The sequence below is a fragment of the Nymphalis io genome, chromosome 25 (genome assembly GCF_905147045.1).
Source record: "Nymphalis io chromosome 25, ilAglIoxx1.1, whole genome shotgun sequence".
In the NCBI taxonomy this organism is placed as follows: Eukaryota; Metazoa; Arthropoda; class Insecta; order Lepidoptera; family Nymphalidae; genus Nymphalis; species Nymphalis io.
In genome coordinates this window covers 1,765,086-1,873,466 of record NC_065912.1, presented here as the reverse complement: position 1 = coordinate 1,873,466, position 108,381 = coordinate 1,765,086, and the positions used below count along the sequence as shown (strand labels likewise).

General features: G+C 33.2%; 7 protein-coding genes and 1 long non-coding RNA gene across 12 annotated transcripts; 4 read left to right on the top strand and 4 right to left on the bottom strand.

The window, feature by feature from the left end:
- The first annotated feature begins 2,230 nt into the window (after nt 1–2,230).
- On the top strand, nt 2,231–2,824 carry LOC126778339 (uncharacterized). Its single transcript, XR_007670132.1, has 2 exons — nt 2,231–2,392; nt 2,678–2,824. It is a non-coding gene; the product is annotated as an uncharacterized LOC126778339 (long non-coding RNA).
- Nucleotides 2,825–3,117: 293 nt separating this feature from the next.
- Nucleotides 3,118–6,956, top strand: LOC126778238 (THO complex subunit 3). The gene is made up of 7 exons (XM_050501724.1): nt 3,118–3,409; nt 3,941–4,062; nt 4,720–4,855; nt 5,120–5,223; nt 5,319–5,480; nt 5,683–5,783; nt 6,397–6,956. Exons 1-7 carry the CDS (start codon nt 3,206–3,208, stop codon nt 6,552–6,554), a joined length of 987 nt encoding a protein of 328 aa, XP_050357681.1. The 5' UTR covers nt 3,118–3,205; the 3' UTR covers nt 6,555–6,956.
- A 97-nt stretch (nt 6,957–7,053) lies between these two features.
- On the bottom strand, nt 7,054–19,781 carry LOC126778133 (NADPH-dependent diflavin oxidoreductase 1). The gene is made up of 7 exons (XM_050501539.1): nt 19,346–19,781; nt 18,557–18,846; nt 18,255–18,435; nt 9,688–9,908; nt 9,035–9,307; nt 7,985–8,211; nt 7,054–7,395 (listed from the first exon to the last, which is right to left on the bottom strand). Exons 1-7 carry the CDS (start codon nt 19,728–19,730, stop codon nt 7,167–7,169), a joined length of 1,806 nt encoding a protein of 601 aa, XP_050357496.1. The 5' UTR covers nt 19,731–19,781; the 3' UTR covers nt 7,054–7,166.
- On the bottom strand, nt 11,809–17,748 carry LOC126778244 (U3 small nucleolar ribonucleoprotein protein IMP4). Its single transcript, XM_050501732.1, has 6 exons — nt 17,463–17,748; nt 16,953–17,115; nt 16,497–16,629; nt 14,695–14,833; nt 12,711–12,832; nt 11,809–12,006 (listed from the first exon to the last, which is right to left on the bottom strand). Exons 1-6 carry the CDS (start codon nt 17,647–17,649, stop codon nt 11,821–11,823), a joined length of 930 nt encoding a protein of 309 aa, XP_050357689.1. The 5' UTR covers nt 17,650–17,748; the 3' UTR covers nt 11,809–11,820.
- A 2,265-nt stretch (nt 19,782–22,046) lies between the features above and the next one.
- Nucleotides 22,047–61,152, top strand: LOC126778176 (large neutral amino acids transporter small subunit 1). Its single transcript, XM_050501627.1, has 13 exons — nt 22,047–22,168; nt 30,492–30,741; nt 43,855–43,998; nt 50,534–50,636; nt 51,462–51,587; nt 55,508–55,601; nt 55,787–55,928; nt 56,257–56,387; nt 56,882–57,050; nt 57,331–57,424; nt 58,736–58,894; nt 59,056–59,111; nt 59,817–61,152. Coding segments are annotated over exons 1-13 (1,473 nt in total). The 5' UTR covers nt 22,047–22,166; the 3' UTR covers nt 59,820–61,152.
- A 3,648-nt stretch (nt 61,153–64,800) lies between these two features.
- On the bottom strand, nt 64,801–74,446 carry LOC126778128 (zinc finger protein on ecdysone puffs). 3 transcript variants are annotated; one of them, XM_050501532.1, is made up of 11 exons: nt 74,248–74,446; nt 73,478–73,779; nt 72,966–73,126; nt 72,168–72,405; nt 71,188–71,455; nt 70,477–70,601; nt 70,073–70,239; nt 69,826–69,991; nt 69,572–69,710; nt 68,689–68,832; nt 64,801–68,277 (listed from the first exon to the last, which is right to left on the bottom strand). In XM_050501532.1, exons 2-11 carry the CDS (start codon nt 73,772–73,774, stop codon nt 68,135–68,137), a joined length of 1,848 nt encoding a protein of 615 aa, XP_050357489.1. In that variant the 5' UTR covers nt 73,775–73,779; nt 74,248–74,446; the 3' UTR covers nt 64,801–68,134. The 3 variants fall into 3 exon arrangements, with proteins under 3 accessions (XP_050357489.1, XP_050357490.1, XP_050357491.1); XM_050501533.1 differs by having other exon boundaries at nt 68,689–68,829; XM_050501534.1 differs by lacking the exons at nt 72,966–73,126; nt 74,248–74,446 and having other exon boundaries at nt 73,478–73,774.
- A 734-nt stretch (nt 74,447–75,180) lies between these two features.
- LOC126778186 (nicotinamide/nicotinic acid mononucleotide adenylyltransferase 3) lies at nt 75,181–89,319 on the top strand. Of its 3 annotated transcripts, XM_050501642.1 has the most exons (8): nt 75,208–75,411; nt 75,916–76,027; nt 76,463–76,574; nt 78,235–78,450; nt 79,799–79,900; nt 80,314–80,474; nt 80,714–81,035; nt 85,151–89,319. In XM_050501642.1, exons 1-8 carry the CDS (start codon nt 75,336–75,338, stop codon nt 85,169–85,171), a joined length of 1,122 nt encoding a protein of 373 aa, XP_050357599.1. In that variant the 5' UTR covers nt 75,208–75,335; the 3' UTR covers nt 85,172–89,319. The 3 variants fall into 3 exon arrangements, with proteins under 3 accessions (XP_050357598.1, XP_050357599.1, XP_050357600.1); XM_050501641.1 differs by lacking the exon at nt 85,151–89,319 and having other exon boundaries at nt 75,181–75,411; nt 80,714–82,309; XM_050501643.1 differs by lacking the exon at nt 85,151–89,319 and having other exon boundaries at nt 80,743–81,067.
- A 2,428-nt stretch (nt 89,320–91,747) lies between these two features.
- On the bottom strand, nt 91,748–95,280 carry LOC126778246 (beta-1,4-galactosyltransferase 7). Its single transcript, XM_050501734.1, has 3 exons — nt 95,055–95,280; nt 94,087–94,621; nt 91,748–93,260 (listed from the first exon to the last, which is right to left on the bottom strand). The coding sequence occupies exons 1-3, from the start codon at nt 95,173–95,175 to the stop codon at nt 93,017–93,019; spliced, it is 900 nt and encodes a 299-aa protein (XP_050357691.1). The 5' UTR covers nt 95,176–95,280; the 3' UTR covers nt 91,748–93,016.
- Nucleotides 95,281–108,381: the final 13,101 nt, after the last annotated feature.

Below are 108,381 nucleotides of genomic sequence, written 5' to 3'. Positions count from 1 at the left end.
CATCGCACAGAACACGCCCTGGAACAACGTCCGGACACGGCGCCGTGTTTTTGGTCCTCAAGCGGCCTAGGGCCATCTCCATTTCTGGCTCCGTGATCAATGGTGGAGCCACTAGGTCTTCTATCACAGAGCGAGGGGCCATCTGTGGAGGGACAAACTCGCCTGGGTGGGGAAACAGTTCCCCGACCAGGCGCAGAACGAGCTCCGGCGGCAGCGTCTCCGTCACGGGGGTAGTTTGGGTGCGGAATTTTCCGCGAACCCTATATGCTCGCCCCCATGGGTTTCGGTTGAGGCCCCCAAGAAGCTCTTCCCTCGCCTTCTCTTTGGCCCGACTTATTGCCAGCTGCAGGTCCTTTTTTAGCTGACGGTAAGCGGCCAAAAGCTGTCCCTCCAGGTCCACATCGAGGCCGTTGCGTCTTCGACAGCGGACGTAGGCCCGCCGCGCCCGATTGCACGTCGCCAGAAGCTCGGTTATTTCGGACGACCACCAGTACACATGCCGGCGCTGGGTTCTGCGGCGGGTCCTCGGCATGGCCGTATCGCAGACCTCTTTGAGGGCACGGCTCATGCGGCCCGCCAGCTCTTGCAACCCCACCGTTGCACAATGGCGACCTCCTTGACTAGCTCGCGGTCTAACTTGCCAAGAGACCACGGAACTGTTCCGTTGCGAGTGAGGACCGCCACAGTGTCGTCCAAGTCGCCTGCCCAATGAGGTAGGGGAGGGACGTAATAGGGCTCGCAGGCCACAGCCAGGTCGATCTCCCACTCCGCCATGGACACTATTCTTATAAATGTGAGAGTGTGTCACAATACAAAAAGAACTTATTACCATATAGCGCAAACTATTTTAAATATATTTTATACAATTATAAATGGATTAAAATAAAAAAAATAAGTTTTGTTTTTGTCAACGGTGCTAGTACGGAGCACATAGTTGTGCTTATGCCTTGTATTATAGATTCGTGAAAAAATGGCGTTTTGAAGGTTGGTGCAGTTGCTATAGATCGTCAGAGCGTCACGGTAGCATGCGAAAGCGATCCCGTGGCACCGCTGGTTTTTTAATGGGTATTTCGATGCTCGGGGCGCACTCGGCGCCTTGGACACCGGCGAGCCTCACATACCCCCCCACTATTCCCGTGGGGGAAACGCGTAACGCGTTTTTCCAGCGATAAAAATGAATTGTTTTTATAGATACTTTGGAAATAAAATTAAAATTGATACAAATAGTATAATATTGATGAAATAGTATTGTATAAAAACAAAGAATATATGTTATATTAATTAAGGACTGTGTGTAGTGTATAACAGAGCTATTAGCAAATTACATGGAATATGTATGTGTATCTAGGGTTTGTTTATCTTTACTCCTTCTATGTAAAAGGCTATAATACTTTTCGACATATTGAAGTAGGTTTTAATGCTTGCAAAACTATGTAACATTAAAATTCAACGTAATTTAAACTTTTCTTTTCTTTTTTTATAAGATGGCGGACGAGCATATGGGCTACCTGATGGTAAGTGGTCACCAACGCCCATAGACATTGGCATTGTAAGAAATGTTAACCATCGATTACATTACTAATGTGCCACCAACCTTGCAAACTGTTATGTTCCTTGTGCCTGCAATTACACTGGCTCAAACACCATTCAAACCGGAAAACAAAAATACCAAGTACTGCTCTTTTGCGGTAGAATATCTGATGAGTGGGTGGTACCTACCCAGGCGAGCTCGCACAAAGCTCTACCACCAGTAAAACTAATTTGAGTCAAAATGTTAATATATTTATGTATTATAAGTAGACTGTATGTCTGTTCTATATAACTGGCCGACGAACAAGTCGGCCTCATACATCAAATCAATCAAAACTCATACATCATGTTTTAAAACATGAATTACAAGTTTACAAGAATCAATGTGCTCTTAAATATGGAATCAGTTTGGGATCATTAGGGCGAATAATCTTCCTGCAATTGAAACATATTACCCAGCAATACAAACTATAAATATGTAACGGTATAATAGATAATGAATGGGTGATTAAACGCCTATGTATGGCTATAATCGTTCATTGATCAGAAAAAACGTTTTTCACAATATTTTTTTGAATAAAAACTTATTTGATTAATTTGATTTGGGAAACATTTTAGTCATTTTTTTTTAATTAAAGTGTTCTTATTTTAAATTAGATATTAATGCCATTTATGCATTATTGTTACTGAATCACCGAAAGATAGTGTTAGAATTGGTCAATCAAATATGCTCGGAAAAAGCTTAATTAACATATTACGTAGAAGTAGAACAACAGTTCAACCATTTCACGTGCCAAAAAGAAACTTTGCTCAAGTTGGTATAGTTATATGTACTCCACCAAGGAATCCATGTTCGTACGGGGTAAGATATTTACATAAAACCTAAAGTCTTGAAACTATATATTAATGTACCATATATCTAGCCATTGCCTTGCTAAGAATGGTTGGGAGAGCAAATGATTGAAATTAATTAAATGCACCTGTAAGTTTAAGCCTCAATTCAAGGTGTCACTGGGAAGGGCAGATACGAGGCGAGATATAATCTTAATTTTACTATGTAGCATGAAAAAAATAACAAAAACCTATGTTATCATTTAGCTTTGTTAAGATATTAATACTAACAGTATTAACAACTATCTTTTTACAGGAGAAAGTATTACATATACTGTTTATGTACTGCGTCTGGTTTTTACCAATGGCCTATTTCCTTAGCCAGCTTAAAGTGTGGAGAAGGGAATATGTTCAATCGAATTAAAAAACAAATATATAAATTTAAATAAATGTTTTAATTGTATTGTTCGTTGTTTACTTTATGATTTTTTTATTGCCATGAGTACTACTTATACCGTAATACACCTTTTCCTATTTTTATTAGTCTGACTTAAATGATTGCTATCTCACTTTAGCTAAAACTTTGGATATACTACAAGAGAGATAAAAGCGACGACAATTAGAAATGGAGATATTGCGTAAAGATGAGTGATTTTTTTAATTTTTTTTATTTATCCATCAATCGGCTGTATAATAAAAACCTGTTTATATTTTCACTATTTGACGTCTGACAAGTGACAGATTTTTTTTTTAATTTGACATTTTAGTAGCGGTATTTCATATTTGTTTACTAACTAATTTAAAAAGTAAATGGTCATAAAGAAATTCAGGGTTAGAAACCAAAATGAAAGATTCTAAACAAACTCAGACACCTATAGAAGATTTAGCGGAATTACGAAGTTACTTTGCGAGTCATAATGTTGTGCGGGAGTATATAGCCCATAGCTCCAAAGTTCATTCTGTAGGCTGGTCTTGCGACGGTAGAAAACTAGCTTCAGGTTCTTTTGATAAAAGTGTTGCGATTTTCAACTTGGAGAGAAATAGATTAGTAAGTAATATAACAACAATTTTACATGCAAACAATTTTAGGTTATGTTAACTTCGTTTAATTATCCAATATTGTACTTATTTCAAGCATACGTACTTCCCATTGCTAAGTACATAATTATCATTTAAATGCAAAACAAGTACAGTAAAAGAATTATTTATTTATTTATTTAGGATCTCCAACAAAGGATACACAATAATTAAGGATGCGCAATAAAGTATCTCGGGTTGGTCAATGGCGTGCACTTTTCATGTGCACACAACATTTGTCCGTGGTGGTGGCCGTCAGACGTCAGAATATTTACTTAGACTTTAAACAGTTATTGTATTTATCATCTTGACGAACAATGTACGTCAATGTCTATGTCGCCCGAGAGTGAACATCAATCTGATTCCGATTATTTATTTTTGGGTAGCCAATCATGTAGCATGGACCATGTATGTGAGCACTGTTTTATTTACAAGGCCCGAGAAACTGGTAGAAGGTAATTTGTATATTAATTTTATTAAAGATCATTATTTCAAATTACAGGCACAAGATTTTATATTCAAAGGCCATACCGGCTCAGTTGATCAGCTTTGTTGGCATGCCTCTCATCCTGATTTATTAAGTACGGCCAGTGGAGACAAGTCAGTACGGATATGGGATACTCGGTATGTTAAATCATTAAATTAATTTATCATCCTTAAGAATATCGGATTCGACCCTTTTAGGATATTTCAAAATGTTATTCTATTAATAAATATTGATAAATACCCAAATTAATATATTATTTTTTATAAATATATTTGTGAATTTTCATGGTGAATGGTCAAACAGTATTGAAGTCTATTTTAAAACATATATAATTTTTATATAATACATTATTCATCCATTTTTGGTATCTTTATCTAAATAGCAACTTGTAAACAACTAATACACATAAGTAACAGCCTGTAAATGTCCCACTGCTGGGCTAAGGCCTCTTCTCCCTTTTAGAGGAGAAGGTTTGGAGCTTATTCCACCATGCTGCTCCAATACAGGTTGGTGGAATACACATGTGGCAGAATTTTGATGAAATTAGACACGTGCAGGTTTGCTCACGATGTTTTCCTTCACCGAAAAGCACGAGATGAATTATAAACAGAAATTAAGCACATGAAAATTCAGAGGTGCTTGCCCGTGTTTGAACCCACATTCATCGGTTAAGATTCACGCATTCTTACCACTGGGCCATCTCAACTTAACAATAAACATAATATTTTATTTATAGTGATAGTTAAAAATATTGTGTTTTATTTAATAATGTGTAGTTTAATCTTGTATTTCAGATCACATAAATGTGCAGCAGCAATTTCAACAAAAGGAGAAAACATAAATATAGCATGGTCGCCCAGCGGAGCCACTATTGCTGTTGGGAACAAGGAAGACCTTGTGTCTTTTATTGATGCTCGAAATTATAAAGTGGTTAGATATAAATTTTTTATCTAATTTTCTTTCAATTATTTGATTCATTTAGATTAAGCTGAAACATATACTATCCTGCCACATGTAAAATGCAGTTGGTTAATTATTCTCTGTTGAGAATTCAATTTTTCATATATTATGATTATATCTTTTAAATGTTTTATGATTATGTATTTGTTTTCTGTACTGTAAGCAACAAAGTTTAATGTAGAAATCCACATATATAAACATTCAAAAATTTTGTAACACAACTTGTTGTTTCAGGTAGTAGAGGAGCAGTTTAATTTTGAAGTAAATGAAATCTCATGGAACAGCACCTCAGATCTCTTTTTCTTGACAAATGGATTGGGATGCGTTCATATACTCACGTAAGGATTATTTTTGATACTCATAGTATATATAATAATGACCGTACCTGCCTGGAGGATCCTGTAATACAAGATGTGATTGGTCTGCTCCGCAGCTACCCGGGCTTGGAGCTGCAGACGGTGCTAAAGGCGCACCCCGGCACGTGTATCTGCATCGAGCACGACCCCACGGGCCGGTACTTCGCCACGGGCTCCGCTGACGCTCTCGTGTCCTTGTGGGATGTCAATGAGCTTGCCTGTCTCAGAGTCTTCTCCAGGTGATTCTTTGTTTACCCGCAAACACATTTCCACTCATATATATGTACACTAGTGCACAAACAGCGCATACGGAAAAAAATATATAATTGTAAAATAAATTATCATCTTTTCATAATAAAATGAATAAACCAGTATAGTGAGATGGTACGTCCCACATTTAGCTACCAGGCTTCCTAAATTGTCGATATAAATATGTTTTAGACTGGAATGGCCGGTGCGGACTCTATCATTCAGTTTTGACGGAAGACTCCTGGCTTCAGCGAGTGAAGATCACATTATTGATATTGGTGATACTGAAACAGGTCAGTATTTTTTATTTAATACATAAAAAAGTCTTAGTATGTTACACTAGCATTCACTTCAGTGAATTTATAGGTTTAAAAACAATATATCTATAAAATATTCATAGCTGGATAAATATAATGCATGAAATGTGGATATACCTAATGGAATTTATTTATTTACGTATTAGATTTTTTATATTTTGACGAGCCGGTTGGAGTGGTTGGTGGAAGCTTGCCTTTCACGCTGAAGGTTGTGGGTTCGATTCCCACCCAGGAAAGATATTTGTGTCCATGAACATGTCTGTTTGTCCTGATCAGTTGTCTGGTTTCCATTGTACAAGCTCTGTACAAGCTTAATTTGGGATCAGATGGCCCTGTGTGAAAAATGTACCAGAATATTATTATTTATATATATTAATAGTTCAAACATGAAATGCAGTGTAATTGTTGGGATCCATATTATGTATTCTCTATGAATATTGCCTATTGACATTACATTACCTGTGTACTCAGTCATCATCATTGAAGTCTAAAATTTTATCCATTAGAATGGAATAACTTTAGAAATGTCAAATAATTAAGCTGCATGACTGTATGTAACATGAGACAAAATTATAAATTACTTTTGCAGGAGAAAAAGTAGCAGAAATACCAGTACAAGCCGCCACATTCACAGTGGCCTGGCATCCTTCCAGATACTTAGTGGCGTTCGCTTGTGAAGACAAAGAGCCCCCGGAGAGGAAACGGGACGCTGGCAACCTCAAGTTATGGGGATTGAGCAGTAGTTAGTGTTTGTAATTATAACTGTGAATTGTTTTAAGTGAATTAAACTTTATATTCCTGTCTTAGATGACTTAAAGATTTATGCAAATAGTCCATTTAAGATAGACTCGAAAAATACCTTTCAATCAGTTTTTTAATTGAAATAAAATTGTGAGCCCTTGAGTGTAGATTTAATTTCTCGTGTGGCAAGAGTGTAAACATTTGTATATTATGGCCTAAACTAGAATAATCGGATTCTTAAGTAAGCGTTCATTTCAAACTAATTGCTATACAAATAAAATATTTTTTAAGGTGAAGCCTATTTTAAAATATTTTCATAAAGAAAATATAATTAAGATGTACTGAATTAAAAAATAGAAGAATCTTATGAATTTTGTTAATAATATCATATTACCACCTCTAAAAAAAACCTGCGAAATACTAAAGTAATATTTTCAGTAAAAATAAAGATTTTTTTTGTGCGTATCAAGTTTTATTTTGTCTACAATTCATATATATTTTTGATATAAAAAATCACATTCGTCCTTATATATATAATTACAACCCGACAATATATAACTCCAAACCACATGTGTTGCAACCTTTGTAATTAAAAATGTATTGAAATATCACAATGTATCACCAAGTTTCAACTTGCAACCTATTATTTCGCTCCATTTTATTAAGAATTTCTTTAGCTTGGTTCAATTCAATGTTGCCACTCTTGTTAAATACGTCCTCTATGAATGCGTCACGGACGTTATCCGGCATGTTTTTGGCGTTGCCAGATATAAAAATGTAAGCTCCCATTTCATTTATAAGTTGCCATAAAAAGTTTCTATATTCGGCTATTTTGTGTTGAACGTATCTGTAATAAATGTTTAAATAAGTGGTTATTTTTGCTCAATGTTCGCCATATGTTATATAATGGTTTCCATTACATAGAAACAAAATAACGAATGGTCCTTGCGATAAAAATCTTTTAAATACATATTTGTTTTGAATATAATGATATATTATTTTTTGTATAGAAGTAATTCCCAAATATAAATATTATCGCCACTTCCTTCATTAGATTAATCAAATCCTATGAAACCAACTAACGAGATAAGATTATTTGGTTGATCTGATGATCTTTAATACATATAAGTGTGATTGATTAGTACATCTCATAAAACTTTAAAATATTCAACAAGTATGTATTTTTTTAAAAAAGGTGGACGGCTGGTCAAATAGGCTTTATAATACTCAAAGCTATACCAAGTATTTCTACCTTATCTTTCCAAATATCACATACAATATATATCCGTATTTATGCAAAATGGGACCACACGACAATATTGGATTTTTTGTTTTATTAGACAAAATACATTTAAAAATTGTGTAATTTACTATACCAAAAAAATCCACTTATTATATTATATTATTATACCTATATGACTCAAGCTTTAACTTACATCTTATTCTCTTGATCTCTAGAAAAAGCGCAATACATAGTCAGTTTCCCGTCTTCCACCATTTTTTCCAATTCTTCCCGACAATGGAAGTCCTTGTTTTTGTATCTACAGCCAAAGAAAAGGTGCATTGTGTCTTTGTGAGCTGTGCCCTGGATTATTTTCTCTTGCAACAAACTTCTGAACGGGGCCAGTCCAGTGCCGGGCCCTATAAATATATGGGGGACATTCTGAAAGTTAAATTGTGGAATTGTAATTATAAAGACCAAAAATATCTGATAAATATTCAGTATTTAATGTGAAAGATTATATTAATTGTTTCTTTGTAGTTTGTATTGAATACATGAACGTGTTGTCTAGGAATATTTTAAAATTGCGCAAGTGGGCATTTTTTTGTTACCACATAATACGTTGCTTTTATTTCTATTTGACTTTACAATGATAACTTAATAGCAACATTGGCATGATAAACTATAAGCAAACCACTTTAGTTAAATTATAATACATAAATATATTTGTTTCATATTGGACTATATTTTTGAGGAATAACAGACCAATATGATTGAATAAATTGTATTTTATTTATAAAATATAGTTCTTGTAATGATTTTGATCTTATGATATTTTTTTTTGTTAATTTCCAAGCTTAAAAATGGTACTTATTATAAATACTACAATACTTTATTAAAAGGCGTTTTACGTAAAAGTACGCTGGACAAATTTTGTCTTGGAAGAAGACGGGATACTTTTCGTTATAATTACATTTTTTTTTAATAGAATAGCAAGGCGGACGAGCATATGGGCCACCTGATGGTAAGTGGTCACCAAACGACATTGGCATTGTAAGAAATGTCAACCATCGCTTACACAGCCAATGCGCCACCAACGTTGGGAACTAAGATTTTATGTCACACTCACCCTTCAAACCGGAACACAACAATATCAAGTATTGCTGTTTTGCGGTAGAATATCTGATTAGTGCGTGGTACCTACCCAGACGAGCTTGCACAAAGCCCTAACACCAGTAAATTAGACAAGTACATCATAACTCACATCTGTTGGAAACTTGAATGTGCCTTTCTTTATCCAACCATAAACTTTATCCCCGACGTTGAGACTTTTCAGCCAGTTCGAGGCTAAGCCAAGCCTTGCTTTTTTTAATTTACTATAATATTTAACAACGACTATCAGTAGTTCTATCTTCCTCCCCTCAGACGCGAGACAACTGCTCGCGATGGAGAACGACCTCGGTTTTATCGTTGAGAATAATTCGAATATGATTTCTATTGTAAGCTTAGAGGCTGATTTGTGAAAGTCGTGCAGTACCTGTACAATAAAAGAATCTAGATTAAACTATTTGTCTGACTTGGGTAAAATGTAATCGGATGACTGATTTACGATTACAATGTGTAATCAATCTCGATTACAGATTACCTTTGATTAATTCTGAAGATGACTCGCGGGGGGATTTACTAGACTTTACTTTTTTTATTACTTTCGTTAATATGTAATCGTCAATGTTTACACGTTTTAATCGTTATCATTAATCTGATTACTATTAGCCTAAGTCTGCTATTTGTATTAAATGATTATTCATATAAAATATATTAAAAAGCTATTATTAATAATAAAAAAATGTTGGAACGCTTATGGAATATGAAAGCAGATTTTCCTACTTCGTATATCTAAGAGAAGGAAGAACTAACTTCAAGGACAGTCCTTCTAGGTCTTCTACAATAATTCAACCAGTCTTCCTGACCATCAGCCGAGCTGAGCTCAAGACATTTGTCTCTTTCTAATTTATCGTCGGAGATTAGTGCGAGAAGAGAGAAGACGTATTGTGTTGGATACGCCTTTAAATCCCAGTACTGTTCTGCTATTTCGAATAGAGTCAAAGGTTCTTTGAGGAAGTCCGGTACCGGCATGTCTGAAAATACAATAAAACGGTAGAAATTATTTTAGCAACTGTAAAAAATCTCATGTGATAAAATGTGGCCATAGCGAACACTCAACAGAAATTTGATAGCCAGGTACGATTTTTAATATATTTCAGTACAGAATTATTTACATCAAAGCGTTAATTATATACAAATACAAATTAAAAACAGCCACTGTACAAGTCGTAACCGTGTGGAATGGTGGCTAGGTACATACGTATCGGTGATATTATGAGGTGAGCAGAAAAGAGGTTGAAGCGGAGTTACGCGCGTGCGAATTTGACCGTTGATAAAAAATAATTCAATTTCGATCCAGTTAGCAGAGGTGGAATAAGCTCTAATAAAAAATAAAGCAATAATGGAGGCCTTAGCCCAGCAGTGGGACATTAACAGGCTGTTACGGTACTGTAGCAGAGGTGAGAGTTGCTTGAGAAAAAATAATCGATGATTGAATCATCTGTATCAGTTGTATTATTGAGTACAAAAGTCTTAGTATTTAATATGTAATAGTATTGTTGTTAAACACACTGTTTCTGTCTCACGCCGCATCAATATTGTCACATGTCATGTTCAATTGTCTCACTCGTATATGTACTGTTAATTCGCAGTGATGCCAACTTGGGGGTTTCTCCCCAAATTTGGGGTGAATCAAGATGTCCAGGGTTTTTTCAGGGAGTACTTTTATTTGGGGGTCATTATTCAATTTTTTTTTAAACGTACGACTATAAAATTTATATTTAGCCTCGCAACCAACAAACTAAACCAAATATAAACTCCAAGCATGGCTATAACTGAAATATCAAAAAACTATAATATGTTGAGATTGAAATAATAGCTAACGGTCAGCGTGCTTGTACAAAACGTAGGAGGCCCGGGCTTCGATTTCTGATCACAATGAAAAATTTCATTGTTATCATCATTCATATTATTAGGTCAATAATTAATGTATGTAAAAGTGTAAAATGCACCCGCATAAATACCACAGCTATTTTATACTACTTGAATGTATTTTTAATTTGTATTTGAAATTGCCTCTCAAACCGAGTGGGAAACAAAATTTAGGGGTCCTTGATCGATGTCTAGGGAATTCGAAGTTGATCCTAGGGGGAATATTCTGTAGGAGTTGGCATCACTGTTAGTTCGCATGTACATTGCTGCGTGTCTATTAGTCACAACGAATAATTGTGTAAATGTTTGTCTGTTTATTTTTAGTGTTAAAGAATGTATTTAGAACTACTTTAGAATATATATTTTTTGCATACTGTTTCAGTAAATATATTTGATTGACGGCCCGGTTGGCGTGGTTGGTGGATGCTTGCCTTTCACGCCGAAAGTTATGGATTCGATACCCACCCAGAACAGATATTTGTGTGCATGAACATGTTTGTCCTGAGTTTGGGTGTAATTATCTATATGAGTATGTATTTACAAAAGAAAATCAGTATATGTATTATATCACTTGTCTGGTTTCCATAGTATGAGCTCTGCTTAGTTTGGGATCAGATGGCCGTGTGAGAATAATGTCCCAGGATATTAATATTTTTTTTTTTACTACTGGTATAACTTTATGGAAAACCACCCATATATTATTCATTCTACGGAAACAGCCATACTTTGAAGTGATGTTTTGCTTAAAGCTAAAGCCCAGTGTAATTACAGAAAGCATTGACGATATTAGAAACTGTAATCATTTCTTAGAGCGCCAATATTTATGGGTGCCTAAAGGTAAACTCACACCAAATTTTACCTTTAGATAGTCCATTAGCCTACCTATCTTCCATTTTTTAACAATAACATAAGCCTTTTTGGTAAATATTTAGTCATGAAGTACAATTTTTGTCTATTAAAAAAGGAAATTGTGTAGGTTAATAAAATAAAAGATTATTTTTTTTTAGAAAATATTTATTCTTCTTCCTGCCAGCCGTCCTCGTTGCTCAGGAATCTCCTCTTAGTGGCTGTGTTCATGTAAGGACGGAGAGCCCACTCAGTGTTGGCTGCGTTCAGGGCTTCCAGGGTGCCCAGCTTTATTTCATACAGCTTCATTTGGAACCTCGGGCCTATTTCTGTTAATTCTATATCTTTACCGGCCTGAAAGTGTAAGAAAATGTAGAATATTAACCTGTTTATTTATTAAATATATATATATTTCCGGGAGGGCAAATGTCTACTCCACGTGATGGTAAGTGGTAGAAGAGTCCAAACGCGACGACGGCCAGTACATTCGGGAAGAATGTTCTGCACTAGCCGCTTTCACCTTGCCGGCCCGCAAGATGCCTATTCACGCCTCGTTTGAAGGAACCCGGGTTGAGAGGAGTTAAGAGGAGGGGAACACGTGAGCTGGTAAGAAATTCCATTTTTTGGAATTGCGACAAAGAAATGAGTTGCCAAATTTCTTTGTACGCGATGGAATTGATGTCACAGTTAGGTGGTGACATCGAGAGTCAGCACGCGTAGACTTATGAAGGAAGGGGAAATTCCAACTGAATGATTCTATTGTTATGTCGTATACAAAACCGTTTCCCGGATAATATTTGAAACAAATATACATATAATATAGCAGGTGTTAGGTATAAAAAAGTCTATGTCTTTCATGGGGTTGATACATACCAAATTTCATCAGTTTAGTGGTTTAGACCGAAATACTTTCGCATTTATAGTAGTATTTATAAATAATATATACACACACACACACACATGTACACATACACACACAGTAACATATTCCTTCAATATATTCATCTAATAATTTAGACTTGACTTAAAAGCGCAGTTAATAATATAATACAACAAACCTTTTTGTATGTGTGTTGTCTGAAACAGATGTAGTCATCATTGTTGGCAAACGTGATCACTCTCTTGGATTCAGCTTTTGGAACGGGAAACAGATATTTCAAAATGCTCATTGTTCTTAAACCTGTGGGCAAGGCATGATATTATCCATTTATAATTAAATAAAATTAAAAACTTAAACACCTGCAACGATAAAAATTTCTAAACGGTGAAAATCACTTTAACTAACTTAATTATAAGAGACTGCAATTTTAAATCAGTCGGACCTGTGAAAGTTGGGTTTTAAGCAGAAAAAACCGCATCAGAAACGGTCCATTCGTTTGCGAGCTACCACTGATAGATATACAAATATACACGTTTTTTTAATTCGATAATGTTTTTTTTTAATATATAGGGTAGCGCTTGACTGTTATCTCTAATGCCAAATGCCTTATGTTTGCTGATGATTTGAAACTGTACCTATCTGTAACCGAGACTAAAGACTGTGTAGCGCTACAACGTGATATCGATGCCGTAGTTGACTGGACTATAAGAAACAAATTATCATTTAATAATTCAAAATGTAAAACTATCACTTTTTCTAGATCTCGTAAACTTATTAAAAATATATATAATCTGTCTGACACACCAATGGAACATGTACCCAAAATCAGGGATTTAGGTGTTATAATGGATAGAAAACTAAATTTTCATGACCATATACTTAAAACATGCAAAGATGCTAATAAATGCCTTGGTTTCATTATTAGAATATCATCGCAATTTAAGAATACCCAAGTAATAGAACAATTGTATAATGCCTATGTCCGTAGTAAATTAGAATATAATGCAATAGTTTGGAGTCCGCTTGAGGCAATGTATAGTATAATGTTAGAAAAAATTCAACGAAAATTCTGTAGATATTTATTTAAACGTAAATATGGATATTACCCTTTTCTCTATCCTTCAATGTTTGTGTCAGGTATGGTTGGTCTAGATTCACTTCAGCTTAGACGGGAAGCCGCACTTATAAAATTTTACTATTTAATTCTAGTGCATAGGGTGGATAGCACTGCTGTACGCGAATCAATATATTTATATGTTCCCGACAAATATATGCGTGGTGTTGGAAGACGGCAACATAGATTGTTTTGCTATCCACCTATGTGGCATTCTCCCCAAGCTAGCAACAGCCCCACTGCTAGGGCTGTTAAACTTTTAAATGACTTCGTACGTTGTCGAGATGTAGACATATTTTATGATCCCTTTTATACTATGTTCAAACAAATTTATATATTTCAGAATTTTAAAAATTAATTTTGTGGTTCCTAAATAGATTTAAGCTTATTTTGTTTACAAATTTTAATTCTATATTTGTTTTACTAAATTTTATTTTATTTATCCTTGTAGTATGTTATGTTAAATTAGTATGAATAATTAAAAAATGTTGAGTAATTAGTGTAGATATAAGCGACTTGGTGTAAATACTGTAATGCTTATATTTTCAAATAAAGATTATTATTATTATTATTATTATTATCACACCTGATGGAAAGTGATGATACAGTCTAAGGTGGAGCGCGCTTGATTAGAAGATGCCTATTCACTTTTGACTTGACGGTAAATGTTGATGTTAACTGCTATTTGAATGGAATACCGATTATTGTCACTAGACGGAGCTGTTTTCATTGCTTTTTTTTTTTTTTAATAGGAAGGCGGACGAGCCTGATGGTAAGTAGTCACCAAACGCCTTTAGACATTGGACTTGTAAGAAATGTTAACCATCGCTTACATCACCAATGCGCCACCAACCTTGGGAACTAAGATGTTATGTCCCTTGTGCCTGTAATTACACTGGCTCACTCACCCATCAAACCGGAACACAACAATAACAAGTACTGCTGTTTTGCGGTAGAATATCTAATGAGTGGGTGGTACCTACCCAGACGAGTTTGCACAAAGCTCTACCACCAGTATGTATGTATTAAAAAAGATTTTGTCACTCACCGAGGTCAGTTTTGAAGTTGTGGAATATAAGATGCGGATATTGTTCGCTCATGGGTCCGATGTCCGGTATGTCGTGTCGCATCACCACGCCGGAGAGGGTGAACGACGCCGTCGGACCGTATGGCAAGTGACAGATTACCTGAAAGTCATTGAAATAAATACTATTATATATAGTAGTAGAAGCCGAGATGGCCCAGTGGTAAGAACGCGTGAATCTTAACCGATGATCGTGGGTTCAAACCCGGGCAAGCACCACTGAATTTTCATGTGCTTAATTTGTGTTTATAATTCATCTCGTGCTTAACGGTGAAGGAAAACATCGTGAGGAAACCTGCATGTGTCTAATTTCATTGAAATTCTGCCACATGTGTATTCTACTAACCCGCATTGGAGCAGCGTGGTGGAATAAGCTCCAAACCTTCTCCTCAAAAGGGAGAGGAGGCCTTAGCCCAGCAGTGGGACATTAACAGGCTGTTACTGTACTTATATATATAGTATTCATTTAAAATGCAACATAAGAGTAAATGTCCCACTGCTGGACTACTGCAGTATAGATGGATACACATATGGTAAACTGTCATCTAATACATGCTGATATTCTTTCACCACTGATTATGTAATCCTATTAGTAAGGATTATCGTTATTCAATTTTATTGTATTACTTGTTAATATACCAAAGAAACAATTGTAAGTATCTATTAATGATTTTTTTTTATTTTTTTTATTTAGGTTTATCAACAGTTGTTACAATATAAAACTTACTAGAGATACAATTAAAATAAACAAAATATCAAACGCAATTGTACAACTAATTTTAGATAAACACTGCATGTTTATTTAAGAACTTATAGACTATGTGCTTAAAATACTTAAAATCAGTTAGACTATGTAAAATTTAAATATAATATAAAACAATAAAGAGAAAAAAATATAGGGAAAAAGAACAGTCACCTTAAATAACGGAGACCTTACTTAATTAAAAAAAAAAAAAAAAAAACGAAAAAACTTCATATACTATACAAACGAAAAAACTACACGATACAAAAATCTGAACTACTATTAATATTTGCTTAGGGTAGTTAAAGTATCTTTTTAAATGATTTGTTGGTATAAATGTTAATAAAAGCTATCAATCAAATCTTTACGATATACATTTTACACGTGCATCTTTATTTTATAGTATAGTGCCACCTGATGGTAAGTGGTCACCAATGCCTATAGACATTGGCAGTGTAAGAAATGTTTCGCTTTCATCCCCAATGCACCATCAACCTTGGAAACCAAGATGTTATGTCAATTGTGCCTGTAATTACACTGGCTCACTCACCCTTTAAACCAGAACACAAGAATACCAAGTACTACTGTTTTGTGGTAGAATATGTGAAGAGTGGGTGGTACCTGCTCAGACGAGCTTGCACAAAGCCCTACCACCAGTAAAAGTCACAACATTTTGTTCAATGTAAAGGATGTTATAAAAATAAATGTTTTATTTTAATTAAATCTTAGACATTAATGGCCTTACATACAAATGTTCATAGGTGAGTATTTAATTACTGCTTTCTTATATATCAGTATTATTATTACATTTTTATAAAAAATATATATTATAATGTAATATATACATATTTTTTAACCTTGCAAACTAAGAAGTTACGCCCCTTGTGCTTGTAGTTACACCAACTTCAAACCCACACGATATTAAGTATTGATGCTTGTAGGATATAATTTGAAATATATGTTAAAATAATATATTAATGAATATGTAATTTTAAACACTAAATATATCAAGAAATAAACATACCAAACTATCCGGTACACCTCTTGTTTCATGTACAATGATGAAGTCTGTGACGTCATTCGCTCGACACGCATGAATAAGCTGAGACATTTCATAACCACCGCGGTTCATACGCTGACTGTTCGGAAATATCAACCTGAAGTAATATTTATTTAAATTATATTTATTTATAGCATTTTTTTTATTATTTTAGCAAAACTACTGGCGAAAAGGGCACAAACATATTAACAATTCATTCTGTGCTTATAGGCTGTTTCTTTTCCTCTTTCTATTCAAAATTTACAACTATTATCTACCTACCTCTGGAAGAAATTGCTACTAATCTTCTGTATTATACAAAGTACAAAACATGTATTGTATAATAAGCACAGTCTGTATTTCTTTTTTAAGTGTGATGTGTATAATAAAACAGCATCTACTACTGCTTTCGTTTAATCTTCATTATTTATGACATCATACCTGAGCTCCTTAACAAACATCTTCAGCCTAGCGCTGGGCTCTCTGGACGTAGTTATCATGATCTTAGGGTCTTCAACACCCGCAAATCTATACTCGTCATCTTGTGAATTGAGTGTGTTTGCTCCCCCACTGATACCACCAATGACTGCTGCTCTTTCTGGACCTGAAATAGATTAATACAACATAATCAGATTTGCTCAAAATAGTTAATTTGTAAATGAATGCTTTTAGAGTTTATGTAATATTAATTTATTGAATGCAAAATAACATTAAAATAACTGTATTACTATCACCAACCAAGGATCACGGACCAAGTACTATTCTATATTCATAGTGGCGAAAAATACTCTGGTCATAGTTTTATTTATACTGTAATATTACATACACTTATTTACAAAATCAATGAGATGCTTAAATGTTTCTGCAAGAACACTTACCACGAACAGTGATCACTTGCCATGATATTTAAACATTTGACGTAATCGCTACTAAATTAAATTCAGAACTTACCTTTATCCTCATATTCTAGTCTTTTCTGCAGAGCGAGCGCTTCTTTACGTAAATCACCATGTATCGGAATGTTTTCTTCCAAACTTTTTTTCAACTGATCCTTTTTCGCTTGAATACTCTTTTGTTTATCTTCCACTGATTTCCTATACAAGTATTCTCGGCGCAAACGCGCCTGCCGTCGTAACATATCGTTTTTTAACGTATTAAGGTTTGTTTTAAAATATAAATTGATTCTTCACATGCGACTCACAAGCGTTGTTGGTAAATGACACTGACGTTGTCAATTGTCAATGTCCACGGCACGTGTGTTTTAACCAATTGCGTTTTGAAAGTGCTTTGAAATATTATGTATATGTAATTATTAATATTTTATGTGTTATTATATTTTTATATTAATTAATAATGACTTTAAATGCTCGATGTAGCTAATTTGTAAACTTTGTCATATATATATATATTTTTAAATAAATTAATAATTTATAAACTTTCTTTGTATTAATATATATTTATTAAGCCACGCTGAATATTTTTTAATTTGTTCTTTCCAGTTTATTTTGAATTTTTGCAAAATTAATGCAAATTTGTGTTGCCATATCAAATATCCATAAAATATTTGGTGTAGACTTTTGTAGTAAATACTAGTTTTGCATTTGATTGTATATAATTTTCTGTACACAATATTGTGTTTTAAATATATTGACAAAACGAACATATTTAAGATCATAAATCTTAAAAAGATGCTATTAAAAAACTGATTTCATTATTTTTATCTTATCTATATCTATCACTTACCGTCATGATATTCTTCAACTAAGAGGTGATAATGAGGTTTTATATCTATATTGTGTGTTTGAAATATATTAAAGAGGTCATCAACATCCTCTTTACAATTCCGAGGTCTAATATTAAAAACATCACCGGGATTATATTCAATTCTGTCATTTGTTGTTTTAAGAGTTATTAGTCTTACATCCTAAAAGAGAAAAAACGAAGAATAAACAATCTTCACACGAAGAACAAACAAGAATTTTTTAATTCACATGGTTTTGTTGTGAATATCTATGGCATATTGGTTGATATAATTTGCATAATACCTGAAAATGTGTTTCATCTGTTGTTCTTTTATTTTCTTCTAACTCAAAATATGTTGCATCGAGGAAGTGATCCTTATGACCTTTTGCATAATAAATATCTTTATTAAGGCTGGCTTCATCAGGACATTCCAATTTTTTCAATATTGAAACTTTCCATCTTGGTATGAAAGAGGTCTTAAGTGTATCCATTTTTAAATTTGGAAAGTAAGCCCTCATTGTTGCAAAAAAGTCTCGAAGCCATGGAATCATGACAGCATCATGTCCTAAGTCATGTTGGTAGTCACATAAAGCTGAAATAGAAAATTCAGGATATTAAAATATTTTTTTATTTTTGGGTGGTTTTAAGTAAATAATTTTATAGTTGTATAAAATGATGGGTTGTAAATATGATATGTTATTTGTATTATTTAAAATAATGTTTCCAATTTATTTTAAATTTTAGTTATATGTATTTACATCTTTTTACAGACAAAAAGTAAAGATATTTTTTTTTTATCAAGATCGTATTATACATTATGAAAATGAAATGTAACAAATGAAATATTAAACTTACTTAAACTATATAATATTAATAAAAAGTATATAATAATATTTGACTATTTGTTATATATATTTGTTTTGACTATTTACAAATTTTTATCATTTTTATATTATGGGTTCATTACAAACACTGAACATATTATTATAATACCTATTTTATAAATATAACAGAAGTATTTATTTGCCACTCACATATATTGGTATTTATCTTGAGTGTTGGAATGAGGGATCTTATTGAAATAGTCTTACCTATATCAAGGAGAGGTTTAGCACCTAGCTGTATTAGTCGTTTATGAAGTTTTTTTCCTACGAAATTAAATTTAGTATATGTCGAGTCACCCAAACCGAGAACACCGAATTTTAGTTTCATTAAAGAATTCGCAGGGAGATTTTTTCGGAGGAGTAATTTCCAGAACCTTCTCATATTATCTGGTTCGTCTCCTTGACCAGTCGTAGCACAAACAAATATCGCGAATTCTTCATGAATTAAACGAGATATAGGATAATCATCCATGGCCTGAACGGGACCTTTGAAGCCTAATATCTTTGTTGTACGCCATATTCGTTCGGCAACTTCTTGCGCGGTAAATGTCTGACTTCCATATAAAACTAAAAGTCTGCCTTTATCGTTCATTTTGAGAAATAATTTAAATTAACTTTGAAAAGTACATAAGTGTACGAATGTCAAAATGTGACATAAAGTTTGACAATTAGACATATGCTTTGAGTTTTGACACTTGCGTTATGGTATAATCACTACTCACAAGCTAAACATAAGACAAAAATAAAAATAATTTCCAATAAAAAAATTCATTATTATGGTTCGTATATTCTTTTAAATAAAACATCATACATTTTTCAAGTTCTATAATTAAGTAGATTTTACTAATTTATATGGAATGTGATGAGTTTTCTTCGTATCTTTTTCTAGTTACTTGCGAAACAACCTTAAGAAGATGGCGGGTACCGACTGGATGCGGAAGACAGAGGACCGGGAGCATTGGCGCACCTTGGAAGAGGCCTATATTCAGCAGTGGACGATTATTGGCTGTTGATTAATACGAAACTTATGGTCATGACTATATGGAGTATTTTTAAGATATGTAATTAGTTCATTGTAATAATGTAATTGAAGAGATAATGTTTTACCTAAGAATGGCACTTAATACATTAAACCTGATATGTCTAGGTAATAATAATTTTATATTATAAATGCGAAAATAACTCTGTCTGTCTGTTGCCTTTTGAGAACGTTGATTTTGAATAAATTGGGTGCTCAGCAAGCTTATACTGTGCTTTTTCCTAGCACCTGACACCTCCTTTTACACGCAGGCCGAAAGTACCTAGTATAGTATGTGTGTATCTAGACATATAGTACTTCAATCAGTCTCCTCTCATTTTTTTATGTATGCATAATCTTTACTTAAATTGATTAAAAACGCTCCCGAGAGCTGTCGCACATCACAGTTTTTACTAAAAGAATAGTCGCTAGAATTACATGGTCATAAATCAGACTTGAAGGTGTGTGAGCTCGCGAACCAGTGGTATTGCAGTGATTACATTAGCGTAGCGTCTTATCGTTCTGACAGTCTACTTTTTCATTATTCTTACTCAGATAACATTGTCAGTTAAACTAATATTATAAATGCGAAAGTAAATCTATTTGTCTATTTTTCACGGTTTCACGGTTAATCCTCTGAACACATTTTGAAGAAATTTGGTAAACATCAAGTTGGAACTCCAGGCACGGGTATAGGCTACCAACAATTGCCTTATCGCCCCATCAGTTTTAAACGCAGGCGAAGCCGCGTGCGGAATCTAATATTTTATATTAGATAGATATTACATATTTTAGTCAGTATATAAAAGTAAATCTTAAATTTTATATATTTATTTGCACTTGACAAGTTTAATTAAATATATTTTATATCGCAAAACTACGAAATAAAACGCTATTTTAATACAAATATCAGGCGCCTATAGCATAATGGCAATAAAAGTCGTAGGTTCGATCCTATTATCCTAGGGCTATTGACATCCCAAAAGTATGCTTTATAAAATACTAATGGCCCGGTATAGTCCCGGCTTAATTGAAAGAGAAGGAAGAGACGTAATTAGAAAAAGGCCATTAATTTTTTTTTGTGTTCGTACTTTAAGTTTAAGAAAATAAACACGTGCCTAAAATTTGTCTTACCTTAAACTGGAGCCTACTCAGCCTACTAGTAAATCAGTTCTATGAGCTCATTAATCGTATTAATTGCCTTTTCACATAAAAGATCATTTCTTTATATTTATTTAGCAACAAAAGTCGTTTGGATGCTTCCTAGGATTTTCTTGTAAAACCGTAGATTGCCTTAAAAAAATTGAATTTTACCTAGTTCCATATATTTAAGTTGTTTTGACTTTAATATTTTTTCAAACATACATTATAAAATAAATAATATTATGAAGTGAGAGGCAGTAATCTATAGCAAAGTCGTTATTATAACATAAATAAAATACAATATAATGCGATACAACGGTGTAATACTGCTAGCATTCGTGCCAACATTCCACGAGGTTATGATTTTTACAGTTGCTTTTAATGATATCGATTTTTATATTTAGTCAATAATGTTCATTTTCATATTATTCATTTATAACATATAAAAGATAATGTCAATAAGTGTAGACTAGGTACCCAGCAAAAAAGCTTCATATAAATCAATATCAAAAATCATATACATAAATATTGCATTTATATAATAAAATATAATATATTAAAATAATATGGCTATATTTAATAGCAATGATTTTTTTTTGTCAAACACAATAATTAAAAATACAGATAAAAAAATTTTGGGCCTAGACATCAACCCCTTTTCACCCCTAGATACTCTCGTTCAATAAGTTATGTGTGTATCTCTATTGCTCTTGTGCAGATACATTTTCCCATCTCGCTTTAAATTGGCGCACGGCAGTCTCGCGGTCCGTGTTGGCGGGCTTAGTCGCCCCAAACGAAAAAAACGCGGGAAACAGTTGAGTGTTTAATTCCTTATTTTAAATACGAGTTCACGGAAAAACAATAAAAATGTAAGTACAATATATGGTAGTAAATATAAATACATTTATAGACTCGTGATTATCATAATACGGTAATTTATAATATCCTAAAATGTTAACAGTTTTACCTTTGACATTTTTTTAAATTTTTTGATTGCAAAGGTCAAAGGCATTAGATTATACGTCAATAAATTTTTAATTCAAATTTAAGATGTTCATGTATTTGTAATTAATTAAAATCCCCTCTGGAAATCTCTATGAACATAAAACGTCTCTATCCCAATAAATTAGCGAGCAGTTTTAGTTGAATATATTTAGAAGAGTTTAAGAAGGGTCGTGACTCTTCAATAAATTGCTACATGATTTTTAATTATTTTGTATCTGTAATTTAATTTTTTTATTGATAGTTTTTAATGTAACCGTATACGTTTTTCGTACCTACGCCGATAAAGCTACTTTGATAAACAAATAATCATTACGTATAAATGGAATAATCAATAAAGCAAAAATATTAACTTTACAATAAACTTTTTATTGTAATTTTTGTGACATCTTTATCTTAGTTTTAATGTTTTTTTTCTATTTTATATTCAATACACCTTAATAGATCTACGTAGGGTTTTATTGTTAATATTTTATGAAAAGAAATAATATATTATACTAGAAAATTATGTATATATTCTTAAGTTTAACATTAAACCGAATGACGTAAAACTTAACGAAATATTGTCCGCTTGTGACGTCATACTACTTTCATCCATTAAACATGTCTTATGAATTGATATTATAAAGAAATACTTAAATAAAACTGAAAAAGACTTGACTATATTATACATATTCAGATGGAAATAATTTTTACCGTTTACAAATTACAAATGTTCAACATTAGGAGATATTTGTTATTAAAAGCTATCATAAATATATTTAACGTATATAAACACGTAGCATATAAACAAATATTAAGCTATTTTTTTTACTCTGTGGCATTGAAATGATCATAGAATGATTCTGCCCACGTGGTATCGATCCGCCTAAGATGAGGCTGAAAGAGACGCCGACTCGAAAGCCTTATTACAACTTCCATCTAATGTTACTGTACAAGTTACATTAATCACAAAACTTAAAGATTACCTATTTTTAATGTATGTGTTATTAATATTGTAGGTAATGACATAAGTTTCTCGATTAAAAAAAGAAGAAATTTATAGTATGGGTATTTTTTTTTTACTTTCATCAGTTTATTTAAGCGAAGATCATTTATACTCGGTTGTACACTATTCGGTTGTAACTACAAAGTCATAAAGAAATATTATTTACATTAAATTTTTACAATATAAATTAAATATTTCGACAGAAAGAAGTCAAAAGTACTGAAGGTCAAATTAAAATATGAAGAAGTAATTTGTTTTTAACCAAGCTTGTACGCAATAATAATAAATAACAATCATAAAAAAACATACTTTTTAAAACACAGCTTCGTACAAAGCGAAGATTAAAAATGAACTGGACAAAACAGTACGGATTAAACTCCATCAAACGACACGAGGAATCGATCCATCTCGACTCTGCATTGAACCGGTGACCCAGTATACGTAATCCTGACCTTTAGCTCAGACTTATTTTAATGTTTTTTAACGCTTTAATCTAGTATTATACAAACAAAAAAAAACTGGTTTTGATCGAAATATTATGTTATGAATTATGATGCAAATAACATTTATTTTAAGCTAGTTATCGCCCACGGCTTCACCCGCGGCTTCGGGAAGGGTGTCACATATATTATGTTAAATGAGCACTGGGGTTCAACTTTTATCTACCAAATTTCAGCAAAATATGTTCAGCAGTTTAGACGTTAAAGCGTAACAGACCAGACAGTAACTAATAAACCCGCTTTAATACAAGAACACCTCGGTTATATAACTCGAATAAACTACCGTGTAAACAATTTTCCCTTTTTTTCAGTTTTTTGTATGAAATAAAAAGAATAAGCAAGTGTATATATAGCACCGCACTTTAGAACGATCGTTTATTTCTTTAATTTTATAGTGTATCTGATAAATCACGTAAAGGTAAAAGATAAATAATTTCCATCAATCCAAATCTATTTAGAAACAATCAAACATAATTCATTATCTATAATAATGTTATAAATGCGAAAGTTAGTTTGTCTATTTGTTTGTTTGTTACGCCATCGCATCTTAACTACTTAACCGAATAAAAAACTTAACCGACCATCATGAAATTTTGCATATACGTTATTTGAGGTACAGAAAAGAACATACTATATAGAACACTTTACTGGTGGTAGGGCTTCGTGCAAGCTCGTCTGGGTAGGTACCACCCACTCATCAGATATTCTACCGCAAAACAGCAATACTTGATATTGTTGTGTTCCGGTTTGAAGGGTGAGTGAGCCAGTGTAATTACAGGCACAAGGGACATAAAATCTTAGTTCCCAAGGTCGGTGGCGCATTGGATATGTAAGCGATGGTTGACATTTCTTACAATGCCAATGTCTAAGAGCGTTGGTGACCACTTACCATCAGGTGGCCCATATGCTCGTCCGCCTTCCTATTCTATAAAAAAAAAAAAAACACCATTATGTGCTATTTTTGTTATGTATATAATAATTTCTTGTTTAGTTTATATAAGTTTATTTAACTACTCATACTATTCATACTCTTATCCATCTAGGATTAACCATCTCTTAAAGATATAAGCTTTTCATTGTTTATATGAAATTGTTGTAAAGTGGTAACAAAATAAATTTTACAATTATTCTTATGAGATTGGTGACAAATCTATCACAAGTCATATTTATCCAAACAGCAGATTTAACGAAGCGTTTGACAACAATATATCACTTCGATGGTTATTTAACCCTTAGTCGGGTCAAGGCTGTTTTCGATTATAATAAAATGTACACGTGTTTGTATATCTATTTACAATAAGACTAGTTTTGCTCCGCTGTATTATCTGCGTTAAATTGTTATAGATTTCGATAGTATAGACTAAAATGGGCGCCTTGGAATACTCCTTACGGTAAATTAGTATTTTTTATCCGTTTTGGAGATTAAACCGGACAAACAGACACAAATAAAGTAATGGATGTTTTCGTTTTGGTAATTTACAAATAGCTATATTAACTTAAAAATATATATTAATTTGGAATCACAGACAGACACTTAAATTTTATTTATTTGTACAATATTGTTATTATTATATTAGTGCTTTATTATCGCATGCCATATGCATCAAATAATAATTAGTATTTATCGAATGTCATACACAATTACATTGTAAATAATTAATTAACGCATCGATTATATTCCCTATAAAAGAAAAAAATACGTTAAATAATAATAAGTTTCTTGCCGGTTCTTCTCAATTACGGTGTGATTTAACAAAATAAAGACCATACACATACATGGTATTTAATAGTCGAATTTACTAATTTTCAAACCAGAAGTAAGAAATTTTAAATTTGTTAATAATGTCATCCTTAATCCACTCCTGGGTTTTTATTTTAATTACATTTGTTTGCGTAGAACCGAGCGTTATGGGCGCTTCATAAAGGTCGACAAAAGATTATTTTTACCGCCCTATTATTTGATGTTTTAAATAATTTAATATTTTTAATCTGTAATTCATTCGGCATTTATTTATTTCATAAGATAATACCGGATGTATTTATAAACATGCCAAGTTAGAATATAATCTAAAACACGAATACATAGAAAGCGTCAAACTTGTTTGAGGTTTAATTATAGCAGGTCGTAGCACTGCTAGGGGTTCTACGTAGCGCGTAGCCGCTTTGAACCAATAAGCCGCTTGCTTTTAACCGCTGTTAGAAATAAATATTCATCAAGATCTTAAAGGTTTTGTTAATTATATTATTTATTATACTTTATATAATGAACATAAATGTAGTATAATTATATAATGTATTTAATACAATTTCTATTATGAAAATATATTGGAAATCAAGTAAAGCCGTCGGTTATTATTTTCGGTCGTATTGAATTCGCATGTCGGATAAGGAGAGGGCAAAGCGAGAGCTTCGGAGTACACATACAGTGCAACATGATATATCCCACTGATATTGGTCTGGAAGTAATCGTCATTATCACGTACCCCTCTGGTACATTATTGCAGTAATTAAAATATTAAAAACTATAAAAAACTAGAAATATAGTAATTACGAATATAAATAAAGGTTTTTGATAAAAGGAAAATAAAAGAGGCAAAAAGAGTACCCCACTCTTTTTATCTCATTTATTCTCTTTTTATCTATTCTACAATAATAACAATCATCGTATAACGGAACATAATCCAATATAATATCCATATACATATTATCTATATACATATATAATTAAGTAAAAAAAATCCTTTTGATTTTGCTTTGTTTATTTTTCTTGATTTTCTTTTTCTTTTTTTTTGTGTTTGATAATTTTTGAAAAGTTTTAGTATATAATTTTATGTTTTATTTTTTATATAACTATTTGATTATTTTTTTTACATTTTTTTTCACCTATGTTTAAATTGATTTTTTATGGTTATAGTTTAAGTTTTCATTTGTATGATTCGTTTTTTGAAAATCTTAATGTTATCTAATATCATAATATTACATGTATTGCTCCGAAATAATTAATGCATGTTGAATTTGCCTTAAAAAGTCATTTAAATTAATTCATAGTGACAAAATTACTGTTTATGTATATGTAATTACCACTGGCAAATCATAAATAAATAAATAAAAAAGGTTAAAAAAATTATATTCAAACATACAAATTCATAACATCAAACATGTTTTTTTCAATTTTCAATTAATTATTACGATTTTCGACCTATGAGCGAACCTAAGTTTTATATAATACACAAGTTTTTACTGGTGGTAGAACTTTGTGCAAGCTCTTCTGGGTAGGTACCATCCACTAATCAGATATATTACCTCAAAACAGCAGTACTTGGTATTCTTGTGTTCCGGTTTCAAGGATGAGTGAGCCAGTGTAATTACAGGCACGAGACATAACATCTTAGTTCCCAAGGTCATGTAAGCGGTGGTTAACATTTCTTACAATGCCAATGTCTAAGGGCGTTGGTGAACACTTACCATCAGGAAGCCCCAATGCTCATCCGCCTTCCAATTCTATAAAAAAAAAAAAAAACATCTGCTAGTAATATTATATATTTGATTTCTGAATTGAACTTCGTATAAGTCTAGTATTTCCTCGTCTCTTTTGATATGCCTATTATACAATGCTCTGAGAGTATTGTACTCGGCGAGTTCCCAGATGTACATTGAATGGGCTTAAAGGAATCTTTGTAGGGCGATTGAGAAAGGGGTCACCCAAGGACGTCCACTCGGCCCCTCGTTATACAATCTGCATATAAATAATGAACTCTATAATTTTAACGCTTATAACTATAAATGTTTAAGTAATGAGAATTATTTTTTGTCTTATTTATGTATGTGTGAAAATTATTTTTCTTATTGTGCGAAAAACATTGTTTTCGTTCATTATCAAATATCTTCAAATTGTTATTTTTTTATTAACGTTTATAAAGTATAATTTAAATATAGAAATATTTACATTGACTAAGGTATTTTTTGTCATGACAGTAATATTTATGTATTCCTTTCAAATATAATAATAAATTAATATCCTTTATCAAATATATGATATTGAAATCTATAATTTACTTATAAATATGCATATTTTCTTTTTAGAGTGTTTTGACTCGACTAAAATCACCATTAAGTCTGTCTCATAATATCAATACAGGAACATGATGCGATATGTAGGATGAAGTCTCTTTTATGTCCGTTATTACACTGGCTCACTCACTACATGCCGGAAACTGAGAAAATAAAACATTACTGATTAACAGTAGACTTACTGATGAGGATCTGACTGAACCGATTGGGGCCATGATCACAATATCAGTTGTAGGTATCGCTATCGGGGTCATTATCACTATGTCATTTAGCATCTTAATTTATTAGAATAAATTAAAATATATTAATGTGGCTGTCTATATTTGAATTAAGAAAAATAATGCGATATCCTGCTAGCATTCTTGCCATCATTTCACGCGGTCACGATTTGTACAGTAGCTACTATTTTTTTATTCGTTTATGTATATTTAAGGCTTTAATATAAATGTTGTTTAATATATTTAAGAATCCAAATTTTACTTTTAAAGAATTAATAGGCAAATAATAACGTTTGTTAAACTAACAATAGTTTGTTAAATTCGGTGTTTTTTTACCTGATAATTATTTCGCTGTGTTTTAATTCTAGGAAACATGGCCGTAAAAAATATGTAGCTAATAAATGTTTAAAATATATATATGTTAAAAAAAAATAACACCGCGCTTTGATGTGGATATGACAAAATCACTCTTTCTTCACTGCCGAGGTGTTACGATTATGAACACAAATCACGCACTGAAAAAAATCAGGAATTAAACCCACGATATTTGGTTTAGATCTACGTGACCAATAGACGATCTCCACTAAAAATGGAATAACTTATATAAAAGGGAGGGACATTAACATAACAAGTAGGTTGCTTAATTAACTTTTGAACAAGATTTGTGTTATAGAAATTTAAGAAAAAAGTAATAGTGTTATTATCAGAATATTAAGAATAATCAAATCTCCAATAAGCCGTTGAGTTATTGAAGATGTTTAAGATAAAACTACAAATATAATATATTATGACTACATTATTTTAAACATTATGCAAATTTCTCTGTTTAGATGTCACGTTATCAGGTGTCAGAGTTCGATTCGATAACGGAATAGATTCTGTTCCTGCTACATAGTTCAGTGCACTCAGATAGCTATTATTTGACGAGCCGGTTGGCGTGGTTGGTAGATACTTGCCTTTCACGCCGAAGGCTGTGGGTTCGATTCCCACCCAGGATAGACATTTGTGTGTATGAATATATCTGTTTGTCCTGAGTCTGGGTGTAATTATCTATATAAGTATGTATTTAAAAAAGAAAAGTAGTATATGTAGTATATTAGTTGTCTGGTTTCCATAGCACAAGATCTGCTTAATTAAAAAGTATTTGAAATGACCGCAAAAGTTTCTTTTTTTAAATCCAAAAAGGAATTGTTCGTTAATTTTTTTTGTCTGCAATATGATGCTTAATGCACATACATTTTTCTTTCTTTCAGTTTCACATATTATGTCTCATTTTAATTGTTTTTAAATCTATCGTTCGTTATTTTTAAAATCTATCCGATATCCGTTCTATTCGCTTTAAAATTAATATTTATTTACTTATATACACATTTATTTTATTTCTAATTAAAGTAACAGCCTGTGAATGTCCCACTGCTGGGCTAAGGCCTCCTCTCCCATTTTTAAAGGAGCTTATTCCGCCACGCTGCTCCATTGCGGGTTGGTGGAATACACATGTGGCAGAATTTCAGTGAAATTAGACACATACAAGTTTCCTCACGATGTTTTCCTTCACCGTATAGCACGAGATGAATTATAATCAGAAATTAAGCACATAAAAATTCAGTGGTGCTTAAACGGGTTTGAACCCACGATCATCGGTTAAGATTCACACATTCTTACCGCTGGGCCATCTCAGCTTCCATTTCTAATTACAATTTATATAAATTAATGTTGAATTATATAATTTTTCTTGATAGAACTTTTGTTCAATATTTTTTTTATTCTCTTCTATATATTTGTGTTAAATTCAATTCAAATACCTGGAATTTAACGTAATCGTGCAAAAATATTCTAAACGATATAAAATCTCACGCCTTGCATTGCATTGCCTTCGCTGGTGACTTAAGAATCGGAATTCAATGGAGAAATGCTTCGAGCATTCTTGCCAAATTATAAACGTGCATCATTTATACAGTAGCATTCTTACTTTTGATCTGTTTAACTAAATAAGTTAAATTCTCAATATTTATTAATTTATTTATTTATATCGGTACACAACAGAACAATCAAGGCATACATTAAAATAATATTAATACAGCCAGTTGCTCTTTATCTTTATTATCAATAAAATTAATAAAATACTAAATTACGGTTATTAATAAATTATGGATATTAACACAACTAAATATTTTTTAAATAAATTTATCTATACATTAAATAAACAAAAATAGTTGCAAGGAAATATGTTACCCATAACTAAACGAATTATGTTTTTAATTTTAGTTTTATTATTTATAATACTAGCCGTTACTTAGTTATATAAGATGGATGCTGTGGCTTCCTATAATTAAGGGAGCACATAGATATACTAGTGTAATGTAAGTTTGTGATGTGATTTGGTGGTCATAAAAAAATTCCATTTTTTTCGCAGGTCACCAAAAAGTAAGGCTTCGGAAGAGGACTGTGACACGGAGGCTCTTAAATCAGACCCAGAACAGTCTGACAATGGTAAAGAGGGGGGCGCACTGGAAGCTAAAATGTCACTCCTTAATGGCATCACAGTTATCGTTGGTTCGATAATAGGCAGTGGAATTTTCGTATCACCGACCGGAGTTCTGAAATATACAGGATCAGTGAATGCCAGTCTAATTGTGTGGGTGGCATCGGGCGTATTCAGTATGGTAAGTGAATTATACAAATTGTATGCCAATGTTGCCTATTTTATAATAATAAGAGATCGTGACTAGTCTACTTAATATTAAATATTATATTTATACATAGGTACCTACTTTACTCAAGGCTTTCTTGTATCGAAATTTAACGAGAAATAGTCTATCGTAGAGTAGCGATCCAGAATGTAGATTATATTTAGAAAAACCGGTAAAAAACCGACAAATCAAATAGTATTTATAATATTGGTCGGCGAAAGGACAAATGGGCTTCCTCCTGATAGTGGTCAACATCGCTCTTAGAGATTGGCCCCGTAAGAAATATTAATCATTCTTTCAATCTAAGATGTTTTATCCCTTGTGCCCGTATTTACACTGACTTCTTTGCACAATGATTCTAATATTGCTGTATAGTTTGGTTCAGTAGAATATGTGATGAATCGGTGGTACCTACTCAGACGGGCACAACTTCTACTCAAAACTTTCTACGAATCACCTAATTACTCATCTTATTACTTTAATCATCATTTTAAGGTAAAACTTTGTGTTGAAAGCAAATACAGCAAAGATCTAGCTCACGTATAATTACCAGCTCCAGATAATGACAGCTGAGTAGCGGAAAAATCTAATCTTAATAACAAATTAAATCATTTTCACTGGAAATGTTACACCATAATTTCTTGATATATATTTGAATTTCAAACTCGAAGAATCATTGTTTTCGATGTCCTTGTCCTAGTTTTGCTCGGTAGCAATGTCAAGTCTTATAATTTTTACACGTAATTGCACTGACAAAACTCACACTTGTTCAAATATGTTGTAGGTCAATATTATAAAACGTTTTCTGTAAACGGTTATTGTAACGATTCGATTTCGCTTCACTAAATACACCACAAACCAAAACTATTGTGAAGCATTTTTGAAATAGCGGGTTTAAACCCATGCTAGTACTGAGTTTTCATCTGCTTAAGTTGTAGTGTTCAAGGTTTATAATTCATCTCGCGCTTGGCGTTAAATAGGCATCGTGGGGAACCTGGGGACCAATTCTACTAACAAAATGTCACTTTATCTCTAATCTAATCTAATGTCTCTTTAATTAAATTATCGACTAATGCAATAAAAGTTAACAATTACGTTTGATTTTGACATAACGGTTTGTAATATCATGTATGTTTTAACATATATTAAATACTGATGATTCAATGTTGGATCGGAATTGAATCGGGAACGTATCGTAATCGTTATAGATTAGTAGAATTCGGCCCCTGCATGTATCGGATATATAAATTATGTAATATGTGTATCCACCAAACCGATTTGGAGCAGCGTCTTGGAATAAACTTTAAAACTTAACTTGGAAGCTTTTGCCCAGAATTTTGCAGGCTATTACATTACAAAAAACATTCTATATTATATTGAAACGATTCACTCAAAATGGTCTTGAAATATTATATCAAAAAATTATAATGTAGTATTACATACAAAAAAAATAATGAGAATTTAGTACATTTATTTATATAAATATATATATATATAGTGTGGTGGATTTTAAAGAATTGGACATAGAAGACGAGTTTCAAGGACGATAAATATCGAGGAAGTACAGTTGCGAGGTCTAGACCTATATAATTAAATCCAAGGTGAAGAAGTGGGGGAATAAGTGACCCAATGACTGTAAAAAGAAAATATACCCAAATAAAATCACCTCAACCGGATGATTGTCTTTATCAAGTAATTTTTATCAACCCGTCGACGTTCTAGTCATTTGTGAAGTGTCATCGAGTATCAGACGTGAATTTCCTAACGTAATTAAACGTCACGCCTTTAAACTAACTATAAAAAAAACTAACTATATAACTAATGTCTGTTAACATTCTAAGAGGTGATAATGTTTATTTTAATTATTAATTCATCTATATATATTTAATTAATAACGTCGATAAGTTTAGTTCTTATCAGTCAAAGTCGAATATTTTTAGGTATTTTTTCTTGCGTGTCCGTTAGATATTTATTCGATAGAAGTGTAACCTTTTCTTTAATTATGAATTTCTGCAATAATTTTTATATCTATGTTTCAATCTGCCGGCTGTCACGAGATGGCTACATTATTCTTATTTTTTTTTCTCATCGATATTTTTGCAATAAAACGAATAATGCTGTTGCTGACGAGATCATGTTGGGAATGGAATACTACATTCCTAGCTCAGATCTCGTCAGTAGGGGTACGCGTAACCGTTGGTTCACTCGTGAATGTACCGATGCTGTATCATCTAAGCAGGCGGCATATCGCAGGTGGATCAACGGCTGCATTAGCGGATCATCTAACATTGACTCACTGAAAGCAAACTACAAGAAAAATTCCAAGTCCTGTAGAAAGGCATACACGAGAGCGGATGCACAACGCATTGTACAGATTGGTTATGACCTTGTTTCGCATCCTAGGGGCTCCCGTAGCTTCTGGCGTCTGACCAAGTCTGTGCAAAACAATTTCTGCCAACCTTCACTGCCACCGCTCAGAAATCCGGACGGATCGCTAGCTCACAGTCCGCAAGAGCAAGCTGATCTCCTGGCTAAACTCTTTGCCGATAATTCCGTCATCGATGATTGTAGTGCGCTGCCACCTACAATACCTTCATGTGGCCATACGATGCCTGACATCAAAATCAGGCAACGTGATGTGCGTGCGGAGCTGCAATCACTTGATGTACGGAAAGCTAGCGGTCCCGATGGAATACCAGCCATAGTGCTGAAGAAGTGCGCAGCGGAGCTGTCTCCTGTGTTAACGCGCCTGTTCCAACTTTCTCTCTCTTCGGGATGTGTGCCGGAAGCTTGGAGAAGAGCTAATGTGCAAGCGGTTCCCAAAAAAGGGGATCGGTCTGATCCGGCAAATTATCGGCCAATAGCTATCCCCTCAATACTTTGTAAGGTGATGGAACGGATTTTAAACAACCAACTGATCCATTACCTAGAAGATCACTGTCTAATTAATGATCGTCAGTACGGGTTTCGACCAAAACGGTCCACAGGTGATCTTCTAGCGTACGTAACACACCTCTGGGGTGAAGCTATCGACAAAAATGGAGAATCGTTGGATGTCAGCCTCGATATCTCCAAGGCTTTCGACAGGGTCTGGCACAACAGTCTTCTCTCCAAGCTGCCGGCATATGGTCTGCCTGCTCAGCTATGCACCTGGATTGCCAGCTTCCTACACAAGCGTAGCCTTCGTGTTTTAGTAGATGGCTGCGCTTCACAATTCTATGTAGTGAATGCTGGGGTCCCCCAGGGATCTGTGCTATCTCCCACACTCTTTCTTTTGCATATCAATGATATGCTCTCTCTTGGGAACATACATTGCTATGCAGACGATAGTACAGTGCATGGTGGATACCACGGACGCGCAGTGGCTGGGCGTGCAGAAATTGAGGAGAGGCGGAAGGATCCTGTCATTGAACTCGATAGGACATTAGAGCTCATCGCCAAATGGGGCTCTGATAATCTTGTTGAGTTTAATGCCAAGAAAACACAGGTATGCGCTCTCACAGCGAAAAAGTCAGCATTTTCCCCTCTTCCATCCCTCTGTGGTACTCCGCTGGTGATACAAAGCAAAATCCCCATGCTGGGGATTGACGTTCGCTGCGAACTTAGTCCAAGGGATTACATCGAGGCTGTTATAAAAACAGCTTCACGGAAACTCGGAGTTCTGAACAAGGTGCGGCGTTTTTTCACGCCACAACAACTGTGCCTGCTGTACAAAACACAGGTACGGTCTTGCGTGGAATATTGCTCGCACCTTTGGGATGGCTCCGCTAAGTACCTACTGGAGGCCTTGGACTGATTGCAGCGACGTGCCGTACGCATTATTGGCGACGTAAAGGTCACAAACACCCTTGAACCTTTACAATTACGTCGTGAGATAGCAGCACTGAGCGCTTTCTATCGACTGTATCACGGCGAGTGCTCTGAGGAATTATTCTCTCTAATTCCTGCTTCCCCCTTCCTTTTTAAGTCCACTCGAGCTGGTTCTGGATGTCACCGCCTAACTGTGACATCAATTCCATCGCGAACAAAGAAATTTGGCAACTCCTTTCTTTGTCGCACTTCCAAAAAATGGAATTCCTTACCAGCTCACGTGTTCCCCTCCTCTTACAACCCGGGTTCCTTCAAGCGAGGCGTGAAGAGGTATCTTGCGGGCCGGCAAGGCGAAGGCGGCTAGTGCAGAACGTTTTTCCCGTCTATACTGGCTGTCGTCGCGTTTGGACTCTACTACCACTTACCATCAGGTGGAGTAGAGTCATTTGCCCTCCCGGCAAATATAAAAAAAAAATATAATAATTTTACTTAAAATTGGCAAGGCAAGTATATCTAAATTTTCCATGTGCTTTTGTGTTTATAATTCATCTCGTGCTCGACCTTGAAGGAAAACATCGTTAGAAAATATGTATGAATGAAATGAAAATCTTACGTGTATTCACCGACACGCATGCTGCATGCAGCGCATGGGCAGCGCGGTGAAGTAAGCTGCAAACCTCCTCAAAAAGAAGAGGAGGCCTTAGCTTAGCAGTGAGGCATGTGTAGGCTGTTATTTTTACTTTTATGTTTAATAACATCTCATACTTTCTATTTAAATATCATCTTAATTAGTGATTAATGGCACTTCGATAATATCTAAAAAGAAAACTGGAAACAAAATGAGAAAATTGGAAAATATATTTTAAATGAAAGCTGGAACTTGTTAACATATAATTTAAAGTTATATTTAGTTATATTATAGAAACTTAATTCAGCAACCTCAATAGACCATCAATCTCTATCAACGAAGATCATTACGTTATTAATCTCAAATGACATATTATTTTCGCACAGTATATATAAACGCAAACCAGTCCAGTCTTTAATGATAATAAAAACAATATTTGAATAATTAATTGCAGCCGAGATGGCTCAATGGTTAGAACACATGAATCCGATAATTGCGGGTTCAAATCTCACATAAGACCACATCGTACGTCAGATGAAATTCTGCCATATGAGTGAGCTAGTTACAGGACTACTGGAGCGTGTCAGAATAAGGTCCAAGTCATATCCTGAAACGGAGAAATTTACTTTAGCAAAACGTTATTCAAATCCAATTACAATAGCCCCCCTTTTTATAGTACGGTGAAAAATGTGTTTACAAAACCGGGTATGGTTTTGTAAACACATTTCATATGATATGTATATGTAGTACTCACGGGCTGAGTGCCAGATTACCCTTTTAAGTACAGGGTACCATGAAGGTATGAAATTACTTGAACATGTTTCCATGACGCCTTGACAGAAGTCATCACACCTTTTTTTGTGCGACAGAATACTCACTAAAATCATAGGTATCAGGGGTACCCAGTCTGTTCGGTGGTAACACGCTTTCGCTTGCTTGCGTTCCTTACGTGAAACTCACCAACTTCCATAGAACCAATCGGCTTGAAGAATCACCGTGATTACGGAAACAGATACACTTAAGAAAAGAATGCGACTATAAAGTATTATAATCAGTTGTGTCAAGGCTTATTAGCAATCGCTTTCACAGATATAATCTTAATGCAATGACCTTCAAGATTTCGTTATATATGAGCCCACATATCTATAACCATTTATTTATTTTATTAAATTTAAAAATAAAATAAGCGAATATCGCACATGAGGAGGAGGAGGAGATTATTCAGTTTTTCTAAAATGGCCGACGTAGTCCGTTGTCCATTATAATTTAATTTAGACAAATTACAATCGGTTGATCGATATAGATTATAGAAGTTGAAATGCTGAAGTGCAATTTAAGAGTACCAACAAGTTACGGACGGTGTTGTTATATATATTATAAATCTATTATGTATATATATATATATTTATATTTGTATTAGAAATGAATATGCAAGATTTTATAATTAAAAACAATTACAATATTTGCATATTCAAAATAAAACGTCAAATATAATTTATTTGAACATTAGCACTTCTTATGGGAGGACATTTGACACTATCCAACTGGAAGATTTTATTACTTTATTCCCTTAATGGTATGGGACGGTAACTCTTCGTTCAACAGAAGACCCGTCTTCACGTGCTATAAATTTTGTATAATATAATCACCTAGATATGAACGGGCACTGATAATGACCTCGATGGTGAAATGTAACTCGTGTAACCTTACGGATTTCGATTGGCGAGCTATAACTCGGCCTAGTTCAAGGTTAGTCAATCTTAAAATGTTTACAGTTAGAAATATGTCATACAAGAAATATTTAAAAGACATTGTCTGTTTGTCATTGACATGTCTTTATTACTTAACCAACCATCATGAAATTTTGCGTACACGTTGTTACGGGTACAAAAGTACATAAGGTACATAGTACCTGAAACATCCAACCCCCTTATACGCGAGCAAACCAATAACTACGCGGACTAATTAGCGATATAGTTCATACATATATGTTTATGAATTTAATATCAAATCATGTTTAATAGTTGATAAAATAAATAAGGCGCTATATAAATGATACATTATGTCAATGAGCAATAATGGTGGCGATGTTATTTCCAACTTAATAACCCATTTGTTTAGTGAACTAGAAAGTTCCACCATAAATTTAACCCGAAACTATCACATCGTGTTATGTTATAAATCGTTCTGTTATGGTTAATAATTTAACTCTATTAAATACTTTTAATAATTACAATGAAGGAACAATATGAAAAATAAATATTAATACAGTCTATTGGTGAGGTGAAATATTATTCCGTATGCTGTATAAAAAAATTGAAGAGAAAATATAAAGTATATTACATTATACCTACGCCCAGATAAATATGAGGGTCAAATGACGAATATCTTTAAAGCAGCCATAGTCTAAAATAATAAAATAATCTAATCTAAGCCTTTGTTTTATAATGGCCAAAAACATTTGATAGTCAAGATGTCGCGGGCCGCAAAAAAAAAAAAAAAATTAGGTAATGATTCCTTAGGTTTCGGGATTGTTACAAATTGAATTAAGCAACTATGAACGGATTTATCACGTATATTTTAACATTTTTCTATCATTTTCTACGTTTCGAACAATTCGCAGTTTCCATGGTTACAAGCAATTGATTAATTCAAATTATGTATTTAGATCGTAATGAAATTTGAAATCTAAAATATTTGAAAATAAAGTAACACCAGGTGGGCCAATCACAAAAGCCCGGCGGGCCGCATGTTGACAGCTGCACTAGACCATTTAAACCCCATTCATAAGAAAGAAATAACAATCTGGTCAGTCCTATTATTTGTAGTTGGCAAATTGAGTAGTTTATAGTTACGCTTGTAGTTTTTGATTTATTTAAATTCTAAATGATATAATAAAATATCATTTTCGATCATAATTAGGTCATTAGATTCAGAAAACAATTTTTTATTGAGTTTCATTTAGTTTTTATTGGCCGTGCGATAATAGCACTTGATCGTATTATTGAAGGTCGGAAAGTGACTGTTTACTGTCAAACTGTATTTAATAGACTGCAGTCGTGTAAGGTCAAATACTAAAATGCATTTTAATTTTATGCACATTTCGTTCGTTTTCCATTCATAAAATGTCATTATGAAATATTGCGATTTTGTGTACAAATGTTAAAGAAGCTGATAATTTATCAATTGGTAGGGCTTTTTGCAATTTGGTAGATACCACCCACTCATCACGTATTCTACCGCCAAACAGCTATACAAGTTATTATCTTGTTCCGGTTTCATATCCTCAAGAGGAGAAGCCTTTTACCAGCGGGAAATTCACTGGCAGCTCCTGCAGGTTCGTCTGGCCTGGTATATGCGACTCGTTTAACAATTACCTACAGCATTTGCACGTGCGGTTTGGAGTTCTATATACAGTCTGATTAAAGGATTATAAAAACGCATTACAGCTTTCAATATATTCAAAAACGTATGGATTTGTAAATCATCGTAGGACTCGTAAGAATAACTTCAAATCGTGCTTATATATAACTAAGAAACAGCCTGGTCTAAAGGACCTTTGTCATAACATTAGTGCAATTAAAAAACACTCGCAGACCTGTATATTGTGGAACAACTTCGTATGAAAAAGCCTTTGTAATCACGATATGCGATTGGTAGACTGTAATTTATTTTCTTTAAGAGTGAGTATTTAAGTCCCGAGGCGCTTTTATAATGATGGAGACGGAAATCCGCTTAAAACTGAACAGTAGCTCATTTGTTATGAAATTGTATTTTGTAATACCCAATTAATTAGAGGATATCGAAAGTAATATTTTTAGATAATAGATTGTTTCTAAAGTGCCTCATTAGTTACATAAGTTGATTTTATTTAAATAAATTCGTATTATAAAGAGGAATACACTTTTATGAACTTAAAAATATTTTTATAGTAGTAACAGCCTGTGAATGTTCCACTGCTGGGCAAAGGAGTCCTCGTTTTTATTTTGATTTTTTCAGGAGTAGGTTTGGATCTTATTCCACCACGCTACTCCAATGCGGCTTGGTGGAATACACATATGGCAGAATTTCAGTGAAATTAGACTTAGATTTTTTCCTTCACCGTCAAGCACGAGATGGATTTTAAACATAAATTAAGCACATGAAAAAATGGTGCTTGCCCGGGCTTAAATCCACGTTCATCGGTTAAGATTCACGCGTTCTTACCACTTGGCCATCTCGGCTAAACGTTTTTGACAATTATCCTGAAAATTTGGAATGCCATATTTTGCCCTCACTTCTCTGATGTTTAGAATGCAAGAAATAAACACTCCTTACATCGTCAATGCGTCGTCAACTTAGTTATCTAATGTTATATCCTGCAATTACTATGACTCACTCTTCCATCTTCTTTACTGAGTTTTGATGTTTGGCGATAGAGTAATTGACCACCCATTCAGAGTACGTCCAGATATCATCATCGGTTCTGAAGAAAACTTAATAAAAAAAAAGAAATTTCCAAAATCAATATTAAATATTCCAACATTTACAGCCTAAGTCTTTACAGCCAGAATCGCGTCATTTAAATTCAAAACGTTGCGATAAAAAATTAAGATCGAAATTGTCCTTAGGAAATACTTAAAAAAACATTGTAAACAAATAACAATTATGCAGTGTTTATTCAATTGTGTGTAATTCAATATGACCTCAAACATTTGATATTAGATCGAAGGTGAGGGATAGCGTCTTTGATTGCGTCAATTGTATAAAATGAAACGTTTACACAGCTTTTAAATTAAATAAACAATAGATTTAAAAAATACGCTTTAATATTTTTAAGCTAAAAATCTTTAAAAAATCCTATTTTTTTATATTATAGGTAGGCGGACGAGCATATAGGCCACCTCTGATAAGTTGTCAAATGTTAGCCACCCCCTACATCGCCAATGCGCCACCAACCTTGGGAACTAAGATGTTATGTCCCTTGTGCCTGTAATTACAGTGGCTCACTCACCCTTCAAACCGGAACACAACAATACCAAGTACTGCTGTTTTGCGGTAGAATATCTGATAAATGAGTGGTACAGACGAGCTTGCACAAAGCTCTACCACCGGTGAAAATATATTTAATTACAAATAAAAATTAAAAATGGCTATGTACCAATTATTACCGCGTGGAATGGTAGAAACAATGCTAGCAGCATCACTTATTTCAATCGCAATTCTGATCCGGGGGCGAATTATTTATTTATGTACTTATCGGAAAAGAGTGCTGAGTTTATTGTCGGTTCTTCACGGAAAATTTACATTCAGAACTGGTGGTAGTTTTGCATTTAAATCAATCTTGCAACATTCCTTTTCAAAGGAGCTTTTATATACATGTATATTAAATAGGAATATTTTGATTTTGAATAAAACTCATATAGAAACGTCCGAAAACTCTTCATCATCACCAGGTCCATCAAGTCGTAATCGTGAACGCGTCTGAAACGTGGATGGGTTATATATAAAATTTATTTGTTAGATTTAAAAATATAACTATACAGAAAATATTATAAATAGATTGCGGCAATGCTTGGCGATTAATCACAAACAATTTTATCATTATATAATTATTATAACCAAAGCGTAAGTTACATCATATGTAACTTACGCTTATCTTGTCATTGAACTCAATAGGACGTTAGAGCTCATCGCCAAATGGGGTTCTGATAATCTTGTTGAGTTTAATGCCAAGAAAACACAGGTATGCGCTCTCACAGCGAAAAAGTCACCATTTTACCCTCATCCCTTTCTCTGTGGCATACCGCTGATGATACAAACCAAAATCGCCATGCTGGGGATGGACGTTCGCTGCGACCTTAGTCCAAGGGATTACATCGAGGCTATTATAAAAACAGCTTCACTGAAACTCGGAGTTCTGTACAATTGCGTCGCGAGATAGCAGCACTGAGCGCTTTCTATCGACTGTATCACGGCGAGTACTCTGAGGAATTATTCTCTCTAATTCCTGCTTCCCCCTTCCTTTTTAAGTCCACGCGAGCTGGTTCTCGATGTCACCGCCTAACTGTGACATCAATTCCATCGCGCACAAAGAAATTTGGCAACTCCTTTCTTTGTCGCACTACCAAAAAATGGAATTCCTTACCAGCTCACGTGTTCCCCTCCTCTTACAACCCGGGTTCCTTCAAACGAGGCGTGAAGAGGCATCTTGCGTGCCGGCAAGGCGGTGACGGCTAGTACAGAACATTCTTCCCGACTGTACTGGCCGTCGTCGCGTTTGGACTCTACTACCACTTACTATCAGGTGGAGTAGAGTCATTTGCCATCCCGGACATATATAAAAAAAAAACTTACATTAAATTCTTCAATACCAAAATTAGGTTTGTATTATTTGTAGCTATTCTTGTGGTTTGATTATACAGCCGCAAATCAGGTCGTGCCAATAAAAAATATTGGATATTTCTGTCAAGAATTAACCCATAAGAACTCGAAGCTTGGCTTTAAAGATTATGTCATAAAAACTTCTCATACTTGGCCTGAATTCTCTTTAATTGTGTTGGATTATATATCTTACTAGTAGTAATTATTATAACCAAAGCGTAAGTTACATCATATGTAATTTACATTAAAGTCTTCAATACCAATTGCCATGTTCAGGGTTAAAGGGTGAATAAGAGTGTACGAGTGTAAAAACTACTTGTTTTTTATTTCAATAGGGAACATGACCATTTATCATCATGCACGTCCTTATACCTTCCTTAAAAAAAAAAAGTCAAACGATCAATGCCAAATGGCTGGAATTCAAAGCATCGTAGTGATTTAAGTAAAAAAAAATTAAGGTCTAACATTTAGTTAAGGTCTAATGAAGCGAACGCGTCACATCTTTTATCTCATTATTATATATTTAAATTATCGGTAAATAATAAAATTAATACAAATAGCTTTATCAGTCGAAAGATAACAAGAACAAGAGATGAAATAAATATGATGTTTATTAATTTAATTAATAATGACATTTGGAAATGATTTAGTAATAGAAATTGAATTTGTAGAACGACCAGGGCCGAATTTTTAGGGACCAAAAAGGAGTTTTCAAGTAAATTTAACACTTATTTTCAGTCAGTTTCAATTATTTATTATGAAACAAATTATTTTTTGTAACAAATATAATTTATTTAGATATATTATACATAATTGTAAATACTTAAATATTACTTTTAACTTGATTACTCGTCGATCTGTTGTGGGGGTCTCTCTTGTGGAGGACTCCTGGATTTTAGGCCCGAAAGCCTTTAATTCTTCCCTTACCCTAGCCACGACCATTGGTATATACAATAATTAAATTAATAATATATCATATATATACAGGCAGGCTTCCGCATTACGTGCTTCCTTCTGCTGACTTCACAAGACCACTGTCAATGATAATTTCTTGATAGAAAAATCCTAATACTTTTTGGATTATAAAAATAAAATACTTCAAACATAAACGTTACTACGTTAATGTATATTAATTTTGTGTTTAGCCTACTAATTGAAATTTCAAAGTTGTTTGAGAAATATGGGGGCACATTGTGTTTTAAAATACAAATTTGAAATCAAAGATTAAAATTAAGGTTGTATTTTATTAATTGCTAGATTATAGATTCAGGTCGTGCCAATGAAAAATATTGGATTTGTCTGTCAAGAATTTACTCATAAGAACTCGAAGCTTGGCAATTGACAGTATTTACTACAATGCTTTAAAGATGATGTCATTAAAACTTTCATACTTGGCCTGAACTCTAATCGTGTTGGATTGTCGTTCAGTGATTGAAACGAGAATCGAAGCATTCTCGGTAGTGTGCATTAGCGCACACTTGTGCCCTATATCTCTGTGTATTTGTCTAGTCTCCTTTGTGAATGGCCGCGTGGCCGATATTGATCAGAAGGGCGTTATCGTCATCACCTTGGTCTTAAAAGAGATGGCAAATTTTTTGACAAATTAGGTTATAGATTTAAAGGAATCGGTTCCAACGGGTAACATATTATAATCAAATAAAACTAAAAATATCTTGGTGATATAAATTTTACAATTAATACTTGTTATGTACTGTTTTTGTAGTAAAGACCAATTAACTAAAATTTATAGATGACAAAGTTTATCACTATTTATATAATAGGAATAAAAACGATAATATTAATGTAAAGCAAATATCACATGACTGATGAATATTATTAACAGATATCGATAGCATATGACAATAATTTAAAAAAAATGTTTAGTTATTTTTATTCATACTCAAAACTAGATAGTTTGTATCTCCCAAAGACTCATGTAAAAAGACTGTTGGAATCTTCAAGGATAAATGGGTCGCCTGATGTTAAGTGGTCACCGCCTTTCATGGACATTGGTATGGTGGTATCTAACTACAGGTAAATCAGCTTGGAAACGTTTTTGTCTTTGTAGTAGTGTAATACATACAGCGACTAAATTCGAAATGAACTAGTTTGCTCTAGTTACGATTTGCCTCGAATTCTGGCAATAGTAATGTGTGTGCTTGATCATTATTCCTTGGTAATCCTCTTGAATTAAGCATAATATAAGCCTTATATTAGGAGATATTTTAATGACTAAGTTTAGAAATAACTTTATATAACTCTAAATTATTATTTTCTTTTCACAGGTAGGCGCTTACTGCTACGCTGAATTGGGTACAATGATTCGTCTCAGTGGCGCTGACTACGCTTACATCATGCAGACATTCGGCCCGTTCGCTGCTTTCATCCGTTTGTGGATAGAATGCATGATCGTCCGACCTTGTTCTCAGGTAACTCCAGAAGATTTGCAAGCTTTTATTTTACCTTTTTTAGTATGTGTGGGTAATTGCGATTAAAATTTAAACAAGTTCCCCACAACCGATTGAGCTGAAATGTAGCACATATTTTTGGTGCTGGTAACAATAGAATTTAGTTCATGTACAATTATTATTTTTTTCTTTAATAATAGTTTTTTCTTTAATTTTTTGTCGAATTTTTCAAGTAGTACTTACTATCTACTAATCCTTATTTGGTCGTAGCCATTTTAACCGACTTCCAAATAGGAAAATTTTCTGTTTCCCCGTATGTTTGTGTGTGTGCGAATGGATTTTGCAATCGATATTTATGTCTCTTTTACTAAAGTAGTCAGTCTTAATATTTACTTCGTTAGGATACATTTGACTCATAAAAAAAGTAATTATATGCGAATAAGTAAAAAATGATTACAGGACTTTAACATAGACTTGTTTAAAAATCAAATTATTTATTTAATGAGCGATACGAAATTGTCCTTGCGCTCTTATAACCTTAAACAGTCTTATCTTAAGGAGAAGTTTCTTATATACAAGTATTAAGTTTCCAGCATATAAATAATAATTAAATTGAAATTGATAATAATATATTTCATTATAGTATTGCATTTACATTTTATTAAATATAAAGTAAAGTGAACGACACACACGGATCTCTTTAAATAATAAATAATATGGGTATTACGACCAGAACAAATATCACATTAAGCACGTTTAACTGTCGCTCTATTAAAAGATCTGTCGAACAAGTAAGAGACTTGTCCAACAATAATAAAGTAAGAAATTTGTAAATTTTATTTTTGTATCTCAATTATATGGACCTTTGTTGTCTGAGAATGATTATTATTATTATTATTATTAATAAAGTAACTGCCATAAATATCCCAAAACTGGGCTAAAACCTCCTCTCCTCTTCAGTAGGAGATGTGGTTATGGAGCTTCTAAAGCCATGGTGCTCCAACGCTGATTGGTGGATGCATTTATGACAGAATTTTATTGGACACATCCAGGTTTCCTCACGATGTTTTCCTTCACGGCCAAGAACGAGATGAAGATGAAGATGAGATGCTACATAAAAGCTCAGTGGTGCTTGAAAACAAAATCCTCTGTGTCCAAGATTCGATTTGAATACTTATAATTTTGTAATTTCGTAAATCGTGAGTTCGAACCGAGCAATGATTTTAAACGTGTCTAATTTTTAGTTGTTCTAAATGTCTTTATTATACAATACTAATCATACGAGCAGTAGGAATAATTATATATGAAAAAGAAATGTATATAAAAGTGTATTAATCCAAAAACAGGTCTTTCCCAGCCAATATTTGAGATGTCGAGAAGAGAATTATTACAGTAACAGTAACAGCCTGCGAATGTCCCACTGCTATCTCCCTTTTTGACGAAAAGGTTTAGAGCTTATTCCACCACGCTACTCCAATGCGGGTTGGTGGAGCACACATGTGACAGAATTTCAGTGAAATTCGACACATGCCGGTTTCCTCACGTTTTCCTTCACCGTCAAGCACGAGATGAATTATAATAACAAATTAAGCACATGATGTGCGTGCCCGGGTTTGAACCCACGATCATCGATTAAGATTCACGCGTTATTACCACTGATCCATCACGGCTTTTAAGAATTATTTACAAAGTGAATATTATTAACAATGTGGAAACGTCCGCTAGATGTGATACATCAAATTCGTTGGTTATGAACAGAATTTATAATTAAAAAAAAACCAATATATATTGACAATATATATGTTAATGACCATAGTCATTACCATTTTAATACAGTAACGATATTTGTTTAATTTTTTTTCTATATATGGAATAGTAAAGCGGACGTGCATGTGGGCCACCTGATGGTAAGTGGTCACCAACGCCCATAGACATTATAATAATAATAATAATATCCTGGGACATTTTTCAAACACGGCCATCTGATCCCAAATTAAGCTTGGACAAAGCTTGTGCTATGGAAACCAGACAACTGATATACTACATATACTACTTTTTTTTGTAAATACATACTTATATAGATAATTACACCCAGACTCAGGACAAATATACATGTTCATGCACACAAATGGGTCCTGGGTGGGAATCGAACCCACAACCTTCGGCGTGAAAGGCGAGTGTTCTACCAACCACGCCAACCGGCTCGTCGTCATTGGCATTGTAAGAAATGTTAACCATCGCTTACATCACCAATGCGCCACCAACCTTGGGAACTAAGATGTTATGTTGTGCCTGTAATTACACTGGCTCACTCATCCTTCAAACCGAAACACAACAATACCAAGTACTGCTGTTTTGCGGTAGAATATCTGATGAGTGGGTGGTACCTACCCAGACGAGCTTGCACAAAGCTCTACCACCAGTAAATAATATTCTGTATAAAATTCGCAACTCGTTACAGAATACGTTCGTCCAATGTCAGAAAGTGATATGCGACATTGACTATAATAATAACATTTAAAAACACGCAAATAATTGCGTTATAACTCACGTATATCTTCAATATTTCATAAGCGAGATACGAAGTGAGTTCTTACAGATGTTGCCAACAATGCGACAGAGAATAAAATTAGAGAGTACGTCTGTCCTTTTTCATTCTCCTAAGAAATTTCACTCTTTCTAAGCCATTAACGTTACGTAGTACTTTACGTAGCTCACTCAAAAGTGCCGAGAGCAAGCCAACTTAACGCTCAACTAAAGTGCACGCTGTTAAAAGCGTGACATACCTTATTGTATATAACAGTTAGAATATTATTGCTTAATTTCTACGGTTGCTATCTAAAAATATAGCTATGGAATTTGATAACGTATATTTTTTTATACAGACATTCTTTATGTAAAAATCTAAAGCTGACAATTGAAAAAAATTCAAAGAAGTCAGCATCAATTTATTTGAAAACCAAAAATGAATCGTTAGAGGAGAAGACCATTGTCAATTTTCTATATTTATAAACTTGACGCCCTAAAGAACATATGTATAATTAACCTCCTCATTTAGAAATATTCGGATGTAAAGACAAATTATATATTAAATTATATATATATATATATATATATATATATATATATATATATAAATATATATATATATATATATATATATATATAGACAATATACCCGAATATTTCTAAATGAGGAGGTTAATAATAGCTACTGTATACTTACTTATATATATATATATATATAAGTAAGTAGACAGTAGCGTTGTCATTATAAAACGGACTATCTAAATATTTTACTTATAATCTTTGTTAAGCGGGCGATTAGTTTAGCAATGCTGCGTCTTTTTCTATCGAATGGCAAATTATTTACTAAATAATTTAAAGATATACATGAACTACATGCTTGATAGCAAATTTTAATTAGGAAAATTTAATTTTAATTTAATTGGGACGATTAAATAAACTCTTGGAGGCACGTTGATAGTTACGCCCACGGACCTAAGCCTGAACAAATATATATTCACGATCAAATATTTTCGATTGCACACCACAGTCACGTTTGATATCGAGGCCAGGTAAATCAATGCCTTTTAACCCCAAAAGTTTGGCTTGTATTACTAGCGAGTATAGAATGTTGCGTCATCTAAGGGCATAATCACATCAGCTAAGCTTTACAACTGTTGTAGAGTTTTATCATTGGCATTGGCTGTAGTCCAATTTCTGCAGCTAAAGCCTCACGAATTAAAATGATACAAGTTAATTAGTACCAGTACTTATTACAGTTTTATTGTCATAAAATATCAAATTATTTTGTTATTTCTTTCCACTTTCATTTTCATAAGTCAATATTACCTTTTAAATGCTTTTAAAACGGTGATAATCACTTCACACTGTATTATCCTGATATTGTCTTAACAAGTATGTTTATTTGGCGTTTCTTATATGAAACAAATGAATTCACATTGAAAAACTCGTTCATATTTTCCATCAGTTTTCTTTTATATGTTCGTTTTTTGTTTCATTTCCAAGCGAAGGTCAGAACAGAGTAGTGGATACACTACTAATTACTCCAAGCGTCTCTAAAAAGTCTATACAATCCCATTCACAATCTATTTTCATACTGTTGATCAAATTAATCAATAATATGACTTAACTATCATCATTACTGCATGAATACATTGTGTTGGATTTATGTTTTTTTTCTATTTTCAAAAATAAAATGAATGATTTGCACAATCGAGATCTTAGTTCATTTAATATTCATAATAGAACGGCAGGCGAGCAAATTGATTAAAAAATAATAAATGGTCACAAAGCAAAGAGGTAATTATAATATTGCATCGTGTCCCTGTATAAAAGTCACCGCAATTCACTACATAAAAAAAAACAATTGGACAAGTAAAAACTCGCCGGAGTTTGTTGCCCCGCAGCGATTTTGTACTCTCTTAGTTAAAGACGTCATTAACACAAAGGAATTGTTCTGAATTGTTTGGTAGAAGTGCTAATTATCAGTTCGTTCCTTAACAAATGTCGTAGAAAATTACAAATGAATACAAATATTTTTAAGCAATAAATGTTATCGTTGGTACTTGATACTTGCCTTTCACGCCGAAGGTTGTGAGTTCGATTCCCAACCTGGACAGACATTTGTGTGCAGGAACATGTCTGTTTGTCCTGAGTCAGGGTGTAATTATCTATATAAGTATGTATTTACAAAAGAAAAGTAGTATACGTAGTATATCAGTTGTCTGGTTTCCATAGTACAAGCTTTGCTTAATTTGGGATCAGATGGCCGTGTGTGAATAATGTCCAAGGATATTATTATTATATTATTATTAAAGTAAAAGTAATTATCGTCAATTAAGTGTATAATGCGCTTAGACAATCTCAGCTTGACCTATTATCATTCAATACTAATCACCAATATGGCGTCATGTACATACAATAAGTAGGTTATAACACTATTTATATAATCTCTCATATCTATTAAAATATATAAACAAAAGTCCAAAGCCATGAAAATTTATACTATAGAACAAAATTCAGTTTCTGTATATATAGTATTTTTTTTTTATAGAATAGGAAGGTGGACGAGCATATGGGCCACCTGATGGTAAGTGGTCACCAAACGCCCTTAGACATTGGCATTGTAAGAAATGTCAACCATCGCTTATAGCCAATGCGCCACCAACCTTGGGAACTAAGATTTTATGTCCCTTGTGCCTGTAATTACACTGTTTTGTATCTAGAACTGTTTTCAATAAAGACGGTTAAAGCGCAATTTATCGTGATAAATATATATTTACTTGTATAATAAAGACACACGAGGCGTATAAAGCTAAGAAAACTGGCGTGCCATATTGCTTCTTCGCCTACATTTGTTCCTTAACGGGATTATTCTCATTGGCGCCCGATGTGGGACAATTTGAACAATATTGTATCCAATGAAGTAGAATAGATATGTACTTTGTTTTTTAGAGACGTACGCTTGAAAAAATACGAATTCTATAAATAAATTCGTATAACAATTTGGCTAAATATTATTAACAAACTTGGCATGCAATGTAAAAGGAATAAAGCGCTCGTATATAGCGTGATATAGGGATTAAAAAAGAAAACAATAAATCATTGATAATTTGTAGCCGTAGCGACTATTTCTTCGGTAATAAAAGAAACCAAGTGGACTTTACAATCCGTATAATTGATTACTAATTATAAAGAGAAGAACACAATGAATATTTTTTTAAGAGGAATCATGTATATCTCTTTCTCCTCTTATAATTCGGTGTTTAAAAAATCATCTATAGTCGATTCCAATGGGAGGGGGAATAAAGATAAATAAAAAACTTTGACGTCGAAAAGATATGACATAAGTGGTCGATCTGTGTTATTTGTGAAAATATTTCGTTTTGAATGTCACCGAAACAGCCTGTGAATATCCCACAGCTGGGCTAAAGGCCTCCTCTCCTCATTTTAAGGAGAAGGTTTGGAGCTTATTCCACCACGCTGCTCCAATGCGGGTTAGTGGAATACACATGTGGCAGAATTTCAGTGAAATTAGACACATGCAGGTTTCCTCACGATGTTTTCCTTCACCGTAAAGCACGAGATGAATTATAATCACAAATTAAGCACATGAAAATTCAGTGGTGCTTGCCCGGGTTTGAACCCACGATCATCGGTTAAGATTCACGCGTTCTTACCACTGGGCCATCTCGGCTTTTTAATTGTGAATTTGAATGTCAACGAACTTGTTATTGGAACTTCGGAAGTAAAATTAAAGTGTAAAATTAAAGTAAAGCTATTACTTATAATATAGCATATCAGATATAATATGTTAAGTTAAGGTTTAATTATCTTACTCGTCCTGTTATTGGAATATTATAGACGTAACTCCATATAAAATCAGAACAAATCATAGTTATTTAACATATACAATATAACACAATTAGCAAATATATATATTTTTATCTGGGGTGACGTATCAATCAATCAAAGCTCTCTAGTCAATAGTCAGTGAGGAAATCAATTCATTCATATTTCTATTCAACAGGCTATCGTTGCGTTGACGTTCAGTGTGTACGTGCTGAAGCCGATATTCCCCGAGTGTGATCCTCCGGAAGATGCCACCCGATTATTGGCTGCTTGTTGCATTCGTAAGTTCAATCGTTCACATCTCTTTAACTGTATTTAATGAAAAATCCTGTAACATTGAGATTGTTGTTTTATGTATATTTTTTATTTTATTTTTATTATAATTGGGAAACATAAAGTACACACCACATACATTATACAACAATTAACTCGTTCACACACCAATCAAGTTTCCACTTAAAACTAATTCATGTATGACAGTAAACAAGCAATTTTGTAAATTATAAATAATCATTATGAAGATTCAAACAGTTAACAAACAACAAATAAATAAAATAAAAACATTGACTAAGTTGAGAAATGCACACAAACTCTTTTTTAAATGTATTGAGCGTACAAGAAAACATGTCCAAGTCATTAAACTTCCTATTGTAGCTCTTACAAGAGCGATATATAAATTCGTTTAATTTTAATTGGTTCGAGTGGAGGGTAAGTGGATTAAAGCACTATTGCGTGTGTTCACTTTTTTACATCTAAAGTGAATTTTGCTTAAAAGATTATTTCTTTTTTTATTTTTCTCGAAATTTCTCTAATTTTTCAATTGCAAACGTTATATTTGGTGTGTTAAAAGTTAATCGGTGAACATCTCTCATTCTGCACCATGGTTTTGACGTTTGAAAGAAGAAGACAAAGCATAATTTAACTAATCACCATCAAAAAAACATATACAGATAAAACCATTAAAAATTACATAACAATACAATATTAATAAGTTAGTCATTACTATTTACTCAAATTATTCTACGATTTTTGTTTATTATTGTTTTTCATATAATTCAGTAGATGATAAAAGCCCATTATGACAAAATTCCATTTATTATCCCCAGTTCTGCTAACATTTGTGAACTGCTGGTCGGTGAAGGCAGCTACCCGGGTGCAGGATTGGTTTACATATGCCAAGCTACTGGCTTTGTTCATCATCATCGCCGCTGGTATCTACCAACTTTGCAGAGGTAAGTTATATTCTGTTGTAATGTATAAGAACTTAAATGACTTCATTGTCTAACTCGTCTCTTATTTTTAACTTCAATATTGTTAACAACTTTATTTAAAAATAAATTTCTTGCTTGTAAATGTCCCACTGCTGGGCTAAGGCTCTCCTTTTGAGGCGAATGTTTGATGCTTATTCCACGCTGCTCGCAAGCGAGTAGGACGAGATGAATAATGAACACAAATTAAGCTTATAAAAATTCAATGGGGCTTGCCTGAGTTCGAACACGCAATCATCAAGTTAAGGCGTGTTCTACCAAACCACTGGACCTTGGTCACTGGTCTTGGTTCTTATATTTATATTATTTATTTATTAATGATTCACAAAAAGATTATAGACTAATCTAATAAACTAAATAAATAAAAATAAATAGTACAATTTTAAGTTAGAATAATAAAGTATATAAAGCAATTAAAATAAAACGTAACAGATGTTTTATAAAAACAAAAACAGTATAATTGCAGAAAGTAAATTCAAAAGTTTTTTTATTATATAAGTTTAAGTAATTAGCAATATTTCGTTCTGAATTATTTATTAAGCCTATTCAATTATTTCTTCACGCCTCAGACCTTCCCTAGATTGTGTAATACGGTGGTAATCCAAAAATATTACGAAATTTATAATGCTTTGATTATTTTGACTTTTATTACGGAAAAAAATGACGTATACAAAATCGTAGAGAACAGCGACTTATTAAAAAAACATCTAATTTTCATAACATTTTCAAAATCTCATTCTAAGTAGAGCATACTCCGTATACTTTGTCGTTGGTCGATTGTAATAATTAAATAATAAATCTACTGACGGAAGCACCACCTGTTTTGTTGGTGATTTTATGTCGCATAATATATTTAAAGTCTCATGGAGCAGTTAACGATTTATTCAGAACTTAAAAAGGCTTTTAGTATAAATGTTGCTTAAGGGGGTAATTAGATAAACAATGCTGTCTTATTTTTTCGTATATCAAACCAATTACGACAGAAAGAGATAGTGTTTAACTAAACATCTTCATAACATCGTTTACAATTAATACAGGCGTGAGTACATAAAAACAATAAACAAAAAAAAAATTACTTGTCTTTGAGTCAAAGATTTTGATCATATGGGTACTGGCAAATGGACCTGATGTTAAGTGGTCACTACAGCCCCTAGACATTGACATTGTAATAATCTAAGATGTATGTCCCTTATGCCTTTAGTTACGCTGCCTCGTTCATCCTTTAAGCCGGAACACAACAATACTGCTGCCTCATTCATCCTTCAAATCGGAACACAAAATTACTGCTGCTTTGCGGCAGAATATCTAATGTGTTTTTAGTATCTACCCAGATAAACTTGTACAAAGCCCTACCACCAAGTATCATAAGATTTTATAGTATGAATGAATAAAATAAATAATTATGGGAAAGGGGGTAACTATTTGTAAAACAAAAATTATGAATTATAAAAACAAAACTATGCCAGCCCACATCTAAAACAGACAAATATCAAGTCTTAATTGTATAATAAGAAGGAAAAAACTTCGTTAGCTCGGTGTCAACTGCACGCGCTCGCTATCAATGGCTCGGGATAAATCTATTTACTCCATAAATTGCTCTACACGCCGGGCAGTAATATTGAATTGACGTAACATACACACAATAACGAGGGACGAGATAAAAATAGCTTGATATGTACACTTGTTTCGTATTAAAATATAAGTTGAATCGAATGTGTTCAATGAATAAAATATCCATGAAATAGTCAGATTTTATTATAATTTATTGGAATTGATCATGAACTTTTGAACGGCTATTGTTGAATTATAATAATAGTAATTTAATAAAATGAAATCAAATAATTATTTATTCAAGTAGGTGAATCATCGTATTGGATTAAATGTAAAGCCTTTTACGAATGTAGATTCTAACCGGAAAGAAACTCAGACTTTTTTCATCCTAATCACAGAATCAATTAAATAAGATTAAATTTATGCCTATACATGGAAATCATCAAATACTAACTTCAAGCTTTTTTATCATTTATTTATATAAATGATAAAAAAGCTTATGTTAAGTAACATGCCTTATGTATCTTAGCTTTTTTGACATGAGATTTGAATTTATTAAATGATATATGATAACAGTAAAAGAAGACTCCACTTACCATTCTTCTCCGTCTCTTAAGTGTTTTCTTCTTTAAAAGAGAAAGAAATATTGCTTTATTCTCCACGATGCTGCACGCTGTACCGCCAAATTATTTATATGTATTATATAAGCTTATCGTCTCGGCTTCGCTCCGATAGATAAGAAGAAAAATGTGTTTTGGATAGGATTAGCGTAAAATCTGTTCTTAGCGAGCGTCTACGTCGGTAAAAGGAGTAACTGTGACAAATTTCGAAGCAATCGGGCGTATATTTTAGGAAATATCATGATGAGCGGTATTTTGCTTATAGATAAAGAGATGTCTTATGGTTCTTCCAAACACATGAACATTTTTGCTTTTTAATTTCAAAATTGAATCAAGTGTTATTTAGTTTCTGTTATTTTATTTCTGTTTGGAAAATAAATATCATAAATATAATTTGCAACGGAAAATTTGGCAATTCATAATTTAAAATCGATGTCTAGAAACATCTAAATTATCTTAAATATCAATTTGTATTTCCTTATCTCTCGGAAGGCGTTGGCGGTCGAACGGACAGACGAGCTTATTAGAAGATTGCTGCAATCCGGTGCGCTCTGGTTACATTATTTAATTTTCATGTGAAAAGGCAAAACGTATGTCATCGTCCGTTCACATCAATATAACGTTATTCCAGCTTTGTTATATTATCACCTGAATACCTAAATGTGTTATTGTAAAACAAAGTTGTGTTGTTAGAAAACGCGAATTAAACTCATCTAAGCACCAATAAATTTTTATGTGCTTAATATGTGTTTATAATTCATCTCGTGCTCGATAGCAAAGGAAATTATCGTTATGAAACTTGTATATAATGAATGAATATCTTTGTATCTACGACCTAACATTAGAGTAGCGTGGCTTAACACAATATTATCAATACAAGAGGTGTAACTCAGCTGTGAGATATTTACAAGCTGTTACTTTTATTTACTTTGCACTCATTTTACAATAGCTGCTTAAAGTAATATACTACACCAATGTATGCGTGTGTGTCAAATTCATTCATTACGTTCTAAAAGCAGGTTTTGAAGGATTTACTTGTAATCATTTATTTTAAAAACTTTGATATGATTATTTATTTATTTATTTATTTAGTGTACAGGAAACAAACAGTGAAATAATTACAATAAAATAAAAAATATAAAACAATTCATAAACCAAAACAGTTTCCATTTATAAATTAATCATAAGTAATTACAAAACAAGACATTTTTTATATTTAATAGGTGCATGAAATTATATAATTTTGGGGGTCCTGGTCTCCTCGGTAAGTCGTATATACGTGTCAAAGCGTATATACGACATGAGATGATTTCACTTTGACCAAGTTATTACTGAATGGTGTCAATCTTTGGAATGATATATCCTTCTGCTTTACCCGTTAACTGTGTGATTCTTAATACTTGACCACTTTTGTTTATTTTACAAATAATCCAATACTTAGAGGAACCTTTATCAATTTCACTGAGATATACAACATAAGGCGATAACTACTTCTCAAAGTAGAAGTAACAGTCGATAAATGTTCCACTCTTGGGCTAAGGCCTCTTCTTCCATTTGAGGAGAAGGTTTTGAAGCTTATTCCACCACTCTGCTCCAATGCGGGTTGTTAAAAAACACATGTGGCAGAATTTCAGTGAATTAAACATGTGTCTATGTCTAACTACGTCTCGCTCACACTATTCAGTAAATCCAATCAAGATGTTTAATTTTCAGGAAAAGTGGAACATTTTACGTTTGAAGGTACAACGAGCGACGTAACATCAATAGCGTTGTCTTTTTACTCCGGCCTCTTCGCATACAACGGATGGTATGTTTTTGTAGTTATTTATATCATCTTTATTTAGTTACAATACTTCTTTCGTTTGCTATTTAAATAATGATTTTTCATTTTCATTTTCGTATTCAAATTTCGTATATAAAGATAAATATACAATTGGTACCTTACAATTGTATCAAATTATAAGTTTACCTTCCCTTTTTGACTTTTGACAGGAACTACTTGAACTTTATTATTGAAGAGTTGAAGGATCCAGTTCGCAACCTGCCTCGTGCTATTGCTATCTCTTGCACGCTTGTCACCGTTGTCTACACATTCACCAACGTCGCTTTCTACACCACTCTCTCTCCCACTGAGGTTAGTACTTTAACGTTAAACACACACACAGAGATAGCCAACGCTTTCTTGTCAACATATTCCACACTTACACAGTGACCTCGAGACGAGGGCTTGCAACATCACGTTGACAGACAGGACGATAGTTTCACCATTCTGACAACGTCCTAGATCGAGTTACGTTCTTACAAAAGACATACTTAGTCTTTTCGTCTCATGAGTCGCAGTACTTGACCACAGACCGCTTTCAAGTCCAGTACGGTTGATATACAATTCAGACAAAAAACACACATATACAAATATTCTTGTAGTATGCAATAAATATTCAACGGTCTTGGCATATTTTTAGGTGTTAGGTTCAGCTGCTGTGGCCGTGACATTCGCGGAACGTCTCTTCGGTTGGTTTGCTCTCTCCATACCGCTCTTCGTAGCAGCTTCTACTTTCGGTGCTGTCAACGGCGTATTACTCACATCATCAAGGTAAGCCAATATGATTATGTCAACTTTATTTAGGTTTTGTAATTGTCCAAGTTCTTAAAATATATTTTCGTGTTTGATATATTTCGTGTTATATCTTGATGAATATTAAAGCGTTCTCATTCTGAGCGTAGACCGAGAAGCACAACTTTCTATCCTCATTGTGTCTAGTTAATCAACAAATTAATAAAGGAATAACCTTTGTCGGATTAATATATTAATGTAGGCATAAACTTAGACTTAATTTTTGTTTAAACGAAGACATCGATGCTAATCTAACCAGCCCTATCTTCTCTTCTAGATTTCATTGTTTCTCAAAATGTGTATCGTAATTATAAGCAGGGATAATTTCGTAACGTAAATATTATATATCTATATCTCTGAAATCGAGTTATGTCTAAACTAAATATCTGTTACGGAGGCACCTCACCTAAAGTCCACCGCATCGAAAGTCAAAAGTGTACGAGCCGAGTGTACGGAGCGCGCGTGTCCGGCAGGCTGTTCTACGCGGGCGCGGCGCAGGGGCAGCTGCCGGGCGCGCTCACCATGGTGACGCCGCGCGCCACGCCCGCGCCCGCCGTGCTCGCCGTGGCGCTGCTGTCGCTGCTCTACCTCACCGTCTCCGACATCTACGCGCTCATCAACTACGTGGGCTTCGCCACCTGGGTGAGGCGCGCCCGCTTCTATGACTGCCGTGCATCCTTCCGATCTAGATGAGAGGATCGTAGAGTAAATAACAAGAAATCGTTGTGTTCCACTAGAATCGATTGCCTTCTTGTCATTACTATTGATATCAAATTGCAACCAAACGGCAGTACGGAATACTTGGTATTGCTGTGTTCCGGTTTATAGATGAGAGCCAGTGTAAAAGCAGTCACAATGGACGTAACCTATTAGACTCCTTAAGATAATAGTAAGATATAATGAAATTTTTACCTTACTACAGCTAAGCATAGGAGCCGCCGTACTTTGCCTGCCAGTTCTCAGATACACTCAGCCGAATCTTGAGAGACCCATTAGAGTCAACTTATTCTTCCCAGGTAAGAAACTATTAAAACACTATTTACTAATAGAAAATTATAGAAAATTAAAATGTCTTAATATAGCATTGAATTCTGATCACCGAGTTTCTTTCTCCGGTTCTTCTCAAGGTATTTCTTTTCCGACCCGGTGATAGTTCCTAATTTGTCTATCAATAAGTAATGCTTCCGTGATGAATAAAGTATTTTTTTTAAGATAAATGAAATGTGGCCTAAATCAGTACCTAGTACCACTCCACACAACCCTCCCTTATTCGACACTCGCCTCATTTCTTAGTGCATCATAAAGTTAACAAGTTATCGTATTTTAATAAATCAGGACCGAGATGACCCAAAGGTTCAGTTTATAGACATTTAGTCCTCAAAAAAGACAATACAGTCACTTACATGCGAAATGTTTACAATTTTAAAGAAAATATTATGTAGGTAGCTCGTCGTTCTTGTAATATCAATAATTTTGTGAGAGTAATACAATAGTATGTATTTTACTGGTGGTAGAGCTTTGTGCAAGCTCGTCTGGGTAGGTACCACCCACTCATCAGATATTCTACCGCAAAACAGCAGTACTTGTTATTGTTGTGTTCCGGTTTGAAGGGTGAGTGAGCCAGTGTAATTACAGGCACAAGGGACATAAAATCTTAGTTCCCAAGGTTGGTGGCGCATTGGCTGTATAAGAGATGGTTGACATTTCTTACAATGCCAATGTCTAAGGGCGTTTGGTGACCACTTCCCATCAGGTGGCCCTTATGCTCGTCCGCCTACCTATTCTATAAAAAAAAAAAAATTTTATATAATATTAATCTAATTATTAAAAAAAAAATATGTAGTATCGTTACGAGTATAAACAAAAGAAAATAATAATTAAAGTGGTAAACAACACGTTGGTAGTAGGTGTGTACATATCAGGTTAGAACGTAAATCCTAACCGAAGAGCGCAAAAAATCACGATCAGTTAAATCTATACCATTCAACAAATAAGCAAACACAGAACAAAAAATTAAGAAAACCTTACTCTCTTAAACTCTGTTACACTGTGTGTTTTTTAATACAAGCTCTGCTTGGTGCTACGTGATACGGTAGCATGCGAAAAAGCACGTTAAGACGGAAAGGGTACTGGTTTTTTAGTCGGTATTTCGATGTTCGCGGCGCACTCGGCGCCTTCGACACCGGCGAGCCCCATCCCCCCACAGTTCCCGTGGGGAAAAAAAATGGTGCTACGTGATATTTCCTTAGACGAAGGATGACTAATTGGTAACAAACAATTGTTTTGGGACAATAAAGTTCAATAAACAAATCTCTAAATTTTTCCAGTGATCTACATAATCTGCACGATCTTGGTGATCGCTTTCCCTGCTGTAGCGTCTCCAGCTGAAACAGGCGTTGGCTGTCTCATGATCTTGACAGCTGTGCCGGTGTATCTGTTGCTGCTGGAACCCAGGACGAGGCTGAAAGGACTGGGCCCCGTTACTGGTAAGCCAAAGCAATTGTGCATTTTTTTTTCTTTTTGATCAATTTGTTAAATTACATAAATATATCATTAAAAGTTATGTTAAGCCCGATAGAATATTGGCTAGGCTGTATGTGTAATTCCGAAAATATTTTTTATATTATCTAATAAATGAAATTTTCAGATGCTGCGACACGCTTGATACAAAAACTAACTTTGTCCGTTCGACCAAAAACTAAGGTTCGTACTATTAAAAAGATTACTAACAATAATTACGTAAAAATGTAGTTAGCATTTTTTAGTAATAATGTCCTCCAGACCGATTTCGGCCACGGCAGCCGAAATCTCAAGAGAGATTAGCCAACTGCGCAGGATATATTATAATGCACAAGTGTGTGCACAGGTGCACTTTCTATTCACTAACTCTCATAATCCGATGGGACGGCTTTACGTGCTTGCTGAGGCACGGGAGGGAACACACTTCCAACTTCCAGACTCCGGGCTGCTACTGAGAATTGTCTGACAGAAAAACGTAATAACTTTTTATTGGCCCGACGACCTAGGAATTGAACCCATGACCTCCAGGTCTGCGGCCTTACATCAAGCCACTGGACCAACGAGGCAGTCACCTACATAGATAATTTATGTTATATTAATTCAAGGTCAAAGATGTTGATTTATTTTTACACCTGCCACCGGAAACAATAACAAATATTTATAATATTTGCTTGAATTTCAAAATTTATTTAAAAAAAAAATTTCATTGTATTTATGATACTTACTTATATACCTACATAATTTAAGTTAAAATTATCGAAACGAAATAAAATATTAATAAATAATTTGTTTTGTTTTACCTTTACGTTTTGTACCATTTGGTTTCTTATTTTATATTTAATCTGTTACTATTTACTAATGGTAACAAATGCTTATACTTGTTTTCAGTGAACAAAACGCAGAGGACCAACGGATTATGCCCAGACATATCCGAAACGAAAATTCATGCAGTATTTAGTTTAGATGTTATTTCATGTTAGATACTTTTTGTATATCTAATACTCGGTTTCAAAGATGTTGTATACATACATATTGTGTATTGTGTGTTAAGAGCATTTAGGCATGCTTTTATTAGAGTTTAACTCGACAGTAGACATGGATATTTCTTTTTAATTTGACACATAAATCTAATGCTTCCGCAATTCAGCTGTAAAAGTTAAATAAATTTTATTGAATAAACAAATAGGCAAATTGTTATAATATAAAACCTATAATTATTGAACAAATATAAACGCAAAGACAACCTTTTTAGATTATACTTTTTTTTTAATTTAATAAATGTGTCTACTGCTATATGACTTGTCTTGTAAAGTGTTCCAAAAACTATATCTTATAACAAATATCATAAGTAATAGACACTCTCTCTATGACGAGAAGTTAAAATAAGACAAAAATAAAAAGAATTTATACAACTGTAATCTAATATTATCTGTAATCATAAAACTGTTGTAAACTTTTTTTTAAATCATTTTATATAAAAAAAGCTTTTTCTAATGAGTTTTCTACTTAGGTATTATGAAAAAGTAAAGCTAATATTTTTTTAAATCATTCTTTCTTTGTATTCAAATCCTATCAAAGACAATATTTCTTAAAATCTAAGGCAAGTAGCTTTTTTATGTAGTTAGATTATATACGTTGTTTACATGCGTATAGGTGTTAAAACTTTGAGCAAAAAAATTATTTAAAAAAAAACGATATGCACAAATCGTGTTATAATTTTTTTTTGACAAATAGGCTGTGTTTTTTGTAGTCATTTCCAAAGAAATTCGATTATCGTGTATCAACATATTTTGTTATTTATTTCTTAAGTAGCTACATTTTTGTGTAATTTTCTTTGTGTTCGCTTTTTTGTATATAAAAATTCATACTCGAACATTCCAATTTTAACTGCCAATATTCGAATTATAAAATGTACTTTTTTTAGTTTTTATGGCTTTAAAATACATAACGTGCTAAAGCTGTAAATAGTTGTAATTAGATTTTTTTTTGTAATAATAATTTCCACATAACGAATGTAGTCGTGTATTGCATTTATTTGCTCATTTTAAAATAATGAATTTGTTAAACGTCATTAATATATAAAATAATTATTTTGTTAATACAATATAATGTGACAACAAATAAATTATTATAGGAATGTCTAAAGAAACCGTTGTGTGTCGTTGTTTCTGTTACGCGCTCTGCGTTATATTACAGACGCAATATGACAATAATAAATTATTCAATAAAACTTGGTTTTTTTATTTTTTTACTACATTGTTAGTTTTATCATATCTCAACTATGTATATAACATATCAATCTAAGATTTAATAATATATCTGTATTCAAATTACGAAAAACGACTATATCTTTTAACATGAAAACAATCTAAAAAAAATGGTTATTTACACAATTTTTAGCAGTTATTTATTTTCTTTAAACAATTAGAAATCATAGAAATATATAAGCGAAACAAACTCTGCTTCCGTAATTGTTCCCTGTTTGCTTCAAAGATCATTTCAAGATATTTTTATTAACATCATTATATTAAATAATATAACTACAAGGGAACCATCGGCTTATTTTTTTAAATATACATATTTTTTAACGATTTTTTTACAGAATTGATGCACGTAATCATTTGTGTCTTCATCCGGGAAAATGTATATAGAAGTGTATAAATAAAAGATTTTATTTAAATTGCCAACATGGCGCTACTTTAGCCAAAGGGTATAATTTACATGAAATTGTATATCCTTACTAATTTTGATTTAAAAATATCGCCTTTTAATGTGGATGTCTAACTTTCTCACTATAGTACAGTTTTACTATCGAGGATTACATCGTTTCTTCAATGTTGCGTCATCGAAATTACATACATTTTGAGGACCAACTTTTGTGCGCAAAAATATAATTCCCCGTACTTTCATCTATTGTCAATGCATGATTTTGACTTTTGACGTTGTCATTGTCAACTGTCGTCACGCCTGTGTTGTGACTTGAGATAAGCTGTTTATTTTTATCATAACATTTTCAATTATTTTATAAATAATAATGGTGAAATTTGGAAAAAGTAAGCTTAAAGCGCTTAATAAACTTGCTAAAAAGCAGAATAGCAGCCTAAGTAATGCCACGAACAAGGTGTTAAAGAAGAAACTCAACGCAGAGAAAAAGGTAACATTTCAGAAGGAAGTGCTTTTAAAAGAAACAGCAAAAAGTGAATCTCTTGTCCAAAATATATCGAAGACAGATATTGTTTTAAAAAATCTATTTAAAAAACCTGAAAAATCGAAGAAAAAACCCGTAGAAACTCAAATAAAAAAACCGAAGTTAAAACCAGTCGAGAAACAGAAGAAAAGACAGAAGACTCAAATCAATGACACTAAATTACTATTAAACTTGATGAAGAAGAGTTGACCGTATTAATAAATAATTATAAGATTTAAAAACTGTTAATATATATTTCAAAATATATTCGATTACTATTTACTTATTTAACTCCTCTGTTATATAATATGTAAATTCATTTTATTACATGAATTTTAGAAATACACAGTTAACTTCTCCTTTGTTGTGAAATTACCTTTACATACACAGAGAGCCGAGATGGCCTAGTGGATAGAACGCTTGAATCTTACCGACGATCGTGGGTTCAAACCCGGGCAAGCACCACTGAATTTGCATGTGCTTAATTTTTGATTATAATTAATTTCGTGCTTGACAGTGAAGGAAAACATTGTGAGAAAACCTGTATGTGTCTAATTTCATTGAAATTATGCCACATGTGCATTCTATCAACCCGCAATGAAGCAGCGTGGTGGAATAAGCTCCAAACCTCCTCCTCAAAAAGGAGGAGGCCTTAGCCCAGCTGTGGGACATTCACAGGCTGTTACTTACTTATACACTTTTTTGCAACAAATTATTGTTTCTTTGTTTGTCTCAAATGAGCTGGGCTACTGTGACCACAACAATTGCCTAGCATAAAGTTTTTAGTAAATAAACCAAAAAAAGCAAAACCGAAATAAACTCATTTTATATAATTATATGGACTGTTCGATTTTATTGGTAAATTACTTGTAAAAAAGTAATAGTAAATGTAACTTAAGCTTTAACGAAGATAATTTAAAACAATATATATATATATATTTATATATATATAATGTAGCAAATAGAGCTTTAGTAGTTGTATATCAATGGTCAATCTTTTATTAAAGTTATAAAAAATCAATTACAACTCACATGAAAGATTTTTTTTAATATCATTGCAAACATTTATTATATACTGATATATAATAAATGTTTTTATTAAAAATGCAATGTTTGTTTGGTCAAATCTTGGAAACTGAATTAGAACCATATCCATTTCTATACAGTTGAAATTTTAATGTTGGTTCAGCTCTGATGAAAATGCATTTCTACAGTAGGCGTGAGCTACACGCGGGATTAACTTAAAGGAACTTCTTACCAATCAAAAAACAAATTTTGTAAATTTCGAATAAGTTGTTATAGAAATTAGTTTTTGTGTATTAAATTAGACAACTTTGATTGAGGTTATAAAAATAATACAACATGTCCTGCAGTCACAGTTTATTGGTATAAGATTGATGATACAAGAAAGAAGATGAGAAAGATTTAAAAAGAGTAATGTTTTATTACAATCAAAACTTTTACTGTTATTATAACTTCCTACTTCATTATTTAATGTTCAACTACATTATTATAAATATCGGAAGATGAGATTATGTTTTAATAAAATTTCAACTGAATGAAATATTTTGTTGCAGTTGTTCGTTAACACTTATTTAACTGCAATCTATTTGAAAAGATGAAAAATAATATTAATTTATTATGTACTATTTGGCAAAAAATATGGAAAAAAAAAACAAAGAAATTTTGAAAGACGAATCAGAAATATCTAAAAGATACTTGTGTGTTGATTTAAGCTTATTTACTTAAAAGAACAAATAAATAAAATCCTTATGACTACGGAAATTGTTTCTAAAAGCCTACTTGAATAAATATGATTTTTTTGAATACATCACTATTTATATCCAATTTCACTCATACAAAATACAGCCTTGTTTTTTATGATAATAATTGTCTTATCGACATATTTTCTGTTTAGTTTTAAAACGTGATTGTTTGTCGGTTGTTGAGAAATTTCCAGACACATTTTATTTAAGACATCAAAATTCAGTAATTTAAAATTCCACACAATTGGCATTCTACTAAGTCTAGTATGATAATCCTTTAAAAGAGAATATTTTATGACACAATATTTTTGTGCATGTTTTAAAATTTATTTTTAATAGTTTTCTTTTACATGTTTTACAATTATGTGCTTATTGATATAAACTCATAGCCATTTAGGAAATAATTTAATGATACATGATAGATGTTTAATATAAATGGTAGATTTTTTCATTTATAAAAATATTTTTTATAATAACGAATTAAAATTGAGCTATAAAACAATGTAGGCAATATAAATTAGGAGTCTTTTTCTTAGCATGGGTATGTATGGGTGTCTTTTTAGAGATAAAGTTTAAACAATTGATTAAAATATTGAGAATAATAATGAATCGATATTGATTGATTCGATCCATATTTATTAATATTTTACAATAAATATAAGACATTTGAGAAAATCTCTCATAGGGTTCTCTTTGGCATTTCAACCCAACATATTAATAAAAGGATATTTTCAATGCATAGTGACAATAGCTAAATTTGAATACATTTTTTATCTGTCACTTATATAATCTTCATATTGTTCGTGCAATCCCAAGATCAAAAAATGACATAAAACAGCACAATTGTTTTGTAAATTTATAAGTAAAAAATTAACAAAATAAAAGAACTCACAATGTGTATAATGTATAATATAATTGCATAACACAATCAATTAAATGAAATTGGGATTAATTATTATCCACACTAAATTATACAATATATGTATATAGATATATAGTACTCTTCCAAACTTGCCCTTTCCAATTATAAAAATCATTAATGTTTGATGATACGTTGTTTCTTAACATTCAACAACAAACTCATGAAATTGGAAGTATAGTTATCAATAATTCAGACATTTTTATTGTATTTATAGTTTACAACAAATAATAATAACGGACAAACATTTTGCCAATTGCCGTTTTAATGACGTAGTAGTCGTGCGGGGCGCGAGGGACAGAGTAACATCGTACTACCGCGCGATTGGTCGACTTGCCTTTCGACAAATGTCAAAATATTTGCCACAATACCTAAGCTAATTTGTTAAGACTTAAAACTTGCTATACTTTTTAATTTCACACATTAGAATGGTACAGCAATACTATAAATCCTGACAAATCGGTTTAGTTTAGCGATCGCAAAACACAATCCTTGCTCACACTAAATTCTTCTGACGGATATAATGTACCTATCATTATTATTTACCATGCAAAAAGACTATTTTTAAAAATAGCAAGCGCTATTTACTAAACTCTTACATTACACTACTTTTATATACCTGCATGCTATATATTTCCTAGTAAATAACTAAACCTCAAGCTTTGACAGTAATAAAAACTTTAATAGCCCTTGCGATGCAAGATCATCCAGCTGAGAGATGTCTTGCAATAGATTTAAATATTGAAATAGAAATAGTGAATTCCATTATCCAAAATAGGAAAATAAAATCAAGCACACTAAGGGTATGTACGGACTATGCGGATAGCCGGAGTGCGGTTAACCGTCCGGTTAACCGCAATCAAAAAAATGTATGAAAAATTAATATTTATACGGACTGTCATGCGGCAAATATCTGAAAAAAAATGTTTTATTACAGGTCTGGATCTTCAAAAAAGGTGGAGAAACATTCGCGACGCTTTTGTAAAGGCCCATAAAGCAAAAGAAAGCAAGAGTGGGTCTGCAGCAAAAAAGAAGGTCCCATATGTATTCTATGATAATCTTTTATTTATAAAAGATACAGTAACGGTTAACCGCACAGATGGTAATGTTACAGGAAATGACGATGAAAACACGAGTATACAGACAGAAGTCAATGTTCCGTCAATGTCTTCATTGCCGCCAAAAAGACGTAAGAAAAACAACGATGATAATGAAGTCGGTGCAAAGTTAGTTGGAGTGTTGAGTAAAAATTTAGAAAGAAAGAATATGGATGATGACGACGATCGCCTTTTTTTCTTGTCATTGGTAAAGGAATTTAAGAAAATACCTGAGCACATGCAAATGCAGACAAAGTTAGATATTTTAAAAGTAAAAAAGGATGCACAGCAGTTCTGTGATTATTCAAACGCGTCATGAAGTTTTTCAAGGGCTAATAATACCTATCGTGGATATCAAACGGCACATTATTCAAGAAATAATCCTCACACTGAGCTTATGCAATCATTGGACGTTGGACGACCACCTTCTCAAAATTTTGAGGTACAATCGCCATTATCAACTCAGTCACCAGTCTCAGAACAGTGAACACTCGTCTTATATTGAACTTTTTAATTCTATTAATGATACTGAGGATGAATAAATAAATAACAAATTAAATATAAATTATTTTATTTCACTTACCTTAGCACTATCGTTAACTTTAATTCCGGCTTAATGCTATTCCGAAACTGTGTATCTTGCTTTGTTATACAGGTTCTCAGAATGCTTAAAAGTTCTTCAAATGATTTTAGACTTATTCTAGTGTATCGAAAAACTTGTCTTCATACTTTTTGAGCTCTCCGAAAAATATTTCAAAATGTTTAGTCTCATCTCGAGTTTGCAAATAAGGATGAACCCAGTACCTTTTTCTTTGTTTCTTTTTCTTTATATAGCGCAAGTAAATATAATAAATAGCTGCGACTTCTTCAGCGTCCATCTTCGAAATGGTTCGATGAAACCGCAACGTTATCCTATCCGCACTTTCCGGTTGCGGTTACGGCTAGCCGCCGCCCGGTTAACCGCGTCCTGCGGCTAACCGGACGGTTGACCGCATTCCGACTATCCGCATAGTGCGTACATACCCTAAGAACCACTTAATAAAAGTTATATAATGAGTGAAGTTATACACCAATTTATTTTTTATTGACATTATGAAATTGTTTATTCAATTGAAGAAGACAGAAATTTGTGTAACAAAAACCGCCATAGAATTCTTTAGGAAGGATCCCCCTAATTACTTCACAATATTTTCTATTTTTAACTGCCATTATTATATTTGATTATTATCCCTACATGGAAATACATAATAATATAAGTCTAAGACTTTTAATATTTTATAAGATTGGATAAAAGACACTAATTATTTACTTTTAATATATGAAGCTACTACACAAAGAGAATCGTTTCCTACTACTAAACTCCAGTTTTCTGAAATGTTGATCAAAGATAGAGACCTATTTTATTCTAAATGATCACTGGCTAGTTGCAGGCCGATGAGGCAACAGTCGACTAACAAGTGTTTTAATTACCATCTTAGAAATGGCAGGTAGTCTTTCCAGATGAATGAGAATAATGAGAAGAATCATTTGTTCTACAAAAACATTTCTAATATAGACAAGATAGTTACCGCTGTTTTTATTTTAATAAAATATTAACATACATATGTACTTTTAAACATAAGATTGCGTAGTGTCATCATAATAAATAGCTCTGCTACAATATTATGTAGTCAATATCGCGGTCGAAGACAATTTAGACGCGATATCTGTACCGTTGGTGCATTAGTTCAATGCAAGAACTCAACAATTGCAATTAATATCAAAATGTTTTATAAAACTTCATCTCAGTCAGTTTTATGTATACAAAGTATATTTTGTAGATTGATCGTTATATCCTCGTGTTAGTATTGTATATGTTACAATAAAAACTTAAACTTTCTAAAGTTCTTCTAACTTATCAAGAATTTTAAGTGTAACATACATACATATCAATTTGTTACTTATGTTTTTTTTGGAATTTATTAGTTCTTGCAATGAGCTGACGTCAGATGAGTGAGTTTTAATGTAAAGTAATATAATAATGGTTAATGAACTTTCAAAACGAGAATCGCCATTTGGCGAATACTGTGCGATGTTTCATATCTGTATCGCTTGTATAACTTTGATAGTTTGTTGAAATATCGCCGTAGAGATCACTAGACTATGCCGTTACCTTATTATGATTTATAAAATGAATATGTGTAGAAGTGATATTACGGTCATTGTGTGAATGAAAATACAATAAACAACGTCCTCGTCTAGTAACGGCGGCGTCCTCTGCCACGTGCCGGTGGTGTAGGCTTCGGTTGACTGGCTGGTGGAGGAGTCGCTTTTACTTCTTCAGGCTCCGCAGCTTTTGGTTCTTCTTCGACTCGTGGTGCTTCTTCTTCTTCTGCAGGTTCTGAATATTTAAAGAATTATAATTGAATTAGAATAAAAACAACATTGTTTTTTTTTTTATAAAAATAACATATTTCCTATAAATAACAATTGGTTATGTATTTGCTGTACTCTATTGTCTGTACAACTAAAAGACATATCGATTCTTATTTACCTAAGAATTATTTACATCGAGGTCTTAGTGAGGTAACTACTGTACAAATCACTCCTGCATTGAATGGTGGTAGGAATGCTAGCAGCATATCCCCGTTGAATAGTAAAATTTATCTTCTGACAATATAGCATAGCACTTTAGCATTAAGTTAAGTCTTACTCAAACCATTCAGTTTTATTTTATTAAATATGTTTGGAGTGAATCCTGATAAAAGTATTACAATATTACAGCAGTAATTTGTAAATACAATATACTTACTTTCGTCTTCTCGTTTTTTCTCATCATAAAGTATCTCATCTACGGACTGCTCCCAGTCTTCGAGTTCATCAGCAGCAGGCAGATCTCCATCTTCATTGAATAAATTAGCTTCAACATCTGGCTTGGTTTCTGCTGGCTCTTCTGCTTTATGTTTAATTTGTGGTTTTAAATATTGTCCATAAAACTTGTTTGTATACTAACTCTGTACTCTATAGCCTATTCCAATTGGAGTATTTAAGTTAAACAAACCTTAGACTTACAAATTACATGCGATTTGCTAACAGTTCCTGCATTATGCACTACAAACAGTTCTTGATTAATTTACTTTCATTTATGACGCAGCACTATTCTACTTAATTAATTATTTCGCGGACATTGAAAATACAATTTTTTCGCAAATCCATAGTGAATATCATAGATTCAAGATCTCAACCGAGCCAATTCTGTGTCAAAGTTGTTTATTTCGGTTTACTCCTCTTGTAGTTGGAATAGGCTATAGCGAGTGTTTGATTGTATTACTCTTACTCAATTTGATATTGTTATATTTGTCTTGCATTTTATAGAGTTATATACCTCTTTAAATACTACTTTATACTTTTGCAAGGTATATATGTATATTGAATTAGAGATTAGAAATATATATATAAAACCCTCAATATTCTTAGTTTTTGAAGGTTTACGTATCAATAAGTCACCCTGGATCAATTTCAGGGGCCATTTTCAAGCGTACAACCTTATTAAGGCCATACAGGAGGCTTTATGATTGCGGCACAAGAACCTCGCTGCTAATGTATTGCCAGAAAACCAATAGCTTTTTTTAAGGCTCACCCTCAGAGGTGTAATCCAAAATTAATATAGGTATTTACATTAAAATATAGCTTACTTTTAACGGTACTTTCGTGTCCATTCTGTTCTTTTTGTTCCTCCTCTTCATCATCATGAGTTGTCTTGCGTCTCTTCCACGTACCAGAATCGTCATTATGTAGCGCTCGCTTACTACTCTCTGGGGTCGGCTGTATAGACTAAAAAAATTTAATATTTTAAATATATTTCGAACATCATTGATGATATTTTAAGTAGCTTTTAATGTGTGATAACGAATTATAGACGATAGTAAAAATAAGTGCCAGTAATTACTTGGTTGCCGCTCTTGTCGCCCAGCAGGCGCACGAAGAGCTGGTGGTGGCGCCACGTGCGCAAGTGCACCTCAGCCGTCTCGTCAGTGTCCAGCAGTTTGCGGCACAGCGTGCACTGCACGCAGCTGAAAGGCGACAGGAACGAGCGCCCCACGCCTCGCTCCGTGCTGCCGAATGGACACGGGCGGTATTTGAAATGTTACCAACAGAATAATATTTTACAATATTGTAAAACATTTATTACTAACCTGTAAACAGGTAACATTTCAGCAGTCATGTTGGTGATATCATCTCCCTCTTTGAAGTCCAGGATTGTGGTCTCGGTGTCAACACTCTCCTTTTTCACTTCTGGCTCCTGCTTCACTTCACCATCCTCTTGTTCTTGTTCCTTCTTAATTTCGGCTTCACCTTCCTCCTATTTTAAATAATCTTATTAACAGCTCATGTGAATATTTAGCCTAAAGGTTTACCGATATCTGATAGATTTTAAGTATGACAAGTACTACTACTTTTACATATACAATCTGCAGTAAGGAAAACACTGTAAGGAAACTTGTATGAGTCGCATGAAATAATGCCACATACATATCCCAGCTACCCACAGACAAGCAGCTTACAATAAGAGGACATAATGGAATGAAATCTAATTTACCTTCTTAATCTCAATTTCTTTCTCTGTTTCATCCTTGTCCTTATCCTGTCGCTCCCCACGCTTCCAACGTTGTCTATCATCACGGAGGTACATTTGCTCCATATTCAAGGTCGATATTATCATCACTGTAAAAAAAAGATGAAAGATTATAGTAGCTTTGGGCATATAGTTATATGATGTATTGAGGCTCTCCAGCTTCTATACCCCATTCGAAATTATAATGTGTCATCATTATAGTTATATTATGTCAAAAAGCCCCACGATTTTATTTTTAAATAACACTTATATTTTATTCATTTGTATAGGTAAACAAAAGTTCTCTTATTTGGCTCTTATGACAGTCCAATATGGCATATAGCCGAGATGGCCCAGTGGTGAGAATGTGTGAATCTTAATTGATGATTGTGGGTTCATGTGCTTAATTTGTGATGGTGAAGGAAATCTGCATGTGTCTAATTTCACTGAAATTCTGCCACATGTGTATTCCACCAACACGCATTTTAGCACCGTGGTGGAATAAGCTCCATACCTTCTCCTCAAAAAGGAAGAGGAGGCCTTAGCCCAGCAGTGGTACATTCACAGGCTGTTACTGTACTGTACTGACGATCATGGTTAAAATGTGATAGCTTTTTTCTACTTAGCCAGAACAACATGGCTATGATATCATATATCAGCATTAAGTATTTTATAAATATAAAATTTTTAAATTACCTTCCGGTTTCGGCTTAGAGATCACATCTTGCTTATCTTGCATATTCTTCAAATGTTCAGCAGTGAGACGATGTTCGTCTAGCTCAATCCTGGTGGGCATCTCCTTGTGACACGAGGTGCATGTGGGGTGCAGATACTTCTTGAGCTTGCGATGGCCGACCGTGGTGCGGTGGATGGCGCCGTCGGCCGCGTACATGTCGCACATGGCGCAGTAGAAGTCGCGCGGCGGCTGCTGCCCCGCTTTACGAGTGCGTTTCATTTCTCGGATCTGTTAATAATGAAATGGTATAAGAGTAGGAATGTTTATATATTCCATAGTAATTGTGCTTTGCAGAAATCAATGACAGGTATTGAAATAATTAATATATATTATATAAAAGATCAATTATAGAGAATAATACAATTCAACATTCGCTAGCAGATAAAAATCAATTAAAATCTTAAGTAATTTTTAAATATTGTTTTCATTTCCTTAAATTTATTCCATAAGTTAATTCATTTAGTCTTAATATTTTGTTACATTATATGGGTGATCTCCGATAGAAAGACATATTCCATGCAATTTTCTTATAGTTCTGTCATAATGATATTACATCAACTCAATATAAAAGTTGTATATTTTTTCTTCATTCCTCCTTTGGTATAGTAAAATATACACAGTAACATAATATCATTTTAAATGTTTAATATATTGGCTATATTGTGTGGTTTTCCTGATTTATAAAACATAAAATATTAATGTGAAGTACATTCGTCTGGATAATATTCTAAAATAAGTATTTGCCTTGATGTCTTGTTCTCTAAATATCTATTAATACTAGAAAAATATACCACCCGATTCATCCCCAGGACTTAAAACAAAACAATTTTATTAGACTTCAAACTAGAGCTATATTTGAATTGTTAGCATGTTCATTTTTTACAGTAGGGGCCACATTTTTATTAAAATTAAATATCAAGTATTTTAATATAAAACTAACCTTAAACTCCTGTCTCATGGTATCAGCAGTTAGAGCATAACTTTCTGCAGTTTTTTGCATCATAATAGCATGGGCTCGGCCACTCAGATGATTTTCAAATGACCTTCCATCCCACATACTCTTGTTACAAATGTGGCACTTCAATAGTTGAGGGTTGATGTCATCATAGCGGGTCTTTGGAGTATCTTTCTTGTCCTCTTCTGACTTTTCAGGCTTGTCAGAATCGTTGTTTTCCTCACTACAGATTACTTATTTAATTAAAATTATGTAATATATATATATATTGGTGTGTGTATACATTGTATTATTACTTATTTGTGTTACATAATAAATAAAAAAGTTTAAAAGCTGTAAAAAAATTTAAACGGCTATATTTTGCGTAAGATAGCAGAAGAACAGTTTAAATTCAAATAGAAATTTTACATTAATGATTTTAATCTTTAGAGATAAAAAAAACACAAACATTTCTAAGAGTCAGAATAATATTTTTATACAATTTTGTATAGATGCATGAAGCTTTAGACATGTTGTTAATAAGATATTTATAAAACAATTTCAACAGAACTTAACATAAACAGACAGGCTGTCTATGATGAAGACGACCTTGACAAATTTTCATCAATATGCTTTTGATTTATGTATGAATGACACATCCCCGGAATGAGGTTGGAAATTACTATGCCAATGCGGCTAGAGTTGCCGGTGAACGTAAGTTTTGCTGAAATAGCTAATTTATAGGATAGCCGTGGAATGGAAAAACGGTGATAGCACCGGAAGGAAACATCTGGGATTCCTTACCTGTCCTTAACAGGCTTAGCCTTTGAATCGGCTTCCTTTTTCGGGGAGTTCTTGTTTTGTTGTCTTGGCCCATCATTGGGCCTGAACGGCTTACGATTGTTGATACGCTCACCAGCACGATTGTAATTTCCCGTACGCCGGAAATTACCTTGATTGCCCATCTAGAGGGAATTGATATAGCAGTTGTTAGTATGAAGCTGCTAACCACAGTAGGCCTTATGAAGATAGGCTATAATATGATAATCGCACACAGAAATCCACATATAAGTCAATAGTTCACATTCCTGTTCAAAACTTGTAACTAGCACATTCAAAAATCGCCATTTTAGAAATATTATTATCTAAAAGTAGACATGTTATACTTAGACAAAACTACTATAATATTAATTTAAACCTTTTGATGTTATATTTTTATAATAATTTAATTATAAAATTGTAAATATGAAAGATCACAAACCAATATTATTGTATGCAACAACAAAGTGATTATTTCAATGAAATTAAGTACTCACCCTATTAGGTCCATAACCTCGGTCATACCGATTCATGTTAGGACCGAAATCACGGCGCATAGGCATGTCTAGTAAGGAAGGCACCGGATTTTGACGCGGTTGAAGAAGGTTGATAATGTTGCTGGCGAGAGCTAAAGTAGCTTCAGTAGGGCCACCACCCAATGGAAGCAGGTTCGGGAGGTCACCGCCCGGGCCCCCACCTTGCCAAGGTGAGACACCACCACGAAAATTCTTCGATCGATCGTTGCGTCCAAAATCCATGCGCCTACCACCTCCTTGAGGGCGACGGTTCGCCATTTTTTCTGCAATAACGATTGGGATGACGTAACGGGGAAAATTATTTTATTTTTACGTCTTAAGAACTTTAACAACTTATCAATAAATAGAATTGGAGAAATTATTGATTTTGATCTAATAAAGGCTATAGATAATTTTATTTTCTTCAAGCGGTAGGTTCATATGTACTATCAGTTATTTACTAACTTTCAAAAGTATGTAAAAACAAGTAATATAAGTATTGTGAAGAAAAGTAAAGGCTTGTGATTTAATTTCACAAACAAATAGTTTGTTAAGTCAATAATCGATTTAAAAAAAAAACATAATTGAATAAATCGAAAGAATATTATTATATCAAGGACGAAGATAATATATTATTCTATATAATAATTATTGTAATGTACAATAACGAGTAGATTTACTATTAAAAAGTTGTTATAATGCTTACGTAGCCCGGTCAAAAGCCTCATAACAAGCAAAAGATTATTACTCACCACAAAAACAGTGTTTGCAGCTATTGAATAATCTTAAAACAATTTGAATTTATAAATTCTTTAGCAGTTTTGTACAAAATTACAGGTTCAATAAAGTGTAAACAGCAAATGTATTGCAATTCACAAACGCGACACCGACTCAGCGAAAATATAAAATGGCCGATCGATTTACAGTTTTACCGTCGACAAGGAAAGCGACAGCCACCGGCGTCTTCGTTTTACATAGATTATAAATGTCATATGTATCATAGAGTACATAGTCCTAGTGACTATATGAAACAACAGCTTAGCTCTTGGTTGATTTATTCGAATGAACAATCAACTTGGAAAAAAATCTACTACTTATTTGGTGTTAAATAATAAATAAAAATAGAATATTTAAAAAATTCTAATAAATAAAACTACATACACAAAATTGGGAAAAAATATGCAGTTACATTAATGTTAAGCATTAATATAAATCTCCAAGAACAAAATTACAATTTATACTTATGAATGGGCTTAAAATGTAATAAACTTAATATCTTTTTATTTTTCAATAATTACTACTTCAATAATCAATTTCTTCAATTTCGAATTCCAATATTAAAGTTCTAGTCTGTGTTGGCCAAAATTTTGTTGAATTACGTCACTATTACGAGTTCAATCAAAAGGCTTATTTCTATATTTGACAAAGACAGAGAAACTAATTTGTTTCTTTCACATTTTCCTTTTATTTTGGCTATACCTATATATAAAGAAATAAATCTGTCGAAATACCTATATATATATAAATCGATCAATAATAAAATATTTTAATTTCTTTAAATAAATTGTATCTGAAAAAATAAACATTTTATTTTACAAAATAGTGATATAAGTTAGATGGGGTAAAATTAACACATTACTTGGCAATATGGTTCTTTGGATTTTGATTTTACTCAGCTGGTCAACTCAGTTTTGCTTATGTCAGTTTGAGCTACTATGGGACATGAGTAATGTAGATGTACACAATAGTCAATAGGCATTGATTTCATTCATATACGAAATAATACGAATTTCGGATACTGTCATTTTTTGTATAATATTAATTATAAAATTGTGGAAAAATGTCACAAGGCAAAATTGTGTTAATGGCTTGTGGTAGTTTTAGCCCTCCGACATATATGCATTTACGTATGTTCGGTAAGTTATTGAAATATAAATTTAGGTGCTTATTTAGATTGAGTGTGAAATAAATAAATTGTATAATTATTAAAATAATGACATCGTCCAATGTTCATTTACATAGGCTTTCTCTGTTTTTTTCTGAATGTATTTCAACCTATTCTCTGAATTAGATCTGTTTTGTCTCGTTCCAAAATTCAAATTATTAGATAAGCTTTTAATATGATTTTTTTTTATTAAATGAGTATTATATATAGAGATTTTTGTTTTAGATATTGTGCTGCTTGTCAGTATGTTATTATGTATTATTGACGTGATTTATATTAAAATTTGATCATATATTTTAGTAACATTTAATTATATATCATATTAATATTTTCAAATTATAACATAAAACATTGAAAAGAAATAATTTAAATAGTAATATTTTACTGTTTTATATACTCAATTATTGTTTAATAATAATTGAATGAATGAATGAAATAAGTCAATAAAATAAAGATTATGAATTATTATTTCCAGAAATTGCAAGGGATTATATGCATTCCCTGGGTTTGGGGACTGTTGTGGGCGGTATTGTATCACCAGTTCATGATGCTTACGGAAAGAAAGATCTTGTTGCTTCACATCATAGGTGAGACTTGAACAGGTTATAGACTCCTGTTGTAAATTCAGTAGATATTATCTTTTAAAGTAACGGCTAGTAAATATACCAAAACTGGGCGAACGCCCTTGAAGAGATTGCTTGGAGCTTATCTCTCCATACTCCAACACAGGCCAGGAAACCTGGCTTCTTATGTTGGGCAATTCTGAATATCCTGTTGAAAGAAAACTGATATATCTACTTCTGTCTCTATGAAAGCACATAGTTCTGTTTGTCTTGCATTTGATCTCTCTGTGATAGACTATGCGAGTGAGGGAATAAAGAGTGCATCTGCAATTATTTACTAATATAACTGAACAGATGAATCATTTAGATTTATTGTTGTGGCTGAACTAATTATATGATTTACTAATTAGGGTATATTTATAAAAACATTTTACTAACTCTTATTCTCATTGTTAACAGGATATCAATGCTCAAGTTAGCCTTGAGATCGTCTGGTTGGATCAAGATCTCCGAGTGGGAAACACAACAGTCTGGATGGACGAGAACTAAATTGTCATTACAATACCATCAGGTAAATATTTAAATTGTATAATTATTAAAACTCAGGTTTATTATAATACGGGACTCTTGTTATATAACATAATTAAAACAAATTATTTAACAGTAATATTAATTATTAGCTTTAGAGAAGAGGTAAGCTGGTAGAGTTTTATGCAACCCAACTGGGTGTGTACCATCGATTAATCAGATATTCTACAGACAAGCAGGTTTTGTGCTAAATAAATAAAATATCAGTTTATATATGTACTATAATGGTGCTTTAGTGTATGTAGAGCGAGTGTGCATGTAGTTGTGTGTTTTCTTGTATTTTTAGCTCTGAGATAAAACAATTCCATTGTTTCTTGTTTGTTTTAATTTAACACTTTGAATATCTATCAGCGTTTAGTAGAACTTATCATGTACTTTCACATTCAAGGTGATTTGTCGTTAAAATATTTAGGTAATAGTTTAAATGTATATATATGTATATATATATATTTAATATAAATGTATATATATACATTGCTGGTTTCCATCCGTGTGGGATGGCGGGGAGGTCTTAGGGACCTTATGTTTTCTATAACTGTACTCTGTAACCTTGACATAAACATAAATGAGGCACACGATAATTCTTTGGTACTCGCTTGGGTTTGAACCCATAACTTTCCATTAATATTCATGCCACTATGCTATTTCAGATGTATTTAATTACAAAAAAAAAAATGTTTTAATAAATCACTAACTACCCATACCGGCTTCCCACATATAGAATAACACTTCAGAAAAGTAGTATATGTAGTATATCAGTTGTCTGGTTTCCATAGTACGAGCTCTGCTTTGTTTGGGATCGGATAGCCGTGTGTGAATAATGTCCCAGGATATTATTATTATTCATCTAAACCTCATGAACCACTCTGCCCCAGTGGAAGGTAGTTTTTGAGTTTATCACGTTCAGACAGACAGACATACAGACGCAGACGGACTTTGTTTTATAATATGTAGTGATAAATAAACAAATGTGTCTTATTCTATTCTTGCTTATATAAATAAATGAAATAAGGTTTTGTGTTCATTTGCGGCCGTGACCTCAGCCATTAGATAATAAAGGTTGCAACATAATAACGTAGCATATCGCAGTTGCATTCGTGAGTTGTAATCGATAAACATCGCCAAGGACAGGCTCGAAGGCCAATGGTATATATAGCCAAGCCAATCGATCCGTTTCGTGTCTAGATAATGAATATGGCCCACGTTGCTACTTGTTTGCGTGAGTCATGCGGTTCTTAGCGCTGAAGAAAAATATAAAGAAATCATTTTTCTAATAGTATAGGTAGGCGGACGAGCAAATAGGCTACCTGATGATAAGTGGTCACCAACGCCCAAAGACATTGGCATTGTAAGAAATGTTAACCATTGCTTACATCACCAATGCGCCACCAACCTTGGGAACTAAGATGTTATGTCCCTAGTGCCTGTAATTACACTGGCTCACTTGCCCTTCAAACCGGAACACAACAATACCAAGTACTGCTGTTTTGCGGTATGCACAAAGCCCTACCATTAGTTTTTTTTTTTGGAAATTGCAATAATGTAATGTAATAAAATTTCTACTAAGAAAGGTCGTTCAATCCGGGCGAGGTCGGGGTAGTCTGCTAGTAATCATACTGTACAAAGAATCTTATTAATTTCAGGACACAATAAACTGTTACATGTCACCGCTAAATATAAACACTGATTCGCCATCTTGGCTACCGGACGATTTTTTGAACGTAAATAATATTGACGAGCAGAACAATTTGAACGAGAACCTGAATGGTAATGTAAGTGATGGGGTCACTGTTAAGTTACTCTGTGGTGCTGACCTGCTGGAGTCCTTCGCGAAACCTGGACTGTGGTCGGATGAAGACGTAAGTGAAATAAACATTACCCATTATTTCATCCAATATAACTTTTGTTCTAATACAAGCAATACGTATACAAAATGAAGCTGAGAAGCACAGATAGATTAAACGAGCTACTTGGCGTGGTTGGTAGATACTTGCCTTTCACGCCGAAGGTTGTGGGTTCGAATCCCACCCAGGACAGACATTTGTGTTCACGAACATATCTTTTTGTCTTGAGTCTGGGTGTAATTATCTATATAAGTATGTATTTACAAAAGAAAAGTAGTATATGTAGTATATCAGTTGTCTGGTTTCCATAGCACAAGCTTTGTACAAGCTTAATTTGGGATCAGATGGCCGTATGTGAAAAATGTCCCAGGATATTATTATTATTATAGAACAAGAATCTTATTCGAAGATGGAAGAAGTCCACAATGATTTTACACGTTGCTCTTCGGTTTTTAAATGATTTGCGCGATGTCCAAATCAGGGGACCAATTTTACTAACAAATTGTCACTTTATCGCAATCGAATCGAAGCCGTTTCCGTTTCTCCGTTGCCGTTTTTCCCGTTTTCCTATTTTTTAATTTAATTATCGACTATCGATATAATAGTTAAGGATTAAGTTTGGTTTCATATCATATCGTTTCGGTTCCGATTCGAATAAATACAGATGATTCAAAGTTGGATCGGAATTGAATAATCGTATCGTACTCGTTATAAATTAGTAGAATGCGGCCCCAGATTTGCATGTTTTGAACGGAATTCTGCAACATGCAATGTAAGCAAGACATGACAACTCATATCTTTTATTCAGCAAGCTCCCATTTACCAAGTTACACGTATATAAAAACATTTATATAAATATTGTTTACACACGTTAGATAATAATATTATTCATTATGTAATAGATGAATATTAATATAGAGTAATTATATTATGTTTTTTGTTATTGTTTTTAAGTATTCGTGAATATCTTAGCATAGAGCTTAACTGGCAATGGATGCCATTGCCTGATAATATATATGCCAGACAATAATGCCACTGGTGGTAGAGCTTCGTCGTCAAAAAAGCAAGCTCGTCTGGGTAGGTACCACCCACTCATCAGATATTCCACCGCAAAACAGCAGTACTTGGTATTGTTGTGTTCCGGTTTGAATGGAGAATGAGCCAGTGTAATTGCAGGCACAAGGGACATAACATCTTAGTTCCTAAGGTTGGTGGCGCATTGGTGATGTAAGCGATGGTTAACATTTCTTACAAAGCCAACGTCTATGGGTGTTGGTGAACACTTACCAACAGGTGGCCCATGCTCGTCCCCCTTCCTATTCTATTTAAAAAAAAATTATAATGTAATAATATATAATTGCAGTTGGAGACGATAGTCGGTCGTCACGGATTGGTCGTCGTGACGAGAGCCGGAAGTGATCCTGGACGATTTATATATGAATCGAATATGCTTTACAAATATAGGGTAAGTTTATATTATATTTATATATATAAGAATTGAACTGTTGAAATTTTAAAATTTACTAATTTTTCACCGCTGAGCGTTCAATGTCAAAGATGTTTAATTGTGGTTAGTATAAACTATAGATGTGCAATCCACAAAAACAGTTGACCGTCGCTCCGAGTCCCACTTGGCACAGAGGTTGTCCATTGCCGTACAGCGCGGAAATGCGGCCTGCGTTATGGGCAGCTTTGCGTCGGGTGGGAATCGGGAGGGACTATTTTAAATTAGATTAAAAAAAATAAAAAAAATAATTGATATAGTTATCTTTTGTAATAATATCCACAAAAATATAAATTTGTATACACCATACACGACAATTAAGCGTGTTGATTATATTATTGAAATTAGTAAAAGTAAAATGTTATATATTCCAGAAGAATGTTACGCTTGTAACTAACTACATAGCGAATGAAGTGAGCTCGACAGTTATACGTCGCTTGCTGCAGCGAGGCGAAAGTGCCAAGTACTTAACCGACGACGCAGTACTGGCATATATAAGGCAGAACAGGCTGTATGGATCTATACCTTGTGTTACGTAAGTTGTTTTTTTTTTTAATTTAAAGTTTTATGGATGGATACGTTTCGTATCATTTTTAAAATGTTAGAAGATTAGGTATTGTGTTTGTTATCTGTGACGATAATATTATCCGGATTACTTCAAATATATATACATATAAGATGTATATATACTAGGGTGTACAGTTATTTAAGTAAATTTATCAATTTAACAGCAATAACTAACCATGAACTTACCTTCACGCTGCCCGGAAACAGTGAGTATAACCTCCTTAACGATATCCTAGCCAACTACGAAAAGTCACCCCAAGACGTCATCATGACGTCACCCGAGGAGACGAGCTTCAAGAACATACTGATATCGATCAGAGACAAGCCGTCAATTGTAGACGAGACAATAACCGTAAAGCGAGCGAAGAAAACCAACTTCCTGATGCCGAATCACACGGACACGATAAGTCCAACGTTGGACCCGAAACCTAAAATGGCGTACATAGACAAAGTACCATCAACTTACGTACCGGGGAAAGCGGTCAAAATAGTCAGCGATGTAAAGCAACACGCGATCAAAGACGAGAAGGTAAGTGCATACAGTTCCCTCGACAGTTACCTGTCCAAGGATGACTACGATTTGTACAGGCGGAGGGTCAGCGAGGGGAACATGGAACCGAAGGTGACCAACGTGAAGAAACGATGCTCTGCGTCCACGATACGGAAATTAAAACCGGATGATATTAAGAAGAGCAAGTCAGAGGTAAGTAAGCTGTGTGATAAAGTAAAGAGTATCAAGTTAAAGGATCGTGATAGTAGGAACTACAAGACGCGTAGCTGTAACGACATCGTTAAACTTATCCTGACTAAACATGGGATTCATGTTATCAGTGATACAGAAGCGATTGTTTAGTTTATTCATTGATAGATAGAAGGAAACTTACTGGACCCAGTTATATCCCCAAACGTACCCCCGTGATAATTAGTTAATAAATCTTCTACAGCTGGTTCTTTGTGCTAGCCAGTTTGGGTTGGTACCACCCACTTCAGATATTCTACAGCTAAAATGCTGTACTTATTGTTACATTCCGATTTGAAAGTTAATTGCGCCAGTGTTCAGGTACAAGGGATACATCTTAGTTCTCAAGCTTGGTGGTTAGGTGGGATAAAAAAAAAATCTGACCGAGTTGTGATCGCTGTTTGACGCCTCTCCGATATGTCGGATTACATACTCATAGGGATGAGAGTGTGGGTAAAACTGCGCTTGTGTTTGCGCACATAGTCTAACGTTATTATCATTGAATGGTCGCCGTTACGAAATTGGCTAAGTAGGTTAGGAGGACATTATCTAACATATAACAATGAGCAATAATATTATCCCACTGCTGGGCTAATCTTGACTGTAATGTTTGGATCTTTTTACACCACGCTGGTCCAAAGCATGTGGTGGTTATATCCAAGTTAGTATCTAGACTATATCTTAATTTTTTTTTAAAGTAAATGCTGATATAATTTTACCAAACTGGGTCCATAATTCCGTTTCATTGTCTTATATAAAACTTTTGCCAAACTTTTAATACAGTTTCCTAATATCTCATACAAATATTTTATTTAGAAATATTTTGAACATCACCAGTATTTATGATAATGTATGTGTCTAATGGTCTAACGTTTTATGATGACTTGTAGCTTCGCACCGATTCTTGTTAACCGGTGCGAAGTTACTGTTCTTAAGAACCGGTGACAGCTTCGTGTAAAACTGACGAGACTTGTAAATAAATTATAATGTTCTTGTATGACTTTAAAGTATATTTTTAATTTGAATTTTGATAGTTGTAGAGTTTACAATATTAACTGACTTTGTATATCGTAGCCCCCCCCTCACTCTAAAGTAAATAAATTTCTACAATTATTGTCTTCCATATCTCACTCTAAACGTTTATTAATCATTAATATGTAATTTAAAATAAACTCAATAATGTTTAAAGTATAAATCTCAACGAATGTAAACTTTATGATAAAATAATGAAATAGTCTATGGTTGTTTTTTTTTTTTGTTTATGGTATAGAGACATACGGGTGATGTGGATCAATACAGTGTATTTTTTTAATATTAGGGTTATTCGAACTGTCGAAAGCTTTATTTTATTCAATTTATATATAAGGACGTACGTCATTAAAAGTATTATCATTGAAATTTTGTCTCTAGATGCGCAATGTACTCAGGTAAGGTATTATGCAAGCTCGACTGGGTAGGAATATATTTTTTCTTATCTGTTTTGAATTAAATGTAAATGTAAGTATATATATTTTATATATAATTGTTAAATAATTATATATATATGTATATATATATGTATTGCTTAATGTACTTACTACTGTAATGTGGCCAGTTTTAATATTCTTTTGTATAAATTTTCAACGGTATTTATTGTTTATCTGTTCGATTATAACACTTAAATAAATAGGCATTATTCATAATATATTTTGTTTGTAATTAAGAATTGCATAAAAAAAAAATCAATCGAATTTCGAATTATATCGATAAGTCGATCTGTCGATGCTCATGCTCTTGTATCATGTGAGTACTTTGTCGATAAAAATCGACGAATATAATTATCTAAATTAAAAATATTCGGAATAATTCTAACATGCTATCTTAGCATGATTAACTAGCATTCGTTCTTGTAGTTTATTTCAAGTATACGATATACTTGTAGCTAATTAAATATATAATCGTAATTGTCAATTCAAAGTTTAATAACAAATTTTAAAACTGGCTGTACTTATGTATATTTTATAAGTAAAACAAATGTAATCTATACATACATATTATGAACGTTATTAATACTAAAGTATTAGAAAAAATTAAAAAGAATTTATACCTTTAGACGAGTTGGATAGATGTGATTTTATATTCTGTGATATTTTCTTTGTAATATCCCAATGTGTCAAATTGTAAACAGCACACGAAATCTTGTCGAAAAAAAAAGTGACAAAAATGACTAATGTCGCACAAAATTATGCCAAAAAAAATCTTTTATCTTCGTATTAAAATATAATATTATTAATGTTGTAGAATTTATTTTTCGTTGTTGTGTCATAGATTTTTATAATTAGAATTAATTGTTGTATCAGTATTTTGAATTTAAAATTCAATGTTGTCAGTGTCTAGACATTGTATTGGTAGTATAATATTGTTTGTTACCTTGACGTAGTAAAGCTTCTATGGAAATAAAAGAAAATGAACTTGCAGCAAGGTATTTTTATTCTGTCCCCCATTTTTTTTTTCTATCGAGGCTTTACTCCATTAACGTTGCCAATATTTTTTTGTTATACCTATTTTTTTTAAATGTGCATTGATTGGTGTTGCTAATTTTAATGCCAAAATTAAATTTAAAATAACTTTAAAAGTTATTTGCAACGTTGATTAATAATAATAATTAAAATGTGTTTCGTTACAATTTTAAGTACTATATTGCAGATTTAGTAACGAGATTGATTAGGGTATGACAAAATACTTACTAGAATTGGTTTGACGCCTAGAATATCTACTGATAGACGCTTATTACCATGTTGCCAATAAATAATAATAATAATTTTTGTAATTCAATTGTATCTAAAAAAATCAATTCCACTCCTAAAGATATATTGATTATAATGATCAGGAAATTTTGAGTCTGCAATATACGTATGTATATAAAGAATTAGTTAGTTTACCAATTTAATTGGTGTCCTTGCATCCAGTAATGTTTAATATTATTTGTCTATGTTTTACTACTGTTCAGTAAATAAAAAATAAATTTACTTTGACTTTTGACAAAGTAAACGATTCGAATGATTATAATTCGACATTCAAAAAAAAAAAATAGCTTTTTGAAAGTCGCGGAAACGGTTTCCTTGGGCTTTATATGTAGCCACTAGTGACTTTTTTTTGACGCTGTGGAAACCTTTTGAAAGGTACCCAGCTCCTATGGCGGAGGGAACTGGGTTATGTTGGATTCTTACCCACTAAAACCACTGCGATGGTCGTCCTCGGCACGGATCGGAGAGGCTGCGGGATCGTGTTGATAGCCACTAGTGTCTAGACTAACGAGGCAGGCAATTTCAGATCAGGCAATAGTCAATATAAAATATATATTTTTTATAGAATAGGAAGGCGGACGAGCATGTGGGCCACCTGATGGTAAGTGGTCACCAAACGCCCTTAGACATTGCCATTGTAAGAAATGTTAACCATCGCTTACATCACCTAACTAACTAAGATGTTATGTCCCTTGTGCCTGTAATTACACTGGCTCACTCACCCTTCAAACCGGAACACAACAATACCAAGTACTGCTGTTTTGCGGTAGAATATCTGATGAGTGGGTGGTACCTACCCAGACGAGATAGTACAAAGCCCTACCACCATGTTAATCAAGATATATTAATATATGGCATAATATGGCAGAGCTACTAGCGAATCGAGAGAAATATTTATGATAGAAAAATTTATGGTTTGTTTACCGTTATTCCCCTCGCTATTGGAATGCACTATAGCTTATATTATCAAAATCGTATGGATTTTGAATGTCGAATTGTAATCATTTAAGGCAACTTAATAACAGCTAATACTTTTCCCATTTAGAAATTTATATATATTGATATATGCAATTGGAGATAGTGGGGTTGTAATACAGTGAATCTTCCATTTCTGTGTAGGGAGGCGGTTGCGCGCTGTAGCTGACGTGTTGCGCGCCACGCGGGAAATAAACCGCAAACGCGCGCCCTTTTTATATGTCATATAATTTATTAAATGAATACTTAAGTGCATTCACTATAAGTCAAACCATGTTTATATTTGTTGTGTTTATAATAATTTAATACTGCCTACGCAGAGTTTGTAACTTGATATCCTATTTTTGTTTAATGACTTTAGTAATTCAGGTCAGACTTTTTAAACATTCATAGCAATCATTATATTTTAATGTGAGCTATCGATAAAATATATATATTGTCCTCAGTGAACGAACTATTAGGCCGAATTACTTTATATACGAAACTCTGTGTAGAACATAAATGAAGCAAGCAATGTATGTAGTGTCCGACCGAACCTTGGCGAAAATGTACAGAGGTTTTGCCGAAATTAAACGAAATCTTTAGGATTATTAAACATTTTGTTTCGGCTAGAAATCGATTCGGACACTAATTATTTGTTATGATAAAAGTGCCTTTATGCTATTTCAATCTTTATAATTGTCTATAGAGATGAAAAACTTGTAATAATAATTGTTACATACTCTGTGGTTATTAATTTTATACTCTGTGGTTATATAAATAAGGTAATTCGGCCCATCTCGACTGTCCAGTCTACCAATTTTATTAAAAATGTTTATTATTTTTAACTCAAAATATTCTTGTCTGATAGTTTATAAATGGCATGTACAGTCCGCGTCAAAATATTTTCGTTAAACATATTTGTCAGAACAGAAGATATGTCGTTGATTAAAATATTTAGTAACGTTTTTCTTATATTTTTTACGTTACATTAACTCTTATTTATTATTAAATGATAAAGCTTTGAAAAATGTTCCTACTCTTGTATGATAACTGTCAGTTTTTTTAAAATATTCATTCATACAATTCGCCATCTTGATTTACTTAAAAGTTGCATTTTGTAGTGCCTCCGTGTATTTGTTAATTTTTAATCGTTAATCAGGTAATGGTTACCTTTTGATAAAAGCCGTCATAAGGAATATATATAAAATGGCGTTTAGCATTATTACTTAATAGGGGACAGTAATTTGAAATGTGATAGTGAAGTGATAATAAGATTATAAAAAATAATCTCAGTTTTAGTGAGGGGTACGTGTAGTTTAGCAATTTGATTATAATCTTTATAATAGAATTACAGCTAAACTGACATTATATTGGGATCTGACGTATGGTCGGGGCCTAATAAACATGGCCGACATTACAGTTTATAGAAATAACAGAAACAGTACAAATAATTATAACAATCAATGATATTTGCAATTATAGCCCGATAACGTTAATTAATATTATTTGTGTACAATAAAATAAAGTCAAATTAACAGTAGCATCCATTTGTAAATTTCTAGAAACGTCCCAGTTATCGGATATCAGGTCCTATCCTATCATGACGTCATTCCAGATCCCAATCGGCGGCACAGATAAAATTAAACTTTGTGAAAGGATTATTATTTTCGTAGCTACTTTTCTGAAAGGAAACATTGATTAGAGAACTTGTTTATGTAATTTGTTGCCATATAAAATCAAATATATTTTATAATAAACTTTTAAATTGTTTTTAAAGTATTTGCTTGATTTAATAACTTTAATCGATTTTATGGTTATTTTATATATTTGGCATGTTTTTGTTTTCAATTTGTCTGGTGGTTGTTTTGTTGTACACAATCTCTTAATCGAATTAGACTTGATCAAAAGAAATCTTACCCTTTTTTAACCATCTAATCGTGAAAGAGATAGCATTATGTTTATATAGAGATTATGTACAACAGGATCGACATTAGCAGTGCTATTCTATAAGAACTCACTTCGTATCTCACTCGTGAAATGTTGAAAATCGAAAAATGATGTTACGTTATTTTGATATACAATTAAATGTCATAACTATTGTAGTATATTTCGTATAACGCTATCTCATATTTCACGACCAATTTCTGTAGCGAGTTTCGAGTTTGTTTTTAAGGAAAAGATCTGTGAAATCATTAATGTACAGTCGACAACATTTATAGTACCAACTATCAAACCAACCAAGTTAGTATCTATGTATGAATGTAATAATCTGTTTGAGTGTAATGTACTGCACCAATTTGTATGTCCAATTGCACGATGAAACCTCTAAATATAGTAGTCATTCACACATTTATATAGTCTAGTCGTAGTAATAGCTTATATAGCAATATGTTATATATCTAGACATGTTATGTTATGTTAAGCCGAGATGGCCTAGTGGTTCGAACGCGTGAATCTTAACCGGGGATCGTGGGTTCGAAACCCGGGCAAGCATCACTGAATTTTCATGTGCTTAATTTGTGTTTATAATTCATCTGTGCTTGACGGGGAAGGAAAACATCGTGAAGAAACCTGCATGTGTCTAATTTCATTGAAATTATGCCGCATGTGTATTCGACCAATCCGCATTGGAGCAGCGTGTTGGAATAAGCTCTAAAACCTTCTTCTCAAAAGGGAGAGGAGGCCTTAGCCCAGCAGTGGGATATTAACAGGCTGTTACATGTTATATATGAAAATTAAACCAGACATTGCAATAGGAGACGATTGACTCTTTTAAATAAATGTCGAATCATTGTGAGACGGAAGCATATCTTGTGCAAGAGCGTATAAAGATATTGATTCTATTAAAACATTGTCGCTTCATTGCAATCGAATCGAAGCGTGATCGTTGTCGCTTATCCGTTTTCGTATTCTTTAATTTATTTATAGACTATTGGTATAATAGTCAACAATTAAGTTTGTTAGTGATACTCTCAAACTGAATTAGTCTTAGTTTTTGAGCCTTTTTTGTTTTAATTTAGCGAGTAACGGTGAGACCGACATATAGGCTGCCTATAAAGGCCCCTTAAAAATAAAAGATTAAAAAAATGTAATTAAGTTTCGTTTTGACACAACGGTATATGTTGACGTCATATCGTTTCGTTTCCGATCCGAATAAATACAGGATAGTCAAAGTTGGATTTGAATTGAATCGGGAACGTATCGTACTCGTGATAGGTTAGTAGAATTCGTTTCCTGAACGGTAAGATTTTTCGGAGATCTTGATGATGATGTCATGTTGTGACGTCACACAATTCGGCATTTAAGATTATATTATTCTATAAACGTTTCTTTTAGTTTATTATGAAATTTCATTGTATTTAATTAGCGATTGTTACTTCATAACCTAGCTATCACATACTATAAAATATCGCGAATCGAGTCTTTATTATGTGACGTATGGTTAAACGACATACAGATTAAATATAAATATTTTTGATAAAATAATTTGCAATGATATAACGTGTCTAGTTATATGATTAGCTGCGAAATATTAACATATTTGTCTTTTATGGAAAAAAGTGTTTAATATAATTAGTAGGGTAAAAATCAATGAAAATATTTTGTTCCTATTTCCGCTTATATAATAATCGTACTTAACACATAACCAAATAATTAACGAATAATGTACAAACTTCTTACCACATATATGGCCAGATATAACTTTGGTACCGATTTTTAAATATATAAATTTCACGATATTTATTAAGGAAGGTCCTTAATAAATATCGTGTAAGTAAGTTTGTTTTCATTGGGGTGTCAACAACCCCATAAACAGATAAGGGTTAAAGAGAAGGTTTTTAAAAGCTTTCCAAAATAATATATATTTTTCCACAGATAAAAACAATTAACACATTCCGAAGTAACTTATAAAATATTTAAAATTATATTTACGTATATGTAATATTATACCGGACCATATTCTGTGAGACAGATTAGTAAAAAATTTTCACTAATACGGTTATTTTGTTAACTAAATATTATAAACATAATATGTCATACATTCATAAGCTTTATATAATATGTGCAACAATAATTGTATATTTATGTAAAGGTATTGATTCTTTTAAAAAATCTTTAAATTAAACTGACAAGACTAAATAGATTTGCTATCTCTTTTTAACCTTAAATATTCTAATGAGATGGTAGTATATTTTAGTATTGTTAAATTAGTTTAATTTAGAGGTTGTCGGTTATAGAATCGGTGCCTGTGTATATATAATTATTTCATGATTGGATAACTATTTTATTATACTGTACTTAAATCTGTATCAGCCAAATATAAAGCTTTGCTCAAATATGCCGTGTTTTATTTCTATTTGTGTAATTTTAGAGTTTCTTTCTGGATTCTCGGTAGAATCTAAATTCCGAAATGGTGGTAGATTTTTATTGAAAATCTTGTAATATGATTCGAAATACTTGTTTACAGCCTTTATGTAAGAGGGGATAAACGGCAGACTCATCTGATGGAAAGTGCCATCGCCCACGGACATCTGCTACTTCAATGGGCTTTCAGGTGCCTTGCTGGCCTATATTAAATAAGGCTCTTTTCTTGAAGTTTCCTAAATCATTTCAGAAGTAAAGGTTCGAAGAAATCACCGTCGAAAGCTGGTTTTACAGAGTGGTTGTGCGAGGTGGGAAATGTTCGCATTTTGCATAAGAAAAGGTCGTCACCACAGCTCCAAAAAGTTCTAAGACTTTGGATCCTAAAACTGGTGGAATATGATACTCCACAGATATAATAAAATCTAGAATGCTAGAATTGAATTATGAATGATAGGTATCGGTACTGACTATTTCTTCTGCTTGAAATGGAAAGCAATTCTCCTAGATCTCCATTATGTGTTACAGTCCGCAATTATGTTTATATGACATGACTATTCTTAAACTTTTGTTTTTCTTGTAATTGTCTTTTTTTCCCTTGTGAGTGTGCAATAAAGTTATTTAATAATAATAATACTTATCATTCTATATGACAATGCTCTTTTTCTCATGGGTATTAGAAAAGGATGGCAAATAAATATAAATTGTTTCCGGCTGGCAATAATTATGGCTTGAGATTTGCTAGGGTTAAAATTAAGACCAAAAGATTTACTCCACTCAAGAATAGTATTGAGGTCGTTATTCATTTTTGCCATAGCCAACGGAAGATTCTCCAAAGTCGACTGGGTGTAAATCTGGACATCGTCTGCATACATGTGGTAGAGAGAGGATAGGTTATGAGTAATCGAATTGATGAAAATAGAGAACAGTAACGGAGACAACACGCCAGCAGAAATATCGCACCATGATGAGTAAGTATCATCAGTGCGAATACGCTGCCGACGACCACGAAGGTAACTGTTAAACAATTCAATGACTGCAGGGGATACGTTAAGAGAACGCAGCAGACTAAGTAATACATCAAAATCAACACTATTAAAAGCATTGCTGAAATCCAACAAAGTCATAATGGTGAGTTGCTTATTGTCCATACCCCATCAAATGTCGTCAGTAACTTTTATAAGGGCAGTAACCGTAATAAGTCCCGGGCGAAAGCCAGATTGGCAGGGATTGAGCAAATTGTTCTTGTTTAGGAAGAGATTTAACTGAAAGTGAATCAGTTTTTCAAGAACTTTCGAAAGTAGAGGTAAAAAAGATAGGACGAAAATTAGAAAAGTTAACAGGATTAGTTTTCTTTGGAAGAGGTATAACATTAGCGCTCTTTCAAGCTTCAAGAAATATACAGCATGAGACACATTCATTTAGAATATGTGTGATCACGGGAGCGATAATATCAAGAAGAGGAATGATCATAGTACGACTCAAATTATCGCTGCCGATGGCATTGGATGAGACGGACAGAATGTTCTTCTTAACATCACCTAGAGTAAACTGACTTTACACGAACGGAGGATAAAGAGGAGTCGAAGTCGTAGAAAGTGGGTGAAAAGTACGTGATTTAGTTGAACTATCAAATGAGTTCGTCAGAGTAGAAAAATACTGATTTAAGAGTTCTGTATCAACATTAAGAACAGATGAATTCTGAGAAGATTTACCAACTCCAACAGTCTCAAGAAATTTATTTTACAAAGATATATACAGTGTTAAAGTGCTGTCGAAGTTGAAGACACGTTTTTTTGTTATCATTCCTTTTTTTTACTCTTAATAGGCCAGCGTTTGACCGTTGACTTGCCTGATGTTAAGCATTGATACGGTCTAGGATGTTGCACGCTTGTCTAGAAAAAACCCGTTTACTCTGAATTTAAAGACTCCAACGTTGTACCTATCAGGAAATATAGATTCAGGCAGAGCATTCCACAGTTTCGCAGTGCGAGTGATGAATGTAGACTCAAAGCGATTCGTACGTAGGCGGGGAATTTCCACTGTCTATCTGTGGCGCTTTGGTCGTGTTTGCCTGGCCGTTCGATGTAAAAGGGGGCGGGAGGAATCAGTTCGTGTAATTCCTGAGCACATTCTCCGAAATGTACTTATGTTCCTTGCTTTACTAGTTAAATTTTTTTTTGTACACCTCAAGGCTCAACAAACCAGACACTTAATCATCTTGACATGTTTATTAAAAGAAAAACCATATTTTTTTATTGTAAAAGAAAAAAATAGCGTCTGATTTGCATACATAGATTGACCCATTTGAATTAATTCAGATATTATTAACATCACATCAGCCTCAATTCCATAAATAAAACGACTTTATGAACTGAATAAAATGTATTTAAAAACATATCAGATAAGTTTAGCAAAATTCCCTCAAAATAGGACAGACTAGGTATTTCATTATATATAAAACTTAAATCAATATATATTGTCTCCATACATAATTGACTAACAAATTCAAATACAATATGTACATTAAAGTAAAACAATAATAATAATAATATCCTGGGACATTATTCAAACACGGCCATCTGATCCCAAACTAAGCGAGCTCATACCATGGAAACCATTTGACTGATAGTATATGTATGTATGTAGTATACATATACTGCTTTTCTTTTGTAAATACATACTTATGTAATTGAACTTAACAAATAATTATTAATATTAAAATAATAATTGTGTATTGGTGAATCATTAAACAAAATTTTTTCTCTGTCTGTCATCAGTGATTGGACATTCGAAAGAAGAAGAAGGCATTGCGTAAATATGTAACCACAATATGAGACAATATTACAGTAATACATAGGGAAGTAATAGTTAATTTCCGCTTTGTCTTTTAGAGTGGCCATGTTTGTGACACTATTACTCAGTCAATTTTGTCTATGGTTACAGATAATAAAATGTATACAGGTAAGTGAAAAAATATTACAGTCACAAATCCATAAATGCTTTAATTTATATAATATTATTCAACAGATTGAGTATTATAATTTTTTTTGGAAATTATATATTGTGTATTTCATTGTATTGTCAAAAATCGTTATTTTTAATGGCCCTATATAATAATTTAATTTTACGTTTATTGCTTCAGGAATTAGAGTACCAAGCACTTAAAATACGCATCATTAAATAGTATCAGCACCATTCGTGCCATAAACGATTTCAAAAACACCTTACATTTTCTTATCTAAGATCTTCACCAGGATTTTTATTCTGATCCATAAAGTAAAGGCTCGGATATCAAATTTTAGTCATTTTATTTATTTAAGTTTACTATATGTACAATTTAGCACACAGCGAGCTTAAACTCCAAGGACAGTACTTATTTATACCTGACACCTCAAGAACTCCCCTCTTAAAATATAACATTAAAAATGTTGACTGACCACTATTAATGTGCTAAATTTTATCATTTTCATTTGATTCCTTATACAATTCTAGCATTTATTGTTGAAATCTCCTGAGATTAGACAGATGAATTTTGCTTATTAAGCCATTTGTTATCATTATCCATATTATTCAAATTTATGATTACACGGATTCTCTATGGTCCCAGTCAGTCTGGATAAATGAGGAACAATAAAACCTTATTCTATAACTATTGTTCACAACTCACTTTACCTTTTTAACTTTAGGTGGTTCGGGGCACTGGCACCAAGGTGTAGCAGTCTTATTACAAATTAGTTCAACATTAATCACTGTGATCGGTAAAGAGTCTATAGAAACATTGTGAGTGCTGTGTATTTTATAGGCAACATCGTGGACTCCGGTTACTCTGTCCCGATGGCGGGTAATCTCCCGCTGGTTGAAACACTTCCTCATGTCACGTTTGCGATAGGTTTTGTCATGTATATGTCTGCAAAATATGAATATTAGTAAATATTTGTTTGTTGAAGCGTGGATAAATATGTATATGTTTTGATCTATATTGTTAACAACAAGATTTTCAAGAAGTATGTAACAGCTAGATTTTTTAAGAAATCTGTGTATGTGATATTTTATTATAATAATAATGTCCTCCAGACAGATTTCGGCCACGATGGCCAATCTCAAGAGAGATTAGCCAACTACGGAGATATTATAGAGCACAAGTGTGTGCGCAAACACAGGTGCACACTCTATTCCCTAACTCTCATAATCCGATGGGACGGCAATCCGACACGACCGGAAAGAGTTCAGGAACAGAACCAACGGCATAATTATCCTGGTGTATCTATATCTCTATAAGTATGTATTTTCAAAAGAAAAGTAGTATATGTAGTATATCAGTTGTCTGGTTTCCATAGTACAAGCTCTGCTTAGTTTGGGATTAGATGGCCGTGTGTGAATAATATCCCAGGATATTATTATTATTAAACATGTTTGTTGGTTTTAGATTTGGTCAAAGTGAAATCATCTCATGTTGTATATACGCTTTGTGATTATAATTCATCTCGTGCTTGACGGTGAAGGAAAACATCGTGAGGAAACGTGCATGTGTCTAATTTCACTGAAATTCTGCCACATGTGTATTCCACCAACCCGCATTGGAGCAGCGTGGTGGAATAAGCTCTAAACCTTCTCCTCAAAAAGAGGTGCGGAGGCCTTTAGCCCAGCAGTGGGACATTCACAGGCTGTTACTGTACTGTTACTGTTGGTTTTAGTGTCATTGAATAAGAAATAATATTACAAAGCTTCCTTACCTAAAAGTATTATCTGGTCCCGTTGTTATATTTTCAGGTCTCAATACTTTTAATTTTGCATCTTTTAATCTCACGTAGAACTCATCATCTTCTAAACCCCACCCCCAATAGTTATTCGACATACCATTAACCAAATCAAATTCCTCCCTTTTTATTAATAAAATACCACCAATAAATGTATCATAATGATACTTAGGGTGTGTTTGTGGTGAGGATATGTGGAAAGGACCATTTTTGGGGTAGCCATATTTTAAATTATCGTTCATTGGCAGCAAATCTACATCATGCATAGCGATGTAGTCGTAATCCTTCTTTGTATAAATGAAGCCAACATTTATGAGCGAGGCTCTGTTGAAGCGATTGTTATCTTTCTGTTGTACAATGAATATGTGAAAAGGTATGTTTTGTTTTTGTAGAAATTTATACATGTGAGGTACAAACTCTAAGAGTTCTTCAAATCGATCTCTGAATGGTACGATTATAGCTAATTTCTTCTTATTATATGTTGTTGATGATATCCGGAGGTTTGTTGGCTCTGGAAATATGAGAAGGGCAAACAAGGGTAATTGATTGACTCTTTCAGTCATTAAAATAATTGACATTTGAATTGATTTATTAGAAAAAGCAGAGATAATAAAGCATCTGTACACTACTAGGTTTACTTATTGGACAAAAACTTTTTTAAGACTCAAGAATATACTATATGATTGAAAGAATGACTAAGAATCATGAGTCTATGGTTTGTTTTAACATAAAAATTAACCGTTCATCTCCAATACCCCAGTGGGGAACTAAAACTGGCTCACTCACCCTTCAAATCGCAATACAACAGTACTAAATTTAGTTGATGGCGGTAGAAAATGTGATGAGTGGGTATCTACCCAGACTGGCTCACGCGAAGCCCTACCACTATCTTTTTTTAAAGTGTTTTTACTCATATTTAGAATGATTTGTTTATTTGACCTTACCTGAAGGTACTATTGGTAGAGATGCTAAGAAACATCCCATAATAAAGGTGAATCCAAGACAGATCGTGAGGCATTTTGATCCAGTCACACGGTACCCCATTAAATTAAAACTACGATACATTAAAACTTGTATCAAGTATGAATTATTTGGGCCACATTCATTATATCAGTTTGAGGAATCCTTAAAATTTTATACTTACAAAAACAAAACTTGTGATATGATATGTCAAAATTAGGGTTGCATACTTGTAATAGTCAGCTGTCAGAATTAAGGTATCGATATTCGCATCTATCGATAATAATCGATGTTATCGTCAGTGTTTGAGTTTTTGATTATCCTAATTATATCGATATTTTATCATGAAGTCATATAATAATTATTGGCTGTTTTCAGTTATTACGAGAAAAGTTTTCGGTAAAAAAATTAAGTGATTTATGCAAAGAAATATTTAAAAATAATATAGATGTATGTTTTACTATGCTTTCTTTACTTTGAGGTCTTTGGGTACTGAGAATGCAATTCTCCCATCATTATTATAAGGGAAAATAGTAGAAGGTGCACGAAGCGTAGTCGTCTTCGCCGAAGCATTCCACTCACACTTCGCGGCCTCCTTAACTGTGTTGACAGCCTCTCTCGCAATTAAGAATATTATTACCACACTGAGCAGCGATCGGTGTTTACGCATTACTGCTGCTAGGACATGGTGCTGAGGCTCCCATGCGGCGTACTGCGACAGACTGTGACGCACTGTGCTTACAGGCTCGTCATATTCGTAGCAGGCGTGCATAATTTGATGATTGGTGCTGCCATCCAATGTAAGTAGTCAACAAAATCGCCGTGTCTACCGAGTCCTAGTACCTGCGTCAGCCGTTAGCACGAACGAGAGATCTTATCTTCTCCGCTTCCTTCATCAGCCCTCACACTAACCTTCTCCTGGACCTCCGCCTGTTGCAGACCAGATCGTTTACAACAAGTGTCACTGCCGCTGTGATGATTTAAGGTCTACTCAAGTAAATTAAAACGGAATGGTAGTTCCTGCGATCATCGCGTGTAACCATACCAATTCCCCAGCTTTATAATATAAAAACATGAATTAAATAACTTTAATTAGATGAATTCAATGATATTAACGTACAAAATGTTTTTTTTTTAAATATTACATCCAATGAGGCTTGGCTCTCCTATAATATTATTAAACATTTAGATAACTACGAAGTATCTACAATTTAAAAACGAATAAAAAACAGTGTCACCTATATATCTTATTATCTTCTAATCGCGGCATTGGGATATTTATTTCTTAGAACACGCACTTAGGAAGACATTAATTTAGTTTAAACAGAATCAGTATTAGATTAGCCGCGGCTATTAGCGAAAGTGTAATTTGTTTGAAACAAAATTACATGAGCGCTTTACACGCAATGGCGGTTGAAGTAATGCTTAATTATAAATGTTTATGAAGTTATATGCTGTCGTTATATTATTATTTTGTATCTAACTTGTACAATAGCGTTTTATTAAAATGTAGTTTAATTTATATTAAAAAGCATCAGCCTCGCAAATGTCGCACTGCTAGGCAAAAGACCTTTTTCCTTCCTTAAGAGGTGGATGAAGGTCGTTGACCTTGATCGATTGGGCGTTATCAATAAATTTGCCGCGCGGAGACCTCACACCCCCTGTGCTGTGTTTGCGAAGAAAAATGTCATAGGTCTGATCAGCCCTACGATACATATATATATAGCCCTACGGGTTACGATAGAGTTGCAATGCGATTCGATTACGTTAAAAAAATATTCTGCAAAAATAAGCTGAAGGTTTCCGTATTTGATTGCAATAAATATTCTATAAAAAAACTTGTGATTGTGATAGCAGTCTATTAATTTCTATATTTTCTAATTGTTTTCAATATTACTTGAAACGAATAGAAAAGCTTTATATGATCTAGGCTAACACATAAGTGCTGTATATGTATATTTTAAGTTTGCATTCATTGATTTGGAATGTAGATTCTTACGAGAATATCCAGCAAGAAATTCAAAAGTTACTTTTTTCCAATAATCAAGTAACATACATAAATAAATACAATTGAATATTTATCCTGCATGGAAATCAACGAATACTGACAACAATTTTTGTCACGAATAAAGAATTGGTAATTAATGTCTTTTTTATTTTTTTTATTTTTATGTGTGTAATCCTTTATCGAGCTATACGCTAAATTATTATTATTAATCAAAGTTTTATTATGTTTGATAACAATGTGATTTAATAGTGCACACTCATGAGCTTTCTCTATACCTTGAAGAAATAGAGAAAGATTGCTATCGAGCTATGAAGGAAATTCCTTCAGACACGACCGAGTAACTTCGTGCTCTCCGAAGCACGGGAGTGGAACTATATTCATTAATAATTAAAAAGACTAGTGTTAAAACGACTTCACATGGATTTTAGTTTACTGAAAAGAATGAACGAATGTTTCTTTGATTAGCAAAAAAAAAATAAAAAAAAAAAACAAAAAATCTAGTTCTTTTTTTCAGATAATTCAACACGCTGTCCATTTTTAAATGGACTCTAATTTTAATTAGAACAACAAAAATCGACATGAGCGAATGTAGTTTAAGAAATATATCTACATCAAAACACATTGTATTTTCAAATATGACATTGAAATGTTCTCATCTTAAATAATATAAATTTTAATTTAAAAACTTATTAACATAATTATAAATTTCAATTTTTTAGTTTAATTTCAATTTCATGAACATTTAAATAAAAATTTAACAATTTCTATTCAACACGAAATGTCAACAGTGATATAGTATTGTTTAACACAAAACAGGTACACGGGTAGGCTAAATTAATTACTTGGACTTTTTATAACACACTAATTACACAGTGTGCTCCAGCGCCTTGCAAAAGTTAAGGTGGGCATACACGTAACATATACCTTTAATAACTTAAAAAGAAATAATATAAATTAAATATTTACATAGTTAACTAAAGAACATTCGATTGTTAATATATTTGTAATTGCATGTGCTGCAAAAGTAAATCTGGTGAGCCAAGATACTGTGACAAATAAAAGATCTCTATTTGTTTACATTAGATTTAAACTAGACTATTTTATGTTAGTAGGAATGTTATATTAATAAATGTATTTAAATAAAAAAATACACAAATATTTATATACAACGTAAGACGTAAAATATACGTGATAGTATATTTTATAAAAAAGCAAAGTTTTTTTAACAGTAATTAATTTGAGATTATTAACTTAATAATGTGTACACAGCTTATAAATTAAAAAAAAAAAACAAAATCGTTCCGTTCCATTCAGCCATACATCAACGTCCTCAGTCGAAGATAAGTCCACTAAACACCTACTTTCAGCTTGAGTTACGTCTTAGTTAAACGTAATTAAGAATAAGTAGTCGAAACTCTTGTTATGGCGTCCTATATTTTTTTTACAATAATTGACGGTTACGTTCCGGCGAGCAATTAAAGAAATTAACAAACAAGGGATATGGGTTGCTTTTTTATATTATGCTTGCGGCATAGACATAAAATATTGTCCGGGAATTTCGTATCTTAGCTTGATATTAAAAAGTTTGTTTTTTTTTTTTTAACTCAAAGTAACGATGCGTACAAGTAATATAATTATTGCATTTAAATAATAACTAAATTTAGAAGCCTTCCTTCTTCCTTCCTTCGTTGTGAAATAAGGATTTTTTTTCTCATATTATTAACTCCGCATTGATTATTTGGTTTTATTAAATAAGGTCGGCGAAAGGGCAAATAGGCCACCCAATGGTACGTGGCCATACCCGCCCTTAGACATTTGAGCCGTATTATATTATATTATTGGTTGATATATATAATTATATTAACAAATCCTTACATTGCTAATGCGCTTCCAACCTTGAAAACTAAGATGTTACGTGTAGGTATATATTCATCAATTTAATTCAATTCGTAAAAAAATCTACATTTTATTTATATTATTTATTTAAAGTTATACACGTTTAACTGTAAGCTAATAATACATGCTACGAACCGCACAAGCCGTTTTACAAATAGAATATAGCCTTTAGCTACAAGTTTAATGAGTAGTGCATGGCAAGCTTTATCTGAACATCAGGATGAATGAATGGATGTAATTAAAACATTTATAATCATAAAATTGTAAGTAATCTGTACTATTTGTATGTTAAGTCGATTCTTTTAAATTAACCCTTGTAATACAGTTCTTTTTTTAATAGTTGTTGTATAATTATAGAAATATTTTCTTTAACCAATACAGATAATGTGTTGTTGGTTTATTGGTACTTATCTGTAATTTATAAAAAGACAAGTTTTATTTAATATCAGCTACAGATAAAAAATATTCTTTTTTTTTTTAATTGGACGAAGATATATTTTATTATGACGATATTTCATTATCTAACGATTTTTTTTTATATATTTGTCAAATCCAAAAATGGATGAAAAGTAACGTTTGCACCAGGAGGAATTTAAAATAAGCGATGATAATCATAGCGAAGAAAATCTTGATAAAGCGTATCAGATGATCTTGATAATGAAATGTCACAAAACAGGCTTTCGACGTGCAAAGGTGGAATTGCAATCGCTTCTTTTAAAATTGATTATCTATTAATTAATATTTAACAAGAATTTTATCGTAAGGTTAATTTTCTATAGAAAATGGTTCATAAACTTTTTAAACTGTCTTTTTTGTCACAAAGGGCAAACCATGTTAAGTAGAATTATTATTCAATGAGTATCCTGCATTGATCATTCTTGACACGGATAGGAAATGCTGCGGGATCATTTTGTGGCGAGAAATGACCTTTGCACTTCCCGCTAATGGTGTTACGTCAATGAATAAGCAGGCAGAGAACGTTTATAGCGATAATGATTTTCTTACATTTATTGTTGTTATTGTTAATTATTTGACATTCCCAAATTATATTACAATCAACTTTATTGAACGAGTATATAAACATAATGAAAATATCGTTCTGACTTGACTGCGGCGGCGGCGGTAGGGAAGACCATTTTTTTTTATCGCTGGAAAAACGCATTACGCGTTTCCCCCACAGGAACAGTTGGGGGGTATGTGGGGTTCGCCGGTGTCCAAGGCGCCGAGTGCGCCCCGAACATCGGAATACCCACTAAAAAATCAACGGTACCCTTTCCGTCTTAACGAGGAGCGCCACGGGATCGCTTTCGCATGCTACTGTGACTGGTAAGGAAGACCAGCCACAACCATATTATTGTGTGAACGTTGCGCAAGCTCTATTTATTTACGCACTTAATCCGATGGGATGGTTAATCTGACACGACCGCAGGAGACTAATTCTACTAACAAATTGACATTTTTTTAAATCAATTGAATTGAAACGTAACCGTTGCCGTTTAAGCGTTTTCTTCCGTAACAGCCTGTGAATGTCCCACTGCTGGGCTAAAGGCCTCCTCTCCTCTTTTTGAGGAGAAGTTATTGGAGCTTATTCCACCACGCTGCTCCAATGCGGGTTGGTGGAATACACATGTGGCAGATTTCAGTGAAATTAGACACATGCAGGTTTCCTCACGATGTTTTCCTTCACCGTAAAGCACGAGATGAATTATAATCACAAATTAAGCACATGAAAATTCAGTGGTTTTCTTACGTTTTCCTATTCAACTAACGCAACGATCCAGTTGAGGTTTGATCGAAGTTGGATTGGAATAGAATCGGGGACGTAAGCGTAAACAATACCAACACAGTCCGCGGCTACTAAAATCTGCACCCGTACGTAGTTGACGTATCTAAGACACGTACGAAACGATTTGCTTCCTCGTTTCTGATACGCACCGCTAAGATCTGGAATACCCTCCCGACCTCCGTTTTCCCACCACCTACAATATGGGTACCTTCAAGTCTAGAGTGAATAGGCATCTTCTAGGCAAGCGCGTTCCATCTTAGACTGTGTCATCACTTTCCATCAGGCGTGATAACAGTCAAGCGCTAGCTTATATATTAAAAAAAAAAAGATTTCCTTGACAGAGATCTAATAACTTTTTATTAGTCGATCTGGGATTTGAACACAAGCCCTCGGGATCTGCAGCCAATAGAGCAACTACACAGATCAATATGAAAGTATACGATGGATTTAAAAGTAGTTCTCTATATTTTTCTGTACCTCCAACAATGCATATGAAAAATTTCACAATGATGGGTTGAGTAGTAGTACCTGATGGTAAGTGATTACCAACGCCCATAGACATAGGCATTGTAAGGAATGTCAACCATCGCTTATATAGCGAATGTGCCACCAACCTTGGGAACTAAGATTTTATGTCCCTTGTGCATGTAATTAGACTGGCTCACTCACCATTCAAACCGGAACACAACAATATCAAGTACTGTTGTTTTGCGGTAGACTATCTGATGAGTGGGTGGTAGCTACCCAGATGAGCTTGCACAAAGCCAATACCAAATAAACTCACATTTGCTTTTATAATATTAATTAAATAATAGGCTACTTTTATTCAATAATAAAACAATAACAATATCAACAATAAAAAAAAATAATAATAATAAAAGCAATAACTTAAATCCTTATAATAGAAATGCTGAAAAAACAATGCTCTTAATACATATTAGTCTGAGTGTAAATATGTATTAACAAGTAAAAAAAATAAACAATCATGTTCTTAATAATCACGAATTCGTTGTAACCGGAGGCTGAAGTGGTATTTATTAATTAATAAAAATAAATTAATTATTAAGCGCAACTTATGCGTCATCGAAGGCGCCATGTCAAACCACACAACGGCGATACATTCGATTTTTAAATCGATACCAATTTTATAAGGTTTAATAATTAGTCATGTTTTTTTTTCTATTTTTGCTTATAACATTGACAAAGGTCAAGAAATCAATAGAATAAAATAAAAGTAATGTTCCAACCAGAATAAAAATAGTCATTGTTTTTTTAACAATTATTTAATTGGAATTTAAAAATAACATATTTAAATATTTGGCACACATAACGACAGTCAGTAAAAGCAATACATATTATTGATTTAATATATCGAGATTCAACATATCCTGTGGCAGCACTATTTTTCTTTAATCTAGCAAACAAAGCTTGGCGCTTATCGGCGCTTGAATAATAATTAGACTGCTAATTATTATAAGATAGCACGACAACTTATGGTTAGCGATTTGCATAAATGTCGTGAATAGTTCAGATAAGGCATTGTCCTGAAATTCATTGGTTTGTGTTTTTGTAATAAAAAAAAAACTTTTAGTGTGACAAATTTTATTTACATTAGGTATTTAATTCGATTTTACGAAATTTCTTTGTGTATATTTATTATAATTTTGTAATTAAGATCCGTAATCCGTAACAGCCTGTGAATGTCCCACTGCTGGGCTAAAGGCCTCCTCTCCTCTTTTTGAGGAGAGGAGGTCTGGAGCTTATTCCACCACGCTGCTCCAATGCGGGTTGGTAGAATTCACATGTGGCAGAATTTCAGTGAAATTAGACACATGCAGGTTTCCTCACGATGTTTTTCCTTCACCGTAAAGCACGAGATGAATTATAATCACAAATTAAGTACATGAAAATTCAGTGGTGCTTGCCCGGGTTTGAACCCACGATCATCGGTTAAGATTCACGCGTTCTTACCACAGGGCCATCTCGGCTTTTAATTAAGATATAAAAAACATATTTCAAGATTAAAATTATGTTTATCTGTGTGTATAGCTCCAAACTTTGTCCTCAAGAAGATCCTTGTCCAGCAGTTACTTCTTTACAAATAAAAAAAATGTCTTAAATTATAGTGTTGTGCCTTGTCTAGCGTATGTTTATCGATTATTTAGCCCCGATAATCCCGGTAAGTGCTAAAGTGTCGCCCCTCGACCGCCCGCGTCGCCCACACACCGATATGTTATTGTTCCAACTTCCACGACGCTTATATGATTGATTCCTTTAGTGATGGCAATCAAATCGATAATTAATCTTTTGACCTCTTTTTGATTAAATTATGGTTTAATATTAATTATATGGCGCTTTTTGTTGCGTACCTTCATGTTGTAGTTCGTTGTGAATATTTTAACACATTATATTTTTAGTTTTCCTTTTTCATAATCAATCAACTTTATTAGTCGACAGTAATAATAATATAATTCTTTATATTATTCGGTTTAAAAATGGAATCTTAATATTTTATATACTCGATTCAGATAGCTTCGTTGGTCTTGTGGCTTATAGACACAGATACCGAGGCTTTGGGTTCAAATTATTCGTTCAAAAAAATTATTGGGTTTTCTTGTCAAGAAATTACCAGTAAAAGTTTGGAATTAGGGAGTTAGTATACAGTATCTTGCCTCGAAAAGTACATAAGGTGTTTGGTCTTAATATTGAACTCATCTAGGGGTTAATTCTATTAACTAATTATGATTTTGTCGCAATCGAATAGAGTTGAAAACGTATCGTAACCGTTATAAATTAGTAGAATTGGTCTCCTAGTTTTATTAGACTACCATACCACTCCTATCAGACTATGAGAGCGCTATTTCGTTAGTCTCAGTCTGAGTTTGACAGTTTGCGCTTTAATATTTCGTTTATTTTTTTTATTTTTTATTTTTATAGAATAGGAAGGCGGACGAGCATATGGGCCACCTGATGGTAAGTGCTCACCAAACGCCCTTAGACATTGGCATTGTAAGAAATGTTAACCATCGCTTATAGCCAATGCGCCACCAACCTTGGGAACTAAGATTTTATGTCCCTTGTGCCTGTAATTACACTGGCTCACTCACCCTTCAAACCGGAACACAACAATACCAAGTACTGCTGTTTTGCGGTAGAATATCTGATCAGTGGGTGGTACCTACCCAGACGAGCTTGCACAAAGCTCTACCACCAGTAAAACCCTAGATTCTAATAATCTTATAAATATGTCGTGGAGCGTATGAAACAATCCGTTAACCGATAAAAAAGGGATATTTCTCTATGTATCACCTTTTTTTTTTCGAACTGTCTAGGCCAACAGTAACTAGACAGTTCTAGAAGAAAAACAAAAAACAGAGCTCTTTATAGTTTTACTTATAATTGTCGTTCTAGAATTATTTTCATAACGAGAACTGACGTGCATAAGTTTAGTAGATAAGGACAACAGACGACACGAATGAAAATAAACTAAAAACTAATTGTGTATTTGGTAATTATCAGGGCTTATGGTCAAATGGTCACACTTGGCATAGATTAGAAAAGAGGGGAATAGTGCACGTTTGATGTTTAAGTATCAATATTAGAATTGCGAAAGTAATTTTGTGTGTTTTGCTATAAAATATAGTTAACAATTGCCCGTCCACCCGTAGCACGCGGCCGAAAACTAGTACGTTTTTTATATGGAATAGTTGTTGTTTAGTTTGTTCACCTCGAACGAGCATATGGGACACCTGATGGTTAGTGATCATCAACGCCCATAGACATTGGCATTGTAAGATATGTTAACCATCGCTTAAATCACCAATGCGCCACCAACCTTGGGAACTAAGATGTTATGTCCCTTGTGCCTGTAATTACACTCACTCACCCCTCAAACCGGAACACAACAATACCAAGTACTGCTGTTTTGCGGTAGAATATCTGATGAGTGGGTGGTAACTACCCAGACGAGCTTGCACAAAGCTCTACCACCAGTGACCACGGACGTGGTATTAAATCATTATATTATATCATCTGCATTATATTACTGTAAGTTTAGGTACTTTCTTTAATTCAAAATATAAATTACTTGTACAAAATAATAAGTAATTCTTATCGTATATTTTTTATCGATGTTTTATTCATCCATCCCTATCTATCGACTCGTTACAGCCCATTAATCGTTTGTACTTTCAGTAATTTATGTTTTGGACTTCATTACGAGGTATATTCGTTGGGTTTACAAGGTTCTATGCCAGATGCCGTTGGTGCTAAAGATGGAACTTTGTCATTTTACCGGTTTTCTTGAGTCGTTCGCTTATTAAATTAACTGTTTGTTGAAGGTATGAATTAAAGTTCATTTATCGTTTCTTGTTTTTAAAAAAGTTTTTTTTTTTTTTTTAATTGAAACCCGTAATACTTCTTGGTGGTAGGGTTCCCTTGATTGTAAGGCTTTGCACAAGCTCATCTGGGTAGGTATCCTAACTATCACATATTCTACCCCCAAACAGCAATGCTTAGTTCTGTTCTGGTTTAAAGGGTGAGAGAGCCATAACCACAGTCTATGGGCGATTCAATAATATATATACAGTATAGTGGTGGGTATGTTTCAAGTACGAATCTGGACCCAGCAGTCAGGTTTGATTCTGCCTGCTAGAGTAAAACTAAATACGATTTGATTGATTAAATTTTTTTATGCTACATAATAGGGCTTATTTTGTTGAAAGTGAGAAGGTAGAGCTTAGTTCGATATAATCAACGATATTGGCTACAGAAGTCATTTCCAAGAGTTAACGGCCAACAACGCGGCACGTATCATTCTTTGTCGGAAAGAGATTAGACGCAGGACCAGCAGGAGCTTTATGAGCTTTTCGATGCTCGAGAGTGTAAACCTGCCAACTTCCCGATCTCGGACTATTAATGGGAACTTCTTGACAAAATGCCTAATAAATTATAATGGTCGGACCATGGTTTAAACACAGGACTCGGGTTCTGCGGGTTTTTTAGATACCTGCTACCTACCTTACGTAGCAGTTAGTCTAGTACCAACAACGGAGTAATGTACGTTCAAATTTTTTTTAAGTGACTGCTATTTCAAGCATTTTATCTTTGATGTATCTTTTAAGAAACAACAGATTAAAAAAAATGTGTAATAGAAAATCTTTAACGGTAATATAATCTGTATTTTTAAACGGTATTCAAAATTTTTAAGGAACAATGCGGGTATTAACGGTGAACTAAGTTTAAAGCTTTTATGATGATTTATTCATTTCTAATTTATATAGTTAGTACTTTAATTTGATAATGAAAAAAAATCTATTGCAATTAAAAGCTAGTGCTTTGGTTTTCTTAAGCAAGGCAAGGCCCAAACCATTTGTAATTGGTTATATTTGTAAAAAAGGTTTAATTTTTTCGGTTGGTATATTATTAAGGGACCGGTCCTGGTTTCTTTAAATAAATATTAATTTAACCTATACTTATGATTATTTCATATGTGGTTACAGCACCGTTTCTTGGTAAGTTTTACTGTTCAAATTCTCTTCTCCTAGCTCCAGTAAGCGCTTCTGTCACCGTCCATAGTTTTTCTTTACCTGTTAATAAGTAAGCTATGCTAGAAAAGAACACACGTTATTTGAATTTGACAATGAGTGAATGATGTAATGACTTTTAACGTCGCCGTCAACGCTTTTTGTTATTGCTTTGCAGTTATATTAACGGTGATGCATACAATACATCAGTTTGACATTGTTCTTTTTTTTTTTTAATTCAGCTTAAGATAACTAATGCCATAATTTTGTTTTTCTATTGTGTCGGAAATGGCATAATGTATTTTTTTTTAATTCTAAAGGGCTTAACCCTTAAGATTACACGAAAGTTTTTGTCATTACGTGGCGGGAAAGTTAAAAAGTAGAAAATAAGCAGATTATTATAAAATAATATATTAAAATTACTTTGCTCGGTTGAAATATTTTGTTGTTTATTATTTTTAATTTTAGACAGATATATCTTTAACGAACGTTTTCTTTTAGAAATTTGATTATATTTGTCAATGAATCTAGATTATTTATAGAAGTGAGCCGAGACTGCTAAAACTCTTGAATCGTTATTGATGATTGCGGGATCAAATTCGGGCAAGCATAACTGAGTTATCATTATATTAATTTTTATATATAATTCATCTCGTGCTTGGCGGTGAAGAATAACATCTAATCTACCACACGTGTGTGTGTACAAATCCGTGTTGTAGCAGCGATCTTCGCCTAGCAGCAAATATAATGCCTACGCTACACTTAGTTATAGTTTAAATTGATTCAAACTTAAAAAAAATGTTAACAATATCCAAAAAAAAAAATATTACGAAAGTGTAAAAAAGTTACAAAGCGAAGCATAGTTACAACAGATTATCTATGACTATCAGTGTAAGGTATTCAAATGAAGTCACGGAACTCACCCAGGGCGCGCCAGATAACTTGATAATGGCGCCGGTCGATTTGGTTACCCGATTGTGTAATAGGGAATAACAATCGCTTTAAATTAAACACGAAATCAGTGTTAAAAATCAATATTATTATAAAGTAATAGTCTGTGATTGTCCCACTGCTGGGCTATGCTCTCTTTTTGTGAAGGTTTCGAGTTTATTCCACCACGCTACTCCAATGCGGGTTGGTGGATACACATGTGGTAGAATTTCAGTACTATTAGTTTTCCTTAAATTTTTCCTACCTCGACGAACACGAGATGAATTATAAATAAAATAAAGGACATGAAAATAAGTGGTGCTTGCCAGTCACTCACTCGTTCAAAGCGGAACACAACAATACTTCGTATTGCTATTTGGCGGTTGAATATATGACGTATGGATGGTACCTACCCAGGCAGGCTTACACAAAGCCCCACCCTTGTGATATTCTCACAGTACCTAGGTATAGTTATAACTCACTCAAATATGAGTAATATTTTTTTTCACCAACAATGCGCCACCAACCTTGGGAACTAAGATGTTATGTCCCTTGTGCCTGTAATTACACTGGCTCACTCACCCTTCAAACCGGAACATAACAATACCAAGTACTGATGTTTTGCGGTAGAATATCTGATGAGTTGGTGGTACCTACCCAGACGAGCTTGCACAAAGCTCTACCACCAGTAAATATATATATAACTTCAAAATATTTTTTATTAAATTAGGTCTCTACATAAAATACGGCAAGAATCTATTTACATTTTAAAATAAAATAGGTATTTAGTTTGTAGATAACTTATTGTATCTCTCATGACTACTGTAATGGTTATTTGAGGTTAGATCGCTCAGTAGTAATCTTTCAAAACGAATTAGCCTTTTAATAAAACACACGTTGAACATATAGATAAGTTTTTAATTTAATCACAGATTAACTTACAAGAAAAAAACAAATAAAAATTTTTGTCTATGAAAAAACTTTAGTCCTATGTTTTTTAATACTAGTCTTCGCCATGTTCCAAATTTGAACATAATAACTTCTATCAACTGTTAGGCTATTCTGTAGGAACTCACTTCATTACTCACCCGTGAAATGTTGACAACCGACTTATGGTCATATACTATTTTGATGTTTGTATTTTTGAAATATTATAATCATTACGG

Bases quoted from the DNA above. Each gene is read 5' to 3' on its own strand.
- LOC126778246 (XM_050501734.1), bottom strand. From the start codon at position 95,175: ATGTATCGTAGTTTTAATTTAATGGGGTACCGTGTGACTGGATCAAAA. The intron at 94,622-95,054 runs GTAAGGTCAAAT...TCATATTTCCAG, and splicing joins TCTACCAATAGTACCTTCAG to AGCCAACAAACCTCCGGATA. The intron at 93,261-94,086 runs GTAAGGAAGCTT...CATATTTTGCAG, and splicing joins GGACCAGATAATACTTTTAG to ACATATACATGACAAAACCT.
- LOC126778186 (XM_050501641.1), top strand. From the start codon at position 75,336: ATGTCACAAGGCAAAATTGTGTTAATGGCTTGTGGTAGTTTTAGCCCT. The intron at 79,901-80,313 runs GTAAGTTTATAT...TATATATTCCAG, and splicing joins ATATGCTTTACAAATATAGG to AAGAATGTTACGCTTGTAAC. The intron at 80,475-80,713 runs GTAAGTTGTTTT...GCCCGGAAACAG, and splicing joins GGATCTATACCTTGTGTTAC to TGAGTATAACCTCCTTAACG.
- LOC126778128 (XM_050501532.1), bottom strand. From the start codon at position 73,774: ATGGCGAACCGTCGCCCTCAAGGAGGTGGTAGGCGCATGGATTTTGGA. The intron at 70,602-71,187 runs GTAATTTAAAAA...TTTTTTTTACAG, and splicing joins CTCTAAGCCGAAACCGGAAG to TGATGATAATATCGACCTTG. The intron at 68,833-69,571 runs GTAAGCTATATT...TTAAACATAAAG, and splicing joins ACACGAAAGTACCGTTAAAA to CAGAAGAGCCAGCAGAAACC.
- LOC126778176 (XM_050501627.1), top strand. The intron at 55,602-55,786 runs GTATGTTTTTGT...GACTTTTGACAG, and splicing joins CTCTTCGCATACAACGGATG to GAACTACTTGAACTTTATTA. The intron at 57,051-57,330 runs GTGAGGCGCGCC...ACCTTACTACAG, and splicing joins ACGTGGGCTTCGCCACCTGG to CTAAGCATAGGAGCCGCCGT.
- LOC126778133 (XM_050501539.1), bottom strand. From the start codon at position 19,730: ATGAACGATAAAGGCAGACTTTTAGTTTTATATGGAAGTCAGACATTT. The intron at 18,847-19,345 runs GTAAGACTATTT...TTTCTATTTCAG, and splicing joins TAAACCTCTCCTTGATATAG to CTTTATGTGACTACCAACAT. The intron at 7,396-7,984 runs GTAAGTTAAAGC...CATTTATTACAG, and splicing joins AGAGATCAAGAGAATAAGAT to ATACGTTCAACACAAAATAG.
- LOC126778244 (XM_050501732.1), bottom strand. From the start codon at position 17,649: ATGTTACGACGGCAGGCGCGTTTGCGCCGAGAATACTTGTATAGGAAA. The intron at 14,834-16,496 runs GTATGTTTATTT...AATGACTTTCAG, and splicing joins GAGGTGTACCGGATAGTTTG to GTAATCTGTCACTTGCCATA. The intron at 12,007-12,710 runs GTTTGTTGTATT...TTACACTTTCAG, and splicing joins GACAACACACATACAAAAAG to GCCGGTAAAGATATAGAATT.
- LOC126778238 (XM_050501724.1), top strand. From the start codon at position 3,206: ATGAAAGATTCTAAACAAACTCAGACACCTATAGAAGATTTAGCGGAA. The intron at 4,063-4,719 runs GTATGTTAAATC...CTTGTATTTCAG, and splicing joins GTACGGATATGGGATACTCG to ATCACATAAATGTGCAGCAG. The intron at 5,224-5,318 runs GTAAGGATTATT...TCTGCTCCGCAG, and splicing joins GGATGCGTTCATATACTCAC to CTACCCGGGCTTGGAGCTGC.